The sequence below is a fragment of the Dendrobates tinctorius genome, unplaced genomic scaffold (genome assembly GCF_039654945.1).
Source record: "Dendrobates tinctorius isolate UK_male_01 unplaced genomic scaffold, ASM3965494v1 ptg000075l, whole genome shotgun sequence".
NCBI lineage: Eukaryota > Metazoa > Chordata > Amphibia > Anura > Dendrobatidae > Dendrobates > Dendrobates tinctorius.
In genome coordinates this window covers 28,661,733-28,805,911 of record NW_027361743.1, presented here as the reverse complement: position 1 = coordinate 28,805,911, position 144,179 = coordinate 28,661,733, and the positions used below count along the sequence as shown (strand labels likewise).

Below are 144,179 nucleotides of genomic sequence, written 5' to 3'. Positions count from 1 at the left end.
TGCTACAGTATATGTTGGTCCCAATGGATGAAGCTCCACTGTCTTATGGGCCCAAATAATGCTCCATATATAATGGGCCCCATTTCTAATGCACTAGTGTATAATGGACCCTGTAAATGCTGCTCCAGTGTCTGATGTCCACCTTTGGAATGCTCCAGTGTATGGTAGGCCCCATATATCATTCTCCAGAGTATAGTGCTCCCCAAAAATTGCTGTCCCAACATTGAAAACAATTAAATAAGTCTCCTTGCTAGGGAATCCCTGTACTAGTCTGGACTCCTCGTCGTCCCCATCTTCCATTTCACTGCACTTGGCTGTTTAGGCAGAGGGCGCACTGACGTGATGTCATTGCGCTCTCTGATCAGAATATCACTGTCAGGACACGCGGAAGACGTCATGGCAGTGGAGCAGGGAGAGGTAAGTATTTCAACTTTGCAAGTGCTGTGATCCTGAGCAAGCTGGAGGGGCCCACTCGTTGGCATCGGCACTGGCACAGGGCCCCTCATAGTACAGCGGTGAGACACTTTTGCGTACTTGTGGGACAATGTTCCAGGTGTCAATGATACTCTTAGAGTGTTGGCTGGAGGAGGACTTCCTGGCAGAAAGGGTACAGTATCACCAGATACCAGATATATATAGCATAGTTTAAACACTAACAATGTACGTCTATATATCAGGAGTAGTGTTGAGCCACCCCGCTAGTGTTTTGGTTCGTCGCACAGGAGGCAAGTTCGTAGAATGTTCGTTGAATGTTCGACGAACACCGTCGAACCCCATTGAAAACAATGGCAGGCAAACACAAACACATACAAACACATAGAAAACAATAACAAAACACCTTAAAAGGTGTCCCAAAGCACACAAAATGCTCAAAAGACAAAAATAACTTATGGAAAAGGGCAACTACATTTTGAAAAGAGGTGGAGGAGTAAAAGGAGGAGGTGAAGGAGACACAGATATAGGCTTGTCATGCCCTTATGAAGTCAAGAAAGGCTGGAATAAAAATGTAAAATACAAACACAAAAAAAAAAAAATTCTGAAATCGAACACGATCATATACCGTCGTACTTCCCACCAATAAATTATGCCAACTGCTGATCGGGCGGCATTATTCCCACGAACCTCCAAACAGCGTCCATGAAGGCAAAGTGTTTGGTTTCCGGGGGAAAGTATGATTGCAAAGTTGAACCTTAAAGGAATGTCCAAAAGGGCACAACCAGGAGTGGAGCCTGTGGGTTAATTGGACTCCACCCGGGAAACCACAACCATGCCACCTAAAGAAAAGATGCACACATTGAAAGCTTTGTCGATTCTGTGTGTTGTGTGGTATGTCCGTTTGTAGTTATGCTAGCTAGCGATTTCTCAGCTTTATTCCGTTAACGACTGAGACTCCGGCATGCCCCCGCGGTACGCGTCAAGCTTACAAGAGGGATACGCGAGGCTCTGGCACGCGAGATCGAGCAATAACAGGTCTATCATGCCCTTACATGTCCGGGGCTGCATGCGCGCTACACTGAAAGGACCAGCTTTTGTCGCTTACAGGTGCAGATAACCCGCTGAACACCGTTAGTGATGGGGATCTGGGATTCCAATTATTCTCCGCGAACGATGATTACCCAGTAAGTGCAGGTCAACCGCAATTCCGGAATTAGGCCTAACCGTCATTCCTGAAAAAATCAAAAACTTACTTGTCCAAACCACAGGTGCTGTAGCTTGCTTAACAGCTCGGCAGCCATTCTCAGGCCCAGTATGGATTCGACAACATTGTAAAAAGTTGATAAAGGGTACAGTTTCACCGGATAACACGTATATATGTAGCATAGTTTATACATTAAAAACCTATGTCTATATATCAGGAGGCAGGCTTAGACGGTCTCAGGCCCAGTATGGATTAGACGTGATTGGACAAAGGTGAGAAAGGGTAACGTATCACCGGATAACAGCTATGTATAGCATAGTTTACACATTAAAAATATATGTCTATAGATCAGGAGGCAGACTCAGACGTTCTCAGGCCCAGTATGGATTTGACCAGATGGTACATAGTTGAGAAAGGGTACATTATCACTGGATAGCAGGTATATATAGCATAGTTTAAACATTTAAAATCTCCGTGTTCTCAGTATGGATTAGACCAGTGGTCCCCAACCTTTTTTGCACCAGGGACCGGCTTGAACCAAGACCATTCTTCCATGGCCCGGCAGGGCGGGGATGGAGGTGTGACAGGGGCGGGGCTTTGGTCATAAGGGGGCGTGGCTATGGACGCGGTTGTAGTTTAGCAGTGCATATTTATCATTTAATTATAACATTTTTAATGTGACTCAACTCACCATAGGTTTTGAATGAGTGGGAGCACCTGGCTTGTTTCTCTGTTTCAGTGGGAGCACTGGGCTACTTCTACTGATGACAGTCACTGCTAATGATGATTGGAACCTACAAGGAAATGGAGCATTGAGCACTTAAGAACAATTGTACTGGAGTACTGTACATGCTGATTATTTTCTAATCATCAGAAAATGTATGTGTGGTTCCCCCCGTCCAGCTCTGTGTGGCTCCCCCTGTTGTATGCATGGCTCCCCTGTCCCATCCTGTATACATGGCTCTGCTCCCACTCTCCCATCCTGTATACATGGCTCCGCTCCCATCCTGTATGCATGGCTCTGCTCCTACTCTTCTATCCTGTATACATGGCTCCCCTGTCCCATCCTGTATGCATGGCTCCGCTCCCACTCTCCCGGCCTCCCTTGTATATATGGCTCCACTCCCACTCTCCCTCCCTTGTATATATGGCTCTGCTCCCACTCTCCCTCCCTTGTATATATGGCTCCGCTCCCACTCTCCCTCCCTTGTATATATGGCTCGGCTTCCACTCTCCCTCCCTTGTATATATGGCTCCGCTCCCACTCTCCCTCCCTTGTATATATGGCTCGGCTTCCACTCTCCCTCCCTTGTATATATGGCTCCGCTCCCACTCTCCCTCCCTTATATATATGGCTCCGCTCCAACTTCTCCATCCCCTGTGTATATGGCTCCGCTCCCACTCTCCCTCCCTTGTATATATGGCTCCGTTCCCACTCTCCCTCCCCTGTATATATGGCTCCGCTCCCACTCTCCCTCCCCTGTATATATGGCTCCGCTCCCACTCTCCCTCCCCGGTATATATGGCTCCGCTCCCACTCTCCCTTGTATATATGGCTCTGCTCCCACTCTCCCTCCCTTGTATATATGGCTCCGCTCCCACTCTCCCTCCCTTGTATATATGGCTCGGCTCCCACTCTCCCTCCCTTGTATATATGGCTCTGCTCCCACTCTCCCTCCCTTATATATATGGCTCCGCTCACATTCTCCCTCCCCTGTGTATATGGCTCCGCTCCCACTCTCCCTCCCTTGTATATATGGCTCCATTCCCATTCTCCCTCCCCTGTGTATATGGCTCCGCTCCCACTCTCCCTCCCTAGTATATATGGCTCCGCTCCCACTCTCCCTCCCCTGTATATATGGCTCCGCTCCCACTCTCCCTCCCCGGTATATATGGCTCCGCTCCCACTCTCCCTTGTATATATGGCTCTGCTCCCACTCTCCCTCCCTTGTATATATGGCTCCGCTCCCACTCTCCCTCCCTTGTATATATGGCTCGGCTCCCACTCTCCCTCCCTTGTATATATGGCTCGGCTTCCACTCTCCCTCCCTTATATATATGGCTCCGCTCACATTCTCCCTCCCCTGTGTATATGGCTCCGCTCCCACTCTCCCTCCCTTGTATATATGGCTCCGTTCCCATTCTCCCTCCCCTGTGTATATGGCTCCGCTCCCACTCTCCCTCCCTAGTATATATGGCTCCGCTCCCACTCTCCCTCCCCTGTATATATGGCTCCGCTCCCACTCTCCCTCCCCTGTATATATGGCTCCGCTCCCACTCTCCCTCCCCTGTATATATGGCTCCGCTCCCACTCTCCCTCCCCTGTATATATGGCTCCGCTCCCACTCTCCCTCCCCTGTATATATGGCTCCGCTCCCACTCTCCCTCCCCTGTATATATGGCTCCGCTCCCACTCTCCCTCCCCTGTATATATGGCTCCGCTCCCATTCTCCCTCCCTTATGGCTCCGCTCGGCTCCCCCATCCTCCCCATCATACTTACCCTCACGTCGCTGAACTTCCTTCCCGTCGCTGCACGTCCCTGCATCTCGCGGCGCTTCAGCTTCTTCCTGTGCGGAGAGGTCACGTGATACCGCTCATTAAGGTCCATGAATATGGACGCCACGCCTATGGGAGATGAGTGGCGTCCATATTCATGACCTTAAATGAGCGGTAGCACGTGACCGCTCAGCGCTGGATGAAGCCGCCTCGGGATGAAGCCGCCGCGGGATGCAGGGTGAGTATCAGCTGCTGCACCGCCCCCCAGCTCCCCTTGTGTCCGCGGACCGGCAAGGGCACTGCAACGGCCCGGTGCTGGGCCGCGGACCGGCGGTTGGGGACCCCTGGATTAGACTACAATCTAAAAAGTAGAAAAAAGGAAATGTATTTGAAGCGTACACCAGTATACACTTTTGGTGGTATTTTTAAATCTTCATATATATTTCTCTCTCAGTAAGACAGTCCAGCCTCTCCGCAATAGGAAATAAGATGCATACAATTACTGACATAAAGTCTAGCGATTGCAGAAATCTAGGAATTACAAATCACGGGAAAAACTTCCGTCACAATTCTCATAGGCGATGCTGACCCTCAATTAATTTGTGTGTTGAGACAGCAAAAACATTTATCGCAGTACCGTTGATCCCATCACCGTTACTCATCTCCATCACATTTTTATCACAGGGAACGATGTAAACATGGTGCTCACTGCCTATCATGATGTGTCACGTAACTTTGGAGTGCAAAAGACAGAAGCCACAGGCCGTAGGCGATTCTATTTGATTGGCATGAGAGGGCACATTTAAAAATGTGCGCCGGATTGTCACACGTCTGTGAGTAGGAAAACTGTGAAAGCTGATGATAAACCACCACTGCATGTCATTGTGAGTCGACGTCCATAAGAAATGGAAGCCATTGATCATCTGAAGCTAGAGCCCGGCCAGCGGGACAGGGAATAGCTACATCTTAACCATCATCTATCAGTTCAACCAATTTGTAGTGGCAGTCCCAGTGAAGGATTTGACAGCCCAGACTACACAGCGGAGGAGCAGGGAGAGGTAAACATTGCAAATGCTGGGGCCCTGCCCAAGCAAGGGGGGCACACTCGTGGGGGTCGGTACTGGCACTGGGCCCCTCATAGTATGGTGGTGTGTCTGACGGCGGGTGTGCACCCCCACCGTCAGAGACACTTGATTGCACTATGAGGGACCCTGTGCCAGTGCCCGCGCCCAAGAGCCGGCCTACCCTCCTGTCCAGGGCAACGGCACTTGCACGGTTGCTTGCGCTAGGTGGTGAAGCGGGCCATGGGGGGGGAGGCAGCCGAGTTAGGGAGGTTTACAAAATGGCATATGTTGATGTGGGACATTCAGCTGATGCTAAAGGCGAAATTGGTCAAGTCCGAGGAAGAGGAGGACCAAAGCAAGCCATTTTTCTGGCAACCTATGTGTCATCAGGGTAAGGTGGGACAAAATCCTTGGAAACCCATGCATGGTTCATTTTAATGAAGGTTAGATCATCCACATTTTCGGTCGACAGACGGGTCCTTTTTTCTGTCAGGATTGATCCAGCTGCACTGAAGACTCTTTCCAATAGCACACTTGCAGCTGGGCAAGCGAGCTCCTGTAAGGCATATTGTGCCAATTCAGACCAGGTGTCCAGTTTAGCGGCCCAATAGTCAAAGGGGAATGACCTGTGAGGGAGAATATCAGTATGGGAGGAAAAGTAGTTTGTAACCATAGTTGACAAGTGCTGTCTCCTGTCACTTTCAATCGATGCAGTATTACCAGTCGTGTGAGCGGACTTGAAAGATCAGTCCACAACATGGTCATGAAACCCCTGTCTCCAACGCCACTTCTGATGTGTGAACCACCAACACCTTTTCCAAGCTGCCCCCAGCCCCTACGGCTCGTGTGAGAACCATCACTGCTGCTGTGTGCTGGGAATGCCTCAACCAACCAGTTTACCAGAGTTGCTTGTTTGTTAGCCAAAATTAGGTCAAGGTTCTCCTGTGGCATGATGTTTTGGAATTTGCCTTTATAGCGTGGATCCAGGATGCTGGCCAACCAGTAGTAGTCATCCTTCATCATTTTGGCAATGCGGGGGTCCCTTTTTAGGATCTGCAAGGCATAATCTGACATGTGGGCCAATGTTCCCGGTGTTAATGATGCACTGCGAGTGCTGGGTGGAGGAGCACTTTCTGGCAAATCCACATCCCTCCAGTCATGCAGAAAGCCTGTACCAGACGTTGCCACGCCAACATTTTCTCTTGCCCCACGAGAAGCATCCTTCTCCCCTAAATAATCATCCCCATCATCATCATCCTCCTCCTCCTCTTCCTCTTCTTCCTCCACCTCATCCATGAGAGGTCCCGGAGCAGACAATGGCTGAATATCATCAAGGCTTCCCTCCTCCTCTTCCTCATCATCCTCAGCTGCAGACGCCTGCTCCTTAATGTGCGTCAAAGTTTGCATGAGCAGACGCATAAGTGGGATGCTCATTCTTATGATGGCGTCGTCTGCGCTTACCAGCCATATGCATTCCTCAAAACACTGAAGGACTTTACAGAGGTCTTTCACTTTCGACCACTGCACACCTGTCAACTCCATGTCTGCCCTCAAAGTGCCTGCCCGTGTATCCTCCCACAAATGCATTACGGCCTGCCTCTGTTCGCACAGCCGCTCAACCATGTGCAGGGTGGAGTTCCACCTTGTTGCAACGTCGATAATTAGGCGGTGCTTGGGAAGGTGGAGCAATCACTGCAGCTTCTGCATACGACTGGAGTGTACAGGCGACCGGCGGATGTGCGTGCACAGTCTTTGCACCTTCTGGAGCAGGGCTGTTAACTCTGGATAATTTTTGAGGAAGCACTGCACCACCAGGTTCAAGGTGTGAGCCAAGCAAGGTATGTGTCTGAGTTTTGAAAGGGCTATGGCTGCCACAAAATTCCGGCCGTTATCACTAACTACCTTGCCTGCCTCAAGATGTAGACTGCCCAGCCATGACTCAGTTTGTCACTGAAAGTAGTCGGCCACTACCTCCGCGGTGTATCTGTCGCCCAAACACATCATCTTCAACACAGCCTGCTGACACTTTCCACTAGCTGATCGATAGGGGGACACCTTGTGTGCAACACTGGCAGCTGCGGATGGAGTGCTCGTGCGACTGTGCTCTGTGGACGAGCTTTCGCTTCTGGAGGAGGGTAGAACGCCTACAGCCAACTGTTTCCTATACCGTGGGCTAGGCAGCACTGTCCTACCACCGCTGTCCCCTGTGGACCCTGCATCCACCACATTAACCCAGTGCGCTGTGATGAACACGTAACGGCCCTGGCCATGCCTACTGGACCATGCGTCAGTTGTGAGGTGCACCTTTCCACTCACTGATTGATTCAGTGCATGGACAATGTGGTCTTTCACATGAAGGTGGAGGGCTGGAATGGCTTTGCGAGAAAAGAAGTGGCGACTGGGTAGGTCATAGCGTGGCACTGCGTAGGCCATGAGTTTGCGGAAAGCTGCGCTTTCAACCAACCGATAGGGCATCATCTCTAACGAGATTAGTTTGGCAATGTGGGTGTTCAAACCCTGTGTACGCAGATGAAAGGATGAGTACTTTCTTGTCCTACTCATAGTCTCTGGTAGGGTGAGCTGGACTTGAGAGCTGCATATGGTGGAACTAGCGGTGGACAGGGCGGACTGAGAGAGGGTTGATGATGGTGATGGAGTTGGTGTTCTTTCTGATGGCCTAGATTCAGTCTTTCGTTGATATAACATTCTGATTCCCTGACTGCTTTGGCCTTGCGACGACACCTCCACATTTGTTGCTGGTGGTGTCCTAACCTGTGGGCTTACAGTGGGGGAAACAATGTAGCGTTGCTGACTACCTTCTTTGGGAGCAGTTGCACATGTGGTACATGAGGTTTGGTAGTCCGTCCACGCTTGCAAGTGCATGGTGGTTAAATGTCTAAGCATGCAACTGGTATTCAAATTTCTCAGATTTTTCAGTCGGCTAAAGGTCTTTGCGCACTTCTTATAGATAACCTTTGCCTGATCATTTGGATTTTGTTCAAAAAAGTGCCACACTGCACTCTTCCTACTATGGAAGACATTTTGCGGCCTTGCACGCTGTGCTATTTTAACCGTGTGGCCAAGCTGTCCTGCAACTCTTTTGGTTTTTGTAACCCGTTTTTGGACTGCTCCAGGCCTGCCAGATAACAGCTGTTGCGATGTCGATGCCTGCTGCGGATGCTCCTCCTTTTCTGAGCTATTGCCAGCGGCACCCTCTTCTCCCAATGGATGCCAATCTGGGTCAACAACTGGGTCATCCATCACCTCCTCTTCAATGTCATGTGCACCTTCCTCTGTGTCACCGTGTATGGTGGTATAGTATGCGGGAAGGGGCACCTGAGTTTCATCAGGGTCAGACTCTGGCTCAGTACACTGCGAGGACAATGTAGTGCTCTGAGTGAATGTACCAGCAGAATCATCTAGCAGTGGCTGTGCATCAGTGCACTCCATGTCAGATTCATCTGGGCCTGGGTAATTCACCATTTGACTTGATAACCCAGGCATGGTATGTGAAAACAGCTCCATGGAGTAATCTGTAGTGTGGCCTGCCACATCCTTCAATTTTGATTGGGGTGAAGGACACAAGGAAAGGTGTGGTTCATGACCAGTAGCCTCCAATGAGGACTCAGTGCTTTTATTTTTAAAACTTCAGAAGAGGAGGCGATAGAGCTGGAGGCTGAGTCAGCAATGTAAGCCAAAACTTTTTGCTGAAGCTTCGGCTTTAAAAGCGGTTTACCTACTCCCAGAAAAGGAAGCCTTCGAGGACTTGTGGAGCCAGACGATGACGCAGGCTCAACACCTCCTGCATTAGGTGCTATTTTGCTTTTGCCACTACCAGCAGATCCACCACCACCACCAACATCATCATTACCATCTGGCAACCCCCAGCCACTTCCACTGCCTCTTCCCCCCACACTTCCTCATTTTTTTGGAAAATGTACCCAAAATTTGACCAACTATATGGTACTGTAAAACAAGGTACAAGGTGTATATAGTAGTGGGGAGAATTTGAATCTCCTTACACACTTCTAGACACTGCTGTATTGTCTCAGGCCCAGTGTATATTACACCTCTATATAACAGGCTGATTTTGGATGGTGTAAAAAATGTGTATATAGGCCTGTGGAGAATTTGAATCTCCTTACACACTTCTAGACACTGCTGTATTGTCTCAGGCCCAGTGTATATTACACCTCTATATAACAGGCTGATTTTGGATGGTGTAAAAAATGTGTATATAGGCCTGTGGAGAATTTGAATCTCCTTACACATTTCTGGACACTGTTGGATTGTCTCAGGCCCAATGTATATTACACCTCTATATCACAGGCCGAATTTTGATGGTGTAAAGAATGTGTATATAGGCCTGGGGAGAATTGGAATCTCCTTACACACTTCTGGACACTGCTGTGTTGTCTCAGGCCCACTGTATATTACACCTCTATAACACAGGCTGAATTTTGATGGTGTAAAAAATGTCTATATAGGACTGCGGAGAATTGGAATCTCCTTTCACACTTCTGGACACTGTTGTATTGTGTCTGGCCCAGTGTATATTACACCGCTATATCACAGGCTGAATTTTGCTGGTGTAAAAAATGTCTATATAGGACAGGGGAGAATTGGAATCTCCTTACACACGTCTGGACACCGTTGTATTGTGTCAGGCCCAGTGTATATAACACCGCTATATCACAGGCTGAATTTTGCTGGTGTAAAAAATGTCTATATAGGACAAGGGAGAATTGGAATCTCCTTACACACTTCTGGACACTGTTCTATTGTGTCAGGCCCAGTGTATATTACACCGCTATATCACAGGCTGAATTTTGCTGGTGTAAAAAATGTCTATATAGGACAGGGGAGAATTGGAATCTCCTTACACACTTCTGGACACCGTTGTATTGTGTCAGGCCCAGTGTATATTACACCGCTATATCACAGGCTGAATTTTGCTGGTGTAAAAGAATGTCTATAGAGGACTGGGGAGAATTGGAATCTCTGTACAGACTTGAGGACACTGAAGGATTCTCTCAGGCCCAGTGTATTTTACACCGCTATGTCACAGGCAGAAAATGGCTAGTGTATGACAAACTACAAGGTGTTTATAGAATTGGAATCTCCCTAGAGTGTAAGTCTGTAAGAATGGACAAACTGCTCGGCTTTTCCTTACAGAGTCACACACAGATAGCTACCCTGTAGCCGTGATATCAGCCAGTACACGGTACTGTGTGAGGAGCGTACACCGCTGCACGGTGTGTGAAAGAATGCACGCTCAGTACCTCACCAGGACAAAACAATTAAATTTGGATTGCTTTTAAAAAAAGCAGTTTGAACACCAGTGTGCACACAGCAATGCAGCTATCAGGTAGCCTTAGAAAGCAGCTTAATAACCAACAGAGCTGATCCACCAAAATATAGCCTCCCCGTGCACTGCACAATGACTGGTGTGTTGTACAGGCAAAATCGCTAGCAGCAGAAGCAGTTTTTTTTTCTTCTTCTCTGCCTAACGCTCTCCCTACAGAATCAGCAGCAGCAGCTCTCCCTATTCTGAGATCAGCATAAGTAAGATGGCGGTCGGCGTGCACGCCCTTTTATACCCCCTGTGACGCCCCCCAAAGCAAGCCAATCACTTGCATGCCCTTCTCAAAGATGGTGGGGACCGCTGCCTATGTCATCACGTTGCCCACAGTGTCCGTTGTTCCTGATTGGCTGAAAAAGGGCGCTAAAGCATTTTTGAAACGCGACTTTGGCGCTAAAGTCGCCGACCTAGTGGCCGACCTCACCCTAGGGTCGGGTTTCATTTCATGAAACCCGACTTTGGCAAAAGTCGGCGACTTTTGAATTTTTTTGACCGGTTTCGCTCATCTCTTGTGAGAGCTTACAATCTACAATGAAGTGGGGGAGATACAAAGTACAGGTGTGTATTTACAGTGATGGTCCAGCCATCTTGAGTGAGTGGGGGATAGATGGAGATAGTGAATGTACTACACACGCACACTTAAACATAAAATAACTTTGATTAGGGAATGTGATAGGCTGCTCTGAATAAATGTGTTTTGAGGGAGCACCAAAAACTGTGCAAGTTATGGCTGATCCTAATTTCTTGGGGTACAGCATTCCAGAGTATTGGCACAACGCAGGAGAAGTCTTGGAGTCGGAAGTGGGAGGTACGGATTAGTGCAGAGGTTAGTCGAAAGTCGTTTGCAGAGCGCAGAGATTGGCTCGGCCGATAGACAGAATTCAGGGAGGAGAAGTAAGGGGGTGCCGCACTGTGGAGAGCTTTGTGGGTGAGAACAAGTACTTTGAATTAGATCCTATAATGAATGGGCAGCCAATGTAACGACTGGTGAAGAGCAGCTGCGTCCGAGTACTGATTAGCCAGCTGGATGACCCTGGCTGCTGCATTAAGGATGTACTTGAGATGGGGAAGTCGAGTGAGGGGGAGGCCAAATGATAGAGCGTTACAGTAGTCCAGGCGGGAGTGGATCAGGGCGACAGTGAGGTTTTTGTTTCCATGGTAAGGAAAGGGTGGATTCTAGAGATGTTCTCTAGGTGTAAGCTGCAAGAGTCGGCAAGAGATTGTATACGGGAGGTGAAGGAGAGATTGGTGTCAAACATAACACCCTGACAGCGCGCCTGCTGCCGAGGTGTTATTATGCTGCCACCCACGAAGAGGGAAATGTCAGATTTAGGGAGGTGAGTAGCTGGCGGGAGCAGAAGAAGTTCAGTTTTGGAAAGGTTGAGTTTCAGATAGAGAGTGGACATGATGTGGGAGACTGCGGACAGAGAGTCACTGGCGTTCTGTAGTACAACGGGGTTAAGGTCAGGGGATGACGTGTATAGTTGTGTGTCATCAGCATAAAGATGGTACTTAAAGCCAAATCTGCTGATGATCTGTTCAATTGGAGCCATGTAGAGAGAGAAGAGAAGGGGGCCAAGGACTGAGCCCTGAGGTACCCCAACAGTGAGAGGAATAGGAGATGAAGTGGAGCCAGTGAACAAGACACTGAAGGAGCGGTCAGAAAGATAGGAAGAGAACCAGGAGAGGACAGTGTCCTTAATGCCTAGTGACTGGAGCCTAGAGAGTAGGAGATGGTGGTCAACAGTGCCAAAAGCTGCAGAAAGGTCGAGAAGAATGAGCAGAGAGTGGTCACAGTTACATTTTGCTGTCAGAAGGTCGTTGGTCACTTTGATGAGTGCAGTTTCTGTCAAATGTAGGGGGCGGAAGCCAAACTGTGAAGGGTCTAGGATGGAGTGAGTGGAGAGGTAACGGGTAAGGTGGGAGTAGACCAGGTGCTCCAAGAGTTTAGAGATGAAGGGGATATTGGAGACTGGTCTGTAGTTGTTTGTGCAGGATGGGTTGAGGGCGGGTTGCTTTAATAATGGAGTAATGATAGAGTGTTTGAAGGAGGAGGGGAAAATGCCCGAGGAGAGGGAGAGATTAAAGATTGTAGTTAGGTGAGTTATGACGACTGGAAAGAGACTGGACGAGATGTGAGTTAATGGGGTTAGTAGTGCATGTAGTTGGACGAGAAGAAGAGAGGAGCCTGGAGACTTCTGTGATGGGATCAAATGTGGTGAATGAGCCTGGGGAATGCAGGGAGGCATGGGAGTCACAGCACCTGGTTGCTGGGAGCGGATTTCCTGACAGATATTATCTATTTTCTCTATAAAGTGGGAGGCCAGGTCATCAGCATGTCTGTGATAGGGGATTGTGCTTTTGGCCTGAGGATGGAGTGAAAGGTGTTAAAAAGTTTCTTGTGGTTGTTGGATAGTGAGGAGGTCAGGGTGGTGAAGTGAAGGGCAGAATTATAGGTTCTTAACATAAATTTGAAGTGGATGAAGTCTTGTGGTGTGCGAGTTTTCCTCCATAAGCGTTCAGCACTCCTAGAGCATCGCTGGAGAAGTCGAGTTTGCGATGTGAGCCAGGGCTGTTTTACTCTGTGCTTGGAGGTTCTGTGGGTGAGGGGAGCTACTTTGTCATGGGTGCTTCTGAGGGTGTCATTGTAGTGATGTACAGCCAGATTAGGACAAGAAAAAGGGATTGGGGATAATGATGAGTGTAGGGAGTCTGAAAGTGTATGAGGGTTAATGGCATGTAGATTTCTGAAAGTGTGGTAGGTAGGAGTGTGCTGGAGAGGGCGAGGATTTGTGAGCGTGAAGGAGAGAATGTTGTGGTCAGAGAGGGGAAGCGGTGAGTTATCTAGGTAGGAGATTGAACAGAGCCGGACAAAGACCAGGCCAAGGGTGTTACCGTCTTTGTGTATTTGAGAGGTTGAGAGCTGTGAGAGGCCGAGAGAAGTGGTTAGTGATAGAAGCTGGGATGCAGATGTGGAAGTGGGGCTGTTAATGAGGATGTTGAAATCTCCCAGGATAAGGATTGGGAGTTCTGAGGACATGAAGAGTGGCAGCCAGGCAGAGAAATGGTCAAGGAATTGGGTAGGTGAGCCTGGGGGCCGGTATATGACTGCTACTCTGAGGGAGAGAGGACGGAAGAGCCTGATGGTCTGGACCTCAAAAGAAGGGAATGCGAGCGATGGAACTGGGGGGAAGACCTGGAAAGTGCATTGTGGGGACAGGAGTATGTTGACTCCACCACCAAATCTGTTTGTGGGTCTCGGGGAATGGAAGAATTGTAAGCCACCATGGGAAATGGCAGCAGGGGAGATGGTGTCAGAATCCTGAATCCAGGTTCCAGTGAGAGTCAGCAGATTAAAAGAGTTGTTCAGAAAGTAATTGTGCAGGAAAGGAAGTTTGTTACATACAGACTGTGGATTCCAGAGGGCACAATTAAAAGAAGGAGATGAGGGAGTGCCACTGATATTAATAAGGTTAGAAAGGTTTTAATGTGAGTTGTTAGGTGACGTCTCATGGCGTGACGAGAATGAACTCTTGGAGTGGACCCTCTGGGTCGAAACACCAGCCCTCCCAGGGCGAGCTGACCTAGTGAGGACCACCCCCTTATACAGAGAGTGTCAGGGGCAGGCCCTGGGGAACTAAGTGCCACAACTGCTAGAACCAGGTGGCCGGCTCAGAGACACGAGTGGGTGTGTCTGGCAATGTGTACAGAGTACAAGAATATGCAAAGCATGGACACAAGAATACACATAGGTACACAACCAGACAGAGAGTATACAAAGAAGCATGACAGAATATGGTGCAGAAAACAGCAAGAGTGCAAGGAAGCTCAGCCAACAAGACCGAGGCAAGTGCGAGCAGGGAACACGCCAGGTATAAGGCAAAGGTGCATGCAGAGAACACGCCAGGTACAAGGCAAGGAATAAGGATGTGTGCAAAGCGTGGTCGCAGGGGTACGGAAGTACAGTAGACACTGGATGGTGCACAGGTACACGGGAGCATGTATTAATCGAGGTGCAAGGCAGGACAAAGGGTGTGCAGAGGCACGACAGAACACTAAGCAGGATGAAAGCTAAGAGCTAAAGACAAGGTACGAGGCAAGGTACAAGGTAGAAACTGAACGGGTGCAAACAGAGCACGGACAAGGTACAGGACAGAAAGCAGAACGTGTGCTGACGGAGCACAGAGCTGGGTACAAGGAAGAGCAGAGCGTGTGCAAGAGCACAAAGCCAGGTAGAAGGCAAAGCACTGAGTTCAAGACAGGGGGCAGAGGACAAGGCAGGGAGCAGAACATATGCTGAGGCACAGAGCTGGGTACAAGGAAGAGCGGAGCATTGCCAGAGCACAGAGCCGGGTACAGACAGAGCACAGGGAACGAAGTACAAGGCAAGAAGCCAGGGCCCTGAGAATAGAGAGCGACAGAACTGAGGCCTGCCGACCCAGTAAGGAAGCAGAAACCACACACGATAATCAGGCCCCGCCTATAGAGAAAGGCGGCCTGATATAAGGCAAGAGGACTGGACTTCCGGGTCAGGTCCTCCCAGACCATAGAGACGGCGTGGCTGCATACAGGAAGGCGATGAGCGCGCACGCGTGCCAGACATTATAATTATCCTTGGTCCCTTCCTGGTATAATGTGCTCCATACTGGGCTCCTTACAGTAATAATGTCCCCCTCCTGTACTAACGTCCCCCATACTGGGCTCCTTCCTTTAATATTGTTCCCCATCCTGGGCCCCTTCCTGGTATAATGTGCTCCATCCTGGGCTCCTTCCTCCTGTGCACCCCAAACTCCTCTGTTCTCCTCTGTCCACCCCAGACTCCTGTGTCCCCTCTGTACTCCTCTGTCCACTCCAAACTCCTCTGTCCCCTTTGTACTCCTCTGTCCACCCCAAACTCCTGTGTCCCCGCTGTACTCCTCTGTCCACCCCAGACGCCTCTGTCCCTTCTGTCCACCCCAGACTCCTCTGTCCCCTCTAGTCCTCTCTGGACTCCTTTCTCTCCCTCAGACTCCTCAGTCCCCTCTGGACTCATCTGACCCCTCTAGTCCTCTGTCCCTTCTGTCCCCTCCAGACTTCTCTCTCTCCCCCAGACTCCACTGTCCCCTCCAGACTCCTATCTCCCTCAGACTCCACTGTCCCCTCCAGACCTCTTTGTCCGCTCTGGACTCCTCTCTGTCCCCTCCGGACCTCTCTGTCCCCGAGACTCCACTGCCCCCTCCCAGACTCAGCGTGTTCCATGTACCTGAGCGCCTGACCGCATCCTCACAGCACCACACACTCTCTGGGCACTTGCTGCAGCACGGGGGCGCGTCTCCTTGGTGATATACGGTAGCTGTAGTTCCGGGTTCTTGCTTCCTGGGGCTGGGCTGGAGGTGAGCTCTGTGCTCCCTGTGGATATGACACGGCGATCCCCGCACTGTGCTGGCTGCAGCTCCGGCCCCTGTATAGTACCTCAGTACCGGATCGCGGGATAGAAAGCTTCCCGGCCGGGACTGCGGGATAAGGACCAGAAATCAGGTCTGTCCCGCGGGAAACGGGAGGGTTGGGACCTATGGTGCTGGCCAGCGGGAGACCAGCGATCCCAAAAATGTCCAGAGGTTTCCACAGCAATCAGCGATACCGGCAGGGGGACCAGTCGCTGATCACTGTCACATACAGCGATCTCGCTGGTGAGATCGCTGTTGCGTCACAAAACTTGTGACTCAGCAGCGATCTCGACGCTAGCGATCTCGCTATGTGTGACAGGGGCTTAAGCTAGAGTGAGTGTGCAAAGAATAATGGGCAGAAATTTCAGCCTCTAGATGTGCAAAGCTGGTAGAGGCATACCCCAAAAGACTTGCAGCAGCAATTGTAGCAAAAGGTGGTCCTAAAAAGGAATGATTCAGAGGGCTGAGTTTGGGCGGAGTCTCAAGGGGGCCCAAAAAATTTTAACCAGTATGGAGCCCTGAAATTTCTAATGGTAGCCCTGCACAGTATTAAGAAATGGGGCATGTAAACTTTTGATCAGGGTCATTATGATTTAAAAAGAGAAAACACAGTAGTTTAACAATAAATGGCTAAACCCAACCACTAACCATGAGTGGAGGAAAAGTTTTGGTGTTATCATTAATATTCTCTGAAAAAAGGCCAAGAAAGCAAAAATTCTGCTGGGTATGTAAACTTTTGAGCACAACTGTACAATACTGCTTTATTGTTTTAACAATATGGGGACTGTGAGGTGTGAGAAGGGGCTGCTGCTGACATCATACTGTGTATAGAGAGCTGTGGGGACATCATACAGTATATAGGGAGGCTGTGGGGCCATCATACAGTATATAGGGAGGCTGTGGGAGCAACATACTGTTTATAGTGGGCTGTGGGGCCATCATACAGTATATAGGGAGCTGTGGGGAGTGGGGACATCGTATGGTATATAGGAATCATTGTAGGCCATCATACTGTATAAGGGGAGCTGTGGCAGCCATCATACTGTATTTAAGGGGTTGTGGGGCCATCATATTGTATATAGGGATTGCTGTATATAGCAAGAGGTGAGTGATATCATACTGCATATAGGGACTGTGGGGACCATCATACTGTATATAGGAAGCTGTGAAGGATATCATATTGTGTGTAATATTGGTATTCTTACTTTTTATGGGGGAAGTAGTTGCATTATTTGTTTTTAAGGGGCCACTTGGGGTATTTACTTTTTAAAAGAACACGTCAGGTATTATTACTTTTTTTCGGGAACATTCTTACTTTAAGGGGACACCCAGGGGCTGTTATTATTTGAAGGGGGCACTTGGACTTATTTGACCTTCTAAGGACCATACAGGGTGTTATTACTTTATAGGTAGCTCACATATTTTTAGAGACACCCTCTATTTGACATACTGTCTGTGTAGCATTTTTTTGGGGAAAGGATAATTATGGTAAAGATATACGGTAGTCTTTGAAGTATTGGGGTCACTGTTCCATGCCATGCCACAAGTGCAAGCAGGATGGGGAGTTTTTGTAGGTTGGGACGGTGCTGTAACAGTGAGAAGTCAAATGTGCCTTTCTTTTAAGCTCTGCAGATGAGTCGTGGCTGGAAGAAGTCGTCCTGGCGGTCTGGGCCAGATTGAAGACAAGAAAAGTGAGACTCAAATCAGAAAGAACGTCAGTTGTAAATCACTATATTGTACAGACCTGTGCAGTAATCTTGGTTAAATGGACTGGTATTTACCACTTTGACACTATATCTGGGTAGACTAATTTTGGTCTTTTAAATAGTGTGTTGTCTTTTTTTAAATTTTCTCTTTGGTGCAGTTCAGTTCTTATGCAGTGGTATTGTTGGTAATATTGGTCTTTGTACAGTGCATTTTGTAGAGTTATAGTAATATTATTTATATGTAGTGGTCACGGTGTAGCGGTATTTTTTGACTTGTGCAGTGATAATTTTGGCAACATTGATATTTGTATAGTGTGTTTTTGTACGCATGTAATATTTTTCCTAGTTCAGCAGCAAAAGCGGTATATGATAATTGTATATTAATTATATAATCGTGCAGCGCTGGAGTCCTGGGTTCAAATCCCATCAAGGATAAAATCTGCAAGGAATTTATATGTCCTTCCCATGAAGGCGTGGGTTTCCTCCCTTACTCCAAAGGCATACTGTGATGATAATGTCTGTAAAGCGCTATGGAATATGTTGGTGCTATACAAGCAAGAATGATAAATAATTTTTTATATAGCAGTTCATAACATAGATGGATCTACTGAGTCTTTCTTTTGCTTATCTCCAGTGTCTACTTTTTTTTTCTTACTACTATCAATGGTAAAGAACCCAATACCGATGAGTATGGTGGAAGATGATGCTGACAGAGTGCCAAATGGAGGTAATATATACAACAACACGTGAAGATAAATAAAAACACCTTTATTAAGATATAAATGGGTGTACACTTAAAATAAATAAATAAAAAGGCATCCCGAATAAATGCGTAATGTTGGATTATAATAACCTACAACATAGGGTTAAATATATACCCATAAAGCACAGGCTCAATGCTATGAGGAAAGAAAAATAAATATAAATAAGAATTTAATAAGGCCCCCAGAAAGAAATGTGCATGCAGTGCACCATGTAGTAATAAGTATCCAAAAGTTGTATGTACGCAGTGTACAAATAATAACAACAATGGCTGTGCAGACAGTGTATAATAAAATGAGAAGTGCTATAAAAAATGAAAAAATATGTGCTGTGGACAAAAAAAAAAGACACAGCTAGAGTGCCACACAATGTGAAAAAAGAAATGGGAGCTGGAAATGAAAAAATACCTAATGAGCCAGTGGATGATACCTGGGGATGCCTGTGAACGCGCCCCGACGCGCGTTTCGGAATAAAACTTCCTGACGAAGGAAGTTTTATTCCGAAACGCGCGTCGGGGTGCGTTCACAGGCATCCCCAGGTATCATCCACTGGCTCATTAGGTATTTTTTCATTTCCAGCTCCCATTTCTTTTTTCACATTGTGTGGCACTCTAGCTGTGTCTTTTTTTTTTGTCCACAGCACATATTTTTTCATTTTTTATAGCACTTCTCATTTTATTATACACTGTCTGCACAGCCATTGTTGTTATTATTTGTACACTGCGTACATACAACTTTTGGATACTTATTACTACATGGTGCACTGCATGCACATTTCTTTCTGGGGGCCTTATTAAATTCTTATTTATATTTATTTTTCTTTCCTCATAGCATTGAGCCTGTGCTTTATGGGTATATATTTAACCCTATGTTGTAGGTTTTTATAATCCAACATTACGCATTTATTCGGGATGCCTTTTTATTTATTTATTTTAAGTGTACACCCATTTATATCTTAATAAAGGTGTTTTTATTTATCTTCACGTGTTGTTGTATATATTACCTCCATTTGGCACTCTGTCAGCATCATCTTCCACCATACTCATCGGTATTGGGTTCTTTCACCGGATGGTCTGCCATCCACATTTCCAGAGGGGTTGTGGATTCTCAATTTTTTATTAATTTTATCTTTATTAGTATATTACCCTCATTGTTCTAAGTGTTACTATCAATGGTACTTTACTATAATAATTCAATGCACAATTTTGCTAAATCTACAATAAAAAAATCACTTCTTTGCACTTCTTTTATGTGTGATCAGCCCTCTAGATGTCACCATTTCACTGCAGACCGTAGCGATCCCCCGCCGTCCATGTAGAATACTGCACATCCTCAGCCATGAAATGGTGAAATCCTCCACTGACAAAATGTACTAGTGCAGTGTTGTTCTGTGTCTGACAAAACTGACCTGTAGTGTGAAAGTATTCCATACTGCCGTAATCAGAAACGCAACAGATTAGAGATTAAGACCTCACCAACCCAAATGTAAGACAGTGTTCACATCACATTCTGGGTCCCGCTCAGCATTCTGTCTGAGGTTCTATCTAAAAAGATAAAAACATGGTAGAAATTCCCCCAACAAAGACATTCAATGAAGCAAACCGAGTTTAAAATATTAATGTTTAGATTCCATTTGACCTTGTTTTCATCGGGCTCGGTTTTATGGGGGGGCATGCACTATAGCATAGTCCACCACACTATTGCCCCACGGAATACATCCTGAAAGAAATGTGAAATAAATTGCCACAAATATGAAAGAGACCTCTATTGTGACCTTCAAAGTGATCTTCTCAATGTCCCTAAAGAGCCATACCCCCAAAAGCAATAATGTGCCATGTGTGCCCCCTTGAAGGGTGTAATGATAAAAGTAATAGTTAGTGGTGAAACTAGAGTCCGTTGGGCCCAGGTGCAAAATTTGCACATGGGCCCCCACCTGCATGTTGGACAGATGTAAGGGCCCTTGTAGCATTATAGATCTTATAAAGACATACGTGTTCTCTCCTCCATTTAATAATATCCCTTCTCATGTAATAATGTCCACCTTCATGGGCCCCATTCTGTATTAATATACCCCATCCTGGGCCCCTTCCATTAATAATGTCCCCTATCCTTGGTCCCTTCCTGGTATAATGTGCTCCATACTGGGCCCCTTACAGTAATAATGTCCCCCTCATGTAATAACATCCCCCATTCTGGGCTCCTTCCTGTAATATTGTTCCCATCCTGGGCCCCTTCTAGTAATAATATCCTGGGTCCCTTCCTGGTATCATGTGCTCCATCCTGGGCCCCTTACAGTAATAATGTCCCCCATCCTGGGCCCCTTCCAGTAATAATGCCCCTATCCTTGGTCCCTTCCTGGTATAATGTGCTCCATACTGGGCCCCTTACAGTAATAATGTCCCCCTCATGTAATAACATCCCCCATTCTGGGCTCCTTCCTGTAATATTGTTCCCATCCTGGGCCCCTTCTAGTAATAATATCCTGGGTCCCTTCCTGGTATCATGTGCTCCATCCTGGGCCCCTTACAGTAATAATGTCCCCCATCCTGGGCCCCTTCCAGTAATAATGCCCCTATCCTTGGTCCCTTCCTGGTATAATGTGCTCCATACTGGGCCCCTTACAGTAATAATGTCCCCCATCCTGGGCCCCTTCCAGTAATAATGCCCCTATCCTGGGCCCCTTCCTGGTATAATGTGCTCCACCCTGGGCTCCTTCCTGTAATAGTCTATCTTCCCCATCCTGAGCCTTCTAGTAATAATTTCCCTCTTCCTGGTATAATGTCCTCCATTCTGGGGCCCTTACAGTATCCTGCCGCTCTTCTCCAACACATTTAAAAAATGAACAACTCTTCTTACCTTCCACCGCTCCCACAACTAACGGCATCCTCTTCTATAGCCGAGCCCGGGAGCTGGCGCACTGTGCTGGCAAAAGGCAGTGACTGACAAATATCCCTATCTGCACACATATACTAGGAAATCTGTCAGTCATTGGCCCGAAAATACCAGAAAGAGCAGAGGATTAAATGTTTTAAAATAAAGATTATAGTGCATCTTTTCTCACAAAAATATACACTGATCAAAAAAATAAAGGGAACACTAAAATACCACACCCTAGATGTCACTGAATGAAATATTCCAGTTATAAATTTTTATTCATTACATAGTAGAATGCATTGAGAATGATAAAACATAAAAATGATCAATGTAAATCAAAATTAATATTCCATGGAGGTCTGGATTTGGAATGATACTCAAAATCAAAGTGGAAAATCAAATTACAGGCTGATCCAACTTCAGTGGAAATGCCACAAGACAAGGAAATTATGCTCAGTAGTGTGTGTGGCCTCCACATGCCTGTACGACCTCCTTTCAATGCCTGGGCATGGTCCTGATGAGGCAGCAGATGTTCTCCTGAGGGATCTCCTCCCAGACCTGGTTTAAAGCAACAGACAACTCCTGGACAGTCTGTGGTGTACAGTGGCGTTGGTGGATGGAACGAGTTATGATGTCCCAGATGTGCTTGATTGGATTCAGGTCTGGGGAAAGGGTAGGCCAGTCCATAGCTTCAATGCCTTCATCATGCAGGAACTGCTGACACACTTGAGCCACATGAGGTTTAGCATTGTCATGTATCAGAAGGAACCCAGAGCCGAGTGCACCTGCATGCGGTTTCAAAATGGGTCTGAGGAGCTCATCCTGGTACCTAATACAGCCAGGGTACCTCTGGCTAGCACATGGAGGGCTGTGGTGCCCTTCAAAGAAATGCCTCCTAACACCATTACTGACTCACTGCCAAACCAGTCATGCTGGAGGATGTTGCAGGCAGCAGAACATTCTCCACGGTGTCTCCAGACTCTGTCATGTCTGCCACAAGTGCTCAGTGTGAACCTGCTCTCATCTGTGAAGAGCACACGGCGTCAATGTCAAATTTGCCAAACACTGTGTTCTCTGGCAAATGCCAATCGTCCTGCACGGTGTTGGGCTGTGAGCACAACCCCCATCTGTGGACGTCGGGCACTCAGACCATCCTCATGGAGTCTGTTTCTAACCGTTTGTGCAAACACATGCACATTTGTGGCCTGCTGGAGGTCATTATGCAGAGCTCTGGCAGTGCTCCTCCTGTTCCTCCTTGCCCAAAGGCTGAAGTAGCGGTCCTGCTGTTGGGTTGTTGCCCTCCTATGGCCCCCTTCACGTCTCCTGGTGTACTGGCCTGTCTCCTGGTAGCGCCTCTAGACACTACGCTGACAGACACAGCAAACCTTCTTGCCACAGCTTGCATTGATGTGCCATCCTGGATGAGCTGCACCACCTGAGCCACTTGTGTGGGTTGTCGAGTCCGTCTCATGCTACCACGATTGTGAAAGCACAACCAACATTCAAAAGTGACCAAAACATCAGCCAGAAAGCATTGGTAATGAGATGTGGTCTGTGATCCCCACCTGCAGAACCACTCCTTTATTGAGGGTGTCTTGATAATTGCCAATAATTTCCATCTGTTGTCTATTCCATTTGCACAACAGCATGTGAAATTGATTGTCAATCAGTGTTGCTTCCTAAGTGGACAGTTTGATTTCACAGAAGTTTCATTTACTTGGAGTTATATTCTGTTAAGTGTTCCCTTTATTTTTGTGAGCAGTGTATATCGATCTATTCACCTCCCCTGCTCTATACCATGGTGCTTGTATGCAGATTGGACTGCATTTTTTTGGAGACCAGTTTCATTTAACTGTGACTGTCTGCCTCACAAAGTGTCGCAAGCAAATTTTATTTCTTGCATATCTATTTTACAAGTCAAATTTTATATCTATACCCCCCCCAAAATAATAAATAGCTCTGTTGCACTTGCTGGCTTCTTGGTGGTGTAACTATCTAGCATTTATTTTGACATTTTTATAGAAAAATAATAAATCTCTGTACACATTTAACCAAACATATCTGTTTTCCTAGTCCAGTTTGACATCTGTACACGCTACACCTATACTGTGGTTTGCTGCCACATTTTTCTCTCTCTATGTGTAACTACTGACCTAGTATTTGATACGTCCTTTTTGGCAAAGTCTGAATAATTATAGTTGAAAAGATTGTCAAAAGTTAGTGTTGTATAAAAAGGTTAATTTAAAAGAAAAAGTGGCAATGGATGGGTTGTGCAAAAGAAAAAAAACATTCCACGGCTAAGGCCTGTTTCACACATCCGTTTTTTGGCATCCGCCATCCGTTTTTTGCATCCGCTTTTGTGTTAAAAACGGATCCATTTCTGTTTTACAGCAAACGGATCAGTTTTTTTGACGGATCCGCGGTAACCGCTAATGGAAGTCTATGGGACCAAAAAACGGATGCTCCAAAAAAATGGCAGATCCGTTTAACGGAAAATGACGGATTTGGACGGATTTTAAAAAATGGAAGTGTGATCCAGGCCTAAGACTGTGGGAGCCGTCCACTACTTGCCTCAGTTGTCTGGGCAAAACTACTTTCAAAGACAGTTTCATCTTAGTGGGGAGGAAGTGGAGAGCATAATTAATTATATTACCCTTGATATTGATTGTGTCAGTGCTCTGCCCAGAAAAGTCTGCCTTATCACAAATAACTTTCAGGGATAATTTTTGGTCTTTATTATTTTTTTTTAAATTCTTGAAAGCCAGAGTGTGGTGTGATAATAAAATATGGCAGTTTGTTACTACCACATCAGTTTCTATATAAACCTTCTCAAAAAAGTGAATAAACCCAAAACAAAAAAAATCAAAAGTTTTTTTATAAAAAAAAAATTGCTTTATTACATCATTATTAAAAACGGGGAAAGAGTCCAGCAAACAATAGACAAAAATATATTACCATAAATAAGATAATATTAACATGGTGGACATATATAAAAAGCATACATACATAATCCTGGAGCTGGAGAATCTTGGGGCCAACTATCACTGGTATTTACTATTTGTCATAATCCTGTTCTATATTTGTCATGCACTTTATTTCAGATTCTTTCTGATTGATATTGCACTTTATATTTATTAATAATAGGATTATGTATGTATGCTTTTTATATAGTATGGCCCTATGTCCACCATGTTAATATTATCTTATTTTCGGTAATATATTTTTGTCTATTGTTTGCTGGACTCTTTCCCCGTTTTTAATAATGATGTAATAAAGCAAATTTTTTTTCATAACAAATCTTTTGATTTTTTTGTTTGGGTTTATTCACTTTTTTGAGAAGGTTTATATAGTGTGTGATGTGAATATTCTATACGATCTATTCTACGAGTGGGCGGTCCACTAAAAGTAGTTCACATCAGTTTCTATGTTAAGGTATATTTGACATTACCAAGGCTGGGATTGCGTTAAATAGATTGAAAAGGGGTTGGATACAGTCTTAGGAGCCAACAGCGTGTTACTTACAGATCTTTTCAGGACAATTAATCAAATTTTTTTTTATAAAATTTTCAGAACCTGATTAACTCGAATTTTAAAGATTAGGGTCATTGGCAAAAATTGCAGGTAAGATTTCAGGATCCTTTTATTCAGTTTGTTTGGTGTGCACTATGATTAAAAAAACAAACTTTTTTTAAACACTACAAGTAACATATAAATTTGATTTAAACACTAGGTGATTTTCTGAGTAAACATTCCTCTTAAAAGCATTGTGCTCATTGGAGATTCCCTCTTTTGTAAGATTATACATTGTAAATGACAGTTTTTGTTGACATGAACACCCAGATGTGATGTGTCCTCTAAAGTTAGAGCTTGTAAAAGTTAGAGCTTTGAGGCAAATTTCAACTATTTTGGTGAAACTCTTGGTTTTGGAACACCTCAATTAACCTAAATATCATAATAGAGTACTTGATGAGGTTCTAAAAAAGACACCACCTTTAGGGTATGTACACACACTGCAGATTCACCTGCGGGTTTTTTCCTGCGGAACCGCAGGTAAAACCGCAGGTAAAGTGACCTGCGGTTTTGCCCTGCGGTTTCACACCTCTACTATGTTAAAGGTGTGAAACCGCAGCAGAATCCGCAGAAACAATTGACATGCTGCGGAAAAAAAACCGCAGCTTTTCCGCAGGTAAAAATCCGCAGCGTGAGCACTGCGGTTTTGAAAACCCATAGGCTAACATGGTAAAGTACCATGTCTGCGGAAATGCTGCAGTTCTGCAGGGCCAAAACCGCAGCAAAACCACAGCGTGTGCACATGGCCTTAAAGGTACTTTCACATTGTGTTTCTGCACAAATTCAGTGGCCCATTTTGCAGTAGGGCAATTAGAGTCCGATGGGCCCAGGTGGAAAATTTGGATCTGGGCCCCTCCCACTCGAATTAGTACTCTAATTCCTATAAGGACATATGAGTTGCCCCCCTTCACCCATTAGGGTGTGTGCACACGTTGCAGATTCTGCTGTGGAATTTTCCGCACAGATTTTGCTATATCCCCAGGTAAAATGACCTGCGTTTTACCTGCAGATTTAGTGCAGTTTTGGTGCGGTTTTCCCCTGCAGATTTCTATAATGGAGCAGATGTAAAACTGCAGCAGAACTGCACAAAAGAAGTGACATGCTGCAGTTTTATACCCGCACGGAAAAATCTGCAGCATGTGCACAGTGTTTTACATAGCCTTAAATGGTACTGTGCAGTTCTGCAGGGCCAAATCTGCTGCAGAACTGCAGAATAATCCGCACCGTGTGCACATACCCTTATGTAGTAATGTAAGCCCGGGCCCCTTCCAGGTCTATGCTCCCCTATTCTGCTGGCAGTGCATAGAAAAAAAAAAAACAGTAATAGCTTCTACTCACTTTTCCTCCACTCCCCCGCTGCAGTCTACTAAAGCCGGCAGCTGATTTCAGCGTTCAAGCGACTGGAGCACATAACGTCAATGCCATGCGCCCCCAGTCACATGCACACCAACATCAGCTGCTGGGCTTTGAGTGGTCTGCAGAGTGTATAGCAGCGCACGGACCCAGTGAGCTTGTGCGTCCAACACACATCCAGCTGAAGTAGGGGCTGGCGTCGGCGGGCCCCTCTCTCACAGGGTCAGTTGCGGCGGCAACCACTTTGACACTGGTCATTACACCACTACTCATCGGAGTTTACGTCCCAACCACCTGCACGTATGCGCCGGCTGCAGTCTACTACGTCTGAGAGTCCGCCTCGTGTAATTGTACACTCTCGAAATTAATGCGCGGCACAGCTCACATTCTCTCCGCCGTCAACATTACAGTCTATGGCGCCGTCAATACATATGTTTGAACCTCATTTTGCAGGGGGTTTGAACGGAAACTCTGACGGGGCCACTGAATGGGTGCAGAAATGCAATGTATCAGCACCCTAAAGCTACGGCCACACGATCAGTATTTCACATCAGCATTTGTAAGCCAAAACCCGGAGTGGGTCAAACATGCCGAAATGGTGCACTTGTTTCTATTATACCTTGTCCTAATTCTAACTTTATACACACAAACTGACCCCTCCGGCAGGATCACAGACTCAGGAAGCTTTTTTTTTTTTATTATTATTATTTCTTCTGCATTAGCTGCAACTAGTTTTAAAACCAGGCCAATTCTTGTGGGATCTGCTGACGTGTTTAAATGCAGAGCATAGGTATGAAGGCTTAACCTCAGCTTTGCTGTTCTCCGACATATATTTCTTCAGGAAAGCCTTAACCTAGTTTTACAGGAGAACGATCTGGTAGTTTTCTTTAAAGTTCTTTAGAAAATAACTTCCACTTCTAAAATCAAGAAAATTCATAGCTCATTAGATATGAGCACCATAGTCATTGCTTACAAGTTTAAGGACAAGAAAAGAGGGGCAGATGCAGCAATATTTATTTTATGCCAAGACAGTACCCTAACCGCACCCAATCCATTATATGTTCATACATATTATACTGGGGGGGTGCATATTGTGCTGGGGATGATGGCTGTGGGGTACATTATACCTGAGCTGTGGGGGCTTCATACTGTACATTGGGGGTCTGTTGTGGATATCACACTGTATGGGTGGCTGTGGTGACCATCCTGCCATGGTTGGTGACAGTATGAGGAGGGGGTACAATTTGGAAAGGAAAACGTGGTGGGCATTATGAGGGCATGGTGTATAGAGGGGGCACAGAATGGATATGGAGAGGATGCCACGTGAAATGGGGGTCCAGTATGGAGAGAGGTTACCATGGTGGAGGACAGTGTGGAGATATAGAAAGTGTAAGGGAAAACAGTGGAGAGGGGATAGCCATGGTATAGGCTGTGGTTCATAGGGGGAGATGGTGTGGCGGTTATATCTGATAATGGCAGACAGTGGGTTGGTTATAGATGATTGAGGTGAACAGTGTGGCTCATAAGAGCAGACAGTGTAGGGGTCATATACCATAAGTTTATTTAGGGAGAGAGGATAGCCATGGTATAGGCCGTGGTTCCTAGGAGCAGATGGTGTGGCAGGTATATCTGATAATGACAGTGAGGTGGTTATAGATCATTGAGATGGACAGTGTGGCGCATGCAGCTCGTAAGAGCAGACAGTGTAGGGATCATATACCATAGGCTTATTAAGGACATAGTATGGAAAGAGATTTTTGTACAGATGACATTTTAATAACACTCCTATTTTTTAAGGGCACAGTGTGGGGATGTGCTGCAGAACATTAAAGCAGAGGGAAGTATGCAGCATCGAGATGTGGATGATAGAAGTCATCATGGGGTCTGGATAAGATGGCGACGAAAAGAAAGAACTCCAATCAGAGAAGTCACCTATAAGGTATCTGGATGTAAATGTTTATTTGTGATCCTGCCTGCGTCTCATCACTACTGTGGTTCTTGTTTGGTCCGCAATCTAACGATGATTGATAACTCCAAACATCTCTTTACTATTTTTAAGGACAGACTAGAATTTGCAGGCTTTTGGGACACAAACGTATAAGTCTCTGCCTTGACCAGGGCTGTGGAGTCGGAGTCGGAGTCGGAGTTAGTTTTGGTTGGAGTCGGAGTCGAAGTCGGAGTCGGTAGAAGTGTACCGACTCCGACTCCAGCTTTAAAAAAAATGTATTAATATTTCATAATTGAACTTTCATATGAATTTTATAAATGTTACTCAAATATATATGTTCTATCAAACTATGAACAACAGTGATAAGCAGTTCTGCTGGAGATAGAGACATTTCTTACTTCTTGTGTGTCACTGTTCTCCACTGCCCTTATCTAATCTTATACTTGGTTAACCTCATGCTGCCCCAACCCCCCTACTTACAATGTATGAAACTGAAAGTGAAAATGTGTTGCAAATTCTTAGTAGTAAAGCTCCTCCTCTAGACTAGATCATACTAGGTGTGCGTCTTCCAAGCATCTCACAGCTGCCTGCTACTCAGAAGAGGAAGACTGTAAGAAGTATTATCCTTTCAACAAACTTTGCATCAGTTAACTGTGAGTACATGAGGAATAATAACAGTATTACTGACCACTATATCAGTTGTACGACCTGGCAATAATTTTGTACAATTGTTTTTAGGAAAAACAATTGTCATTTGGATTGTGAATGCAGAATTAAAAACCTGAGAATATCAAAGAAGCATCACATTAAATCAGCTGTATTTGAACATTTCACCATCACTCAAGATAGAAAACATTATGTCTGTCAGTGTATGACAAATGATCCAGACGAAAACAAATGCTGTGAAGCCAAGATGAGTGCATATTCAGGCAAAGATAAAAATGCTCCTACCAGAGCTTCTAATCTAAAGAGACATTTACAGCGCTTTCATCCAGAAGTACTGAAAGCAGTGGATGAGAAAGACTGCATCCAAACCAATGAACCAGTGCCCAGCTCTTCCAGCCAAACAAAGGAGCAGAGAACTTTGCAGCCATCAGTTGCAAGATATTTTGTCAGTGACAAAGTTACTGTGACAATGACAGTAGATACATTTAAAAAACAGATCATAGAGCTTGTTGTAAAGGATAGTGTGCCTATTTCATTATTTTCACGACCAGCTTTTATGTGTCTGAATGGGGAAATGGCCCGCAAGCTTGGTGTTTCTCTGGAGAGAGTATTAGAAAATTAGTAATCGAAGAAGCTTTTAAACAAAAGGAAGAACTTAAAAAAACTCTCAAGGGACGCTTTCTGTTTCTTAAAATGGATGCCTGCACACGTCACAGAGTGAACTATTTTGCCATCAATGTCCGATTTGTTTGTGACAAAAATGAAATAGTTACCAAGACATTGGCAGTAAAAGACACCAAAGCTCATCACACCAGTGAGTTTCTCCAGGTCTTGGTGGAAAAGGTTCTGCAAGACTATGAACTTAAAAAAGAGCAAGTTCTTTCTGTCGTAACTGACAATGCTTCAAATATGATAAGTGCTATTAAGCTAATGAATGAGAGTAATGATGGTGACCAGCAGCTAGAAGAACATTCTGGGTCCACAGACACAGAAATGTTTGAAATAGAGGAACACAGTATTGTAACTGAGGAGCAAACTGAAGTTGCTTCAGATGAACAGCAACATGATAGTTTAGATGATCTTGTTGAAACTGTGTCAATATGTTCTTTCATTCATCACATGCGCTGTGTTGTGCATACGCTACAGCTGGCTATGAGAGACAGTCTGCAAGAAGGACATGCTGCTGCACTGATTGGCAAGGTGAGAAAATTGGCTACTGTTGCCAGAACCCCTAAAGTTGACTCAATTTTGAAGAGACATGCTGGAAAAGGGGCAATTATTGATCAAGCCACACGATGGGGCAGTACTTACTTAATGATTCAGCGCTTGGTTGAACTGAAAACCTTTCTTGTAGACATGGCTAACCCTCAACTGACGCTAAATGAAAGTCAGTGGAATCAGGTGACTGAGCCGGAAAAATTGCTAGAGCACCCATTTACAGTGACTAAAATATTACAAGCAGAGGACTTAACTCCAGGTATTTTCTTAAAGGAGTGGAAGAACCTGATGTTTCGCCTGTCCCAAAGAGGAGGGTTAATTGCAAGTGGCATTGCTACATCAATGAAACGGAGAGAGGAGCTACTATTACAAAATAACATTCTTTTGGCAGCTGTTTATGTAGACCCAATGCATCGGATTCTTCTAGATGAACAACAGCTAAGTAAAGGAAAAGAAGCTCTGTTTGAAATAGCAGTAAGGATGAAAGGGTTGCAGAACAGTCAGGAGGAACAAGAAGAATTTGGTCGTCCTGCCACATCTTCACCCTCATCATCAACTGATGAAAAATTTAATTTCGAAAAATATTTGGATCACAAGGACCGTGCAAAGCGTTCCCGCATAGAAGAAGAGTCATCCCCATCAAGGAACACAGCCAGTACATTTCAGCAGAATTTTTCATGTGCACTAAAAGAAATTGAGAAATTTGACCGTTCATCAAAAATAACAGTGCAACAAGCGATTCCTCTGTATCCTGACATTGTCAGAGATGTTGCCCGAGTGGTTACTGCTTTGCCACCAACACAAGTTAGTGTAGAGAGGTTGTTCTCTGCTCTCAAAATAATTAGATCAGATTTGAGGGCATCCATGAAGGAGGATCTGACAAAGGCAATACTTTTTCTGAGGACAAATTTATAGATTTCTTCTTATTAACTGCATAAAAGTGTTTATTGCATATTTACTTACAGTTTAGAAAAGTTATTTGCTATATTCTAATTGTATTCTAATAAATGTAGTTTTTGCTCTAAGTGGTCTGATTACTTATATGATGGTGAGAAACTGAATAAGCACGATGTTTAATATTTTACAACAGTAAATTTGTTGTTATGAATTGGCCATTTATGAAGGAGTCGGAGCCGGAGTCGGAGTCGGAGCCTGATAAAATCCAGGAGTCGGAGTCGGAGTCGCAACTGTGGCTTACCGACTCCACAGCCCTTGCCTTGACAATACAATTAATTGCTTTACTAAGCTTGGTCATGTACTTACTGTGATTCTGGTGATGCATTCATTTACTGATGATGGTACTGGTGTATTTATTTACTGATAGAGGTTCTGGTGCTGTATTCATGTACTGATGGTGATTCTAGTGACCTATTTACTTATTAATGATAGTTCTGGTGCCTTATTTATGTGCTATTGAAGGCTCTGGTGTACTATTTATGTACTGATGATGATTTTGGTATCATATTCATGCATCGGAACAACCATCAGTACATGAATGTTACCAGAACCACAATAAGGTATAAGAATACAACACCAATCTTTTACTTGTATTTTTTGGTGAAAAAGGTAACAATTTTAGTGTAGGTGGTCATTAGAGCTTGTTACCTGACCCATCGGTAATGGAGGGTGGGTTGCGTTAGGGGTCCTGTTTAGAGTTGAGCGACTTTTGGTTTTTTAGGGTCGAGTTTCGTTTCGTGAAACCCGACTTTTCCAAAAGTCGGGTCGAGCAAGATCGGCCGATTATAGGGAAAAGTCGGGGTCGTCACGAAACCCAATGTAAGTCAATGGGGAATAAAAGTCGGCAGTGAGAGGAGGACAGGAAACACACCTACAGTGCCCATTTGAATGCCAAAAGCATCAATTCTTCTTACTCAAGCTTGTCAACCTTAATTAACTTCATAATACAAGTTACGCACTGAAAAATGGGGGTTATTTGGCTAAAGTTGTGGGGGGGTAGGGCTGGCTCCAGGTTTTCATGTGCCCTGGGCGAAAGAGCGCCCTTTTAACACATACCACAACTCATCATGCTCCGATACGGCAGAGAAATAGCGGTACAGTACAATGAAAAATACTTCACTTTTTACATCTCATGACGAGGCCCATCTATTTCTCCATACAGAATCATTGGTCCCATATAATGTTTGAAACAGTATATGATGAGCTCCACATAATGCTACAGTAGATGTTGGTCCCCATGGATGAAGCTCCACTGTCTTATGGGCCCAAATAATGCTCCAAACATAATTGGCCCCATTTCTAATGCTCTAGTGTATAATGGGCCCTGTAAATGCTGCTCCAGTGTCTGATGTCCACCTTTGGAATGTTCCAGTGTATGGTGGGCCCCATCTATCATTCTCCAGAGTATAGTGCTCCCCAAAAATTGCTGTCCCAACATTGAAAACAATCAAATAAGTCTCCTCGCTAGGGAATCCCTGTACTAGTCTGGACTCCTCGTCGTCCCCATCTTCCATCTCACTGCACAGTATTTCAACCTTGCAAGTGCTGTGATCCTGAGAAAGCAGGGGGGGCCCACTCGTTGGCGACGGAACTGGCACAGGGCCCCTGATAGTACGGTGGTGTGTCTGATGGCGGGTGGGCCGAACCTGCACTTTCATCTGCAGCTTCCTCTTTGTCACCGTGTAAGATGGAACTGTATATGGGAAGGGTAACCTGAGTTTCATCAGGGTCAGATTCAGGCCGTGTAGCGTGCGAGGGGAATGTAGTGGTCTGGGTCAATGTACCAGCAGATTCATCGAGCAGTGGCTGGGCATCAGTGCACTTGTGTCGCCCCCAGGAGTACGGTCGCCACAGTGGCATTACCTTCCTCCTAGGGAGTGTGATGTCATGCTTGGGAGCAACGAAGGATCTCTCTAGCAGGGTAACTGATTGGGCGGCGTTATTCCCACGAGTCATGACCCTCCAAACAGCGTTCATGAAGGCAAAGTGTTTGTTTTACGTGGGCAGTATGGTTGCAAAGCTGAACCTTAAAGGAATGTCCAGAAGGGCACCACCAGGAGTGGAGCCTACGGTTAAATTCGACTCCACCTGGGAAACCTCAACCATGCCAGCTACAGAACAGATGCACACATTGCAAGCTTAATTCCGTTAACGAACGAGACTCCGTCATGCCCCGCAGTCCGAGTCCGGCTTACTAGAGGGACACGTGAGGCTCTGGCACATGAGATTGGCCAATAACTGGTGTGTCATGCCCTTACATGTCCGTGGCTGCATGTGTGCTACACTGAAAAGGCCAGCGTTTGTCGCTTACAGGTGCAGATAACCCGCTGAACAACGTTAGTGATGGGGATCACTGATTACAATTATTACCCGCGAACGATGATTTCCCAGTAAGTGCAGGTCAACCGCAGTTCCGGAATTAGGCCTAACCGTCATTCCTGAAAAAATGAAAAACTTACGTGTGCAAACTACAGGTGCTGTAGCTTGCTTAACAGCTCGCCAGCCGTTCTCACGCCCAGTATGGATTACACGTGATTGCACAAAGGTAAGAAAGGGTACCGTATCCCCGGATAACATGTATGGATAGCGTACACATTCAAAATATATGTCTATACATCAGGAGGCAGGCTCAGACGGTGTTAGGCCCAGTATGGCTTGCACGTGATTGCACAAAGGTGAGAAAGGGTACCGTATCCCAGGATAACATGTATGGATAGCGTACACATTCAAAATATATGTCTATACATCAGGAGGCAGGCTCAGACGGTGTTAGGCCCAGTATGGCTTGCACGTGATTGCACAAAGGTGAGAAAGGGTACCGTATCCCCGGATAACATGTATGGATAGCGTACACATTCAAAATATATGTCTATACATCAGGAGGCAGGCTCAGACGGTGTTAGGCCCAGTATTGCTTGCACGTGATTGCACAAAGGTGAGAAAGGGTACCGTATCCCAGGATAACATGTATGGATAGCGTACACATTCAAAATATATGTCTATACATCAGGAGGCAGGCTCAGACGGTGTTAGGCCCGGTATGGCTTGCACGTGATTGCACAAAGGTGAGAAAGGGTACCGTATCCCAGGATAACATGTATGGATAGCGTACACATTCAAAATATATGTCTATACATCAGGAGGCAGGCTCAGACGGTGTTAGGCCCAGTATGGCTTGCACGTGATTGCACAAAGGTGAGAAAGGGTACCGTATCCCTGGATAACATGTATGGATAGCGTAGACATTCAAAATATATGTCTATACATCAGGAGGCAGGCTCAGATGGTGTTAGGCCCAGTATGGCTTGCATGTGATTGCACAAAGGTGAGAAAGGGTACCGTATCCCAGGATAACATGTATGGATAGCATACACATTCAAAATATATGTCTATACATCAGGAGGCAGGCTCAGACAGTGTCAGGCACAGTATGGATTTGACGGCCCAGACTACACAGCGGAGGAGCAGGGAGAGGTAAAGATTGCAAATGCTGGGGCCCTGCCCAAGCAAGGGGGGCCCAATCGTGGGCGTCGGTACTGGCACTGGGCCCCTCATAGTACGGCGGTGTGTCTGACGGCGGGTGTGCACCACCACCGTCAGAGACACTTGATTGCACTATGAGGGACCCTGTGCCAGTGCCCAAGAGTCGGCCTACCCACCTGTCCAGGGCAACGGCACTCGCACGGTGTCGTGCGCTAGGTGGTGACCCCGGCCATGGGGGGGGGGAGGCAGCACAGTTAGGGAGTTTTAGAAAGTGGCATATGTTGATGTTGGACATTCAGCTGATGCAAAAGGCAAAATAGGTCAAGTCCCAGGAAGAGGTGGACCAAAGCAAGCCATTTTTCTGTCACCCTATGTGTCATCAGGGGAAGGTGGGACAAAATCCTTGGAAACCCATGCATGGTTCATTTTAATGAAGGTTAGATCATCCACATTTTGGGTTGACAGACGGGTCCTTTTTTCTGTCAGGATTCATCCAGCTGCACTGAAGACTCTTTCCGATAGCACACTTGCAGCTGGGCAAGCGAGCTCCTGTAAGGCATATTGTGCCAATTCAGGCCAGGTGTCCAGTTTAGCGGCCCAATAGTCAAAGGGGAATGACCTGTGTGGGAGAACATTGATATGGGAGGAAAAGTAGTTTGTAACCATAGTTGACAACTGCTGTCTCCTGTCACTTTCCATCGATGCAGTATTACCAGTTGTGTGAGCGGTACTTGAAAAATCAGTCCACAACATTGTCATGAAACCCGTCTCCAACGCCACTTCTGCTGTGTGCACCATGAACACCTCTGCCAAGCTGCCCCCGGCCCGTACGGCTCGTGTGAGAACCATCACCGCTGCTGTGTGCTGGGAATGCCTCAAGCAACCGATTTACCAGAGTTGCTTGTTTATTAGCCAATATTAGGTCAAGGTTCTCCTGTGGCATGATGTTTTGTAATTTGCCTTTATAGCGTGGATCCAGGATGCTGGCCAACCAGTAGTTGTCATCGTTCATCATTTTGGCAATGCGGGGGTCCCTTTTTAGGATCTGCAAGGCATAATCTGACATGTGGGCCAATGTTCCCGGTGTCAATGATGCACTGCGAGTGCTGGGTGGAGGAGCACTTTCTGGCAAATCCACACCCCTCCAGTCACGCACAAACCCTGTACCAGACCTTGCCACGCCAACATTTTCACTTGCCCCACGAGATGCATCCTCCTCCCCTAAGTAATCATCCCTATCATCATCCTCCTCCTCCTCTTCTTCCTCCACCTCGTCCAGGAGAGGTCCCTGAGCAGACAATGGCTGAATGTCATCAAGGATTCCCTCCTCCTCTTCCTCCTCCTCAACATTGGCTTCAGACGCCTGCTCCTTAAGGTGCATCAAAGTTTGCATGAGCAGACGCATAAGTGGGATGCTCATGCTTAGGATGGCGTCGTCTGCGCTTACCAGCCGTGTGCATTCCTCAAAACACTGAAGGACTTTACAGAGGTCTTTCAGCTTCGACCACTGCACACCTGTCAACTCCATGTCTGCTCTCAAAGTGCCTGGCCGAGTATCCTCCCACAAATGCATTATGGCCTGCCTCTGCTCGCACAGCCGCTCCACCATGTGCAGGGTGGAGTTCCACCTTGTTGCAATGTCGATAATGAGGCGGTGGTTGGGAAGGTGGAGCAATCGCTGCAGCTTCTGCATACGAACGGAGTGTACAGGCGAACGGAGTGTACAGGCAACCGGCGGATGTGCGCGCACAGTCTTCGCACCTTCTGGAGCAGGGCTGTTAACTCTGGATAATTTTTGAGGAAGCACTGCACCACCAGGTTCAAGGTGTGAGCCAAGCAAGGTATGTGGCTGAGTTTTGAAAGGGCTATGGCTGCCACAAAATTACGGCCGTTATCACTAACTTCCTTGCCTGCCTCAGGATGTACACTGCCTAGCCATGACTCAGTTTGTCGCTTCAAGTACTCGGCCAGCACCTCGGCGGTGTCTGTCGCCCAAACACATCATCTGCAACAAAGCCTGCTGACGCTTTCCACTAGCTGCTCGATAGGGGGACACCTCGTGTGCAACAGTGGCAGCTGCAGATGGAGTGCTCGTACGACTGCGCTCTGTGGACGAGCTTTTGCTTCTGGAGGAGGAGGAGGAGGGTCGAACGCCTACAGCCAACTGTTTCCTATACCGTGGGCTAGGCAGCACTGTCCCACCACCGCTGTCCCCTGTGGACCCTGCATCCACCACATTAACCCAGTGCGCAGTGATGGACAAGTAACGGCCCTGGCCATGCCGACTGGGCCATGCATCAGTTGTGAGGTGCACCTTTCCACTCACTGACTGCTTGAGTGCATGGACAATGCGGTCTTTTACATGATGGTGGAGGGCTGGGATGGCTTTGCGAGAGAAGAAGTGGTGACTGGGTAGGTCATAGCGTGGTACTGCATAGGCCATGAGTTCGCGGAAAGCTGCGCTTTCCACCAACCGATAGGGCATCATCTCAAACGAGATTAGTTTGGCAATGTGGGCGTTCAAACCCAGTGTACGCGGATGAGAGACTGAGTACTTTCTTGACCTACTCATAGTGTCTGGGAGGGTGAGCTGGACTTGAGAGCTGCATATGGTGGAAGTAGCGGTGGACAGGGCGGACTGAGAGAGGGTTGATGATGGTGATGGAGTTGGTGTTCTTTCTGATGGCCTAGATTCAGTATTTCGTTGATATAACAGTGGGATTCCCTGACTGCTGTGGCCTTGCAACGACACCTCAACATTTGCTGCTGTGCTAACCGGTGGGCTTACAGTGGGGGAAACAATGTAGCGTTGTTGACTACCTTCTTTGTGATCAGTTGCACATGTGGCACTTGAGGTTTGGTGTTGTGTCCATGCTTGCAAGTGCATGCTGGTTAAATGTCTAAGCATGCAACTGGTATTCAAATTTTTCAGATTTTTCCCTCGGCTAAAGGTCTTTGCGCACTTCTTACAGATAACCTTGGCCTGATCATGAGGATTTTGTTCAAAAAAGTGCCACACTGCACTCTTCCTACTTTGGCAGACATTTTGCGGCCTAGCACGCTGTAATCTTTTGACCCTCTGGACAAGCTGTCCAGCAACTCTTTTGATTTGGAACCTGTCTTTGGAGTGCTCCGGGCCTGCCAGATAACAGCTGTTGCGATGTCGATGTCTGCTGTGGATGCTCCTCCTCCTCATCTGAGCTATTGGAAGCAGCACCCTCTTCCCCCAATGGATGCCAATCTGGGTCAACAACTGGGTCATCCATCACCTCCTCTTCAATGTCATGTGCACCTTCCTCTGTGTCACCGTGTATGGTGGTATAGTGTGCGGGAAGGGGCACCTGAGTCTCATCAGGGTCAGAATCTGGCTCTGTACACTGCGAGGACAATGTAGTGCTCTGAGTGAATGTACCAGCAGAATCATCTATCAGCGGCTGGGCATCAGTGCACTCCATGTCAGATTCATCTTGGCCTGGGTAATTCACCATTTCACTTGATAATCCAGGCATGGTATGTGAAAACAGCTCCATGGAGTAATCAGTAGTATGGCCTGCGTCATCCTTCAATCTTGGTTGGGGTGAAGGACACAAGGAAAGGTGTGGTTCATGAACATGACCCTCCAATGACGACTCAGTGCTTTTATTTTTTACAACTTCAGAAGAGGAGGTGATAGAGCTGGAGGCTGAGTCAGCAATGTAAGACAAAACTTTTTCCTGATGCTCTGGCTTTAAAAGCGGTTTGCCAACTCCTAGAAAACTAAGCCTTCGAGGCCTTGTGGAGCCAGACGATGACACAGGCTCAACACCTCCTGCATTCGGTCCTATTTTGCTTTTGTCACTACCATCAGATCCACCACCAACACCATCATTACCAGCTGCCAACCCCCGCCCAATTCCACGGCCTCTTCCACCAGCCTTCCTCATTTTTGGTAGAAATGTAGACAAAATCCAACAAACTATATAGTAATGTAAAACAAGGTGCAAGGTGTCTATAGGACAGGGGAGATTTTGAATTTCTGCAGACTCTTGTGGACACTGGACACTTTTGGATTGTGTGAGGCCCACTGAATATCAGAGCGCTATGTCACAGGCTCGATGGCACAGGTGTGAAAAAAGTGACTACAGGATAAGGGAGATTTTGAATTTCTGCAGACACTAGTGGACACTGGACACTTTTGGATTGTGTGAGGCCCACTGACGCTGTATGGTGTGAAAAAATGCACGCTCAGTACCTCAGCAGGACAAAAAAAAAATTTGGATTGCTTTTAAAAAAGCAGTTTGCAGAGCAGTGAGTAAACAGCAATGCAGCTGTCAGGAAGCCTAAGGCCGGTTTCACATTCGCGCTTTTGAGCGCAGTCTGCACACAGTCTGCGTTTGGCGGCGCATGCGTCCTTTTGACGGTGCGCCGAGCACAACCAAAATGCGCCCTCTGTGATGAAGATAGGGGACGCATGACGCATGCAACGTCATGCGCCCGGAGGCGGAGATACTGGTGGAGGCGGGGCAGGGGGTGGGGCTTAGCGGCGGCCGTGCGCAGGCCGTCACTGCGCTCAAAAGCGCGAATGTGAAACCGGCCTTAGAAGGCAGCCTAACAACCAACACCGCTGATCCACCACAATATAGCCTCCCCTTGCACTGCACACACAGTGACTGGTGTGTTGTACAGGCAAAATCGCTAGCAGCAGAAGCAGCTTTTTTTTCTTCTTCCCTGCCTAACGCTCTCCCTACAGAATCAGCAACCTCTCCCTATGCTAAGATCGGCAGAAGTAAGATGGCGGTCGGCGTGCACGCCCTTTTATAACCCCTGTGACGCCCACCAAAGCAAGCCAATCACTTGCATGCCCTTCTGAAAGATGGTGGTGAACCCTGTCTATGTCATCATGTTGCCCACAGTGTCCGTGGATCCTGATTGGCTGAAAAAGAGCGCAAAACAAACTTTTGAAACGCGACTTTGGCGCGTAAGTCGCCGACCTCGTGGCCGACCTCATCCTAGGGTCGGGTTTCGTTTCATGAAACCCGACTTTGCCAAAAGTCGGTGACTTTTGAAATTTTTCGACCTGTTTTGCTCAACTCTAGTCCTGTTATCTTAGTTTCTGACCCATTCCTTTGTTTGAGGACTGAATGTTCATCGGTGGGAGGGTACTATTGGCTTCATGGCCCCCCGCCCCCCATACAATATGTCTCCACAGAGCCCACCACAAACACTATGACTCCCCCACAGTACATTCACAACAGCAGCATAATGCTCCCACAGTAAACTTCCCAAACACAGCATAATAAGCCCCCACACTGTATGATGCCCCACCAGACCCCCCCACTTAGTATGAATAAACCACACACCCTCCCCACACCTAATATGATGCTCCCACACAGTATGATGTCCCCACAGTCTCCTTTTACCAAATTATGGTACCCCACCCCCAGGATGATGTGTAACAGGTTGTGGGAGGCAGTGACAGACAGGAGGCAGAGCAAGGGTTAACAATTTTAATTAACAAAATGAGGAAATGGTTGCACTTAATTGCATTAAGGCATGTCAATGTCAAATACATGAAGTGTGAATAGCGTAATGGCTTTTGAAATTTAGGAAAATTACATGAGATGCTTAGCACAAAATTTGGCCAAAAAATGTGAGCCCCTTCACCAACGTCAAGGTGATCTCAATGAATGGGTCCCTGACCTGACTGCCTAGTGTGAAATCTTACCTCTGGCTAATAACATGGTAAAGCCTGTATTTATAGGAAGGTCACATTTTTTTCCGACCTTCCTATAAATATAGGCTTTACCAGGTTATTAACCAGAGGTAAATGTTCACACTAGGCAGTCAGGTCAGGGACCCATTCAATGAGATTACCTTGACGTTGGTGAATGGGCTCACATTTTTTGGCCAATTTTTGTGCTAAGTATCTCATGTGTTTTTCCTAAATTTCAAAAGCCATTACGCTATTCACACTTCATGTATTTCACATTGACATGCCTTAATGCAATCGAGTGCATCCATTTCCTCATTTTGGTATGCAAGCTGTTTTTTTGGTATGAACTTGCTCAGACTAATTCCTGATGTGCCGTCAGTTTTCTGTTATTAATTTTAATTAACAATGGGATACTCCACGCAGGGAGGTGAACCGTTAAATGAGGGAATAAACAGTTCAATTTGCAAAGGATATGCAAAGTTAAGGAACAATGAATCAGGTAACGGCAGTTCTTGTGAATCACTTAACGTGTCAGAAGTTCCTCAGAGTGTGATTCTGTGGGTAACGGTGGTCCATCTTCTGGCGGCAGCGGTCGGTCTTTGGTACCTTTCACTGAGCTCCTAGTCCATAAGTTGATGCGACCGAGACAATTAAGGCCGCAGCACTCTCCGGGTCCAAAGTAGACCAGCAAGTATAAACTGGCAAATCAGGGCACAAGTGTCTGTCCAGTAGCTGGTTTCTCTTATGTGGCACGTGCGCTGTACTCACTGATACGGGGCGAAACACAGGCCTGTGCAGCATTGGTGCTCTAGGGCCAGAGCACCCCTCTCAGCCTGCTGCATGCCACCTGCCCATGCCAAAACGGTCTGCCGTCATGTGCGCTTCCTCTTAGCCTCGCCTCCTGCCTCTAGGTCAACGGGTCTGTCTGCTGCAGTCCGTCGCAGCGCCGACGGTTCAGGTGCTGAGCGCACTGCCTGCCTTGTTGCTCGCACGCTGATGGCGGGGGCCTCTCTGCAGCTTCCGGACAGGTTCCCTGACTAAACATGCCCCCTCTTCCTGTCCGGTCCCCTCTTACTTCTCCCGGGAAACAGGGGACACAGCATCAACAGTTCCAGACCCGGTTCCGCACAGGTACCCTCAGCCCAGTCTTCCTCCTTACAGATGTTCCCAGTCATCCACACTGAGTAAGATGTCCAAAATCCTCACACACACAGTGTAAATTTTCCCTAGACTTCCACACAAAGTATGATGTCCTCACAGTTCACCACACACAGTTTGATGCCCACACACACACATAGTATGACTAACATACACCTTGCTTGTATCTCCTGCTTCTTATCCCCAATGCAAGAGATATTGTACAGAGTGAAAGTCGCCACCTCCCAGGACAGTGGGACATTTCCCCCAAATCAGGACTATACCATTGGACGATTGGGGCTAAATGTTCATGTTAACAATTATCAGGTACCGGTGCTTGATACATTCCCACCTTGCCAAGAAAACTCTGTTCCACAATATTGACATGTCATTGGTAGTTGCGAACCCTTCATTTAGAGTAGCGTTTCCCAAACTCAAGTCCTCACAGCCACCAAACTGATCCTTAAAATGGCACAAGTGAGAGCACTTGTGGCAATTTCTGATGCCTCGATAATAATTCCATCACCTGTGCAATACCAAGGAAATCCTGAAAACCTGATCTGTCGGGGGTCCATGTGGGCTCTAGTTTTGGAAACACCAATTTAAAGCATGTGTCGGTAACCCTATTGTAAATGCTTTCAGCCTACAGACATTAAAATGTAAATTGCACAATGTAGATTTCACCCGGAAGTCTCCACTACCGATCACACCTTGTTTGATATCAACACACCTTCAAGAAAGTCTTTAAAGTAAATAATGAAGTAAAGAAACTTACCAGTAGAATCATAAAGGGAATGTGTAAAGTGAACCTGATACATGCTGCCCAATCCACGGGCAACATATATCACGCACTGGCTGTATCATGTCCTACAGGAATGTTTGACTGAAATGCTGCGATGTTTCAAAGAAAAACACACTTTAATAGCGACCGGAGATCAAGCTATGCTGGAGAATAGTGGGATGGGTGGGTCCCCAGCGGCTCCTCACCGCCCACTGCCCTAGAGTGACAGGTCTCTCCCCATACACACATGTAGGCTCAGTAACAATACTCAACCACAAGGATGTCAGATGGGGTGCTAAAAAGGGAAGATTAAAAGGTAACAAGGGGTTTTCGGTAGTCATTACTGGGACATTCAGATTGTTTTGTATTTTTAAAAAATATTAAAAAATTAAAAAATAATTGCACTAATATGTTTTATCATTCAGACAAAAAGGTGGTGTTGTCTGATAATTTGCAGCTTATATATCCCTAAACGCAGCACCACTGGTTATATAATATTGTTTTGTATTTTTATTTTTTTTTTTGTGCTCAGGAAACCCCTTTATTCACATTCCGTTGCAATGCTAGTCTACAAATTATTATGAAAACCACAGACTACAGGGGATAAGAGAAGCAGGATAGCACTGCCGTATCCATTATGATGCCGATCACTTCAAGCAGATGCTAAAAAGAACAAGAAAATTCAGCATAAAATAAGGAATATTCATAACTGGAGAACACCTTCTTTGCTTACCGCTACCTTGCATGACAAAATATCTTCCACAAATGGTATTTTGTAAATTTCTGCCATGGAGTAAGTCACAAAGCGCAGATTTAAGTGTCAGCTCCATCAAAACCCAAAGGAGAACGGCAGACGGCTAGTCGCCAGGAAGCAGATAAATTATTCAGTTGCCCAAAGTAGGTCATTGCCATTATATGCAGGCCGGGGACTGAGTAAAGGCGTTCGAGGGAGAGATCAAAAGATGCCAACTGATCCCTCCAAAATGATAGTTTGATCTGGAATTTATATGTTTATTAACACTTTAAGGTAAGCTGTCTAATTAATAACAGAAATAGGATCATTAGAAAGGAAAGCAATGGATTCTGGCCACGATGGGCAATAAAACTTGGTAGGTACCAAATCCGCACTCTTAAAGGAAACAAAAAAATCAAATGAATAAATACGTTGTACATATATATCCATGTATGCCCTTAAAACCAGGCCCTTTATATCTACGACTTAGCAAAGGGTCTGGTTTTCAATTTCAGTTTACTGAAGATTTGGTGTACCCTCTACGGCCCCTCTCCCACTCTATGGCCGGGATCACACATGTGAGAAACTCGGCCGACTCTCGCATGTTAATACCCAGCACTTGGATCGGAGCATGCGGTCGCATAGCAATACATGCAGCTGAGCGCTCCACTCCCGAGTGCCGGCGGCAGTGCCAGGTATTAACATGCGAGATTCGACCGAGTTTCTCGCATGTGTGATCCCGGCCTCAAAATCAGGTTCTAGTATGCTTGCGTGTTAAAAATCTGAATGACTACCAAAATATTGTTACATATTTGCTTTAAATAAAAGGTGCGGTAAGGCCAAGTTCACATTTGCGTATATGCGCTTTGCGTATCATCTGCATGCACAAACGCATGTCAAAACGCATGCAAACACTGCATTTTTTTATCCGCATCATCCACCTAAAAAAAACACTGCGTGTGCATTCGTTTGTATGCGTTTGCGTTGTTTATGCACGTGTTTGATATGACATCAGACAAAGATGGGCATGTCTCATGTGATTTCTATATGTATTTTGAATAACGCATGCGTATAGAAAGCATGCGTATGCATGTCCTTGCGTACAAATGAGTTCCCATAGACAGTAATGCTTTTTTTGACGCACTCATCGGTATGCGCATGCCTGCACATATTTGACAGATTTTTGACGCTTCAAAAATGCAACATGTTGCGTTTGCCGGACCCTGCCGCACACCTCGAAACGAAGCATGCGTACCCATCCGAAAGTGAATGCATGTCCATGCGTACATCATGTTAAAGATAGGGACGCATGCGGATCAATGCGGATGAAATGCAGGGCGCACAGACGCAAATGTGAAACCAGCCTAAGCGCATTGCCGCCATGAGCCAAAACAAAAATTTACACTCAAGAAAATTACTTAAGTTGATGCATTTTTAATGCCAGTGTCATTGGATTTCTCTGCTGCAGTTTGTGTCTACACACAGGAGTTAGACTTGATCAGAGTCTCAGTTCTCATGCGTTTCTGGTTCACATTAAAGTCCAAAATCTGATCCTAAGATTCCGCAATTCAACCTTCAGCCCTATTCCCATTATCCTGTGCTCAGAATCTCATTCCTGGTCACCATACTCCAAGCATCCAGAATTTTGCTCCCAGTGTCTTGAGTCACTCTTGTTTCTATCTTTCCGTCATTTTTACACATACTTGTGCCATTATTTCTATGGTCATAGATCGCAATTTGTTTCCTGTTAACAAGACTAAAATGGTCAAGAGCAGTTTGAACTTTGGTGGTGGTGCCACGTTGTCAGGGGTCTCTAACACAGTATTGCCTCTGCTCTTGAAGGGGTTCTCCAAAGAAAAAAATACCTAAATACCTTTACTTAGCATATTACACTTAATATAGGGAGATAATCACTGTAGTACATTGCAGACATTAGTTTACACAAACACTAAGTTCACACAATCATAAAAAAAATAAATCCTTCCGACCTTCATCCAGAAAAATATGGAAGTTTTTGCATCTATATGGCATCAGTCGTTAATATGTACAAGAACAAATGGCTTCCTATGGTAAAGAATGGTAACGTATTCGTAAAAATCAGATACTATACAACTGATTCATATTGGATCCGATATTTTTTCTTGCACATCCATACACTTGAATAGGCGTGCGTCATCCAAAATATGTTAAAAAACGAGTGTGAATATTTGGTGTGTAAATAAAAATAATCTGTCATCTGACCAGCTCTATTGAAAAACATAGTTTTTTCCCCGACAGACTGCAGTGGAACCAAAAATAGGATTGTGCAAAAAAATTTGTCCTACAGATGCCGGCGAGCATGTGCAGTGGAAAGTTTCATTCCTGTAACCTGAAAATAGCTAGACAGTATGGGGTATAGGTTATCTCCAGGTCAGACAACTCAGCATTCAAATAGACATGGTGGACAGCAGTGTGAGCAGCCTCTTCTTACCTCAGCACCTCAGGCTCTCCAATATTAGATCAGATAGACAGGGTGGACAGCTGTGTGAGCAGCCTCTTCCTACCTCAGCACCCCTGGTATTCACCCCAAAAAAAAAAAAAAAAAAAAAAAAAAAAAAAATCACATGAACAGTTTTAACCTAAGAGCTATGGATGGAGATCCTGAAAGAAAACATCACCTATAAATGATCGTTCAGATGACTGCTCTCTTCCCTGACTGCCCCCACATGTAGGTATGTTCAGCCAACTGCTCCGGTGTTCCTTACAAGAGAGCTGCTGCCAGAATGCTCTGACGGTGGCTTATTCCCCAGGGTAGAAAACAGTCAGCATCAGAAAGAGCTCATGCCAGATTTTCCCCTACATGTGTTGGCAGAGTCAGGGGCACCGCTTCTGCCTTGAGGTGGCGGACTGAATGCGATTTTGCCACTTTGGTTGTTAAACTGACAGTCAGTTCAGAGAACCAATAGTTATCTTTTAGGTGTGAATACAACTGAAGATATGAGGTCCAGAGGCTGAGGAGCTCAGTGGGGCGATTACATTTCATTCGGCAATGTACCAAAAAGGACAGTGTGTGAGGGGGTCATAATTTGTACAGGGAGAACAGTGAGGGGAAATGGTTATTCAGGGGCTTAGCGTATGGCCGATATTTTTATTCAGGAGCATTATACCACTCATTAGTAAGGGCACCATGACAGGATATGGTTCAGGCGGCCAGAGAAAAGGGAAGGCTGCAGAGAATAGCTGTAGATATAAAAAAAAAAAAAAGTCACCATGGCATCAGGACCAGGTGAAGACAAAAGATGAGAACAACTCCAAGAGAAGAAATGTACCTGAGTGTAAATGTTTGTGTTACTAACTTATAACTGTGGTTCCTGAATGGTCCACAGTAATCGGACATCAAAATAGATCTTTGTAACAAGCTTAGATCTGCGTTGATATTGGTTTTGATGATACGTTAATATACTGACAGTGGCTCACTCATGGTGCTTCTGGTGATTTATTTCTGTACTGATGGTTGTTCTGGTGCTGTATTTCTTTATTGATTAGTTCTGTTTCTGTACACATGTAGCAATCCATAAATTTTCAGATAACATGCAACATGACTTAATAAAGTATTGTGCCTTCTGACAAGTTAAAGATCACTACATTATATTTAGTTAAGGAAACCTGTGACGCAGGCTTAGCTACACAGGAGACCATAACTTGTCTTATACACTGTAGTATTGCAGTGTACAGAAACAGTGATCAGACAACAGTTCTCACCACTGATTAACTTCTCTAAGGAGAATGAAAAAAAAAAAAAAAAAAAAACAGAATTAGACTTACCGGTAATTCGGTTTCTAGGAATCTTCCACGACGGTATATGGAGGTTGCCTCTTTGCCCTGATGGGGGACAGGAAACACAGAGGTTAAAAGGCCCACCCACCTCCCAGTGACTTATAACTGAGACAATAGTACTAGTTTACCTTCCGATTCCCAGATTTTTATCCAGGAGTATAGGGTGGGAATTAGTGCTATCGTGGAAGGTTCCTTGAAACCAAATTACCGGTAAGTCTAATTCTATTTTCTCTAGTCACCTTCCACGACAGTATACGGAGAAATACCAACTAATTTGGCACTAGGGAGGGACAACGGCCTGGAGTACTTTTCGGCCGAAGACTAGATCCCTACTGGATGTTACGTCCAGTCTACACTGCGTTCCAAATTATTATGCAAATTGGATTTTAAGTGTCATAAAGATGTAATTTTTTGTTTTTCAAATAAACTCATAGATGGTATTGTGTATCAGGGCTCTTTAGATCACTGAAATCAATCTCAAATTCCTGTGATAATTAGTTTACCAGGAGAGCCCAATTAAAGGAAAACTACTTAAGAATGATGTTCCACATTATTAAGCAGGGCACAGGTTTCAAGGAATTTAGGAAAGAAAAAGGACCTCTCTGCTGCTGAAAAGCATCAAATAGTGCAATGCCTTGGTCAAGAGATGAAAACATTAGATATTTCCCAAAAATTTAAACGTGACCATCGTACTGTTAAGAGATTTGTGGTTGATTCTGAGCACAGACATGTTTGTGCTGATAAAGGCAGAATGAGGAAGGTTTCTGCCAGGCAAGTTCATCGGATTAAGAGAGCAGCTGCTAAAAAGCCATTACAAACCAGCAAACAGATATTTAAAGCTGCTGGTGCCTCTGGAGTCCCTCGAACCTCATGGTATAGGATCCTTCAAAGGCTTGCTGTGGTGCATAAACTTACTATTCGCCCACCCCTAAAAAGTGTTCACAAGCAGAAATTGTAGCAGTGGGTCAAAACATACATGAAGACTATTTTTCAAACAGTCTTGTTTACTGATGAGTGTCGAGCAACCCTGGATGGTCCAGATGGATGGTTGGTGGATGGCCACTATGTCCCAACAAGGCTGCGACTTCAGCAAGGAGGAGGAGGAGTCATGTTTTGGGCCAGAATCATGGGGAAACAGCTGGTAGGGCTCTTTAAGGTTCCTGAAGGTGTGAAAATGACCTCTGCAAAGTACTGTATATAGAGTTTCTGACTGACAGCTGTCTTCCATGGTATAAAAAGCAGAAATGTGCCTTCAGGAGCAAAATCCTCTTCATGCATGACAATGCACCATCTCATGCTGCAAAGAATACCTCTGAGTCATTGACTGCTATAGGCATAAATGGAGATAAACTCATGGTGTGGCCACCATCTTCCCCTGACCTCAACCCTGTAGAGAACCTTTGGTGTATCATCAAGCAAAAGATCTATGAGGGAGGCAGATCACATCAAAACAGCAACTCTGGGAGGCTATTCCGACTTCATGCAAAGAAATCCAAGCAGAAACTCTCCAAAAACTCCCAAGTTCAATGGATGCAAGAATTGTGAAGGTGATGTCACAGAAGGGTTCCTATGATAGCATGTAACTTGGCCTGTTAGGATGTTTTGGAGTTAAATAGCTTTTTTGTTCAGTGAATGTGACCTCCTAATGCTGCAAATTCCACAAATGAACATTTTCAGTTCTTTAAAACATATCAAATGTTTAGAAATTCTAATGTGCGTAATAATTTGGAACAGTGCAATTTGAGTTTTTATTCATTTTGGAGATTATACTGTTATCATTGGGAGGTTTCTTCAATAAAATTTGATGTATACTCTAACGGGTGATGACTTTTATTAGACTGACTGTCATTTGTACTGACTATTTAGGAAAATCATAGAAAAATATCATTTGCATAATAATTTGGAACACAGTGTATAATGCTTTGAGAAGGTATGGAGTGAAGACCATGTTACTGCCCTGCAGATCTGCTCTGGGGATGCACCTGCTTTTTCTGCCCAGGAGACTGAAGTGGATCTGGTTGAATGGGCCTTGATCCCCACTGGGAGAGGCATATTTTGAGTGATATATGCTTCCACTATAGCTTTTTTTATTCAACTGGCTATAGTGCTCTTTGCCACCTTTTTCCCCTTGTTTTGGCCTGAGGAATGGACAAACAGATTCTGGTCGACTCTGTAAGGACAGGTTTGGTCCAAGTAATGCAGAACAATGCGTCGGATATCCAGAGTATGAAACTTTTCCTCTTTACCGTTTGCTGGGTTTTGGCAAAATGATGGTAGGACAATTTCTTGGGACCGGTGAAACTCAGACTACCTTCAGAAGGAAGGAAAGGTCGAGACGGAGGACTATTGAGTCGTCTTTAACAAGCAAATAAGGTTTCCCATATTGATAGGGCTCGTAATTCGCTTACTCTCCTGGGTGTGGTTATGGCTACCAAGAACACTGTTTTGTATGCCAGGTTTTGAGGAGAGCAGGAAGATAAAGGTTCGAAGGGTGGACCTGTGAGCCCCTGGAGCACCCCGTTCAGATCCCATGAAGGGACTATTGTTTGTTTTTTAGGATTCATTCTGATGGCCAAAATCATGAGTCTTCTGATCCAATGAAGACCTGCCAGATCCTGGTCAAAAACAGAGCAGAGCGATGAGACCTGGACCTTCAGGGTGCTAGGTCTAAGGCCGATCTCCAAGCCCCTCTGTAAAAAATCCAGAATTTGGCCTGAGCAGATCCGGTAGGTCAGGTAGACAAAAAGATGAAAACTTTTTCCAGATTTTGTTGTAGATAGCGTTAGTTACTGGCTTCCTGGATTTTTGTAGGGTAGCAATTACCGGATCTGACAAACCCTTGGATCTCAGTACCTGGGCCTCAGTAACCATGCCACTAGATTCCACTTCTGAGGGTTTGCGTGAAGAATCGGTCCCTGTGAGAGGAGGTCGTCTTCTAGTGGTGAGAAACAGCCCATCTACCTGCATCTCAGTAATCAAGTTGAACCAACTTCTTTGGCCAGAACGGGGCTACCAAGATAGTCGGGGTCCGGTGTTCTCGTACCTTCCTCAGGACTTTTGCCAGGATTGGAATTGGTGGGAAGGCATAGGCCAGGTGGAAGTCCCAATTCTGGGCAAGGGCATCCACTCCCCTGGAATTGTCTCTGGGGTTTAGGGAAAAAAGGCTTCGACCTGCACGTTTTGGTGAGAAGCGAAAAGGTCGATTTCTGGTTGGCCCCACCTTTCTACCAGCAATCTGAAGCTTTTGCTGTTTAGACTCCATTCCCCAGGATAGATGTCCTGGAAACTTAAAAAGTCTGCCTGTATGTTGGAGGTGCCCCTTAGATGGACCGCCGTGTTTTTCGGCCCAACAGAATATTCAAGAGGAGATCCTTTTTAGGTTGCTGAATTTTGTACTGCCCTGGTGCTTGATGTGAGCAACTGTGGTCATGTTGTCCAAATATATTCGGATGTGATGTCCCGTAATCTGGTGACCAGCCGCCAGGAGGGCTTCTTCCACAGCTTTCAGTTCCCTGAAATTGGACGATTTCACGCTTGTTGTCTGATCCCAGAGTCCTTGGAACGGAATATGATTTTATCATCGCCCCCCAGCCCCTTCTGCTGGCATCCGACGTGACTGTAGCCAGCGGGACCTGGTTCCAACTTATGCCTCTGGTGTTCATCCACCATGCTAAGGAGGCTCTTACTCGACCCGGCGTGTGCACTTTCTTATTCAGAGTACTGTGATGACCGTTCCAGTTTTCCAAGATGCGAGTCTGACAGGTTCTGGAGTGAGCTTGAGCCCAGGCTACTGACTGTATAGACGCTATCATAGAGCCCAAGACCGACATGCCTTCCCGGAGTGTAGGGGATCTTGTGTCCCTGAATTTCCTGACCTTTGACATTAAATTTAGACGGTGGTCGTCTGGAAGGAAGGACATTTGTTTTGCAGAGTCCAAAAGAACCCCCAGGAACTTCCTGGTCTTGGACGGTTGCAGCTAAGATTTTTTCAAATTGGGGATCCATCCCAGAGACCTTAACGTATCCAGGGTTTTTGATACTTGGGCTAACAGGGTTGTCTCGGTGGAAGCTAGTATCAGTCGGTCGTCCAGGTAAGGCACTATACAGACGCCCTGGCTCCAGATGAATGACACTGCTTCTGCCATTACCTTGGAGAAAACTCTTGACGCTGAGGAGATGCCAAATGGAAGGACGTTGAACTGATAGTGCTCCACCTGACGACTCCCCTGTACCGCAAACCTCAGATACTTCCTGTGTCTCGGGTGGATTGGAATATAAAAATAGGCATCCTTTAATTCGATGGTTGACATAAGGAAGTGTGGCCCGATCAGGGGGGATGGCTGACCTTAGGGATTCCATCTTGAACTTTTGGTGTTTTACATGCCGGTTCAGTCCCTTCAAATTTATGTTAATACGGGCCTCGCCTGATGGTTTGGTTACCAGAAATAGCAGAGAGTATTGGCCCTGACCCCACTCTGATTTTGGGACCGGGGAGATTGCGTTTGATCCCATGAGGTCTGAGACCTAACCGCAGTGTTGTCTGGTCTTTTGGGGTCAGAAGGCAAGTGACTTTTAGGCTCTGTGGAGGGGAGGAGATGGAACTCTATCAATAGGCCCTCCCTGACGACGTTGAGGACCCAGTGAGAACTGGTAATGTTTTCCCACTGATGTACGTATTTTGAGAGTCTCCCCCCCCCCCCACCGGGTAGAAGTCATTGATTCTCCGGTTGGGCCTGCTGCTGCTGTGGGATGAGAATGTTTTTCCCCCTACCCTTCGCGTAGCTCCATCTCCCTGTTTTGCCTTTGCCTCTTGCTCGGGAGGTTTGAGCCTGTGGGGCACGAAGGGGCTGTTTTTTGAAAGGTTTTTGTTCTAGGAGAGCTTTTTTCTTGTCGGTGGCTTTCTCTAGTATCTCGTCTAGGGCCAGCCCGAAGACATATTCCCCTTTAAAGGGTATGGCACATAACTTGGCTTTGGAGGTGATGTCAACGCTCCACATCTTGAGCCAGAGCGCTCTCCTGGCTGAGTTGGATTGTACCAGAGATCTAGCGGCCACCCTAACGGATTCCATGGAAGCATCCGCTAAAAACTCCGTAGCCTTATGCAGGATGGGTAGGGAGTCTAATAACACCCCTGGAGGTACCCTGTGATATGTGGGTTTCTAGTTCCTCAAGCTAACGAAACAAAGCTCTAGCGATGCAGGTGGAGGCGATGTTAGCCTTCAACGTGGACGTAGATGTCTCCCCAAGATTTCTTTAGGAGACTATTTTTCTGTCCATCGGGTCCTTCAATTGTGAAGAATCCTCAAATGGGAGCGCAGTTCTTTTTGCGACTCTCGCCACCTGAACGTCAACTTTTGGGATGTCCCATTTCACAGAATCGCCTTCTAGGGGAAATCTATGTTTCATTTCTGAGGGAGTGCTGAGGCGTTTTTCCGGCAGTTCCCACTCCTGCGAAATCATGTCCAATATGTTGGCATGCACTGGGAACCCTATGCGTTTTCTGTTTTAAGCTCAACAAACATTTAGTCTTGAATGGACTTAGGCTCTGGTTCCTCTTCTAACCCCATGGCGCTGCGTACTGCGGATACCAGCTCCTTCATATAGTCAGAGAAGAGGTATTTTCTGATCTCAGCAGCCCTGGGTGATACGGGTTCCGCCCATCTCCCAGAGGACGATGTATGAGACAGGTCGGAATTAGAGTCTTCAACCTGTATTTTTCTTTTCTTTGCTGGAGGGCATTTTTTCCTGGTTGCGGCTTTGGGGGTAAGCCATTTCTCCCTAAAATAAGAGGGAGAGAAGTCAGGAGAAGGGGGCCCCTAAATGAAATCACCACCCCACGGACCCCTTCCCTGCAACTCACTGTAGCAGGGGGCAGCGCTGGGCTCTGCAGACGCAGGGCATGAAGTGCTATCCATGCTGAGGGATTTTCTGTCTTACCTCATGTAGCCTTCGGCAGGGTTTTTATGCTGCTCGGAGCCAGCACCTGCCCTCCAGCGTTGCGGTTTCCACCCCCCCTCCTGGGTCCATGTACTGGCGTTAGGAGCGGGCACCACACGCGGTATGGGGGCGGCCATTAGCCAGAAGTCGGCGTCCTTCTGGAGCGCCGATACCGGCAGTGAAGCGGGCGGTCTCCCAACGTCACTTTCAGGACGCCCAGGCACCGCACTGGAGGGGGAGAGGACCGGGGGAGCTCCGGGAGGCCCCCGGTCGGGGATCCCTGGCCTGCTTTGCCCTCACGGGGGCACGGGAAGACCAGAGCGGGTCCCGAGGTCACCCGAGGGGACGACAGGAGCAGCATCACGGAGGAGGCGGGACGCAACCACCAGCTGCCCGGCCTTTGACAGAGGTAACCCCTGTTCCACGCTACTGCAGTCACCGGCCACCACAGCATACGGACCTCTCCCTGCCCCATTGGGAACAGGAAAGACACTGGCAGGTGGGAGGGCCTTTTAACTTCTGTTTCCTGTCCCCCATCAAGGCAAAGAGGCAACCTCCGTATACAGTCGTGGAAGGTGACTAGAGAAAAAAAAATTTAAAATATATGCATAAAATCTATACATAAAATTCCAAATCACATCCCAAATTGATATTGGTAAATGCTCAGCTCACTACGCCAGCTCCATGGATGGAAAAATAAGACAGATATAGGTCTCAATGAGTGCATCACAAAGCAGAAAAGAAAAAAAAAAAAGTTGTATGAGTGTTTTTACAGTTTAAAGGGAACCTGTCACCATTTTTGTCGTGTGTCAACTAAAACTATCAAGTAATTCAGAGCCTGTGCTGCATTCCATAAATGGCTATACAACTCCCTCTCTCCCACTGTACACCATCCAAAAACCTTCCCCCTCCCCACCACCCAACAGGGTTAAACTGCCTTTGGTACACTTACTAATGCCTCAGTCCTAATTCTCTAGCTCTGTAGCTTGCCAACCAGTCTTCTTTAAGTGGGTGGTTCATATTCATCAGCATCCTACTAGTACTGTAGGTACTAGAACTTCCCTTCCAAGTACGCATTCGTCCATACCACTGTCTGCCCCGAAATGAAATACTGCCTCTCCGTTATGCCCGTGTGCTAGTTTCCTTGTTTAGGGCGCATGGACGTGCTGGTGTACAAACTAAACAGATCATTCAACCATTGTAGATGAGTTCGGATGTAGCAGGTTGGCGGTTGTTTAATGGCCGCAGTCAACACGTGCAAATACAGCTTTCGGATATAAATGTAGAATACAGGCACTGGTAGTCTGACTAAGAATCACATTTATTTTCAGTGTATACCTATCATAACATGATTTACAGTTTGTTACTAATCGCTTAGTACACTTACTAAATACAGTAAAAATTAGCCCTTTTATACATTGTAAAACCATGGCAGGAATCAGTAGTGACATGAGCACATTGTGCCATCACATGAGTCATTGTGCATTTTTTCTATGACATTTCAATAAAAATTATAGCCGAGCGGAGGCCGCCATATTCAACCAGAATGAAGCCTACTGGTTCACTAGAGATCCAAGATTAGAAAACATAGCTACTTTTTTCCCTGCATCGGAATTCCGACCCCTTCTCTCCCTTGACCTCTATAGACCCCCATACACATTGGATGGTCTTATGATCCTGTTGATAGCGGCACATTTATCCTAATGTGTATGGGGGCTTAATCACTGGAGCCACTTAGAATATTTTCTCGCCAGGAATTCCAAATTCCGCCTACATCAGAGTTATTCTTTTCTCAGTGGGAGCGTTTTGGAAAAATAATCGGTGCCAATTTTCTTGCCTGCAGTTTTGGAATGTAGTGAACACGGGGACTGGTGTGATTAAAGACAGGCGTTCGGTACAGATTTTAATACTGCTCATTACAAATACCATATAGTGAACAAATTAGCATTTTCCAAATACTTTGCATAACACACTGCCACATGGTGCACAAATATTATGCAGCCAGTCACATAATACCGCAATTGAGTTGTTGGGAGAGGATTCGGATTGGTAGAAGGAATTGTCACACTATATACAATGATGATAAATAAATATACGATTGGGGGAACCCAAACTCATACCAAGTACTAATGTCCCAAAGCCCCCTATGTGAGTGGAGTACTAGTGCACATTCATGCCTGCATCCTCAATCACTTCCATGGGGAATGACAGAACAGCTCTCTACCAGCCACATAGAAGTGAATAGAGCCACGGACAAGCATGTCAACTACAGATCTAGGGGATTTTAGGAACGGAGTTCTCAGGATGGGCAGGGATCCCAGTAGTCCCTTTCGCAGTAGTTTATAAATATACTTTGTGGGACAATCCCTTTAAAAGGTGGATTTCCTACGCTACACATTTTGCTGCTGAAAGTTCTGCGATTGAATATAGGTTAACTTCATTTGCATAGGGTCGTCTCAGTTGAATGGCACAGTTACAGAACCTTTGGCATGGAAATTGGCAACTGTGCCATACGTAAATGGATGGTGTCTAGCAGTTACGGAGTTAATGATTACATCTCATGGTCTACAGGATAAATACATAAGGTCCTGTGTAGTGCTCTTAACTACTGGGCTCCATCCTTCGTAGTTCCACAAAATTTGCCCTGGTTAATTGTTACAAATGCAACTGAGAAAGTCAATGGCGACTAAATTCTGCAGCAAGCAGCGATATGGGGTCTGTGGCTGTCCTGCGATTCTAGTCATTGAATTATAGGAATTGCCCTGATATTTATCTCATTGCATTATGCAGTTTTTTTTTTTTTGTTTTTTTTTTTTTAAACGTTATGACTCAGCAATAAGGAAAGAGCATCAATATATAATTTGTGGGTGGGTTGACTCTTGACACTACTGCCAATTAGCTCTTGCCACAGCGCACTCTAGCGAGTGCCATGTCCTCTTCATTACCAGGCACTGCTCCATAACATTTTTATCTGCTGTATCTGGTATTACAGAGCACGGGACTGAGCTGCAATACCAAGAACAAGCAGAGCGCCTTGAGACAGCGAAGGGGATGACTTTTCTCATCTGCAATCGACCGACAACATACAGGCATTCCATGTGGGGAAACTTACTTTCAGTAACAATTACATGGACTGAAATTACTGTAAATGGATTATATTAAGATCTAAAATTATAATCTATTCAACACAGAAAATTAGTGTTACAAAAAAAAAAAATCTTGCCTATGTATAAAGTATTCTGCACTTTAAATGGAATGTGTCAGAAAATTGCCTATGGTATAAACCTGGTTTGTGGTTTTTTTTTTCTCTTTTAAAATAGAAATCTTTTTAATTTTCACCCTGGCTACTTGGGCTACTCTAACTCGTACTTTTTGTGTAAATCCCCATGTATATTAGCGGCTCAGACTCCATCTTTTGTATTCAAGCATCTAATGATCGTGTGCAAAGTTTACTGAACAGAGGGGGAACAGGGTCAGCTGTGGCATCGCCTATTGTGGTTGTTGGAAACTTATCGACGTTTTATAAAGGTTTAACGGTCATTGTAATCCTGTCTGTAATGAGAGTGAGGCTGCTGAAAAGTCTTCTATAAAGAAAAGGAAGCACGGCCACGATTATCAGTTTTGACCAAAATTTTAAAGCAAAGCTGGAATGAGAAAGATTTACACCACAAGAGTGGAGCAAATGACAACAGGAATGTTCTGCAGTCTGATTGGAGCACATTTTGTGCAGTAGTGACAACCATTGGAAAATGCGCCAAATCAATCAAGACGCACAAACCTCATGACGAGCAGTACGCTGCAGTAAGATGGGCCAAATTGATTAAACAGGATTTGAAAAATGTTGATGAATCTAGGAATTAGTTTAACTGTGAAAAGTGCAAGATTTCAACTTTATTTTTACTACATATTGTGACTTGAAGAAAAAAAAAAAAAAAAACACGTGCCAAATTTTTAAATACATGTATCCTAATTTAAACAATAGGTAATTTTCTGATGACGCATTCAATCTCGTAAGATAATTATCCAACAACTTTATCATTTCACAGCTTTTAAGAATAAAAAAAACAAAAAACTGTAGCGTACTGAAATCAAAACACGTATGACGACTTTTAAAGGATTTAAAACATAGTTAAGAAGAGGTTGTCAGACCATTTTAATTTGTTTTTAGTATGATCGTTGCCAACAGAGGCAAGTACCTGCCTGGTCTACCTGGCGCCATCTCAGAGTGATCATTGTCCGCTCCTGCCGATGATTCAGCTGCCCCATGTCAACAGAGCAGCTCTACTTCTTTTGGGTTGCTCTGTCAATATCATCCTGATTTTCTGTTGGCACTCCACAGTAAGGGTCCCATTTAACATAGCGACGCACCAGCGATCCCGACAACAATGCGACCTGGTAAGGATCGCTGGTGCGTTGTCACACAGCAGCTATTCTGAACGACTCCCGCCTGCATCCTCGAGTTCTGCGTCACCAACGAGGTCGCTCGTCGGCGTCAAACACAGTGATACGCGCTGGCCAGCGGGATGCCAACAATGAAAAAAATGGCCCAGGACATTCAAGCACGATCAGCGATATCCAGCAGGAGGGGGGGGGGGGCAGTCGCCGCTATGTGTCACATGTAGCGAGATCGCTGTTGCGTCACAAAATCGGTGACGCATCAGCGGTCTCGCTATGTGAGACGGGGCCTTAAGACAGCGGGGAGCTAGCTATCTATCTGAATGGCATCGGCAGTCATGCACCGTCAACAGAGCAGAGCGAAGGAGAAAATACTGCGCTGTAGACATTACGTCAGAGGAAGCCACTAAATCAACGGCAGGAGCGGTCTGTGAGCCCTCTGAGCTGGCAGAGATCGGAGCCGGGCGAAACATGCAGATAGATAGCAACAACTTATCGGTCATTTCTTAGAGACACAGCAAAAAAAAAAAAAAAAAAAATAGCACTGGACAACCTTTTTAAAGGGAATTTGTCACCTCATTTTAGCGCTGTATGTAAAGGAGTTTTATCCGGTCCGATGGGCGGTGTTTTTGCTCCTTCCCTCCACCCCTCCCTTGGCCGGAGTACGCAATATTTCAGGTAATTTCCATAGTTGTTGTCCATATTACGCACGTGCGCATTGCAATCTCCAATCGCGCGTGCGCAGTATGCTTTGCCCAACTGCAGGCAAAGCTAAAAAGCATCAGTGCGTATGCGCCGATGAACTATGTTCCGGAACACAGAAATGGCAGCGAAATACTTCTGGGACATAGTTCACAGGCGCATGCACACTCTTGCTTTTCCGCTTTGCCCGCAGTTGGGCAAAGCATACTGCGCACGCGCGATTGGAGATTGCAATGCGCACGCGCGTAATATGGACAACTACGGAAATTACCTGAAATATTGCGTACAGCGGCCAAGGAGGGAAGGAGCCAAAACACTGCCCATCGGACCGGACAAAACTCATTTACATACAGCGCCAAATTGAGGGTACAGATTCTCTTTAAAAAAAAACTCGTTACATGGTTTCGTCTGCCACATTACTGCTTATAACCACAAGTGAACGTGGCTTAATGGGAAAGGTTTGAGACTTCGCTGAACTGGGCAAGGCCTAAAATGCAACACTGGACCCAAAATATTGAAATAAACTAGGCCCAATCAAGAGCTGTTGGAAAGTAAGAGAAAAGTCCTAAAGATGCACAAAATGCATCATCCAGCATAAGCCACTGACAAATTTGTCCCAAACTGTCTAGTGTAAAGTTTACACTGTCTCTATATTAGATAGGATTACCTAATCAGCCCCAATATGTAGGCAATTCATAGTAAAAGGGTTAACATCTAAACTGATCTGTCATAGGTGTTACGCTACTTTTTTCCAGACTTGATAAGGACAAGAAAAAAAAAAACCTTTAATAAAACAAAAAAAAAAAAAAAAATCTGACTTCGGTCTATATAAAAACCTCGTGCTGTGGAGCAGACAACACATGCAGGGGCCGATTAGAGGTGCAAACGCTCATTTTTCACCCTTGAAGTAGATTGGAGGGTGGGGTGGGGGAGATGACAAAGCACCCCTCGTTTACATGGCCTTAGCAGTGAAAGGGTTAAAGTGAACTTGCCGGCACAGCAGCATGGTCCTCATCCGGCTTCTAAATGTATGTTTCCTCTGAAGCATTGCAGCGTTTGAGTTAAATTAAAAAAAAAAACAAAACACCATAGGCGCTGGACTCTGACTCATGCGGTGTGAGGTGAGCAGAGCCAGAGATGTCACATCTGCCGATATCTGCTGGATCACATAAGACAGGGGCACGATACCTGCTGATCCCAATGCAGAATGATAACCGTTCTAAATGCAAGAACTCAAGTGTGGCGCAATAGATCTGGGTGTTCAGTGAGTAAATGTGCACTGCGCACCTGGTTAGTTTGTGCAGAGCAAGCAAAACACTGCAAAAGTTTTAGATAGATCCACTGTACCCGGGGGAAGCTCTGACTGCAGCTTCCTGGATTCTCGAGTGCCGGAACATAGAGAGACTATGGGGCAACGACAAGAACTTGCAGGATATTTCAAACGCTGCCAGTGGCTATAAAAGGAGTCTAGATACAGGTTTTATTGAAACAATGCGTTTCGCAGCTGATCCAAAGCCTTCAGGTACATGATGTACCTGAAGGAGATTGATCAACTGCGAAACATATTGTTTCAAATAAAACCTTTCTTCCAACTGGTCTCCAGACACCTCATATTCACTGGCACCACCCAGATTATCCCAAGTTTTGTCTTCACTCTGTGGTAAGAAGAGTTCTGGATGTTTTCCCACAAGCAGATCTGACTCAACAGATGTCCAGGGAATCAAAACCTATCATTCGTTGAAAGGAGAGGTCCTAGGGGCTTGATTACTGGGGATCCCACTTCTAAGACCTCCAACCCCATTTCAAAGCATATGAAACTGACAAAGAGCATGGCTATCTATTCTGAGTCCCACAGATAATTGCTTGAGCCCTATAGGACCCACCAGGAAGCATACATTTATCACCTATGCAGTGCACATGTGATAAATGTTGCTTGTGTGCCATCCACTTTAAAGATCAAGTTTTGACACCCCACAGACAACCCTGACACTAGTGTACACAATGGAAAAATAAAAAGAAAACCAACCATGTGTGATCTTTGTAAAGTTCCATGAAACTTTGGACTAGACTGAATCACGATCAGGATGGCGGACCGATCGTCAGCTCTGTAGCCATCATTGTGCCATCCTGCTCGTCACATTGTGCATTAGTGTAGTCTGTGGTATATTAATAGCCCATCTAATATTTTTGCAGAATGGATCCCATTTCCACTGTTGTAATCAGCACATTTCGAACGTCCCTGTAAAATACTAGAGAGGAATATACAGAACAGACACCCGTGAGCCCTGCATTACTCTCGTACTATCAGAATGTGTCCCTGAGTTTCCCCTGTGGGAGATTACACTTACGAATAAAAAATAATTGACTACAAATTCCTATAATGCCCAGTACGTTTACACCTGTCTTCAGGTCGCTAAGACATACCGAGTCCTTGTTACCTATGTCACATACAGACTAGACATTATTCATGCTTGTCACGGACCCTCGCTTTTTCCATGCAAACATCAGCTGGAGGAATACTACATGGTAAACTGGATTCCAGCAGGACAACTGGATGGCGAGCTCCCACAGACACCCAGGTCGGGGGAGCAGGCGAGTAACATCTGTATGATGGAGATCAGTCAGACCAGTCGTTTTCATCAAGCTCTGAATCCTCCTCGGAGTCGCTGTACTCCACGGCGATGCGTCTGGACAGGATGGTGGCCACATCATTTCCAACCGGCTCGCGCTTGGCTTCTTGTTCACGCTGTTCTTGTACTTTTTTCAGCTGGATTCCTGCATAGCAGAAATAAACCCAACAGTGAGAGCTGAAGTACTTTTACTACCCCAAAAGCAGCGCTATCTTGAAAGTCGTACTAACAATGAATGCTGCTCTGGGGAAAGTACAGCTCTTTTCTCAACAAAATGATGTTACATCCATATATTAAAACTAACTTAAAAAGGGGTTGATCAGGCTTGGGGCGCAAGTCTGCAGTCATTCTATGTGATTGCAGAATAACAAATCCTCACAGCACACAGCGTGTGTGCTGTCAGGATTCTCCAGTACAGGCGGGTGCAATTTGCATACGGGCGATCACATGCCAACTAGACGTGTCTCTCAATACATAATAAACTGAGCGAGGCCGGACACGTCTAGTCAGAATGTGGCCAGAAGTATGAAAAATCGCATACATGCGGTCATGTTATAGCCTTATTTAGCCGTATATACCCGTGTACCCTGACAGTATGCGGTGCCGCATGCCGTCAAGATTCTGAAGTCTGCGGTCACAGAATGACTGCAGACTTATCAGAAGACCGGACAGCCCCTTTAAATGTACTTCTTGCATCCCTATTTGTTTCCACACAGGTTTACTTATCTCAAGTCATGTAACAAGTGTCTTGACAATAACCCAATGAAGAATAAAGATTCTACTTAAAGAAAATTCAGAATTATTTTTTCTCAGAACATCTATTTAAGGCTAGTTTATCCTCCCCTTCTGGGTTTCAATTCCTTCCCACAATCAACAAATATGGCAGCAAGAAACTGATGAGAGATCTGACCCTATATTATTCTGTAGGAACGCTCCTATTCATCTGGGCCATCAGCACCGGACTCGGAGTAGAAACCGAAAGCACCTCATGGTGAATTTTTTTTTATCACACCCACCAGTTTTGCAGTAGGAACAGGGGAAAAAGTCTGATAACTACCGATTCCGTTGGGGCACATGAAAAGAAGTCCCAATGCATCACAAATAGAAACACAGCATTAACTTTTATGGTGCCCATGTTTTGGAATTTTAGTTTTCTGCTGTGTACTTGTACATCCATATTAAAATCCCTCTAGCACAACTTCATTTTCTCATTCATGTTTTAACCCCTCTGCTATCAGGGCCAATACTGTGGACAGACCCCCTACTAATGTATTCAGGTGGTTTTACCTCTGTTCCACTCAACTCTATTTCTTACAAAAATGGATATTTTATGGTTTTTCTCCATAAAAAAAAAAAAAAAAAAAAAAAAAAAAGTGATTTGAGCATTCTGTGTAGATATCGAATTAAACAAAAAAACAAAACAAAAACAATTCAGCTCATTTTTTTCCCCATCTAACATGTTTACAATATGGTAAAACTGACCACGTAATATGATTCTCCAGGTCAGTATGAATGTTTTATTTAAGTGGTGAAAAAAAAAAATTCAAATTTGTACGGGAAAAAAAAGTTTTTGCGTTTGTCGCCATGTTTCGAGACCCATAGCATTTTCCTTTTTGGGGGCTTGAGAAGGGTTTACAATTTACGCCCTTATCTGACGTTTTTTATTCATTCCATTTTGAGGTAGATTCAATAAGGGATTGTATTTTACTGCAATTTTGTAGTGACAAAAAAAAATTATAAAAGTACCAGTAATTCTGGGAGTTTAGATTTTTTTTTCTCATTACGCCATTTACCAACCAAATTAATTTACGTTATATACATTATACATTTTTTGCTCTATTTTCAATGTTTCAAAATGGGGGGGTGATTTGAACTTGTGGCTTGTTTTTAAGCTTTTTTTCCCCAATTTTTACCGTATTTAATAGTCCCGTTAGCAGACTTGAAGCTGCGATCATCTGATGTCTTATGCTATACATAACAGTGCGTCAGCCCTGCCACCTATAGCAAAAATCACAATCTCCTATAAATGCCAGCCATGAGCAGGCATTCACAGGAGATTCACAATGACAGACACGGGGGTCTTCTGCAGACCGTCAGCTGTCATGACAAGCCATCAACACTCCACCGATCACGTGACAGGGGTACCAATGGGCAGGATTTGTGATGTGCTTCTTGCTGCCGCGTTTTAAATCCCGCTGTCAGATCAGTAGCAAAAGTTAGGTCCAAACTTTTGGGTTGTGGGAGCTCTGCATGGAAAGCGGGATACCACAATCCTCTGTGGCCCTCTTAGACGGTAAAGTGGGAGCTATTTTTTTTTCTACAATACCAACGCTATGCCATCTTTTACTAAAATGAAAACCACTCTAATAAGGTCGCTGATAGGCACCAGCTTAGTAAAGGGTGGAGCAGCCCTGGTTTAGTTGAAAGAGCGAGATCTCACTTTTATAGTGAAGAGGGATGTGGAGAATTGAGGGATCCTGTTCTGCATGACTGGATGTCACTATACAGAAATTCGGACCTGTCTTTTGCTGGAAGGTCAAGTCCTTTAGCGACCATTAGGAACACTTCGAAGAATTTTTGATTATTTTGTAAAATCCATTGTCTGTGGCTGCCCATTGCTTTTGCAAATAAGGATATCCCCAGAAGAAGCTACCGAACCCTGAAGCATTTTCTCAAAAGCTTTTTTTCATGAAACTAATAAAAAGGAGTTTTAGCACCTATATTCTGCCTGCAAAAAAAAAAACAAAACACAACTTGGTGGCCCCAGGAAAAGTTCAGCAAGACTGACAAAACAGTCTTTCATCGGCAGGAGGTTTACTCACCCATCCTAATAGCAGAGAGGAGATCACTGCGGGCATCACTTGTGAGGCCAAGGAGATGGGCGCCATCAAGACGTTTTGCTTCTAACACTTTGGCGAAATGCATCGGAGATGAAGAGAGTGACAGAGCCGATGACGGTGGCCCTGGAGGAGCAGGAGGAGGCCCAGTAGCAGCTGAAATGCTGATGCCACCAGGAGGTGGAGAAGGTGCATATGGAGGCCCAGATAATCCAGGAGATCCAGGGACTGGGTGCTGAAGTGGACTAACAAAAGCAGTCTGAGCTGAAGGAATGACTGGTGGAGCTGGGGGTGGTGATCCAGCAGGATAATATTCCATCATCTGGGCAGGCAGAACCCGTCTAAGAAAAGATTTAAAATCATGATTCTGGTATTTCCCATTACTCTGCTATGGTTTAGCCTTAGATTTTGTATTTTTGTTTTAACACCAACAGTAACCCTTCTATTTGGAAGTAAATTATTAATGCGAGTAGGCCATAAAAATTAAATCTGCAGCCAATCTTGAGTATTGTCATTAAACTGCCATTCTGTACGAAACACTATAAATATTTCTGAAAATGATTGATACACACCTGTATCCCCAGAAAGGATACACAGAGGGTGGAGCCTATCATGGAGCTTATCTAAGAGCATTGATGCACTGTTCAGGGGGATGGGTGCAAAATGATAAAGCTCTTCGGACTCACTGTCCATATTATCTGGGAGTGTTGTGTTCACAATCGCATGGCATTCAGCTTCATACTGCTCTCCCTGCCTTCAGCTTAAGAGGACTGACAGGGAGAAACCCATCACCAGCAGGAGGCAGGGAAGAGAATCTGAAGACGCATCACAAAGGATGTACTGATATTATGCAGTGAAAGACAAAGGACAGTAGTTTTAGATCACTACTCTACTGAGATTGAACACATGGTGGTGTCACATGAAGTTCGTCTGAGATGCAGCCACTTTCCAACAATCAACGGATGTCAAAACGGTATAGAAAAATTTGCGAGTAAATTGGTTGCTTCTTGTCAATGGCTGAATAGTTATTGTACAGCTGCATATTCATAAAATGAGCATCCAGAATTAGAACGTGGTCTTCTTTCAGATACAGCCCCACCTTTGACCATGCGTTGTGAATGGTAAAGCAACGCAGCACCATTCACTTCAAAGGGGCCGAGCTGCAATACCAGACAAACCATGATTCGGTGTGGAGCCGTTTCTGAAGGAAATCGGACAAGTTTTTCTCATCTTGGACAACTCATTTAACAAATAACCAAATTTACTCTCACTTCCTGATAAAGTATTTGACACGTCCCTATAATGAAATTGACAGCCACTGCAACAGTCAGGATGTGGCTGTATTGCCGCACCTCAGTTTGCTCTCTAGCCATGTGCCACCCACTGCGCGACCATAAGCTAATAGAGTACATCAAGTGTGTAAGGAGACTGCGCCCTTCACCGCAAAGCATCATGGAAACAGGAATCAACATAGTTGACAACCTAAAAAAAAAGCACAAACTAGAATGGCGGTCCACTAGCAATACATAAGAGCCTCCACATTATAATTTAACAATAGCCTTTGCATTAATATTTGGCAGAGTTGAGCAAAAAGATTAGCAGGACCATGATCCAGGAGTCACATCGGTAGTTGATGGCAGGGCTGTGGAGTCGGAGTCTGAGTCGTGGAGTCGGCGCTCATTTTGGTGGAGTCGGTATAAAATGGACCGACTCCTAAAATATATAATAAATTGGGTACAGTATTTCAATGCAGGATGTGCTGAATATTTTTTCATACGAATTTGGGAAAGTTATGAAATTTCCTATAAATGGCTGTTATATTCCTGATCTAAGGCTACATTCACATACAGCGTTTTTCCTGTGTTTTTTGAGTATACGTTTTTCAGCTGCAAAAGCCGATCAGCTTTCAAAAAACTGCATCACTTGAAAGGTTTTTGAGCTCATAGATAAAGTTATCAATAGCAAAAGCAGATTAGAAATCTGCTCTATCCATTTATACATATCTGTCTATCCATATCGTATCTGTACCAAAAAGAATGAAAACGGGGTAGTACACAAACTAACACTCCTTTTTTTTAGCACCAGTCAGGTACACCTCATAGCTGCCCAAAAGGACGCCCAGGACAGGCATTGCTCGTCTTCAGTAACACATCAACATCAATCGATAGTTTGAATAAATAGACTGCATTCATCACCACCACATCTTCTTAAGGTGCAGGCTATATTTTCAAGTGTAGGGGTGTGCAGTATGAGGTTCTGCAGCAGCTGAGGTGTGCAGTATGAGGTTCTGCCCCCCCCCCCCCCCCCCCCGGTTTGATCCTGGCTACGCCCATAGTGTGCATGTAGCCTGAGGATCTAGGATACACACACAAATATATTATTTTTATATATAATATATATATATATATATATATATATATATATATATATATATATATACACATACACACACACACACACACACACACAGTACAGACCAAAAGTTTGGACACACCTCATTCACAGAGTTTTCTTTATTTTCATTACTATGAAAATTGTAGATTCACTCTGAAGTCATCAAAACTATGAATTAACACATGTGGAATTATATAATTAACAAAAAAGTGTGAAACAACTGAAAATACTGTATGTCATATTCTAGGTTCTTCAAAATAGCCACCTTTTTCTTTGATTACTGCTTTGCACACTCTTGATGAGCTTCAAGAGGTAGTCACCGGAAATGGTTTTCACTTCACAGGTGTGCCCTGTCAGGTTTAATAAGTGGGATTTCTTGCCTTATAAATGGGGTTTGGACCATCAGTAGTGTTGTGCAGAAGTCTGGTGGATACACAGCTGATAGTCCTACTGAATAGACTGTTAGCTGCTTTTTTCTTGCCATAATACAAATTCTAAGTAAAGAAAAACGAGTGACCATCATTACTTTAAGAAATGAAGGTCAGTCAGTCCGAAAAATTGGGAAAACTTTGAAAGTGTCCCCAAGTGCAGTGGCAAAAACCATCAAGCGCTACAAAGAAACTGGCTCACATGAGGACCGCCCCAGGAAAGGACCAAGAGTCACCTCTGCTGCGGAGGATAAGTTCATCCGAGTCACCAGCCTCAGAAATCGCAGGTTAACAGCAGCTCAGATTAGAGACCAGGTCAATTCCACACAGAGTTCTAGCAGACACATCTCTACAACAACTGTTAAGAGGAGACTTTGTGCAGCAGGCCTTCATGGTAAAATAGCTGCTAGGAAACCACTGCTAAGGACAGGCAACAAGCAGGAGAAACTTGTTTGGGCTAAAGAACACAAGGAATTGACATTAGAATAGTGGAAATCTGTGCTTTGGTCTGATGAGTCCAAATTTGAGATCTTTGGTTCCAACCACCGTGTCTTTGTGCGACGCAGAAAAGGTGAACGGATGGACTCTATTCCATCCGGTTTGCGTTTAATTGGACCATCATTTATTTTTCAACAGGACAATGACCCCAAACACACCTCCAGGCTGTGTAAGGGCTATTTGACCAAGAGGAGAGTGATGGGGTGCTATGCCAGATGACCTGGCCTCCACAGTCACCAGACCTGAACCCAATCGAGATGGTTTGGGGTGAGCTGGACCGCAGAGTAAGGGCCAACAAGTGCTAAGCATCTCTGGGAACTCCTTCAAGACTGTTGGAAGACCATTTCTGGTGACTACCTCTTGAAGCTCATCAAGAGAATGCCAAGAGTGTGCACAGCAGTAATCAAAGCAAAAGGTGGCTTCTTTGAAGAACCTAGAATATAAAACATATTTTCAGTTGTTTCACACTTTGTTAATTATATAATTCCACATGTGTTAATGTTAATTCATAGTTTTGATGCCTTCAGAATGAATCTACAATTTTCAAAGTCATGAAATAAAAGAAAACTCTTTGAATGAGAAGGTGTGTCCAAACTTTTGGTCTGTACTGTATATATGTAATTGATATTACATAGTGTATTACATATTTACAATTTATTACAGTTTTTTGTGTTCCAATAAATAGATATTATGTTCTATCTAAATATCTTGATTATTGGATCATAAAAATGATTAAATGTCTGATGTTCACATTGTACTACAATAAATTTTTCACTTAAATATAAGCAATATGTGTGGGAGTCTGAGTCGGTGTAAGGGAAATTGAGGAGTCGGAGTCGCAGGTTTGGCTTACCGACTCCACAGCCCTGGTTGAAGGTGACCAGACCAGAGTTGTGCGAACCACCTGTTGGCATCCTAGCACATGTTCTGATTAGTAAGCTTGGAGCGACATTATGGGTGTATCGCACTGCAACGTCATGGTGGGCCTACTAATCAGAACAGGCGCCACGGATGCCGGAAGGAGAAGGTTTCTAGCGCAATGATCCAGACTGCCGATGTGTCCGATGGACTAAGGTACTACACTAATACACTACTATCCAAGCAAAAAAAAATGGGTGAACTGCAGTTTTAAGTCACAATGGTTTCATAAAGGAGCATTACCTGCATTCATTAGACGTTAGGGGAGGTGGATGAGGCCCATCCATAGTCAGTGGTGGTGGTGGCGGGGGCGGCTGCTGCGGTCTACTCAATGTCCCATGTCTTAGCGTGCCAGTGGAGGATCTGTAATCATGTTCTTGAACTTGATTGATGCCTACATGATGCAGCGACTCTCCTGATCCGACGTACGTTGGGGTCATGGCATGTTGGTGAATGGAGTGGTTTGGGGTTGCAGGAAAGGAATATTCTGTCAAATCAGATACATGAGACCTTATGACAGGAAAAAAAAAAAAAAAGTTAAGACACCATCAGATCACAGTTCACCACTAGGGACATGACAATTTCATGTTATAATGGTAAAAATACAAAAACAAAACACATAGTCATTCAGCATAATATGAGAGAGAACACAACACTTTCAGCCTATTAGTGAAATTAATTCATTAGTTTTCTCCATGACATGCCTTCACCAAGGACAGAAATGATGATTGTATAGATAGCGGCTTTAATCATGAACGTCTGTAGCCCTTAAGCTTCAGCGTATGTCATGTTTTCAGAGGCATTCCCATAGGCAAAGTCCCTGATGTTTCCTAAGGGGTCAGCCGGTACTGCGGCATGACAGGAGGATAAGGGGAGAAAACACCACTAGTCTGTTATTATAACATAGTCCGCTTTTGATGCTACTAAACCTAGAGAAAACAATTCCATCTGTAATTTAAGTTGCCATACCTTGGAGATAATCAGACAACAGATCTAAGGGACTTACAGCAGATAGTCTAAAACGATGAACAACGTGACGAGCAAACAATGTCAAACAAGTGTTTACACAGGACGAGGATCACCTTTATATGAACGGCAGCACTTGCATTAATAATAGCAATGAATGACGACTGATACCGTCCTCATGCCAATGCTCCAGACTACTACGGAGCCATTGTCACAGAACACGAGCAACCAATCCCTGACCGCCATACCATTATTGGAATTTCCGCTCCTCGTTTTTGTCGGTCAAAAATCGTTGAACGATCTCCACTTATATTTCACAATTCTTCAACGAGATTTTTTTCGAGGCATTTTGTGACACATCAGCGATCTCGCTGGCGAGATTGCTGTGTGTGACGGGGATCAGCAACCGGCCCCCCTGCCGGTTATCGCTGATCGTTCAGCATCAGCCTGGGCCGTTTTTTGATCACTGGTCTCCCGCTGGCCAGCGCGCATCGCTGCGTGTGGCAGCGAAACCAGCGATCAGCGATGCTGGTTTCTAATGTAAATATCGGGTATCCAGGAGCCGCGGCTCCTGGATACCCGACGTTTACATTAGAAACCAGCGTCGCTGGTCATGATCGCTGGGGCTCTCTATGTGACAGCTCACCAGCGATCAGCCTAACGATGTCCCAGCGATCCCATCATGTCAGATCGTTGGTGGGATCGCTGGGACATCGTTATGTGTAACGGGGGCTTAAGACTGGTTTCACATTTGCGTTTGGAGGTGCAGCAGACGCTCGCTGTGAAGCTCTGCCCCCTGCCGCGCCTCCTCTGGTCAGCTCCACCTATGGACGCATGCCGCTGCATGCATACCCTATCTTTAGCATTGGGTACGTAGGCATGCTTTTGCCGCTGCATGTGTCCTTTTGACGGTGCGCCGACCTGCGCCAAGCGCAACGTGTTGGATTTTGGTGCGGAGGGGGCGCTGTAGGGGGCGGAGCTTCACAGCGATCGTCCGCTGCGCCTCAAAACGCTAATGTGAAACTAGCCTAAGAAACCAAAGCTGCGTAGGGTGGAATATCAAGTGATCGCCATTTCAATAGCCAATGGTGCCAAGTCATCATATCTAGGGAATAATGCTGGTGGAATAAAGCCACATGCTGGCATTTTATTGGAAAAGTACCTAAAATTATTCTCTCTGTGGGGGAATTTTATAAAAAGTCCATCAAAGCATTAATGTATTGCAACCTTACAATAAAAGGGGAGATGGATTGTTAAACACAGGTCTAAATAAAAAGACCATTCATTCTGACAAAAATATTAAAACTTGCAAGTCTTAATACATTTGTTGCATTCTGGACAGTTTTAAAGTCAGAAAATCTAATACATCAAGGGGTGTGTGTGTGTGTGTGTGTGTGTGTGTGTGTGTGTGTGTGTGTGTGTGTGTGTATGTCCGGGATTGGCATCTGCACCGTTGCAGCTACAGCCATAAAATTTGGCACAGTCACACGTCTGGACCCCGAGAGCATCATAGGCTATGCTGTGAGGCGAAATTTTAACCCCGCATGTTCCAATTCACCAAACAATTTTGCCCCTATCTACATAATGGGAAAAAAGTGAAAGGAAAAGTGTTGGAGCCAAATTGACAGCTGCCAGATGTGAACAAGGGGGACTGAAAGAATGAGAGTGATGGCGCCAAACAGTATATACCGTACAGTTGCTAAAGTGGGGCCCTGACATGGGATACTCACCACACACGGGGATATGAACACACAAAATGCGCCACACACTGCCACGTGCTTCAACACATATACCACCCTCAGCACACATTTCACCACACATACACCAACCTCGCCACATAAAAGCCGAAACACAAAAGTCGCCACTCAAAACTCGCCACGCTGTCCCAGAGCTGTTTAAAAGGTGCAAAATGAGCTGTGATTGGTTGCTATCAGCAACAGTTTTCTTTGTAGACAGTTGTGGTAACTGAGGCCTTTTATTCTTATCATTTCAATGGTGTTATCGTCCTTCTGTAAAGCTGGAAATTACCGTGCCAACACAGACCACCCTCTGACACAGACTGCAGGGGGAGCCCAGTATCACACAGGATAGGATTAGATACACGGCTCAGCAGTCAGTATCACACAGGATAGGATACACGGCTCAGCAGTCAGTATCACACAGAAGAGGATTAGATACACGGCCCAGCAGACAGTATCACACAGGATAGGATTAGATACACAGCCCAGCAGTCAGTATCACACAGGATAGGATTAGATACACGGCTCAGCAGACAGTATCACACAGGATAGGATTAGATACACAGCTCAGCAGTCAGTATCACACAGGATAGGATTAGACACATGGCTCAGCAGACAGTATCACACAGGATAGGATTAGATACACAGCTCAGCAGTCAGTATCACACAGGATAGGATTAGATACACGGCTCAGCAGACAGTATCACACAGGATAGGATTAGATACACGGCTCAGCAGTCAGTATCACACAGAATAGTATTAGATACATGGCTCAGCAGGCAGCATCACACAGGATAGGATTAGATGCACGGTTTTCATGTGCAATATAATCATTATAATTTGTTATAACTAACCACAGTTAGTTACTATGCCCAGGCAACACCGGGCTCTTTAGCTAGTATTATATAAAAATAATACCCAAATGAAGAAACAGATTTGCCTTACAATGTGCCATACGTTTTGGCTCAAGTCTCGATAAATATGCCTAAAAAGATGTGGAGTCCACTCCGTTTTTGACCAACTGGGCCTTACAAATTAGCAAATCGTGCTAATTGTTTGTAATAATGCTAACCCAGAAGTTTTTCAAATTTTGAGGAGTATGAAGTAAAAAGATAAATGTTTGCAATACTTGCAAGTTTTAGTGCAAATTGCAGGTTTATGGAGGTCCGTTTCCACCAAAAACTGATTAATAAATGTGAGTCACTGTCCATCTAGTTTAAAGAGGTTGTGAACTACTTTATCATTGATGACCTATCCTTCCTTATTGATTTGGACAGGTGGCAGATGTGCAGTACCCAGCCGTGACCACTATGAGAAGACGGAGCAGCTTCGCAATTGAGCATCTCCAGCTGACGGCCGATGAGAACAGCTGATCGGCGGGGGGGGGGGGTGCCAGACCCATGACCAGACAGACATTGATGACCTATCCTAAGCATAGGTCATCAATGAAAAAAGTAGTGCACAACCCCCTCTAATGATTTCCCTCCAATATTCACAATCATTGGCGTGGCACATAAGTCATGGACCACCAATGTATTCAACATTTGGAAATGCCACACAGGGAAATCACCATGATTGTGTCTGAATCTAAAACAGAGGACAATTTTCTGTAATAAACGTTCTATGTATATCTCCTCATTTGTGCAAACCATGCAACTTCCACAAGCGCCATCACAATACAGGCAGCAGTGCGTCCAATGCAGTGTAAATAATGCAACTAACTCTTCTCCTATTTGGTCTCCAGTAAATAGTCACACTGACTTGCTCTGGAGGAGCCTGAACCACCATGTCGTCACCAGATAGTCAATCTTTCGGTGGGTGTCTCAATATGGAAACTGCTGCTGGTACCAAACTATTGCGCGGTACCATCAGTGGAATACCGTCGCAGTGAATCATTCAGCTGATCCCGGTGGCAGATGCGCGACGTGTCTACACTCAGAGGAAGTTCATTTTAAAAATTCTCTGTGTCTGACCGTGTAAGGAGCATACCACATCTCCTGGGCAGGGGAGGAAGCAAGAGACAATACTGACATTACAGCAGGAGATCACAGAGGATTCATTTTGGGAGGTAAAATATTTCACTGACTGTTTTTAAACAATATTTTACCTCACAGAATGTATCCTCTGCGATCTCCTGCTGTAATGTCAGTATTGTCTTTTGCTTCCTCCCCTGCTCAGGAGCTGTGGTAAGTTCTGTACACGCTCAGGCACAGGGGTGAGAGAGACAGAGCACAGGGGGGAGACAGCTCAAACGAGACAGCACATGAGGAGAGAGCACAGGAAGGAGAGAGACAGCAGACAAGGGGGATAGCACATGGGGTAGACAGGTCAAAGAAGAGGGCACAGGCGAGAGAAGTCAGCACATGGGGAATAGCTTAGTTACTCACCGATAACGGTGTTTCTCGGAACCCATGACAGCACCACGGAGAGAGGGGGTCCGCCCATCAAGGACAGGAACCTACAGACAAAAGAGCGGCACCTCTCCTCCGCCCCCAGTTGGTTACAGAGCATCAGAGGGTCTCCCGGTTAGTTAACAACAAAAGTATATACATAACATTATAATTTGTATACTTATAGAGAAGCCTCGTGTCTAAGAACACACTCTACACACATTAAATCGTGCTCACCGCACACGTGAAAAGGGGGGGAATTAAGCGGGTGCTGTCATGGGTTCCGAGAAACACCGTTATCGGTGAGTAACTAAGCTATTCTCCCTCACCCATGACAGCACCACGGAGAGAATTTCAGAGATTGGTAGCTTAGGGAGGGACCACCGCCTGAAGGACCCTTCTCCCGAAGGTCAGGTCAGACGCAGAGGCTAGATCTAGGCGATAGTGTTTGAAAAAGGTAGAAGGTGTTGACCAGGTGGCCGCCTTACAGATCTGCTCTATTGATACCTCTGATCTTTCTGCCCATGAGGTCGCCATTGCTCTCGTAGAGTGGGCTTTTAGACCCTCCGGGATGGTATTCCCACTGCATGAGTACGCCAGGGCAATCGCATCCCTTATCCATCTTGCCAGGGTACTTTTGGACGCCCCGAGCCCCTTCCGAGGTCCCTGGAAACACACAGAGAGATCCTTCCTTCCTACATCCCTTGGTGGCCTCTAGGTAGTGCACTAAGCACCTCTTCACATCTAATGTGTGAAATTTCTCCTCTCCTCTATTCGTAGGGTTTGGACAGAGGGAAGGAAGGACTACCTCCTGTGATCTATGGAAGTGTGTTGGTACCTTAGGCAAATATGCAGGGTCAGGTTTCAATATAATTCTATCCTCCATAATTTTAATGAATGGGGGTATTGCCGATAAGGCTTGAATGTCACTCACTCTGCGAGCAGATGTTAGGGCCACTAGCAGTATCGTTGTTAATGATAGGGTCTTTAGTGGAGCTGACTGGATAGGCTCGAATGGGGGTCCTGTTAGGGCTGACAACACTAAGTTGAGATCCCATGATGGTACTTTCTGGGTCGTTATTGGTCTAGACCTGACTTCGGCCCTCAAACCGTGATACCCAAGGGTCGCTCGCCACCTCCTGATTATAGAGGGCGCCTAGGGCCGCTACCTGTACCCTCAGTGTGTTAGTCGCTAGTCCCTGTTCTAACCCCCTTTGGAGGAATTCCAGGATTTTATCCATTTGTATTCCATCCTGAACCTTTGCCCCCGTACTGGATAGGAATTTCCTCCAGGTTCTACCATAGGCTCTGGTTGTAATTGGTTTTCTACTTTTTTGCAACGTGGAAATTAGATTTTCTGAAAATCCTTTCCCCCTCAGCAGTGACCTTTCAAATTCCATGCTGTTAAATGGAGGTTCACTGCTTGGGGGTGTAGCACAGGACCCTGCGATAGGCCGGGGAGATCTGGTAGAACCCAGGGGTCGGTTACTGACATTATTCTGAGCCATGAAAACCATGTTCTTTTTGGCCAGAAAGGGGCTATAAGTATTACCCGAGCCCCCTCTTCCCTGACTTTCCTTATCACCGCCGGGAGGAGAATGGTCGGTGGGAAGGCATACAGTAGTCCCCGTGTCCATGGGAGCATAAATGCGTCCAGGGTCCGAGGATTCCCTTTGGGATTTAGAGAACAGAACGCTTCCACATTTTTGTTTTTGTGGTCTGCAAATAAGTCTATGTCTGGGGTTCCCCACATTTCCACAATCTTCTGAAAAACGGACTGATTTAGAGCCCACTCCCCTTGATGTAGTTGGGTACGGCTCAGAAAGTCTGCTGTCTGGTTCTCTACTCCCCGTATGTGTAGCGCCGATAGGAACAGTAAGTTTTCCTCGGCTAACCTGAATATCTCGGAGGATGCCTCCATTAGCGTTCTGGACCTGGTTCCCCCCTGGTGGTTTATATAGGCCACTGTTACTCGGTTGTCCGAGAATATCCGGACATGATGGCCCTATAATGCTGGCAAAAAGTGACTCAAGGCATAATTTACTGCTAGCAGTTCTTTTTGATTCGAGGAGGCTTTTAGTTCTTGACCTCTCCATCCTCCTTGAGCCACACTGATGCCCATGTGTGCTCCCCATCCCACGGGACTGGCGTCGGTGGTAATTACATGTGTGATCTTGGCCTCCCAGGGAATCCCTTTGGACAAGTTGTTTTTGTCCTCCCACCAGGCTAGGGAATGAATAGTTTTTGAATCTAGCGTAATATGATGTTCCAAGTGGTCTCCTAAAGCCCACTGGTTGGTCAGGACATCCCACTGCAGATCCCTCATGTGTATTTGTGCCCACTGGACCGCCGGCAAGCATGCAGAGAGGGACCCTAACAGAGACATTGCTCGTCTTAGTGTCATAGAAGGGTTTTGCCTCGCTTTTTGTACCATATGAATGATTCTGTCCCTTTTGTGATTTGGCAAGTAACACACTTGGATGTTTGAATCCAGTGTCAGGCCTAGGAACTCCTGGACTCTCCTTGGTTCCAGCCTTGACTTTTTCAGGTTCAGAAGCCACCCGAGGTTTTTTAGAGTGCTCATCACTCTGTCCCTCTGTTCTGTGCATTTCTGGCCCGAGTTGCTCGCTATTAAAAAGTCGTCCAAATATGGCACTATCAGAACATCCTGTTCTCTTATGTGAGCCATCATCTCTGCCACCAATTTCGTAAAGACCCGTGGAGCCACTGAGATCCCAAATGGCAGGGCCCTGTATTGGCGCCTGAGCCTTGTCTTGAGGGAGAATTACCAACCCTCGGGAAGTGTCGAAAATCATCCCTAGGAATGGGATCCTCTGAGCCGGGGTAAGGGACGACCAGGGGAAGAGTCTTGAGATCATTTGCATATTCCCAGTGCCTTCTGGGATAAGTGAAGAGTCTCCGCGAGCTCAACGATCACTGGGTTTTGGCCGTTGCAGCTGAAAAGAGGAAATCGGAAAACCAGGGGAAGAGTCTTGAGGAGATCATTTGCATATTCCCAGTGCCTTCTGGGATAAGTGAAGAGTCTCCGTGAGCTCAACGATCACTGGGTTTTGGCCGTTGCAGCTGAAAAGAGGAAATCGGAAAACCAGGGGAAGAGTCTTGAGGAGATCATTTGCATATTCCAAGTGCCTTCTGGGATAAGTGAAGAGTCTCCGTGAGCTCAACGATCACTGGGTTTTGGCCGTTGCAGCTGAAAAGAGGAAATCGGAAAACCAGGGGAAGAGTCTTGAGGAGATCATTTGCATATTCCCAGTGCCTTCTGGGATAAGTGAAGAGTCTCCGTGAGCTCAACGATCACTGGGTTTTGGCCGTTGCAGCTGAAAAGAGGAAATCGGAAAACCAGGGGAAGAGTCTTGAGGAGATCATTTGCATATTCCCAGTGCCTTCTGGGATAAGTGAAGAGTCTCCGTGAGCTCAACGATCACTGGGTTTTGGCCGTTGCAGCTGAAAAGAGGAAATCGGAAAACCAGGGGAAGAGTCTTGAGGAGATCATTTGCATATTCCAAGTGCCTTCTGGGATAAGTGAAGAGTCTCCGCGAGCTCAACGATCACTGGGTTTTGGCCGTTGCAGCTGAAAAGAGGAAATCGGAAAACCGCGCGAATTTTGGCTCATCTTTCATCGTTTTTAAATAATCTCAAGATGGAAGAGGCCAGGAGCCATTTGGCGAGCTGCATTTCTTGCTACATGTTCACAGATTTACCAGTGGAAAAGCCAAACTTCACATGCCACAAATGCAAGGTTGTGTCCCTGTTGGAGGAAAAGTTGCAAAATCTCGAAGAGAGGTTAGCTACGTTGAAGATCATTAAGGAAGGTGAAGAGTTCTTGGACAGAGCAGAATTATCTCTTCATGTTACAGAAAGAAGAAATTCTTCTGTCTTCCCATTTTTGGTCTCTCGGGGGTCTCCTTTGAAAGAACTTTTTGTTCCGAAAGGACCGTTTTAAGCCTGTGGCGCTCACTGGTCCTAGGTTTGGGAAGCCTTTCTTTTTGTCGCCTGCCTTTTCGAGGATGTCATCCAAAGTTTCCCCGAAGAGGAATTTTCCTTCACAGGGAATGGCGCATAACTTCATTTTTGTCTGGAGATCCCCAGGCCAACATTTTAACCACAAAGCTCTTCTAGCTGCATTCGACAAGGCTGCCGTTTTGGATGACAATCTTATCGAATCAGCCGAAGAGTCGGCCAGGAAGGCTGCCGCCCCTCTTATCATTGGCATGGATTCCAGGATTTTGTCTCTGGGAACCCCTTCCCTTATCTGTCTCTCCAATTGGTCTATCCATACCATAAGAGCTCTGGAGGTACAGGTTGCCGCTACCGCTGGCCTGATGTTTCCCCCTGCTGATTCCCAGGTGCCCTTAAGTAGGGTATCCGCTTTTTTATCTAATGGGTCTTTCAGGGTACCCATATCTTCAAAGGGGAGCTCAAACCTTCTTGAAGCTTTGGCTACCGCCATGTCTAGTTTGGGGGCTTTATCCCACGATGTGGATGCCTCCTCATCAAATGGGTACTTTCTTTTGATGGGAGGAACCGTAGAGTTTTTCCTATCCGGTTTTTCCCATTCTTTATCTATGAGGCCTTGGACGTTCTTATTTAACGGAAATACCCTCCGTTTCTTTTGACCCAGTCCTCCGAACATAATGTCCTGGACTGATATATCAGTCCAGGGGTCTCCCACCCCCATAGTGGATCTTACCGCTTTTACTAAGGCATCCACTTCGTCCAGGGGGAAACAATGACGACCTTCCGTCTCCTCTTCGGAGGATGACGAGTCGGTGTTTACAGTATGGGAGGTGACTTCCCCTGATGATAAGCTCTCTGATTGGGACTCTATTACCACGTCCCCCTTCCTTCCTTTCCCGTTTTTTGGATGAAAGGGCACTCTGAAATTCTGCGCGGATTACCGCCCTTAGGTCTGCGGCATGATCCAGGGTTTCACCGCCGAGGACCTCCTGTATACAGGAGTCACATAATTTTTTCTCCCAGGGCGTTGGTAATGGCTTCCTACAGGTGGGGCATTCCCTGTTCTTGGTTTTTTCTCTCTTCTTTCCCTGATAAGGGAAAGAAGTCTATTACAATGGGGAACATTCACGAAGATCCACTTACCCCCCATGTGCGGTTGCAGGTACCGGTTCTGGAAGTGGATCCAAATCCCTCACTGGGCGATCCACGGCAGGTGACTTGCTCCTTGTAGTTGATTGCTGCGTGGAGTGACTACTGGACCGGCTCTCCCGTCCGTCTTTATCCTTTTGGCGGTGCTGGTGATGCTGCCTATGTTGCTGCTGCTGCTGCTTAGGCTGCTGTAGCTCCTCATGCTGGTCGCTATCCATCACGCCTGAATGCTTCCAGCCCTGAGGCTGCTTCAGCGTTCCAAATTTGAATAGGCCACCCTGGCGTCAACTGTTTTCCCGGCCTGCACCGCTGCCTCCCCAGGGAGTGCGCACTGCGCATGCGCCGACCGCGGGGACCCGGAAGTTCCTCCTTCTATTTCCGGGGCAGCGCCATCTTGGTACACCTCTGTACCCGGCGCTGCCCCTATACCGGCGTCCCCCGGCCCCTACTCCTCCCGGAGCGGCGGCCCGGTCCTCCCCGCCCGCTCACCCTGGACAGCCCCTCAGCTGCAGCGGTGGCGGCTTCGGCAACCGACCCCGCCGCGACAGGGGCCTCCCCGCTGTCTGACCGTGGACGGGACGGTCCCGGATCTTCACCCCGGTAAGTGCTGCGCTCCTGCTGCCGTGGTTCACCCGTCAAGGACAGGAACCCAACTGGGGGGGCGGAGGAGAGGTGCCGCTCTTTTGTCTGTAGGTTCCTGTCCTTGATGAGCGGACCCCCTCTCTCCGTGGTGCTGTCATGGGTGAGGGAGAAAGAGTGGATAGGTGGGTGAGCACATGGGGGGAGATTCTTAACGTGGCAAAGCCTGCCCCCATCGTGACATTACCGCCCTCCCGATGCGGTAGCGTCGGTCCTCCATCTAGTTTTAAAATAATTCTGTCTAGCACCCATGAAAGGCTGTCCTGATCAAGGCAAGCAGCAAGCAGATAGCCAGGAGCCTACAGCATTGCAGAAGTGTACAAAATACCTGCAATGGGGGAAAAGTCATCATTTGCTGCAGATTCTGTAAAAGCCGATTAGAGCAAAATAATGATAATCCATGTATCCAAATTCCAAATTGGAATGGCAGAAAATGAAGTATTAAGGGGGTGGTCTCATTTCAGTAGAGTTGTCCATCAGGTATTCCTACCACCACTGCTCCGCTCCCGACGGTTGTGACAAAACCGGGAATGGCATGTGGCTTCTGAGCCACTGAGCATTGACGTTACACTGAGCTCTATGCATGCACCACTGAGCTCAATGACTGGATAGAGAGGTGACATCACTACTCTAACCAGACAGTCACTGAGCTCCATGACTGGATAGAGGTGACATCACTACTCTAACCAGCCAGTCACTGAGCTCCATTACTGGATAGAGAGGTGACCACTACTCTAACCAGCCAATCACTGAGCTCCATGACTGGATAGAGAGGTGACCACTACTCTAACCAGCCAATCACTGAGCTCCATGACTGGATAGAGGTGACATCACTACTCTAGCTGGCCAGTCACTAAATTCAGTGAGATGGTATAACAGTGACATGTCTGCTGACATGTCACCGCTATAGGGAGCGGATGTGGGATGAAAAATTGAACATCAAAAATATTGATTGTGAGCAAGCATATATGCAAGCTAATTGCAAATTCAAGAAATCCTAAAGAAATTTATATAAATATTCTGTATCTAAATAATCAGAATAAAAAAAATATATATATAAATTTTAAAAATTATATATAAATCAAGCACATAAAAAAGTGACCAAGTGATGGGACCAGTTATTAGATAGAGGTCATTTAAAACAGCACAGTGCAATGCTAAGATACTGCAGAGATATGACAGACATTGCTATAGCCAGACCTAGTATCCGGGGACATGGATCCCTCGGAAGACGCTGCTTGGTATACATTTGGAGACAGTCTGTTGTCAGGCCGGAGCTCTTTGTCATAGGCCATAATGTTCCACTCCTGACGTCTGTTCCTGGCTTTCCTGACCTTTTTCACTTCACGCGTCGTGCCGTCCACACGCTTCTGTTCCTGAGACAGGAAAATGAAATGGGGTCAAATAAAATTTAATGAATAATATTAATTGTCAGTACAGAGTGAATACCCAATACACTGCCCCATGGTTACCCTTACCGTAGGCACCACACCTGTGCTGGTGCCTTATGCTGGGTGGGTGTACGAACCACACATGTTGGGTGGGCAGTCACACCCTGCCAGCGCTCAAATTATACCTGCACTGTGGTCTGTCTGGGAAATTACAATGAATATTCCTTTTCCATTAGGGAAACAAAAATTATAAGCATTTCATTTTCTAAATGCTGAGGTGCAGATAGAGAAGGTGGAATGTTGCCCCATTCCAAGTTGTGCTATGGGGCCCCTCGTCCTTTTATACCCTTAGAACCAGTTTGTTGTCTATAGACCGATGTAGGACAGCCAGTATGGGGCACAGTCACACAGAAGGAGCTTTCTTCTGCCTCATTACTGTAATGTGTACACTTGATGCTTGACTCCATATTCTACCCTTTAGCTTTCTATAAAACACACAGCACAATAGATCGGCCTACAGAAAAACCATCCATCCGTGTTCCGACCATCACTACCTTCTGCCGCCTTTTCTCTTTCCTTTTATCTTCGGTGTCTTGCAACATCTTCTCCTTCCAAAGGTCAAAGAAATAAGAAGGATCGGTGTAAAACTTCAAGCCGTCCTTTCTGTCATCCCTGACAGCACAAAAGTGAGAAAAGGACGTTAATTACAAGACTCCCATGGGAGCTGGTGACATACCGAAATACTAGAGGTTTCTGTTAGAACGATTTTCCCATTTTGACGATCATTCAGGAATAGCTAAAAAAAATTAACAAAAAACAACCCTCTTAACCCCTTCACATCCCCCCAACCTGTTTTCACTTTCATGACCAGTCAAAATTTTACAATGTTACTTCACGAGGTTATAGCTCTGGAACGCTTCTACGCATCCCACCGATTCAGAGACTTTTTTCACGACATATTGTACTTCATCGTAGTGGTAAAATTTGTTCGATATCACCGGCATTCGTGAAAAAAAAAAAAAAGCACAACTGAAATTTGGCAAAAAATTAGGAAATTTTGCAATTTTAAACCTTACAAATTTTTACACCTTTAAACCAGAGAGTTATGTCACACAAAATAGTTAATAGCATTTATCACATGTCTACCTTTACATCAGCATGATTTTTGAAGCTTTTTTTTTTTTTTTTTTCTCTTACACGTTAGGTGGGCTTAACGTTGACTAGCGATTTCTCACTTCTACAGCTATTTTTTTCTTTTTTACGGGAACACATCACATTTGAAGTGGCTTTGAGTAGCCTATATGAGAGAAAATACCCAAAAAGTGAAACCATGTCGTGTTAGGAGAACCCTTGATACATCTAAACGGTCGAAACCCCCCACAAGTGACCCCAATTTGGAAACTAGACCCCTCAAGAAATTTATCTAGATGGGTGGTTAGCACCCTGAACCCCCCTTTGCTTCACAGAAGTTTATAACAGAGCTGTGACAATAAAGAAATCACATTTTTCCAACAAATTATTTTAGCCCCAATTTATTTTCAGTGGTAACAGGAGAAATTCTACCATAGAATTTGTTGTGCAATTTTTCCTGAGTATGGCGATACCCCATATTTAGGGGAATACTACTTTTGAGGCACAGTGCAAAGCTCAGATTTTCCTGGAAAGGGTTGAGGGTGCCATGTCACATTCATAGAACCTGAGGTGCCAAAACAGCAGAAATCCCCCATAAGTGACGTCCTTTTACAAACTTAATCTGAGAATGACGCGATTTAGATGAAATCCCCGAGGGATCCTTTTCACTATAATGAGGCAGCAGAGTTACTCTGGACTCCATCTGGCCTCTGTTCAGTGGTATCCTTTTCAGAGATGCAAAAAACTGTGGCCGATGGCACTTTTATGTACGCCTAAAAAGACGGCCACCTCCAGATCATAAGCCTAACCGCAACCACAGTGTCTCCATCTGTCTCATTATAGGGAATCTTCTGACGGGGTTCCGTCTGAATCACGCATTTCAGAGAGATTTACACGGAAGCTCTGGTGTAAGCACTCAGTGTAGTATGTGCGCCAAGCCTTATTGAGATCTTTAGGAGGCAGAATGAACAAATCAACAGCAAGTGAAGAATTGGTTTTATTTATTTTTTATGCCATTCCTCGTGCCTTATAAGTGACTAGATGACTATATTCTTTGGGTCAGTACGATTACAACAAAACCAGATTTATATAGTTCATGTTTAGCTGCTGTCACACACTAAAAAACGAGTTTAAAAAAACAATAGTTTTTGCGTCGCCATATCGAGAGCTATAACTTTTCCATATTTTTGCTGACAGTCATGTGAGGGCTTGTTTTTTTGCGGGACGAGTTGACATTTTTATTGGTACCATTTTTCAGGCACATAACATTTTTCATAATTTTCTATTCAGATTTTTTGAAGGCAGAATGAATACAAACCAGCAATTTAGATTTTTTTTTTTTTTTTTATGATGCTCCACGTGTAGTAAAATTGATAAGGCAGCTTTATTCTTCGGGTCAGTGCGATTACAGCAATAGCACGGTTATATCTTTTATGTTTTTACACTATAAATATTTTATAGAAAAAAAAAAAAAAAACTTGAATCACTGGCAGCTTGTTTTTTAGCGGGACAAGATTAGATTTTCATTTACATTAGTCTTTTGATCGTGTTTTATTCCACTTTTTGATCAGTGGAATAATGAAACCGCACAGTTTTTTCCCCTCTTTTTTTCAGTGTTCACTGACCACGTTAACTAGTGGGACGGTTTAATACGTCGGGTCGTTCAGGATGTGGCGATAACGAGCGTGTGTAATTTTTGTCTTTTTTCATAATACTTCTTTATGGGTACAATAGATTTTTATTTGTACTTAAGTAAAAATATATATATTTTTTTTTTTTTTATACTTAGTCTCTCTATGGAACTTTCACTTTTTGGAGTTTGTTCGTTTTACAAAGCATTGGAATGCTTTTTAACAAGCTTGTTAGACCATGTACTGTGCATGTTCTTACAAAGCTTGCTAGCCCTGGTGACCTGGATGTCATCATGATGGAGTCACCATGGCAATGATCAGCCCCTTGTGATGACGACGATCAGAGGGGACAGGGAGCCCCCTCCATCTCCCTACCTGCCTTCTAAGTGCTGCTATCGATAATGATGGCAGCATTTAGTAGGCTAAACCGCCGGGAGTAATGCGGGCTTCGCTCCTGGCTGCAAGTGCCGGGTGTCAGCTGAACACCCGCTGGCAATCGGGCACAGCTTTTGTGCGCGCAAATTGCCAGGACGCATCCATATGTTAAAGTTCGGGAAGTACTTCCCAAGCTGGACGTATGGATATGTCTATGGTCTTGAAGGGTTTTAAGAAGCCCGCAGGCATGTAGACATCGCTGGCCGTCATTCAGACATCACTATGCGACAGGTGATAATGTGTCACTTGCCTGTAAGGGGATAGTATATTGAGGGGAGGTGGCTTGTCGCAGGTGTTGTAGATGTCAGTGATTGGATGGGGAATGCTGTTTTTGGAGACCACTTGCTGATCTTGGATGGTTGAACTCTTGAAAGCCTTTCGCATGTTGATATCTTGTAGAGAAACTAGAATAAAGAGTAAAGATTAATTAACAGAAATACAAAAGCCGCTCCTAGGGTATGTCCCTACGGGCCAGGAAGATGAAACCGTAAATTACGCAAGGAGAAACAAGACATCCGGGCACTGGCCAAATGTCCATAGCCCCACAGACCACCAATGCTGAAATCAGGGGCATCAGCTAATAAATGTCTATGCTGCCTTTAAAGTGAATGTCCACCACGCAGCAGTCCATCATAGGTGGATCTAAAGAGCTTGTGAGTGCTGCTCTGAAGGTGGCCTCATTGCTTCAGTGCCCCTGAGCTCTTCAGATGTTGGGAGGTAAAGTCACTTCTGCTATCAGCATGGGAGAATTGAGCGGTCAGGACAGCGGTGCAGCCATGCTGCCGATCTGAACTGTCAGTCATTCTGAAGCGCACCGCACCTGGCAAGCAGGTAACCAAGAGATCTTTAGGAGCATACCGCTCCCCAACCTAAGTTGGGGAACAAGAAAACCTTTAAAAAGGGGTATTCCACGGGATAGATCATCAATATCAAATTGGACAGGGTTGAACATCAGGCGCCCCTGCCATACCTGAAAATGGCTACTAGAAGGTGTACAGAGCTGTATTGTTCCACCCATATACGGTGACCATCCAGTCACTGCCAACAGCTGTGATGAGTGGGGGTGCCAGGTGTCAGACCACCAACAATTTAATATGATGACCTGGATAAGCCACCTTTAATAAACATCGCAGTTTTTTTCCAGACCTCATTTTGTTGTACAGGACACTAAAGATGAGGCAATACCAATTATAGTTAAATTTAGCACAAAAAAAACCTGTGGACTTTTTAAACTCAATCCTCACACATACAATACTTTAATATTTCAGTGTACTATATCCATTACTGTCAATCTGATTATATACAAGTGGGGCGATTGGCAAAAATACCGCTTATATGACGCAAGAGTGCAATCTAAGGCCTCTTTCACACTTATCACCTGTCCCAAAAATAGATCTATTTAGTGGGAAAAATGTACTCAAGATGTTGTTTTGGTCAGTTGCAATCCGTGAAAAATGCAAAAGACGGATTCGTTTCCGTTGTGACACCAACGTATGCCACCGGACCGTTGTTTTGATGGATCTGGTGAAGAGGGCGACAGAGAGGGCGACAGAGAGGGCGACAGAGAGGGCGACAGAGAGGGCGACAGAGAGGGCGACAGAGAGGGCGACAGAGAGGGCGACAGCCATACTATTAAAGGATGCAGGATGGGAAGTAGTTAATGGTATTCACGTGCTACGACAAAATTGTATAGCTGCAGAAAGTGGGGTTGATGGGTAGAAAACTTCATCCATTCAACAGTCGCTTCAAACTATTGCATTTAGAAAAGCACAATGTGCGATTACGGCGGCTCAGTGGTCAGCACTGCGGTTCTGGATTCAAACCTCACCAAGGACAACATCTGCAAGGAGTTTGTATGTTCTCCCCGTGTTTCCTCCACACTCTAAAGACATAATGATAAGCAATGAAGATTGTGAGCGCCAATGGGGACAGTGATGATGTCTAAGCACTATGGAATATGATGCTGCTATAACTAAAATAATAATCTTTCCATTGTCACAAATTTCATTCACTCCCATTCTAGGGAATATGGAATGCTCTTAAATCCATAGTGACGCAGCTTTTCAAACCCTCGGAGTGTGACGCCAGTGATTGCACATGATCTTGTACCGCCACACTACATATTCTAAATGCGATTATTTCCTTCTTTCTATCCGTCTCTGGACTTTGTATATAGTGAATGAGCCAGTCTTGCCAAGGGGCTTCTTTCACCTACTAATTCCTTTTCACAGCTTGAAGTCTCTCCAGGAAGCTTCGTCACCTTCCTGTCCACAGATGCGAGCCCACCCCGCTGCTAATCTATGATCCACGCTCATGAACTGCTTCTATTGGACACAGATTTCACAGCCAATACCTTTTACGATCACCCGCAGGGTACAACGCACAGGCACAGACCATACACATTGTTCTAGCTTCTCACAGGCTCAGCCCTGGTTCTAGCCATTAATATCCAGGGGTATGAAACCTTGATTTTCAATGAACTCCACACTTCCTAACTAAACAAGGCCCCATTCGTCTCAACACGGCAGATACTTTATCATAGTTTGGGGTAGAATGTTCAATGCTACTAAATGAAAAAAAAAAAAAAACAAAAAAAAAAAAAAACACAACTTGCATTATTTCCATGTCTGTACGGATTAGGAGGGCACTAGAGAAGAAGCCCCAAAAATTAGATGGACTACTACTACTAATATAAACTCTTTGATTATAACCATGACTAATGATTACGGGGATTCTGGAGAAGCCCCTAAAAATGTAAATGTTCTAAAAAATAAAATATTACATTACTTCCCTGACTGTACTGATTAGAAGGGCACTAGAGAAGAAGCTGGAGAGAACTACTGCTGCTATAGAGCTTGGAGGACTTCACACCAAATACACTGTGGTAACTGAAAGATGTAAGAGAAAAGTATAAGCACTAGACGTGCGACCTTTGGGACTCCCAGAGATCCTCAGAAGGGGGTTCTTTTTATTAAAGGCACAGTAACGTGCATGTGTGACCACTGCTCCATTCACTGCTATATAACTGATAAAAGGGTAAGACGCATATGCAACACAAAAGTTAGTAGAGCGATTCTCAAGCATGCACATGGCTGCTTTCATCACACTCTGGGACCCCCGTTCTCAGGATCAGTGGGGGGTCTCAAGCAATACAATAAAACATTTATCACCTGTCCCGAAAATAAATCTATTTAGTGGGAAAATGTACTCAAGATGATGACACTGACTACTGTACTGATCCTGAGATATAGCCCATCAGAGCACGCCGTCCCACTACATTATGGGAGCCCGGGGAGTAGGGGTGACCTATTGCTGACTGTTTCCAATGCTGACCAGTAAAGTTGTGAACTATTTCCAGGCTGTGCCTCAGGATCAGTATAAGATTATGTAAAGTGATACAGCATTTCCAGCCGCAATCATACTATATGTAAATTATACGACTGACTGCTCGGAGGTGGACATGCCCTTTAAAACAGAACACAACAGGGGTTTAAAGAGGCATAATGCTAATCATTACATTAGAAATAACATGTGCAGGCCCCAGGCTGGAAGGGAACAGTGTCATCTATGTGCAACATTTTTCATTTACATGAACCCCAACAACGTAGGAGACACAAACTGAACAATGGAAGTGCCAGAAAGGCAGCTACTGTGAGCACAGCGCATGGCGGGGGAAGCTTGGCTGCTCCAAAATGGTCTGATCAAGTTCACACACAAATTCTGCTGATACGACAAGTTACAATATGTTGTCGGCCAATTAACATTTGATAGAGCTGCAGCAGGCCGGGCTTCCTTGGAAGTCGCTGGCGATCCCCCGCTAGGAGGCAGCTGCTGCCGGGTAATTAATAGCATTTGTGTGTAATGCCCTTCCAATAGAGCGGCTTCTGTGCCGTCACCCACCCTCTTCCACTGTTGAATCCAGCTGGGTGACTTTGACAGCGAGCCGATCAATTCTGTCTTGAAGAGAATTTGCTCTGATGTAGAAAGTATTCGCCTCATTAAACAACTCGCCAAATATGTCTTCTGCATGTTTGCCTGCCAAAAGAGAGAAATATGTCAACACGCGCTGGCAAGGAAAGACGATCTGACTGCTCATAGGCGAGGACTACCCCTCTCCAAACATTACACCCAATCTAGACTGCTCATACACGAGGCCTACCCCTCTGCGAACCAACCCATCCGACTGCTCAGACAAGGTCTACCCCTCCCAAAACACTCCTGATCTGACTGCACAGACAAGATTTACCCTCCCCAAGCATTCCACCTGATCTGACTGCTCATAGACGAGGCCTACCCCGCTCCAACCAATCCTGATCTGGCTGCTCATACACGAGGCCTACCCCTCTGCAAACCAACCCATCCGACTGCTCACACAAGGTCAACCCCTCCCCAAACACTCCCGATCTGACCGCTCATAGAGGTCTACCCCTCTGCAAACATTACACCCGATCTGACTGCTCAGACAAGTTCTACCCCTCTCCAACCAATCCTGATCTGACTGCTCAGACTAGGCCTACCCCTCTGCAAACCAACCCATCCGACTGCTCAGACAAGGTCTACCCCTCCCCAAACACTCCCGATCTGACCGCTCATAGATGAGGTCTACCCCTCTGCAAACATTACACCAGATCTGACTGCTCATAGACAAGTTCTACCCCTCTGCAAACCAACCCATCCGACTGCTCATAAACAAGGTCTACCCCTCTCCACATTACACCCGACGGGGAACAAAAAACAAAAAAAACATCAGAACACAGCCGCTCTTGCTAACTGGCTGCAGCGGTCACGTGACACATACCCTGCTGTAAATAGTGAGACCACCACTGGGGAATGCAAGGAGTAGTAACCAAGGAATGGTGGTAAAGAGGGTCCAGCAGGCAAGCAGAATTATTTTCTTTTAATTTTTTGACAATTAGTGGACAACCGTCTAAAAAGGGGTGTTCCTAAAATCGAAAGTTATTTTCTACCCATAGCATAGGAAATACTGGGGAAATAGACTACCAAAGGTACAGAGAAAGGGGCTCTTTAGAACCATGCACAGGCCCGGTCTCCATTGGGTTTGTTTGCTGCATTGTGTATTTTTTACTTTGGAGGAAAGAGCAGTAGACAGCACCTTTCTATCTAGAGCAGTGTTCCCAACTCCGGACTTCAAGAGCCACTAACAGGTCATGTTTTCTGGGTTTCCTTAGTATTGCTCAGGTGATAATTGCATCACCTGGGCAATACTAAGGAAATCCAGAAAACATGACCTGTTAGTGGCTCTTGAAGACCGGAGTTGGGGGAACACTGCTCTAGAGGGTGCAGAGGTAACACGTGGCATACATTTTTGGACATTGCAGCCAAAGAGTGATGAATGTCAATGAATATCTGTGCATGTGGCACATGCCGTCCCCGACACCTAACAGAAGGCCCTGACGAGTGAGAACAGAGCCTTTGTATTCCCCATGCAGTGCTGGCCATGTCAGGGGGTGTAGGGACAGCCCGCATGGGACAGAACAGTCTCTGCTGCTCTAAATTCAGGTCAGTAAGCCCGACACATTTCATCAGGTCTGCCAGTGCAAGCAATGCTCTTTGGAGCATGCCTGGCTCAACATATTGGAAAGGTAATCTTAAGGGTCTGTGCACAAGTTGCAGTTTTGTTGCATTTTTTTTCTGTGCTGGTTTGTCACGAAACCATAAAAAGTTTCCAAATTAGACCAAAGCGATACCACATGTAGTCTTTTTTTTGTTATTATTATGCAAGTACGCTGAAAAACAAAACTATAAAATAGAAAATCAAAAAAAAATTGGGATTGTGTCGCCATTTCCTCAGACCTGTAACTTTAACGTTCTGTTGATGGAGCTGTGTGGTTTGACGGCTTCTTATTTGCTCCCTCAGCGTGCTTTTTTTTTTATTATACCATTTTGGGTTACACAGGATGTTGCAATTGATTTTTATTGCATTTTCATGGGAAGTACAGGGGGGAAAATGGCAATTTTATTTATATAGAACTTATATTTTGATAAGTCATGTCCGAAAAACTGATCAAAATATTTCTTATTTTTTTTGAAAGTGGAAAAAAGAGGGAATTTATACAATTTGTTTCTATTTTCAAATGTATTTATTTTTAACCTTTCCACATAGGAAACTTAAGGCTGCGATCGGTTGATTTATTATACTATATACTGCAGTAACACAGTATTGCATTACATAGAGAAATTGTGGTCTCCTACGAAGCCCAGCCTATGGCTGAGCTTCACAGGACAACCAATATCGGGAGTTAAGGGGGCATTCAGCAAGCCTCTCTGGTGGTCATGGTAGCCCATCGGTTGGCAATGATCAAGTTATGGGGGGGGGGGGGAATGGAAGTCCACTTGCTCACGCAAGCACCTGAAATGGGGTCATTTTAATGGTTACACTGCAACGATCAGAGCTAGCTCCGGCTGCTGGGTTACAGGTAGACGCTGGCTACTAACACATCAACTCCTGAGCTGGTTTCGTGTTTGTTGCTTAGCGCCCTATGGCAAGCAAGTACCTCCTAGCTCGTTAAGCAGTTAAAGCGGATCTGTCACTAGATTTCACAATACAAACTGAATACATTATTAAACAGATCTACAAGACCTGATGAGACTGATGTCTTTGCGATGTAAATCTATGTCTCAATAACTATAAATCATGATATTTAGGAGCACAACTAATGAGTTAAACGATCTCCAACCACCCAGGCCTGATAACTGCAGCTTGTAGTGAGCAGTGTGAGATCTCGGCAGGGAGGAGGGACACTGAGGAGCAGTCAATCAGGCTCGGTGGCAAGATACTAAATAAATTTGGACTTCTGAGCCAATTCACTCATTGTGTAAACTATCATAAATGAATATAAAACGTTTTTTTAACTTATCTTAAAGTAAGATCTAGTTATTGTATACACGTATTGTGTATTTAGGCCACCTGTGATAATTATGACATATTGCAGTGTACTGTCCGTACTTAGGCTGCTTAGTTGTCGGATGATGGCGGCAAGTGTATTATTGGTCACACATTCCAGTTCACTGGTGATCCCATCCGGCACGGTTCCCCGGCAGAGGTGCCTGGGTTCAATGTTTCTCTTAACCAGCGGCATGGCTTAGAAACTATAGGGGAGAGAAAAGAGAAAAAAAAAAGCATTGTGAATAAATAATGTGAAAGTGATCAACACAAAAGCAATTGTCACGTTAAATTAAAAGTGCCATCTTGTAGCCAAAATGTTTCCAGGGATAGAATAGTTGGGATCTCAGCAGTAGTTTATGAATCTATACAGAAATCATTACTTCAGTCCATGTCTGGGGTGAGGGCGACGCAACCTTTATCTATATGTATCTGCATAATGGAGGGAATCTACAATATACCAGTATTCACCCCACTAAGAGCTGGGAACTCTAAAAACTTATAAGAGCCAACAGTCATATCCTGCTTTAAAAGGGAATCTGTCAGCAGGTTTTTGCTATGTAATCTGAGATCTGCATAAAGAAGAGGCTGAGACCCTAATTCCAGTGATGTATCACTTGTTGGTCTGCATGTTGTCACTGTGATACAATCACCGTTTTCTCTGCTGCCGATCTAGCACCACTCAGCATGTTGAGCTCAGTATAACCCAGTCCACACCACTGATTGTACACAGAAAGCTGCCAATCAGTGGTGGGGAAGTGGTTATACAGAGCAGTTGACTAGAAAGAATGAGACACCTAGTCCTGCAGTGATAATCTCCTGCTGATAAGACAATGACTGTATTGAAAGAGCAACATCACGAAACAATCACTGACCTCAGGGAGAACAGTCAAAGAAAACACTGAGGCAGCCAGCAAAGGCACTCAGTGAAATCCTAGATGCCTTTGCTGGCTGCCGCAGTGTTTTCTTTGACTGGTCTCCCTGAGGTCAGTGATCGTTTCGTGATGTTGGTCTACTAGGCATTGCTCCCACCTAGCCAGAATCCTACTCCACACTAATGAGGGGCAACACCCCGAAACAGCTGTCTGTGGATGGATACCTGGCCTTAGTATTTCCCTTGTCATATCTGTAAACTCAAAGAGCTGGATATTGACTTAAAGAGCCACTTAATATGGTGGTAATGGTGGTTTCCAAAAGGAGCCACCCCTTGGCTGGGTCCTTCCCTGGAGGAAGATCTGGCTAGACTCTTAAATGAGGCTCCACGGACTTTATTTGTATTGAAAGAGCAACACAGCTCAGCAAGTGATACATTACTAGAATCAGACTCTGTACCTCTACATCATGCTGCTCTCAGATTACATAGCAAAAACCTGCTGACCGATTCCATTTAAAGGGGAAAAGTGGGATATTCATGCAACCCGAACCACAGACAGCATAAATCATCTGACTGGTTCTGGAGACAAAATTAAAGATACCGTACATTTTCAATTGTTGAGGCTGAACACAAGATAACATGCAGAGGAGGAGTCAGCCGCCAAGTATAATTTGCCTCCGCAACAACTTGGGGGCCCATTATAGTTTGATACGTACTGGAATACTAGATGCCACTGAGTGACAAATATATCCCCAAGCCTTAAACACAAAAGCAAAATAAGTTACTTAATAAAGTTACCCTTATGCATTCAGTAAAGCGTCATGTAGGAGGAGTGGTGATCCTACTGACAGACGCCCTTTAAAATGGTGGTATAGCTGAAAAAGTAATCAAGGGACTTTAGATGGCGAGCCCCAATGGGGACAGAGATGTCTGTAAAGCGCTGTGTAATTAATGGCGCTATATAAGCGAGCAACATAAAATATAAAATAAATTGAGCAAAAGTAAAAATATAAATTTGGCATCGGCATAAATTGTACTGACCCATAGTTCACTTTATTTGTGCATTAGAAGAATAGCGTAAAAAATTAAAATGTTAAAAACAGTAGAATTGCTTTTCTTTTTCTCCCCATACATTTTAATAAAAGCTAAAAAGGGGGGTGCTCCCGTTCAGGAAACTATGTAAAATATCTAAATCAATAAGCGCAGCGAGAACTCACCCACCATCCCACCACTACTACAGTCCCAATGTTTTGGCCGAAGCAGTGAGGTCACGTAGCGTGACTGTTCTGGCCTGTCAATGACTTCAGCAGCTGTTGCCGAAGTGGACGTCACACGTTGTTGAGCCCCTGAGCTCAGCGACTGGCCAGAGCCGGCGGCGCTGGACCCACAGAAGGCAACTACTGGAGGAGTTTCTTATTTTACACAGTATGGAGCCCATTTTCTGGTAAGTGGACCACCGCTTTAACTTTTATTAACTTTTCATGACCAGAAATAGAAAAATGAAGCTTCCTTAGACTGTAGCGCTCAATCAGTCCAGTGTCATGCCAACAGTAAAGCATCCCGACACCACTCACGTGTGGGGGCTTTCCTTCCCATCCGCAATGTTGGCTAAGAACACTGCCATGAATAAAGAATGGGATCTAAATATCATCCAAGAGTCATTTCTCCTAAGGCCCCTTCACACATACCGGAGACACATGCACACTCATCTATGGGGGCTGCGCAATTGCCTGTGTTGTCACGCAGACCATGTTCTCTGTGTGACTTGCATGTAGACATGTCCGTTTATCCGGAAGCACAGAAGACAATCTGTATTGCACATGGATAACATCAGTGTGCTTCAGGTGACACGTACCGAAACAGAAAGCAGAATAGAGATTACAGATTTGTAGGTGTTAAATATGTGCAAATATATGAATATATAATTAGTGCCACATGTGTAGCTTACTGTACATGGATAAGCCTAATAAAATTAAAACAAAAAACCTTCATTTTTGGTGACCAGTAAAGGTAAAGCAGATGCCTGAAAGCTGATATCAGGCTGGGAAGGTCCCTGGTTATTGGGCCCTTCACAAAACAGCATGCAGCCGCTCCAGAAGTTGCGCATCACATGAGATGCGCCAATTCTGGTGCTTCGCCTTCGTTCTTCCCGATTGCCGTAGTGCGGTGGTAACGGGGCTTAGGGATCATGTCAGCTGTGACTTGTCCAAAAATACAGCTGACATCAAGCCCTGGTGTAGTAATGGAGAGTTGTCCATCAGATACCCCCACTACTAACCCAGTATTCAAAACAAAAAAATACTTAAATTTAAACACACTCCAACGCTTTCCCTGGATTCTGAAGTGCGGTCACGTCTTTAACGTTTGTGTTTTTTGGAGAATTCACAGCTGACAACCCCAAGTCAAATGATCCCAATTGCCCTGGAGCGAAGGCGAAGCGCCAGATTTGGAGCATCTCATGTGATGCTCTGAGGGCCTAGTAGTAGAGTCCCATTTACTGGAATGAGGCCATGCTGTAGTTTCCCCACTGCTCATGGCCAAGATGACCACAGTGCAGAACCCTACCCAGAGGTCATGGCACAGCTCTCTGGCTCTGGATCAGTGGTGGTCTGAGAATTTATGGATTTATGGCATACATTATACCCCACCCACCTTGATTTTAGTAATATGCTAGACCTTAAGAGGGGTTTTCCACTTTCAGAAGAGTTGACCTAAAACAATTAGGCTATGTGCACACGTATGCAGAAAATTTCTCATTAAAAACCGGACTCCTTCCCAGAAAACACGCGTTTTTTTTCCGCGCGTCCCCAGACACAGAAAATAGCTAGAAATGCGGAATTTTCCGCAAAATTAATGAGCATGCTGCGTTTACCGCAAAGCGTTTTTTTTTGTGGAAAAAAACACATCAATATGCACAAAAAGTGCAAAATACATTAAAATAAATGGGAAGCTTCCGTTTAAGCGGATTTTTTGGTAAATCCGTGGGAAAAACGCGAAAAAAAAACCGCTGTGTGTGAACACAGCCTTACTGTAATGTAAAATAGTAAAAGACAGAGTCTTCACCATCCCTCCCAGCCGCTGCTCCAGTCGTGACGTCACAACAACAGCTCACATTACTGCTGCAGCTAATCAGTGAGCTCTGCGGCTCTGCTGAAATCCGATGGGTCTGGGTCCTGCTCTGCCACCATTCGATATTGAGGCCTGTTGACACAAAGCGAGGAGTTAAGGGTTCCGTCACACACACACACACACGCACGCACGCTGATTTTGTGACACATCAGCGATCTCGCCAGCGAGATCGCTGTGTGTGACGGGGATCAGCGACCGGCCCCCTGCCGGTTATCGCTGATCGTGCTCGAACGTCCTGGGACGTTTTTCGATCGCTGGTCTCCCGCTGCCCAGCATGCATCGCTGCGTGTGGCAGCAGGAGACGAGCAATCAGCGACGCTGGACGCTGGTTTCTAATGTTAACGTCGGGTATCCAGGAGCCGCTGACGTTTACCAGCGTCGCTGATCATGATCGCTGGGGCTGTCTTGTGACAGCTCACCAGTGATCAGCATAACGATGTCCCAGTGATCCCATCCATGTCGGATCGTTGGTGGGATCACTGAGACATTGTTATGTGTGACGGGGGCTTAATACTAGATGGAACAGTCTTGACGGTGTACACCTTGTCGGGGTGGGATGGCTTTTACACCCTTTTGATCAAAATATAGTGTTACCAAAAGTAGCCAATCTATTTACGACCAGACATTTCCTCATTTTGTTTTCAGCTCTGGTTTTGTCTGTTTAATAACCGCAGTGTGAACGCGCACTTTTACCGACTTGTGTTCCGGCTCATTTCTTTGCTTTGAGCTCAGTGATTAGCTGCAGCGGTGATGCGAGCTGTCAATTTGATATCACAGGAACAGCAGTGGGCAGCATGAGTAATATGTTTCTGGTTTTTCACATTTCAGGAACTTCGGGGGGGTTTGCTATGTTTAAAGTGGAAAACTCCTTTAACAAGGAAAAAAGTGTATTTTAGAAGTAAACCAGTCAATCCCACAAAGATTCCTCCTATAAAACACATTATAATCATGGAGGATGTACTGGTCACTTGTCCAGAAATTAAGCACTGATCTCCTCCCTGCCATATGCCGACCTCCTGCAGGTTAGCAGAGTAGTTTACGGATCGGAAGGAGCCCATCCCAGGTCTACAAGGTTACGGCGTACTCCTCCTCCAAACACTAACCAGATTAAAGTATTATGAAAAGACGCTGACGTGTTAATCCTTTTCTTGAAGACACTTGTAGTGAACTCCTACAATTCCAGATGGTTCACAAGGGGGTCTCCAGAAGACGGGAGCGACACGCTCACGCTCTATGCTAGCTGTCCTTGATACCAAGTAGTTATACACAAGTGGCTTTATTTGGATTTAAAAAAAAAAAAAAATGAGCAGCTGTAAGCTTTGTACTGCAAAGCTTACCGACAATTAGAAGCTGAACTCTACAAAGCCTTTTCCTTGAAGAGGGATTCACTAGGTATTCGAGACTTTTGTGTCACCCAAATGGGTTTGAGACATTTTTAATTAAGGAATTCTAAAATGATGCCGTGTCCCAGTCACTGTACATGTCAGATACATACGGGCGCCACCTCTGATCTGCAGAGGTCCCACAATCGACCCGTGAAAATGGCCATCACCTGAACATCAAGAAGAAAATTGGTTTGAGATGTGGCACTGCACACGTCTAAAGGAAGCATCTGCGGACCCTCTCTGACTGCGGTGATCGGTCTCTGGCAGCAACATTTAAGGCCCATGATCCTGGCGTTGCAGAGTTTTAGGCACCCATCAGCCTGCTGAAGGCCCCTATGGCTACAATACTGTGGATATTAGGTTTATTAAGGTCCCGTAAAAATACTACAAAATAAAAGGTTAAAAAATATATTATAAAATCTCTCTATATCTATCTCCAGCTCCCCCAAAAATTGTGTTTTTTTTTGTTTTTTTATTTCAATCGCTTCACCTCCGCTAAAACAGCAATTTAAAAGTCATCAAAAATACAAGTCTTCATACACTTGCATTGTAAAAAAATCATTCAACTACCGGATGTGAAAAACAAAAATAAAATCGGCTTCAAAACTGTTTTTTGTTTTTTTAAATCAGAAAGCAAAGGGCTCCCCATTTCATCTCCCAGTTTTTCCGTTTTTGGCTGAAATAATGAAATTTAAAAAAAAAAAATAAAAAAAATTTATCCATCGGTTTAGAGTAAGGTTAATATTTGGGGATAGGGTTAGGAATAGGGCTAGTGTTTTTTGTTCCCCAAATAGCCCACAAATGATCGCATTTCTGGGTTATTTATGCAACAAAAAAACCCTAGCCCTATTCCTAACCCTATTGCTAAATATTAACCCTACTCTAAACCAATCCATAGCCCTATCTCTAGCTGGGGTTAGAAGGTGTAAATACGTAAAATCTGCTCTTATAGCGATGAATGAAGTCATTACTGTATAATGTGGAGCGCAGCGCTAGTCCTCTGGCGTCTGTCGCTGCTTATGCAGAGTGCAGCAGTCAATATGAGCTTGCTATCGGCTGATTCGCTCTGCATGGGCAACAACTGAGAAGGCAATGCTCACTTTATTCTACAAACTCATGTCGCCCACTGCTCTGCATAAGCAGCTCCAAGAGGTCGATCACTCACTGCGCCACTTTGAGAAGAGTCGCTTTCAGTGATCATTTTACATGGGAGGCAGCGCGAGAGATGGAGGCAAGATTTTGCGCTTTCCGTAAACTTTGGCATACGAGGCAAACCATTACCCCACAGAAAAACATGGGATCAGATTTGGCGTTGGTTCCCTTCTGGCGTTTCACCACACAGGAAGTAACAATAGAAACACAATGGACTTTGGATGAATCCCTTACAATTAAGTGTACAATCTAATCATTTCCACCAGGGCTGTGGAGTCGGTAAGCCAAACCTGCGACTCCGACTCCTCAGTTATCCTTACACAGACTCCCACACATATTGCTTATATTTAAGTGAAAAATTTATTGTAGTACAATGTGAACATCAGACATTTAATCATTTCTATGATACAATAATCAAGATATTTAGATAGAACATAATATTTTTTGGAATACAACTTTAGAACACAAAAAACTGTAATAAATTGTAAATATGTAATAAACTATGTAATATCGATTACACACACAATATATATATATATATATATATATATATATATATATATATATTAAACAGCAGTTTTCAACAAAAACATACTAAACAACATTTGTGCAGTCTATGAATTTGTTCTAAGCAATAGAGTTGCATCCATCAGATCCTCCTTCATAGAGGACCTCACACCTGACCTAATAATGTTAAGGCCAGAGAACAACCTCTCTACACTAACTTAGGTTGGAGGCAAAGCCGTAACCACATGGGAACATCTCTTAATTTCCGGGTATAAGGGAATTGCCTCATGCACAGTCAGTTTTGATGAACGGTTGAATTTTTCTATTTCTTTGAGAGCAAGTGAAACATTTTGCTGAAATATGGTCAATCTGCTGCTATAGGAGACAGAGTGAAATCTTTTTCCTTGCGGCAACGCTTTGCCTGCTCCATGTCATCCAAATACTTGTCAAAGTCAAACTCCTCATCTGATGAGGATGAAGATATGGCAGCAGTAGCACTGTCAGGACCCGAGTCCTCTTGCGCCTGGCAGTCCTCCTGTAGGCCACTCTTCCTAACTGCTACCTCAGTCAGAGCTTCTTTTCCTTTAGTAAGCTGTTGATCATCAAGCAGTATACGATGACTTGGGTCCACATAAACAGCTGCCAGAAAAATTTTATTTTCCAATAGCTGTGTCTCTCTCCGTTTCATTGAAGCAGAAATGCCATCTGCGATTAAACCTCCTCTTTGGGACAGGCAAAATAGCAAGTTCTTCCACTTCCTTATGAAAATGCCAGGAGTTAAATCCTCAGCTTGTAATTTTTTAGTCACGGTAAATGGGTGATTAAGCAATTCCTTCAATTCAGCCACCAGTGTCCATTGACCTTCATTTAGGGTTACCTGAGGGTTCGCCATATCTATAAGAAACGGTTTTAGTTCAAGCAATCGCTCAATCATTAAATAAGTGCTGCCCCACTGAGTGGCTTGATCGACAATTGCCCCCTTCCCAGCACATCTCTTCAACATGGAATCAATTTTAGGGGTTATGGCGGCAACAACCAATTTCCTCACTTTTCCAACCAGATTTCCAGCATGTCCCTCTTGCAGACTCTTATTGCCAGCTGCAGTGTGTGCACAACTTTCTCACTTTCTCCAGCTCAGGGCCCAGGAATCAGATCCTATGCAGGGCAGGCACCCCTCCCCCTCCTCTCTGGTGAAGACTGCAGAAGACAGGACAGAGGATTGGTGATTGTCCCCTGCAGTCTGAAGCCGATGCAGGACAGGAGCACTGCAGCATACGAGTTTTCATAGGTGTGTGCCCTTGCTTCTGGGGGGCGGCCATGATTAACACACAGCATTTTTACGGATCCGTTTTTTGCAGTGACTCTGGGCATCCCAGCAAAGTCAATTGGTTTCAAGATATGACATTCAGACACATTGTTTTGTGAGGATCCGTTTTTGGGCTGAATGAGCATGTCAGTTTGTGTGGCGTTTTTCTAATCTACTTTTGCTATTGAAAACATTATCTATGAGCTCAAAAACCTTTCCGGTGACGCGTTTTTTTTAAAAAGCTGATCTGCTTTTGCAGCTGAAAAACGTATCCTCAAAAACGCTGTGTGTGAATGTAGCCTTAGATCAGGAATAGAACAGCCATTAATAGGACATTTCATAACTTTCCCAAATTCCTATGAAAAAATATTCAGCACATTCTGCATTGATCTACTGTACCCAATTTATTATATATTTTAGGAGTCGGTCCATTTTATACCGACTCCACAGCCCTGATTTTTACACAGGTCTCCGGCAGACACCGGCCAGGTAAAGCCTTGTGCCAGCACAGCTCGGTGCATCAGAAGTGAGCACGTAGGAAGTGCAGGTCAGACATGTGCACAGAAGATGTTCTGATAACCGCCTGTTACCATGGTGATAATTTGTAGTCCTTTCCTGCCGTTATGGGCTTGATTCCATGGAGCACACCTGTTCTATCAGAGCACAGAGCGATAACACTTTACAATCACTTCAGACCGGAAATAGAAGAAAAAAAACCTGCATATATAGTTAGAAAACCACACTTATTTTAACCCCTTAATGACAGTCAGCACAGCTTTTTACTGACCTGAGATGTAACAGAATATCATCCCCATACAGGTGACAGTCCAGCAGCTGTACACTATAGCTGACAACTTGCTGAATCAGCCACGATCAGTGCTGACACCGTCCATACCTGTTTAACCCCTTAGTTGCTGCTATCAATAGTGACTACATCATATAAATGAGTAACAGAGTGTGGGGGGCTTCCTTTTTAGGCTATGTGCACACTAGGGTGACCGGATCTCATATGGGGGGGAAAAAAATGTCAGAATCTTGTTCGTCTGGACCCCACAAAACGATTCCCCTTTCCAGATATTGAGATAGCCAAAATTTGAGCTCGATCAAACGACGTTAACCCGTGCCGCTCGTCGCTCAAAGTTTGAAAAAATCCAAATTGAGGTATTTTAAGATTTAGGTATTTTGCATAGTCTGTTAGACTATAAAGAATGTGACAACAACATTGCAGAAATAGCCCTGACCAAATTTTCGAACCATTTGTGGTATTTGAATGCAGAGTTGGTGGGATTATCGTTTTTTGATCCCACCATTACAGACAATGAAAAGTTGTTAATGGCTAATAAATTGCTCAGTAGCACAGATGAACCATCAGAGCACGCTAGGGTTGTAAATCCAAAAGTTAGGAAAGAAAAATTAAAAGAGGTAGGAAGTAACCGACTTTTTTTAACGACCTTCTGACAAAAGATGAAGAACAAAAGCAATATGTCCTGCAAGTTGTAAGCAAATGCCGAGCATTATATTCTGACGTTTCAAAAACTACTTTAACAAAAGCTCTAGAATAGATTAGATAACTATGTAAAATTATCAACTCATGTAGGTTAGCGTGCTCTGATGGTTCATCTGTGCTACTGAGCAATTTATTAGCCATTAACAACTTTTCAGGCTCTGTACATTCATGTGGACTGGTCTTGTAAGAAGTAAAGTGCTCGCCTTATATGTTTCTGACATCTAATAACTGGACTCGTTCAATAGCAACGTGATTTATAATCTTGAAGAGTAATCATCTTAGCTTTTATTTCAAAAAGCAACAGAACACATGAAAATAAGCAACTTTGTAATAAATCTTATCAGGGAAAATTTTCTCCTCTGATCATTCACTCAACTCACGATTTTTCATTACTGGGATAGAAGAGGACAGTTGGTGCTTTTAAAGTTCTATGGAGAGGGGAGGAGCTGGAGGCGGACACAACCATTCTGTTGCAAGATCTCCTGAAAAGATGTGGTTCTCCATAGATGTTTATGAGCACCAACTGCCATCTTTTCAGTAGTGGGAAAATCTGGAGACACATTTTACCTGTGAATTCAGAATTGAGAATGTTTGATCAGTCCAAGAGGAGAAAGAAGCAGGATTTCTCTGACAATATATTACAAGTGTTTTTTCATATGCTAAAAAAAAAAAAAAAAAAAAAAAAAGTTAGACACGGTCACTTTAAACTAGCTGTAAAGAGTGGAATACTGTCACAGAAACTTCTGATTTTGGCTGGACTGAAACCATTTGATGTGTATGTGGACGTCCAACACTTCTACGCATGGTAAATATCAGGGTTTGGGAGGGCTATGGATTGGGCTGTTGACATTTAACATGCGCAATCCTTTTGTCCTCAGGGAAGAGAAGTCACCGATGGAGGCCGCTTAGTCCTGTCTTCACATGAAGAAAGCACGCAAGCAAAATGGGGAGTCGTGAAGAATAGCTGTGCGCTAACTCAAGAGTTCAGCCCAAACGTAGTACTGCAGCTCAAGTCATACAATCATTTTAAGGCAGTTTTATAATATAGGAGGTTTGCCTTAGGGCAAGTTCACATGAAGTGGGACGATTTTTCCTCAATTGACATGCATGTACAGTCCTTAAATTTATTGGCAGCTGTCATGGTCCCTTTAAGTCCACATTTTCCTCTTCGCAATGCACTAGTACTGCAGCATACACTAACATGCTGAGATTACATACACATTATTAGTCAATTTACACTCCGTATATTTTTGCAGCGTATGCAGGAAACTTATTGAAATCTCACGCACAATGCTGGTACTATAAATCAGCTGCAGTTTTTGCATTGAGGAACTCTGCACTCATTACCTGTATTAATTGCACCTGTGAACTCGTTACCTTCTAAAAGACACCTGTCCACACACTCAATCACACTCCAACCTCTCCACCATGGCCAAGACCAAAGAACTGCCTAAGGACACCAGGGCAAAATTGTAGTCCTGCACAAGGCTGGGATGGGTTACAGGACAATAGGCAAGCAGCTTGGTGAGAAGGCACCAACTTATCGCAATTATTAGAAAATTGAAGAAACGCAAGAGGACTGTCAATCTTCCTGGTTCTGGGGCTCCATACAAGATCACACCTCGTGGGGCAAGGATGATTCTGAGAAAGGTCAGGAATCAGCCCAGAACTACACAGGAGGACCTGGTCAATGACCTGAAGAGAGCTGGGACCACGTCCCAATCATTACTGTTAGTAACACACTACACTGTCATAGATTAAAATCCTGCAAGGGTATACAATGCCACCCTGCTCACGCCAGCACATGTCCAGGCCCACCTGAAGTTCGCCAACAACCAAACAGATCAGGGGTGGGCAATTAATTTTCCCAAGGGGCCACATGAGAGACCGTGACTGTTGTGGAGGGCTGAACCAATAGGCCGAAATTCTTCTCAAAATTAATTGTATCACTTAATATTGAGCAGTATTAAATATGCTGACATCCCCTAATATATTGTTTGAACTTGAGTACAGCCCCTTCTGTATATCGTATGTGCAGCACCAAGTCGCCCCCTATGTGCAGCACCATGTCGCCCCCTATGTGCAGCACCATGTCGCCCCCTATGTGCAGCACCATGTCGCCCCCTATGTGCAGCACCATGTGCAGCATGTCACCCCCATATGCAGCACCATGTTGAGCATGTCGCCCTCTATGTGCAGCATCATGTACAGCATGTCACCCCCATATGCAGCACCCATATGCAGCACGTCACCCCCATATGCAGCACCATGTCGCCCTCTATGTGCACCATCATGTCTGCCCCCCCATGTGCAACACCATGTCACCTTCTTATGTGCAGGACATGTTACCTCCATAGCCTCCCCATGCCCACCCAAACAGCCCACACATGAGGGGGGGGGGGGGGGAAAAACCCACCACATACTCACCTCAGTTCCACTCCCTGGTTCATTGCGTCAGCTGTTCCACATGCTGATTGGTGGAGGAAGTGGCAGGAGGCCCCTCCTCCACCAAAGGAGTTAGCGGCTCAGCGCACAGCCACAGATAGAATCAGCAAGCAGGTGAGCACATTGCAGTCCGTGGACCTCTCATTTCCAGCCCCACAGCTGTCTGTCTGTGGGCCGGACTGAGACAGCCAGAGGGCCAGCACTTTGCCCAGGTCTGATCTAGACTATCCAGAGGAGACATGGGAGAAGGTCATGTAATCAGATGAGACCAAAATGGAACATTTTGGTATCAACTCCACTTGCAGTGTTTGGAGGAAGAAGGATGAGTACAACTCCAAGAACAACGTCCTAATCGTGAAGCATGGTGGGGGAAACGTCATACTTTGGTGGTGCTTTCTGTAAAGGGGAAAAGACGACTGCACCGTATTGAAGGATGAGGGGCATGTATTGCAAATTTTGGGCAACAACCTCGGTCGTGGCTGGGCCTTCCAGCATGACAATGATCCAAATTACACAGCCAGGGCAACTAAGGAGTAACATCCAAAGAAGAATTTCAAGGTCCTGGAGTGACATAGCCAGCTCTGAACCCAATAGAAAATCTTTGGAGGGAGCTGAAAGTATAGCCCAGCGACAGCCCAGATACAACTGAAGATCTGTATGGAGGAATGGACCAAAATCCCTGCTGCAGTGTGTGCAAAACTAACTGGTCAAGAAGTACAGGAAACTTCTGATCTTTGTAATGGCAAACAAAGGTTTCTGTATCAAATATTAAGTTGTGTTTCTATTGTATCACTTATTTCATGCAGTAAAATGCAAATTATGTAAAAGGCAGACATTGGTCATAAATGGGGCTCACCCTAACTGCACATTCTCTACACTGTTCACATTGGACAATAAGAGATATTTGGGAGGACATGTCACCCCGCATTAGCTCATCCACCATGCACGAGCGCTGCAGACAGAGGGATCAATTACATTCATTTATAGCATCCACATTAAAACAGCTGGAGAACGGCCAATAGGAAATCTGCCCAAGCCTGCAATTACTGAAGACGACCTTGTATGCAGACACTAAAATTACAGATTACATTTTCAGATGACAGCCTAGGTAGCTTCAAAAAAGTCAAAGTGCAGGAAGTCAGCTATTACTGGTGGAATTCTGTCACACGAAACATAGGCAGCTGGAATCTACAACTCCACGGGCATCGCTGCCAACACACAATGCTGATCAAAGGTTCAGTACGTTGGCCGCTCTACAGAAAAAGATCCAAGAGTTTCAGAATGAACAAGACACAACGGCAATTTTTGCGTGAGGCACCGAAGGAAGACACGAGCCAAGACCAAACGAAGTTGGAAAGTACAAGAAATATGAAAAAAAAAAAAAAAAAAGTGCAAGGAATTTCTCAGCACTGGTGCAAAAAGAACTATGTGCCATCTGTAATGTTTCCGAATTACAATGCTACTTGAGCCTCATTCAGACGTCCGTGTTGTGTGAACAAATTTATCAATTTGGTTTTCTTTCAAGGATTTGTAGCAGGATGTGAAATTAATGAGAATCTGCAAAGCTGTGCATCATTGAAACGGAAAGCCTGCCATCTACCATCCAAAACAGGACCATGAGGAACCAATCAGAAGAGGAAGTTTCAGGAGGGACGAGTTTGGATGGAGCACCAAGTCAGGTAACCTTCATCACGCAGATCCGCAGTATAAAAAGCCATCGCGCCAAAATGCAGCATGTTTTGCCACCAAGAGAATGGACAGTCTTGACAAGAGCTGAAGAAGACACTGAGGCAGAGGTGACAGGTCATAGCAGGGTGGATTTGATTTAAATCACTAGTCAGTAAGGCTTGATTTAAATCAGTGATTTAAATCAAAGTTTCTACCTAAACTAGTTTTTGCTACTTTAACATGCAAGTAGATGAAGATTTTTAGAATCACTTTTTATATTACTTTTTTCTCCCCAGTTTAATGGGTTAACCATTCATATTTGGACACCACTGTTCTGTTGTACTTAGGAAGGAGAAAAATAATTCTGACCTTAATAACAATTTAAATAGATTTATTCAACTGAAACAATAACATTACAGCATAAGTTATTTGCTTAAACAAACATCCATGTTTGTTAACTAATTTGGCTAAACATATATATATATATATATATATATATATATATATATATATATATATATATATATTTTAAGAAACTTAGATTGTCAGCCCAGCCGACACATGAAAAACTTAAATACGACTGTCCCTGCTGTCCTCTGTAGCTCACTTGTCGTCATCTTCATCATCATCTTCTTCTTTGTTCCTATTCATAATCTGGAAAAGAAAAACAAGCTTTCCTGCTTTATTGGGTCCCAACCGATTTCTCAATTTAGAATGAATGAGTCCAAAGGAAGAGAATATTCTTTCAACGCCTGCAGAAGAAGCTACTGCTGTTAAAAGTGAAATCATTACTTGAACAGTCTCTAAATCAAAGCACTTAAGTGACTTCCACCAGTTTACTGGTGTGACCTTCCTTAAAATATCTTCAGCAAACATATATTTCTTGAATGGTTCCCCCTTAGCTCTGAAGTTTATTATAGTTGGCATTAAAGATGGATGATTGCTGGATACCCATGTCATAGCTAACTCCTCTTCCTCAGCACTTAGGTTTTGACCCTGATATTGGATATTGACAATATTTGCCAAAAAATGAGCTGGAGTCAGTGCTTGTCCCATTCGTTTGTTTACTGCTTGTAATTTAATTCTGTCCATGTGTAGTTCTGTTTTTAAGTGTTCACTCAGTTCCTTCCAAATCTCAACAGCATTCGCAATAAAACAGCTATTTTTCTGTATTTTGTTTAAAGCTTGAGAGATGGGTTTCAGGAAGCTCAGCATATGTTCAACATTTCTCTTAAGCCCAATGTTGAGGATTTTGGCCGTGACAGTGCCATCTATTTTATCTCGATTTTCTTCACAGTGTCATCAGAATAGGCCAGTTTTTGATATACTGCTCAAAACAGTCCACCACAGAGTTCCATCTAACATCTTGTGGGAGCGTTAGCTTGGTTCCACCCATCCTTTTCAGAGCTGCTGCAGCAAAATGATTATTACGGAAGTATTTAGCAATTTCAACAACATTAGCCTTTATTTCTGGAACACTTAAGTCTTTGGCTAAGAGGTGCAGCAAATGAGCACTGCAACCATATGTTATTAGCAGCTTTGTTTTCCCTCCCTGCTCTTCTAAATCTCTTCTCATCTTGGATACGTTTGCAGCATTGTCAGTGACCAAACTGCGTACTAGACATTTGAATTTTTGTTCACATGTCGTTATAGCTTTTACTGCCACTTCTTGTAAGTATTCTGCTGTGTGTGCATTTCCTGACGTATCAGTTGTTTGTGCAAGGAAGACTTTACCTTCTTCTGTTGTTATACAAGCACATACAATAGGATCATTGTGGACATTACTCCACCCATCAATACTTAGGTTAACAATTTTACCCTCCAGAGCTGTTGCACATTGCTCCATTTCTCTGTCATACACTTGATCCAGCAGTTTCCCTGCAACATCAGCTCTGCTGGGTGGACTGTATCCTGGTCTCAGTGACTGAACCATATTAATGAAATGTGGGTTCTCAGTCAGACGGAAAGAAGAGTTCGTTGCATAAATAAACTGGGCAATTTTTTCATCAATCAACTCTTTCTAATCTGCTAGTTCTTATCACAAACCTATCTATGGTGGTTCCAGGAGGTAAAGGTTTTTTCTTCCTTTTGGGTGATGGTGATATGTGGCTGTGGGTGTCTGATGATGATGCTGCTGCTAATGAAGCACTATCCTGGATGGATAACTCTGAAACTGTAGAACAGGATGATGGTGATCTTGGAGGTGGATAGTTTCCAGAATCCATGAATTCCCCTAAACAAAAAAAGTCAATGCTGTTATTTTATTGTTTATACAATTTCTGCTTATTGTACACAACACATCACTGCCCCTGCCCCAAAAGGAATATTTGTTTTTCTTCATAACTGTACCAAATGACAGTAACATGCAGTAATAATATGAAATATAATTTTTCTCACACATGACAGTTCAGTCTTTAGAAATAGAATTCAATAAAAATGTTTACCAACCTGAAGATCCTGCCTGTTCAGAAGTGTTTGTTCGGTCATCTTCATCACCGCACTTCTCATGATGTTGCCTCATTCGCGCCACCAGGCCTTGCATCTCTTTGTTGCATCGTTTGTATTTTGCATGCATGCCTGCCTTACCGATAGGCGAAGGAGCTTCATTAAAATATTCCCAAACTGGGTCTCTTTTACGGCCTGCTGCCATTATAAGGAAAGAATGTAATAAACCTCAGATCGTACACACAAACAGATCCAGACTTGTCTGTCTGTGGCTATGCTGCAGTATTGTGCTCAAAGTTTCACTTTCATTTTCTTGTCTGCTTGCCCTTCCTCCTCCTCACACTTAGATTCACATTCTTCTTGTGTTGTGCAGATCTATTCCACTCCAAACAATCAGAAACATATTGTCTAACTTCTTGGACTTCGCACTGAAGGGGTTGATTCTGTATTCATAGGTTTGTAGAATAGGATTAAGGTCTTTTTCTCAACTCTATTCATGTTGTAACATTTTTGCCGTGAAGAGGCTGGGACCTCTGCGGAGTCAAATTCAGTTTTGAGAACTGCGTAAGTAAAGCGAGCGTCTGTGATAATATAGGAGAGAAACTGCCCACTAATCCTACAGAAACCTCTGGAAGAGCATGGCATTGTGAATGTTACACATATACAGCCTTTATTCTACTGAGTTAAACAACTCAGCTTTATCTCATGATGGAAGAACCTTTGGATGGTAAAATATTTTCCTCAAAAAGCAGTTTATTGAAAAAAATCCGATTTAAATCAAAAAAATCCGATTTAAATCAAAAAAATCCGATTTAAATAAAAAAAAATCCGATTTTTTTTAAATTTTTAAAAAAAAAAAAAAAACATTGATTTTTATCCACCCTGGGTCATAGCAGGAAGCGTGAGCCAGCCGGTTGTGGTGAGCTTGGTAGCAAGACCCAAGTGGTGCCAATCAAGTACCAGAACCCAGACTACGCCAGTCAAGGCCCAAATATCAGACCCAGAACCTACACGCCAGTCAAGAGCCGAGGCCTAGCACCCATCACATTGGGCTCGGTTAAGTAGCTAAGACCCGTGAGGAGACTCCACCTGGGAGTGAATGCCTGCGGTGGAAAAAGGAAGGTGCAAGTGAGCCGGGCCGTTGCTTCCTGCACGGACGTACGGTACAGCAGTTGACCTGGTCTTGGACTACAGACAGGATGGAGCCCGGGTGAAATGAAGGATGCCCAGTGAGTCTTCATAGACTTTGTCAGGAGGACTTGCAGCCTAGTGCGAAGAACCGGAGACCCCTGCTAGGGCCAGTGTTAGAGGAAGAGATAGTATTGTCACTCATACCAGCACAACCCAAGTTAGAAAGTTCTAAGAACATTTAACTAGAGACCACTGTAATAGTTAGCGTGAACCGGAGGATTCATTGCACACCCTGTATTGTATGTTCCATCGGCAATTACCTCATTTTACATTGTTTAACCATGGCTATAGCTACTGTAATTCCTCACCATACTAGGCAAATAAACGGTTTCATTGGTTACTCATGCCTTGTCCCTGTCTGGTGTTGCAAGCAGTCATCTGCTTACAGATACAACGCATTTGTGTTATAGTATATAGGGCTGTTCACAGGTTCGTTTTTTTTCCCCCATGCACCATGTGTGCGTGCAAAACACATGCCAGATTTTCTCCGGTATCAGATGACAAAAGCTAATACAAGTCTATAGGACAGAAAAAAAAAAAAACCTCGTACATCAGATGGTATCAGTGTACAGTCCATAATTAACTCTGCAAAGTATAGGAGAAGCTGTGTCATTCATTTATCCATCCATGAAAAATCGTTGTGGCACCCTGATCATAAAAACGGACCCTACAGTGATAGTACACGATAGTTTTTTTCATATACATGTTTAAAAACTGACAAGTGAGTGAGGCCTAATCGATCATGTTTTTCCCAAAACCTAATCTTATGACCAATAATCAAGGGAACGAGCACTCATATGAACAGTCATTGCCAACAAATCAGTCCAAGACACAGGTCGTGTAACAACTGGTGAAGCAAACCTCTCATTTGTCAGGTGTGAAGATATTTAAAGTTAGTAAGTTCCTTATTTAATCCCGTTTATTTTATGCTTTTGTATAGGCTGTATTGTTTTGTCCCTTTGTAAAAACTCATTCTGGATTAAATATAAACTTAAACAGGTCTGTTCCTTTTGTTCTGTAAACTGCACCCCGAAAACAGTCAGCCTGTATAAACGACTGGTGATTGCAGCGAGTAGTTCTTGGGTAATCATAAAGTTAGTTACTGTAAAGGGAGTATATATACACATTCCATGCATTGGAATTGGAGGCGCATATACCATATGCTCACTGTTTCCCAATAACCGGCTTATTAGTGGGAACAGCCTGTGAACTCTCCCGTTAATAGTCGGTCAAACGTTCTATCACATGTTAGCTTTCCTATTGAATGGCAGCTGACAGATCATGAAAACTGTAAAGCACTGTATACTGTAATGAATCTTTAAAAAAAAAACAAAAAAAAAAAAAAACCTTTTCTCCTGTAAGAGCAAAAGAAAAGAAATCTGATCCATAGAAAGCCATGGAAAACCAATGAGAGCTGAACCCAATATGATTAGCACGATTTGCAATCTTCCCAGACACACTGGGCAGGATAAATGTAACAGAGCCCCAGAAATAATTGATGACCACTCCGCACTTCACAGGGCATCACACCAGGGACATAACCACCTCTGTCCAATTAGGAATTCTCCAGCCAGCGGAGCTTTCACTAGAGGCCCCTCTACTCCACTAAAAAGGGAGAATAGCTCACACAAAAAGCCATTCTGGGGAGAAAAAAAAGAAAGGAATGGATGAATTCTGTGTATTCTGAAAGGCAATTAACTGAGATTTACAGATAGGGAAAAAATAAAACTAAAAAGAGGTGCAGTTACACAGTGATTATCAGCAAATGTGCGTCCAGGATGATTCCTGCTCATCTTCCTATCTGAACATGTTGTCAATCAGCTGGAGAACAAGCAAAATGTTTGGTCATAGGTAGTGATGAGCGAGTATACTCGTTGCTCGGGTGACCTCCAAGTATTTTGGCGTGCTCAGATTTAGTTTGTGTCCACGCAGCTGCATGATTTGTGGCTGCTGGACAGGCTGAATACATGTGGGGGTTGCCTGTTTGTTAGCAAATCCCCACATGTATTCAGGCTGTCTAGCAGCCGCAAATCATGCATCTGCTTCAACAATCTCCGAGCACACCCAAATACTCGGAGAACACCCGAGCAAAGAGTATGCTCGCTCATCACCAGTCATAGGCAGATTGGATCGCTTTATACAGCATAAAAATGATAGGCATTGATCAGACACTGCATTAATAATCTTTCTGGCCCTATAACATTGGGTCAGGCCATGTGAACGGCCCATTAAACAAGTGCCAATTAATGATGAGCAAGTATACTCATTGCTCAGGTGTCCGAGTATTTTGAGCATGCTCGGAGATTTAGTGTTTGTCAACACAGCTGCATGATTTGCGGCTGCTAGACAGCCTGAACACGTGTGGAATTCCTAAAAAACAGGCAATCCCCACATGTACTCAGGCTGTCTAGCAGCCGCAAATCATGCAGTTACTTCGACAAACTAAATCTCTGAGCACATGCAAAATACTCGGAGATCACCCAAGCAACGAGTATACTCGCTCTTCACTAGGGCCAATAGATGTGCATAGTCGGTCGATGCTTGTGTAAAGGCCTATTCCCCAAATTGTAAGTTATTAATTACACGAGTTTCTACCAGGGACTCCAAGAATGGGGCTCTGGAAATCCATAGCTCCTTCTTGAATGACACGATCATGCTTGGCCTCTGCGACATTCATTTTCTAGGAGACTACCGAATATAGTGGAGCAGTGTGCTGCTTTCTCCAGAAGTCCCATAGACGACAAATAGAGCAGGGGGGTTGGCATGCGCTCCTCCACTCCAATCAAGGCGAGGCTCTGAAGAGCCCAGCTTTTAGGATAACTGGAGGTGCCAGCGATTGGACCTCCAGTGATCAAAATGTTATTACCCATGATTTTATCAAAAACCCTTTAATCAGGCTGATTTTCATTAAATTGATGCTTTTGAGACTGGACCACATATTAGTAAAGAATACCTCATCATAAAAAAAAAAAAATACAAATAAAATGAGGTATACTCACACCGACACCCATAGACCTAACACTCCACTGGCCAGCGCTGGGACAGGTGGCGGTCCCATAGAGTACGTATAGTACACTACAGATCCGGTAACTCTGCAGGTTAATTCTTCTTATGTTATTTCGGCATTGACTACTATACAGTCACAGAGCTCCAGGAATACCGGGACGTATTACTACTCCTGGAAGCCACAGAAGAGCCCGGTAGTCCAAGGTCTATGAGGCCAACCAGACAATCTCTAAAATCAAGTGTTAGGGGGTGAATAAAATGCAAAAAATATGAATATGATGTGATGAGCCATTTTAAAAAACGTATTTCCTTTGTTGCCTACTTTTAGATACCGAGCATGTTAGCGAAACACAGGTATTACATACAGTCATATGTTAAAGTTTGGGCACCCCTATTAATGTTAACCTTTTTTCTTTATAACAATTTTGGTTTTTGCAACAGCTACCGTATTTTTCGGACTATAAGACACACCGGACCATAAGACGCACCCCTATTTTCAGAAGGAAAATAGGGAAAAAAATAATGTGTCAAATGGGGGTCCGTCTTACAGTCCGAATTCAGCTTACCTGGGAAGGGATCCTGCACAGGTGGAGAAGTAGTCACAGGGGTCATTCAGTGGTCCAGGCTTGTGCGGTGGCGGCGGCTCTGTGCTGGGGCAGCTGCACTGGGGCTGGGGTAGCTGTGCTGGGGCAGGGGCAGCTGTGCTGAGGCAGGTGGGCAGGGGCAGCTGTGCTGGGGCAGGGGCAGCTGTGGCAGGGGCAGGGGCAGCTGGGGCAGGGGCAGCTGTGGCAGGGGCAGCTGTGGCAGGGGCAGCTGTGGCAGGGGCAGCTGTGGCAGGGGCAGCTGTGGCAGGGGCAGCTGTGGCAGGGGCAGCTGTGGCAGGGGCAGCTGTGGCAGGGGCAGCTGGGCTCTGCAGTGCGGTAGTGGCAGCGGGCTGTGCTCCGGTGCAGGGGCGGCAGCTCCGCCGGCGTTTCTTCGCAGCCCGGAGGCCCCCCGCGCACCCCTTGCTGGGCGCCGCCATGTTGCGGTGGCCTCCGGGAGCATTGACGCCGGCAAGATGGCCGCCGGTCCGGGGACGGCGCATGCGCGGCTTCAGATCTCGTGCCGAGATCTCGGGGGGCGAGATTCAAATCTCGGCACGAGATCTGAAGCCGCGCATGCGCCGTCCCCGGACCGGCAGCCATCTTGCCGGCGTCCATGCTCCCGGAGGCCACCGCAATATGGCGGCGCCCAGAAGGGGTGCACGGGGGGCCTCCGGGCTGCGAAGAAACGCCGGCGGAGCCGCCGCCCCTGCACCGGAGCACAGCCCGCTGCCACCACCGCACCGCAGAGCCTCGCCCGCTGCCACCAGCGCACCAGGTACCGTGCATTGCGACCATAAGACGCACCCCCCACTTTCCCCCAAAATTTTTGGGGAAAAAAATTGCGTCTTATGGTCCGAAAAATACGGTATTTCAGTTTCATATATCTAATAACTGATGGACTCAGTTATATTTCTGGATTCAAATGAGGTTTATTGTACTAACAGAAAATGTGCAATCTACATTTAAACAAAATTTGACCAGTGCAAAAGTATGGGCACCTCAACATAAAAGTGACATTAATATTTCATAGATCCTCCTTTTGCAAAAATAACAGCCTCTAGTCGCTTCCTGTAGCTATTGAGTTCCTGGATGAAGGTATTTGTGACCATTCCGGTTTACAAAACAATTCCAGTTCGTCACTGATTCTTGCACATTATTGTCAAGAATCTGCTGATATTTGAGTTGAATCCATGCGACCCTCAACTTTAACAAGATTCCCGGTGCCGGCATTGGCCACACAGCCCCAAAGCATGATGGAACCTCCACCAAATTTTACTGTGGGTAGCAAGTGTTTTTCTTGGAATGCTGTGTTTTTTAGCCTCCATACATAACGCCTTTTTGTATGACCAAATAACTCAATCTTTGTTTCATCAGTCCACAGGACCTTCTTCCAAAATGTAACTGGCTAGTCCAAATGTGCTTTTGCATACCTCAGGTGACTCTGTTTGTGGCGTGCTTGCAGAAACGGCTTCTTTCGCATCACTCTCCCATACAGCTTCTCCTTGTGCAAAGTGCGCTGTATTGTTGACCGATGCACAGTGACACCATCTGCAGCAAGATGATGCTGCAGGTCTTTGGAGGTGGTCTGTGGATTGTCCTTGACTGTTCTCACCATTCTTCTTCTCTGCCTTTCTGATATTTTTCTTGGCCTGCCACTTCTGGGCTTAACAAGAACTGTACCTGTGTTCTTCCATTTCCTATGTTCCTCACAGTGGAAACTGACAGGTTAAATCTGAGACAACTTTTTGTATCCTTCCCCTGAAAAGCTATGTTGAATAATCTTTGTTTTCAGATCATTTGAGAGTTGTTTTGATGAGCCCATGATGCCACTCTTCATAGGAGAATCAAATAGGAGAACTACTTGCAAGTGGCCACCTTAAATACCTTTTCTCATGATTTGATACACCTAGCTATGAAGTTCAAAGCTCAATGAGGTTATAAAACCAATTTAGTGCTTCAGGAAGTCAGTAAAAAGTAGTTAGGAGTCTTCAAATCAAGAAAATGATAAGGGTGCCCATACTTTTGCACCGGTCAAACCTCATTTGAATCCAGAAATATAACGGAGTCCATCAGTTATTAGATATATGAAACTGAAATAGCTGTTGCAAAAACCAAAATTGTTATAAAGAAAAAAGGTTAACATTAATAGGAGTGCCCAAACTTTAACATATGACTGTACCTGGTAATGTGTTTTTTCATGAGACATGACGGCACCACGAGAGAGAGAGGGGATCTGCCCAATGAGGACAGGAAACCTTCAAGATAAAAGGGGCAGCTCCTCTCTCCACATCAGTTGTTTTACAGAGCACGAGGGGAACTCTGCAGGTTAGTGTACATATAAATACATCCTTTACACTACTAAATTTCTGACACCCAAGGGAGTGTATAATGCTAATAATGCACCCAACTAATGTTGTGATCAGTAGGGAGGGAATATAAGGGTGCCGTCATGTCTCATGAAAAAACACATTACCAGGTATGCAATACCCATGTTTTTCCATTTTACATGACGGCACCACAAGAGAGTTACAGAGATTTGTATTCTCTTAGGGAGGGATCACTGCTTGTAACACTCTTCTCCCAAATATGAGATCAGAGGTAGCAAATAGGTCTAACCTATAATGTCTGACAAAGGTAGACGGAGCGGACCAAGTGGCCGCTTTACTGAATTGGTAAATGGGAGCGTCTGCTCTCTCCGTCCAGGAAGTCGTCACGGCCCTCGTGGAGTGGGCTTTTAGGCCTTCTGGAATAGCCCTGCCTGCACTGTTATCTGCTGGCATAATGACCTCTCTCACTCATCTAGCTAGTTTGTCTAGAGGCTTTTAAGGCCCCTCCTTGCCCCTTGGAATGAGACAAATAATGCCCCCTGTTTTCTCCAAGGTCCCGTTACCTCCAAATACTGCAGGAGACATCTCCTCATATCTAGGCCATGAAGCCTCTCCTCCTTCTGGTCGTTAGGGTCAGGACAAAAGAGATGGTAAGGTTATCTCCTGAGACCTATGGAATTTTGATATCACCTTGAGAAGGTATGCCGAATCCAATTTTTAAACACAACTATCATCTATGGCCCGAGTGTAGGGAGGGTCTTGTTGATAATGCAAGTAACTCCTCAACCTACTGGCCGACGCGAGCGCCTTTAATAAGGCAGTTTAATGTTAGAATCCCTATCTAATGTTGTGTTTTTAAATGGCTCCAACGGACTCTGTCAAAGATGACAGGACTAAATTTGGATCACAAGGAGGAGCAGTAGAGGACAGACAGTCAGCTCTAGTAGACACCCGGATAAACCTGGCCACCCATCTATTGTTTGTCAGGTCGCATCTGAATAAGGCTGCCAGGGCTGAGACGTGTACTTTGAGGGTACTGACAGCTAACCCCAATCCTAAACCTTTCTGCTGAAAATTCCAGTATTGCCACTATCGGGACTTTCCCTTCCCGTATTGGGCCTGAGGTAGATAAGAATTTTCACATATCCTCCTACAAAAAAATTTTTTTTGTAGTCATTGGTTTTCAGCTACCGAGTAAGGTGGATATTAATGCTACTGAGAATCCCTTTTCCTCTAGTAGTGACCTTTTAAATTTCAGGCTGTCAACTGCAGCCCAGATCTCTGAGGGACGCTGTGTTAGAGGGTCCTAGACCTCTGTCACCGACATTACTCTCAGCCAATAGAACCATGGCCTTATCGGCCAAAAAAAAGGGCTATCAAAATTACTCTGGCTCTGTCCTCCCTGATCTTCCTCAGAACCGCTGGTATGAGGCATATTGGAGGGAAGGAATACAGGAGACCTGATGTCCACTCCATCCTGAAGGAGTCTACTGACGATGCTCTGTCCACTGGACTTAGGAAGCAGAATTTCTGAACCTTCCTGTTGGCTTTTTTGAGGCAGAGAGATCTATACTGGGATTTTCCCACGTGTCCTATCCGTTGAAAAACGGATTCTTTTTGGTACTATTTTCCTTGCCTCAATCGGTTCCTGCTCAGACAGTCTGCCTTCAGGTTGTCTGTACCTCGGATATGCAGGGCCGATAATGAGAGGGACTGGTGTTCTGCCAGAGTCATGATCCGGCCTCAAGCTGTTTAGCGGAGGCCCTTTGACAAGAGCAGTCACCTCAAGCCTGAAAGGGCCAGTGATTATCTGCCTCAAGGACTGAGAAGGGGTGTCTCCTTGGTGGTTTACCTATGCATCTACTGCATAGTTGTCCTGATAAAGTGGACACCACGTGACAGTCCTAAGTGTGGCAACAATTCCTCTGGCGTTTTTTCGATTGTTAGAAGTTCTCAATCGTTCGAGGATAGATTCTTTTCCTCCTGGGCCCAGGGATCCTGGAGCCATAATGTGTCTAGGTGGGCTCCCCACCGCCAGGGATTAGTGTCCCTTGTGACCACCTTGGAGGGTGGGTGTGTGTGTGTGTGTGTGTGTCGGGTACTCCCCTCGGAGAGGACTATCTGTAACCACCACCTGAGTGACTGGAGTACAGAGTCCGGAAGGGTGAGCTCTAACCTTCCCTGCAGTTCCCTGCTGTTCTGCAACACACACCTTTACAGTTCCTTTTTGTGGAACTGGGTCCATTTCACTGTTGGTATGCAGGAGGTGAGGGACCCCAACACCAACATGGTCCTCCACGGAGTCTAGCTCTGGGAGGTGATGCTCCTGCTCCACCGAGTTCATTGTTAACTCAAAAATTTCTAGATCATTGCTGGTTCCAGTTTGGATTTTTTTTTTTTTTTTTTTTTTTGAGGTCCAGCTGCCATCCTAACATCTATAGTGTTTTCATCACTATTCTGACTTGATCTTGACAGTAAGGGAGATTTCTTCCCTATTATCAAGAAGTTGTCCCGATAGGGTATCATCAGAGCATCTTTCCTTCTGCGGTGCGCTGTGATTTCTGCGATTAGCCTTGTGAAAACTTGAGGGCCATCACTACTGCACAGGGCAGGGCCCTGTATAGGAAGTGACACTACTGAGAGCCATCCGGACAGTCACTCTGAGACATATGGCCTTATTGCCGGATCTGGTGATAACTGTTCATGAGATCTCAGAACTGTTATATAACATTCGAGGAAGGAGGAATTCTACTGCTCCTTATCGTCTCCACTGGGATTATCAGATACCTATTGAAGTCTTCTCAGAATTATAATTGACCTCCAGGAACTTATCTGGGCTTCTATCGAAATCTTTTCCAGGGCAGGTTTGTATAGGAGTGAGGTTGTTTCCCCTTCCAGACTGTCTTTCTTTGACAGGATTGCATATGTCCTCTTGGAAGCCAGTGGTGGAACCTTAACTCCTGACCTGATCCCACAACTTGCCGGATCCAGGTGTTGGACGAGAACCTCTCCCAAGCTGGGAGGAAGTGCACCTGAGAATGCCTGTCACTGGAAGGGTTTTTTGGTGTCTTTGGAGGGTTTGCTAAAATAGAAGCCTCTCCCACCTATGGATCGTTTGTCAGAGCCGTTTCTGTCTCGATCCTTATATTGCCATCTCCTGGATTTCCGGCCCTTCTGAAAGGAGCACCGAAAGAGGCCTGAAGATGGTTGTCTTTTGGGAAAATTTTCTTTTTTGTTGTCGGTTTTCCCCTCATACGTCATCCAATGTCTGACCAAAATGCTCAGCTACTTACCGGTAGCGGTGTTTTTCAGGAGCCCATGACAGCACCACGAGAGAGGGGATCCGCCCTTCAGGGACAGGAAACCTACAGACATAAAAAGGGCGGCCCTCTCTCCCGCTTCAGTTGGATTACAGAGCATGAGAGGACCTCCCTGGTTAGTAGCAACTTAAATACGTAAAGTCAACTACATGTCTCTACTACTGTGACTAATTTTCTAAATAAAGTAAAGGTGCTGACCCAATATGTGAAAGCAGAGGGAGGGAATGTGAAGGTGCTGTCATGGGCTCCTGAAAAATACTGCTACCGGTAAGTAGCTGAGCATTTATTCAGTCGCCATGACAGCACCACGAGAGATTTACAGAGATGAAGAGAACTCTAGGGAGGGATAGCTGCCTCAAGCACCTTTCTCCCGAACGTGAGGTCGGCGGACCCACCTAAATCTAATCTATAGTGGTTGAAAAAAGTTGATGGAGGACCATGTGGCCGCCTTACATATGTCCTCGATGGATACTTCCGATCTCTCTGCCCAGGATGTTGCCATGGCCCGAGTAGAGTGCGCTCTTATGCCTTCCGGAATCTCCAGCCCACCTGCTGTATAAGCAATAGAGATAGCCTCCCTAATCCACCTAGATAGGGTGTTCTTGGACACCAAGTCCTTTTCTAGCTCCCTGAAAAGATACAAATAGGGCATTGTCCCTTTTCCATGGCCGAAATGTAACTATGAAGGCACCGTCTCACATCAAGGGAATGGAGCTTCTGCTCAGACAGGCTAGAGGGGTTCGGGTAGAAGGATGGGAGGACTATTTCTTGAAGCCTGTGGAATTTCGAGGCGAATTTGGGTAGATATAAGGGGTCTGGCTTTAAGGTGACCCTATCTTCCCCAAACTGGGTGTACGGTGGTATTCTAGAGAGGGCCTGCAGGTCACTAACCCTCCTGGCCGATGTTAGGGCAACCAACACGGCAGTTTTGAATGACAGGATCTTTATAGGAATGGAATCAAAGGGGGGCTCTGTCAGTGCTGATAAGACTAAGTTGAGGTCCCATGGGACCAGTCTGTCTTTAATGATGGGTCTGGATCTTGCTGCTGCTTTAATGAATCTTGCCACCCTGTAATTGCTCGCTATATTACAGTTGTAAAAGGCCCCTAGCGCCGAAACCTGGACTCTAAGTGTATTTGTGGCTAGACCTATCTCCAACCCTTTCTGAAGAAATTCTAGAATCTGATCAATTCGAATTTTCTGACCGACTTTTGCTCCTGACACTGCCAAAAACCTTTTCCAGATTCTAGCATAAATATTTGTTGTGGAGACTTTCCTGCTTTTTAGGAGGGTATTAACTAGCCCGCTGGAAAACCCTCTTCCCCTTAGTAGCTCCCCCTCAAACTCCATGCCGCTAGATGTAGGTTGGAGACTCGTGGGTGGTATACTGGACCCTGGGATAGAAGATCCAGAAGCTCGGGGAGAATCCATGGCTGGGACACAGACATCTTCCTCAGCCAAGGAAACCATGACCTCCTGGGCCAGAACGGGGCTATCAAAATAACACTGGCCTTGTCCTCTCGAATTTTCCTTAGCACCATTGGAATCAGATTCAGAGGGGGGAAAGCATATGCTAGGCTGAAGCTCCACCGAACCAGGAAAGCGTCCACCGCGTACGGGTTTTCTCTGGAATCCAGAGAGCAAAATAGAGGGAGTTGACTGTTCTTTCTGCTGGCGAACAAGTCTATCTCTGGAAGCCCCCACCTGTGTACAATCTGTCCGAAGATGGCCTTTTTTAGTGTCCAGTCTCCCTGATTGAGCCTGTTGCGACTTAAGAAGTCGGCTGTTAGATTTTATTTTCCCTTTATGTGTAGAGCTGTGAGGGATAGGAGGTGCAGTTCGGCGATCTGGAAAATACGATTTGCTACATCCATTAAGGGCCTCGACCAGGTTCCCCCCTGGTGGTTAATGTAGGCTACAGTTACCTGGTTGTCTGAGAATAGTCTGACGTGTTCGCCCTGTAAGGACGCAAGGAAAGCATTTACCGCCCGCTCTACCGCTAGCAATTCTTTAAGGTTAGAGGACAAACCTCGTTCGGTGGGAGACCACACTCCCTGGACCCAGTTATCCCCCATACGGGCCCCCCAACCCATGGGGCTAACATCCGTGGTTAGAATTCGGGAGATTCGGTTAAACCAAGGAACACCTCTACGCAGGTTCGAACTTAGGGACCACCAGTGAAGGGACTGAATAGTGACGTTAGATAAGGTGACTCTAGCTTCGAGGCAACCCTCCAGCTGATGGGTGTTGTGTAAGATGTCCCACTGTAGGGTTCTTGTGTGGAGTTGTGCCCAGAGAACTGCTGGGATGCATGCCGTAAGCGAGCCTAAAAGTGATAAAGCCCCTCTAAGGGTAACTGATGGATTATCCATTACCCTATGAATCTGATGCTGGGTTTTCAGAACTTTAGACTCTGGTAACCGACACTCCTGTAAGTCATAGTCTATGGTAAGGCCTAGGAACGGTTGTATTTTCGTGGGTCGAAGTCATGATTTTTTAAAGTTAATGATACAACCGAGATCTTGGAGGCTGGCTATTACTTTCCCTAATTGGTAGGTACAATGAGACTCCGAGTTCCCCACAATCAGGAGATTGTCTAGATAGGGAATTACTAGGATGTTCTGCTCGTGCAGATGGGCCATGACCTCCGCCATTAATTTTGTAAAGACCCGGGGTGCCACTGCCACTCCAAAGGGAAGTGATGTATACTGAAAATGGCTTATCTGTCCCCCCAGTGAGACGGCTACCCTTAGGAATCGCTGATCTGTATGTATCGGGACATGATAATAGGCGTCTTTAACGTCTAGGACTACCATAAAGCACGATTTTACAGACTCCATTTTGAAAGAATAGATTAATAAATTTATTAAGGCCTTTGGAGATTGATTATGGTGCGGTAAGAGCCATCCGGCTTCTTGACTAGAAAGAGGGGGGAGTAAAACCCCTTACCCCTTTGTAGCTCGGAGACTCTAATCAATACACCTTTCCGGAGAAGGTCGTAGATCTCCGCTTCCAGCGCCTTCTGCTCTGTGGACGAAGAACGGATGGGAGTTAGGACAAACTTGTCAACCGGAGACTGCTGGAACTCAAATCTTAGTCCTGTTCTAATGATGCTCCGAATCCAAGGACTATTAGAGATCCGCAACCAGGCTGGGTAGAAGGACAGCAACCTTCCTCCCACCTGGTCCGACAGTCATTTGGGCTCGTTGCGGTCTCGAGGGGTGTTAAACATATACCCAATACCTCTTCTCCTGGCATCATATCTGGGTCCCTCTCTGGAAGATCTCCTTCGATCAAACCACCTCCTGTAAGAGCCTCTTCTGAAAGGCGGTCTACCCAAATATGGGAAGCGTTTCTTGCTATCGCCTGCCTTTTCCAGCAACTCGTCCAGAACCTTGCCAAACAGGTAAACCCCTTCACACGGGATGCCAAATAATTTAGATCTGGCCTGCATATCACCCGGCCAACACTTAAGCCACAAGGCCCTGCGGGCAGCATTAGAGAGGGCCGCGGATCGGGCTGCTAATTTCACCGAATCCGCCGAGGCATCAGAAAGGAAGGCTGCTGCTCCCTGAGCTGTTGAGAGGGAGGAAAGGAGGTCTTGTCTTGGGACCTTATTTCTAATTTGTTCCTCCAGCTGGTCTAACCAAACTGTTAAGGATCTGGCGGTGCATGTGGCCGCAATTGCTGGCCGAAGGGCTCCGGCTGCTGTCTCCCAGGTTCCCTTAAGGAAAGCGTCCGCCTTCCTATCCAGGGGGTCTTTTAAGCTACCCAGATCCTCAAAGGGAAGGGAAGTCTTTTTGCAGGCCTTTGCTATAGCCGCATCCAGTTTTGGGGCTTTGTCCCATGATGTAGAATCTGTTTCCTCGAATGGATATCTTCTTTTAAAGGCCGGAGGTAGGGAGCCCTTTCTCTCAGGTTTCTTCCATTCTCTTGTGATAAGAGCACTGACCTTATCTATTAGAGGGAATGACCTTCGATTTTTCCGGTCCAACCCCCGAAACAGAGTCCTGAACTGACTTCTCCGCTGGGGTTACCTCAATTCCCATTGTGGTATTCACTGCTTTTACCAGGTGATTGACCTGCTCCAGTGGGAAACAAGAACGTCCTGATCTGGTATCTGATGACGGGGAAGATGATGGTGAATCTGATCTTAGCTCCTGTGAGTCACTGTCGGAGACCAGGACCGGTGATCTAGGGGATCTTCCCCTAGGTTTTGCCGGAGATAGGGATCTAACTGACCCCCTGACTTCCTGCCTGACTATCTCCCTTATACTGGAGAAGAAGTCAGCTGTCTCTTCCGAGACCAGGCGGTTAATACAGGGTCTATAGAGTTTCCTCTCCTGACCGTCCGGGAGGGGGACTCCGCACTCAGCACAATGTCTGTGTTTGCTCTTTCCCGAACACTTTTTCCCCTGGCAGAACAGGAGAGAGGGAACATAAGGGGAACAGATCATCACCCACTGAACTTTCTCGTAGTCCACTTACCCAGGCTTACGACAGCGCAGTACCAGGTTCTGCGGGGGAGTCCATCGGAGCCGCCAAACTCTTACGGCTCGTGGATTTCTCTGGTCTCGCCTTCTGAGTGGACCTATGCTTCTCAGAATGGCTGCTGCTGCTAGATCGCTGCCCTGGTTTCTCTGACGTCTGAGGCTGCGTCTCCTCCCGAGGCTCTGGCTATTCCTGAGACGCCATTATGGGCTAATACAGGGCCAAAAGCAGCTCTCCCACTGCCTGGGTCACTTAAGTAGCCATGGCACTGCCCCCTCTGGGGCTCACAGGTGCCTTCCATTAGCGCCGAGTACCCTTCGTGCGCTCCAGCGTTCTCCCCTCCCCCCCGACCATCCCCCCCGGTAGGGGCCAGCGAGGCGCCCCCCCCCCCGCCCAATCAGCACACCAGGCGGCGTACGCGCGCCCGCCGCCTCCGCTCCTCCCTCCAGAGGCGCACACCTGTGACGCCAGGCAGCGCCTGAGGTGCCGACCGGCGCGTCACGCGGCGCGACCAGCCGCATCATCAGCGCGCGCCTGCACGCTGTCGGCCGCCCCCTGGAGCGGAAGTGGGCGCTGGTCACGGCGCGGACGCACCCGGGCACCGCCGGGCGAAGGGGACAGCGCCCACGCCCCCCCCCGGGGCTCAGCGGGGAGAAGAGAGGGAACCGGGCCCACTTACCCGGTACCGGCGCTGGCTCCCTGTAGTGGATGCTTCCCCTGGAGGCCACCTACAGCCACACCGCCTGCACCAACAGTTCCCCTGCCGTGTGGTGCTACCCTGGTCAGGCTGAGGCAGGGGACCCCCGCTGCCTGAGTCGGCCGCCAGGCCTGGACCTCCGTGATCCTGGAACACTCCATCTTCTGAGGTATGTCTGCAGGGATCCCCTGTCAGGGACAGGAAACCAACTGAAGCAGGAGAGAGGGCTGCCCTTTTTATGTCTGTAGGTTTCCTGTCCCCGAAGGGCGGATCCCCTCTCTCGTGGTGCTATCATGGCGACTGAATAAATAGGAAATTTCCTTCACACGGTAAAGGGCAGTTACATCTTTGCCTGGGTGTCCCCCAGCCAGCATTTAAGCCATCCTGCACAGCATCCTATATTAGCTAAAGTTCTTTGTGCTTGCGGGCTGGTCTCCCCTTCCGGTCCCAGCCCAGCCTTAAGCTGCATTGTGGACGCCACCTGACGTATGCAGTCAGGCTCAGCCTAGAATGGCCGGTGGCCTAATTTGCTATATAGCCTTGCTGAATCCTGCTGAAGTTTCAGCTAGGAATACTGCCGCTGCTCTTATGGCTGGTATTGCCTCTAGGATAGTATCCCTGGGGATTCTTTGCTCTAGCTGATCTTCTAGGTTAGTGATCCATATGTTAAGGGATCTAACCACCCCAGTGGCCGCGATGGCCGGTCTAAGTGTTTCAGCTGAGGTCTCCCAGGCTGGTTTAAGACAATTATCTGTCTATCAGAGGTTCTTTCGGGGAACCTAAATCCTTTAAGGAGCAGGGAGGACTTTCTGGCGACCTTTGATATCGCTACATCAATTTCGAAGCCTCCTCCCAGGATGAGGATGCCTCTTTATCAAAAGGGTACCTCCTTTACAGGGAACCGATTATGGGACTTCCTCTCTGGTTTTTCCCATTCCCCTTTTAATGAGTCATTGCCAAAAATAGGGAAGAGAACAGACATTATCGTACTGGACTTTCTCGAAGCTCACTCACCACTTGGACGCTTCACAAGACGGGTACCGGATCTGGAGGCTGACTGGTCTGTACACATGACTCCCATCGGGAATGTGGACCCCTCCTTGTTAACACCATGACGATCCTCCCATACGCTGTCCAAGCGGCTTCCACTGTAGTTATGGCGCATCTGGCTCCTCTCATCTGAGCGAGACCGCCACTCCTGCACCTCCTGGCGCGGCTGTAAGTGCTCTGGCAAAAATGGCTCTCAATCTTAACGTTAGCTGTTGCCGCTTTCAGATGAGAACAGTCACATTCAACCTAGAATGGTTGGTGACCCCTGCCAGCACTTCTGACAGCATTACCCCATTTTTTTTTATTTTTTTTTTAATTAGCTTATCACCTGGTTGATCCTGCACCTGCCGGTCACCTGCGCTTCCTGGGTGTTATCCACATGCGCACTACATCCGACTTGTTTGTACCCCAGTAACCACTACTGGTGTGTGCTGATCTCCTCCCCGTGCATACCCCGGAGCGCTCCAGCCTTTCCCCCGGGTGCGCGCACCCTTTCTACACTCAGGGAGTCTTTCTGGCCAGTTCCTGGTGCGCGTCTCTTTCCTGCCATTATCGGGCGCATCACTTCCGATACACACCCGGCCGCCATGACACCCGGCACCGCCGCCCCCTCCCTACCTGGACCTGCCCGGAGGGGGGCGATAACGCTGCACCACCCCTGGATACCAAGACGCCCGGTCACTTCCACCTCCTCCATACCTGTGCTGGATTTTACCTGGAGGGAGCGATCACACTGCTGGCCACCACTGATTCCTGCAGGTACTGCTTCTTTATGGCCCAAATGGTGACCGGCGTCCTGGGCGCAACAGGGAGGGATTCCGAGAGGGTCCTCCAAGGGGTACCGATGTGCCTCACGGGCTGCATGGCCACCACACGTCAACAGGGAGGGAGCACAAAAGTGGCCTCTGTGGACGCCTATGGGGTATGTCGGCATCTGGGAGGGTACACCCAATGTGGTCTCCGAGGCATCAAATTTCACCTGGGCAATTACCTCACGGGCTGTGGGCATGCACTCGCTCGGGGGGGCATAGGAATATATGGCCCCCGAGGCGACTACCGGTACCTGATGACGGGTGAAGCAGACCGGTGCCTGCCAGTAATCACCCGACCCAGGCATCCTCTTCTTTCTTCCAGAATCTTCAAGAGGGTTTCATCTTGAGGGTTCCCCATCGAGGACAGGAAACCAACTGATGCGGAGAAAGGAGCCGCCCCTTTTATCTTGAAGGTTTCCTGTCCTCATTGGGCGGATCCCCTCTCTCGTGGTGCCGTCATGTAGAATGGAGAAAAGGAGATTGATGGAGGAGTATGAGTGAAGGATCAGAGGAAGGGGGTGTCCGCACTGGAGAGGCCGTGGAGGAAGAGAGGGTGTCCGCACTGGAGAGGCCGTGGAGGAAGAGAGGGTGTCCGCACTGGAGAGGCCGTGGAGGAAGAGAGGGTGTCCGCACTGGAGAGGCCGTGGAGGAAGAGAGGGTATCAGCACTGGAGAGTACGGGGCAGAAAGCTCTAGGATTCTCACTTGTACAGGTGCATTAGCCGTCCGGCCATGATAACCAGTCTGACTTTACTCTCTGGAAACACTTAATGGATTTGAAATTAAATATTTATGGTGTGCCTCTGATTTCTGCAGTGACAGGTTGCATTTTGGCAGATTTATATGCAGTGTGCAATTCTCGATGCCCCGTGAGGCTGGAGTGTCAGTGATACGCCACAGAGGGGATCCTTGCACCTGCTCCACCAAGTCCACACGGACAGACTGCAGCTTGCTCAGAACCCAGAATCCTACTCTCAAACTCTGCCAAATCAAGCCTGCTCCTGCATTAACACTTCTACTGCTGGACAGTCCTATCCCTCCCCCCCCAATCACAAATAATCACGTGGACTGGGCCAGACTTCATCCTTCCAAATCCCAGCTTGTTACCAGCCACAGACTGATGGGATAGCTGGGGGCTCCACACATGGTCGCTGCCCAGCAGGAGGAGCAGCTACAGGAATTCCGGAGGACACAGCACGGAGAGAGGAGCGCTGCAGCCGGATCTGGGCAATTGTGCAAAGAGGCGCGAGCTCACACCAAGGCTCATTCCTCACCAGACTATGAATGAGCAGAACAATGTGCTGTCTGCTCCCTATTCACACTCAGCTCCAGCTTTTCACGCTCCCAGCAAATGCCCTGCACAAAAAAAAGAAAAGTGGCCATGGAGGCAGAGATCGACTGCCCCCGCCTAACGGATGAAGACAATCAATACCACTGAATGAATAGTTGCAACGCTTCCTAGCCACAGCCGACATTCTCAGTAATGGCTACAATATGGAAATACCTTTTTTCTTTTCATTTAAAATCAGTTGTATGGGCCGATGTCTGACCACTTTCTTTCCAATGTGAAAACTACAAGCTGATCTGACTGAAAACCGATCTCACGTGCTTAAAATTTGTCAGTGGGGTTATAATCATTCAGCACATAGACCCCACGCTCGCTTACCTGCTAGTGCACACAAGGGCTACTTGTCACACAGACTTATGGTCCATGTGCAAAAGAAAAAATAAAATTACAGACCAGATTAGTGCACATAAATAGCAGGCAGCTCCTGTACCCATCCAGCCTGCACACTGCAACGCCATTCATTCTAATGGAAGTGCTGAAGAGCAGCCGGGGGGCACAGTAGTCAGAGCCCCAGGAATCAGAAAGTCATCTCCAATACCACCCAATTTTCATCCTCTGTAAGATCGTTCCGACTGGTCAGAAATCAACGTAGAAACTGAGTTTCTGGCCGGTTTGACTTGTCCGACATTCACGGTCCACACGCGGACCGGCCATCGGTCTCTTGACCTGAACTGAAGAGTTGAGTTTGGGTCAGGAGACCGGTGCCCCAGCTTTCCTAAATCTGGGCTTCGACTCACTGTGACATAAGTCAAACTCAGTGGTCAGATAGATTTTGAGATGGAAACCCCCTAATGGAGCTGTCTGTCATATCTTTCAGATGTTAAGTCACATTTACATGCACAGTTCTCCAACCAATCAGACCTCTCTTATACACACAGGGTCAAAATTGTTGGTACCCCTCGTTTAATGACAGAAAAACCCACAATGGTGACAGAGATAACTTGGATCTGACAAAAGTAATAAGTAAAAAATCTATACAGATGAAAGTCAGACATTGCTTTTCAGCCATCCTTCCCAGAATTTAAAAATATTATATATATACATGCCTTATCGTGTCTGTCTGTAACCGAAATCGCAGGCCGCAACCAATCAGCGACAGGCGCAGCTGTTTGTAACGGTAAGCTGCGCCTGCCGTTGACGCGGCCACGACCAATCAGCGGCAGGCGCAGGCCTTAATCTGTAAAAAAGAGAATCAAAATTTTTAAAAAAAGTTATTCTCACCTTCTGACGGCCTCCTGTCTTCCTTCCACGCGCCCAGCCTCGCGTTCCCAGTAATGCTTTGCGGGTTAGACCGCTTATGACGTCACTCTCGCGAGAGCGAGAAAGGCGGACGTCATCAGTGGTCTAAGCCACAAAGCATTACTGGGAACGCGAGGCCGGGCGCGTGGAAGGAAGACAGGAGGCCGTCGGAAGGTGAGAATAACTTTTTTATTTTTTAATATTTTTGTACAGGGCCGCAATGCTGATTGGTCGCGGCTACACGGAAAGGGGGGTGAGGGGACCATGCATACCGGGAAAGGGGGGTGCATTATTGCATTATTATTAAATCTTCAAAAATAAACTGCATATATATTCTAGAATACCCGATGCGTTAGAATCGGGCCACCATCTAGTCTACTACATAATTGTCTAATTCTGTCTGTCTGTCTTGGAAATCCCGCCTTGCAGATTGGTCGCGGCAGTTAGGCAGTGACCAATCAGCGACAGTTGCTTAGTCGTCGCGGCAACAAGGCTGCATTGCTTATTGTACAGGCACATTACAGCCATTAAAGGCATCACTGCCGCGTCGCTCATTACACATGCACAGTCCTGTACATATTCTAGAGTACAATACATTCGGTAACAGCAGAACAGTGACTGCAGCTCTGGGTGTAACTTGCGTACAATACATTAGGTAAGATCTGAACAGTGACTGCAGCTCTGGCTGTAACAGGAGTATAATACACTAGGTAAGAGCAGAACGGTGACTGCAGATCTGGGTGTAACTGGAGTACACTACATTAGGTAACAGCAGAACAGTGACTGCAGCTCTGGGTGTAACTGGAGTACACTACATTAGGTAACAGCAGCTCTGGGTGTAACAGGAGTACATTAGGTAACAGCAGAACAGCGACTGCAGCTCTGGGTGTAACTTGCGTACAATACATTAGGTAAGAGCAGAAAAGTGACTGCAGCTCTGGGTGTAACTTCAGTACAATACATTTGGTAAGATCTGAACAGTGACTGCAGCTCTGGCTGTAACAGGAGTATAATACATTAGGTAAGAGCAGAACGGTGACTGCAGCTCTGGGAGTAACTGGACTACAATACATTAGGTAAAAGCAGAACAGTGACAGCAGCTCTGGGAGTAACTGGAGTACAATACATTAGGTAACAGCAGAACAGTAACAGGAGTATAATACACTAAATGGTGGCCCGATTCTATCGCATCAGGTATTCTAGAGTCTCTGTTAAAATAAAAAATAGTTATATACTCACCTTCCGACGGCCCCTGGACTCTGTCCTGCCTCTCACCATGCTCCCGGCATCTTCCGGTCCCAGTAATGCTTATCGAGAAGGGCCAGAGATGACGTCACTCTCACGTGAGCGCGGCGTCATCAGTGGTGTTTCGCGCAAAGCATTACTGGGACCGGAAGATGCCGGGAGCATGGTGAGAGGAGAGAGAGTCCGGGGGCCGTTGGAAGGTGAGAATATAACTATTTTTTATTTTAACAGAGACTCTAGAATACCTGATGCGATAGAATTGGGTCACCATCTAGTAAATAAAACTCATGAAATAGGCCTGGACAGAAAAGATGGTTCCCTTAACTTAATATTTTGTTGCACAATCTTTTGAGGCAATCACTGCAATCAAACGATTGCTGTAAGGGTACCGTTACACCTAGCGATGCACCAGCGATCCCGACTAGCAATAGGACGCGGTCAGGATCACTGGTGCATCGCTAGGTGGTCGCTAGTGAGCTGCCACTCAGGCAGATCTCACCAGCGACATCGCTGGGGACGGGGGTCGCTACTTACCTGTCAGACGCGGCGATCCTGCGTCCTCCCGCCCGGCTCCACGCGTCGCTCGTCGTCACAGCAGGAAGCGCCGCAGGAAGTGACTGAAGAGAAATGATCCAGCAGCTTCTCACGCGATCAGCGATAACCAGTGGGGGAGCCGGTCGGAGGCAAGTATCACATGCAGCGATATCGCTAGCAATATCGCTGCAACATCACAAAATCGGTGACTTTACAGCGATATCGCAGTGTGTAACGGGGGCTTTACTGTCAATGAGACTTCTGCACCTCTCGACAGGTATTTTGGCCAACTCCTCAAGAGCAAACTGCTCCAGATGTCTCGTGTTTGAAGGTTGCCTTTTCCAGACGCCATGTTTCAGCTCTTCCCAAAAATGCTCAATAGGATTTAGGTCAGGGCTCATAGAAGGCCACTTCAGAATAGTCTAATGTTTTCCTCTTAGCCACTCTCGGATGTTTTTAGCTGTGTGTTTTGGGTCATTATCCTGTTGCAAGACCCATGACCTGCGACTGAGACCAAGCTTTCTGACACTGGGCAGCACATTTCTCTCTAGAATCCTGTGATAGTCTTGAGATTTCATTGTACCCTGCACAGATTCCAAACACCGTGCCAGATGCAGCAAAGCAGCCCCAGAACACAACAGAGCCTCCTCCATGTTTCACAGTAGGGACAGTGTTCTTTTCTTGATATGCTTCATTTTTCCATCTGTGAACATACAGCTGATTGTGCCTTGCCAAAAAGTTCCATTTTTGTCTCATCTGTCCATAGGACATTCTTCCAGAAGCTTTGTGGCTTGTCAACATGTAATTAGGCAAATTCCAGTCTGGATTTTTTATGATTTTTTCCAACAATGGTGTCCTCCTTAGTTGTCTCCCATAAAGTCTACTTTGGCTCATATGACAGATGGTGCGATCTGACACTGATGTTCCTTGAGCTTGAAGTTTTGTTTTTTTTTTATATAGCGCTAACATATTCCGCAGCGCTTTACAGTTTGCACACATTATCATCACTGTCCCCGATGGGGCTCACAATCTAAATTCCCTATCAGTATGTCTTTGGAGTGTGGGAGGAAACCCACACAAACATGGGGAGGACATACCAACTCCTTTAATCTGTTTAGAAGTTTTTCTGGGCTCTTTTGTTACCATTCGTATTAGCAGTCTCCTTGATTTGTCATTAATTTTCCTCCTGCGGCCATGTCCAGGGAGGTTGGCTACAGTCCCATGGAGCTTAAATTTCTGAATATGTGCAACTGTAGTCACAGGAACATCAAGCTGCTTGGAGACTGTCTTATAACTTTTACCTTTAACATGTTTGTCCGCACACACACCATTGCACAGACCACCATACTGCACAGACCACACACACACCACTGCACAGACCACCCCACACACACCATTGCACAGACCACCCCACACACACCATTGCACAGACCACCCCACACACACCATTGCACAGACCACCCCACACACACCATTGCACAGACCACCCCACACACACCATTGCACAGACCATTGCACAGACCACCCCACACACACACACACACACACCATTGCACAGACCACCCCACACACACACACACACACCATTGCACAGACCACACACACACACACACACACACACACACCATTGCACAGACCACACACACACACACACACACACACACACACACACACACACCATTGCACAGACCACACACACACACACACACACACACACACACACACACCATTGCACAGACCACACACACACACACACACACACACCATTGCACAGACCACCCCACACACACACACACCATTGCACAGACCACCCCACACACACACACACCATTGCACAGACCACCCCACACACACACACACCATTGCACAGACCACCCCACACACACACACACCATTGCACAGACCACCCCACACACACCATTGCACAGACCACCCCACACACACCATTGCACAGACCACCCCACACACACCATTGCACAGACCACCCCACACACACCATTGCACAGACCACCCCACACACACACACACCATTGCACAGACCACCCCACACACACACACCATTGCACAGACACCACACACACACACACACACACACACACCATTGCACAGACCACACACACCATTGCACAGACCACACACACCACTGCTCAGACCACACACACACACCATTGCACAGACCACCCCACACACACACCATCCCACACACACACACACACACCATTGCACAGACCACCCCACACACACACCATTGCACAGACCACCCCACACACACACACCATTGCACAGACTACCACACACACACACACCATTGCACAGACCACCACACACACCATTGCACAGACCACCACACACACACACACACACCATTGCACAGACTACCACACACACACACACACCATTGCACAGACTACCACACACACATTTTTGTCTCATCTGTCCATAGGACATTCTTCCAGAAGCTTTGTGGCTTGTCAACATGTAATTAGGCAAATTCCAGTCTGGATTTTTTATGATTTTTTCCAACAATGGTGTCCTCCTTAGTTGTCTCCCATAAAGTCTACTTTGGCTCATATGACAGATGGTGCGATCTGACACTGATGTTCCTTGAGCTTGAAGTTTTGTTTTTTTTTTATATAGCGCTAACATATTCCGCAGCGCTTTACAGTTTGCACACATTATCATCACTGTCCCCGATGGGGCTCACAATCTAAATTCCCTATCAGTATGTCTTTGGAGTGTGGGAGGAAACCCACACAAACATGGGGAGGACATACCAACTCCTTTAATCTGTTTAGAAGTTTTTCTGGGCTCTTTTGTTACCATTCGTATTAGCAGTCTCCTTGATTTGTCATTAATTTTCCTCCTGCGGCCATGTCCAGGGAGGTTGGCTACAGTCCCATGGAGCTTAAATTTCTGAATATGTGCAACTGTAGTCACAGGAACATCAAGCTGCTTGGAGACTGTCTTATAACTTTTACCTTTAACATGTTTGTCCGCACACACACCATTGCACAGACCACCATACTGCACAGACCACACACACACCACTGCACAGACCACCCCACACACACACACACACACCATTGCACAGACCACCCCACACACACACACACCACTGCACAGACCACCCCACACACACACCATTGCACAGACCACCCCACACACACACCATTGCACAGACCACCCCACACACACACACACACACCATTGCACAGACCACCCCACACACACACACACACACACCATTGCACAGACCACCCCACACACACACACACACACCATTGCACAGACCACCCCACACACACACACACCATTGCACAGACCACCCCACACACACACACACACACCATTGCACAGACCACCCCACACACACACACACACCATTGCACAGACCACCCCACACACACACACACACCATTGCACAGACCACCCCACACACACACACACACCATTGCACAGACCACCCCACACACACACACACCATTGCACAGACCACCCCACACACACCATTGCACAGACCACCCCACACACACCATTGCACAGACCACCCCACACACACACCATTGCACAGACCACCCCACACACACACACACACACACACACACACACCATTGCACAGACCACCACACACACACACCATTGCACAGACCACCCCACACACACCATTGCACAGACCACCCCACCCCACACACACCATTGCACAGACCACCCCACACACACACACACCATTGCACAGACCACACACACCATTGCACAGACCACCACACACACACACACACACACCATTGCACAGACCACCACACACACACACACACACACACCATTGCACAGACCACCACACACACACCATTGCACAGACCACCACACACACACACACACACACACACACACACACCATTGCACAGACCACCACACACACACACACACACACCATTGCACAGACCACCACACACACACACACCATTGCACAGACCACCACACACACACACACCATTGCACAGACCACCACACACACACACACCATTGCACAGACCACCACACACACACACACCATTGCACAGACCACCACCCACACACACACACACACACACACCATTGCACAGACCACACACACACACACACACACACACCATTGCACAGACCACACACACACACACACACACACCATTGCACAGACCACCCCACCCCACACACACCATTGCACAGACCACCCCACCCCACACACACCATTGCACAGACCACCCCACCCCACACACACCATTGCACAGACCACCCCACACACACACACACCATTGCACAGACCACCCCACACACACACACACCATTGCACAGACCACCCCACACACACACACACACCATTGCACAGACCACCCCACACACACACACACACCATTGCACAGACCACCCCACACACACACACACACCATTGCACAGACCACCCCACACACACACACCATTGCACAGACCACACACACCATTGCACAGACCACACACACCATTGCACAGACCACACACACACCACTGCTCAGACCACACACCATTGCACAGACCACACACACACACCATTGCACAGACCACACACACACCATTGCACAGACCACACACACACCATTGCACAGACCACCCCACACACACACACACACACACCATCCCACACACACACACACACACACACACACCATTGCACAGACCACCCCACACACACACCATTGCACAGACCACCCCACACACACACCATTGCACAGACCACCCCACACACACACCATTGCACAGACTACCACACACACACCATTGCACAGACTACCACACACACCATTGCACAGACCACACACACACCATTGCACAGACCACACACACACCATTGCACAGACCACACACACACCATTGCACAGACCACACACACACCATTGCACAGACCACACACACACCATTGCACAGACCACACACACACCATTGCACAGACCACACACACACACACCATTGCACAGACCACACACACACACCACACACCATTGCACAGACCACACACACACACCACACACCATTGCACAGACCACACACACACACACCATTGCACAGACCACACACACACACACCATTGCACAGACCACACACACACACACACCATTGCACAGACCACACACACACCATTGCACAGACCACACACACACACACCATTGCACAGACCACACACACACACACACCATTGCACAGACCACACACACACCATTGCACAGACCACACACACACCATTGCACAGACCACACACACCATTGCACAGACCACACACACACCATTGCACAGACCACACACACACACACCATTGCACAGACCACGCACAGACCACACACACACCATTGCACAGACCACACACACACACCATTGCACAGACCACACACACACACACACACCATTGCACAGACCACACACACACACACACCATTGCACAGACCACACACACACACACCATTGCACAGACCACACACACACACCATTGCACAGACCACACACACACACACCATTGCACAGACCACACACACACACCATTGCACAGACCACACACACACACACCATTGCACAGACCACCCACACACACACCATTGCACAGACCACCCACACACACACCATTGCACAGACCACCCACACACACACCATTGCACAGACCACCCACACACACACACCATTGCACAGACCACCACACACACACACACACACCATTGCACAGACCACCACACACACACACACACACCATTGCACAGACCACCACACACACACACACACCATTGCACAGACCACCACACACACACACACACACCATTGCACAGACCACCACACACACACACACCATTGCACAGACCACCACACACACACACACACACACCATTGCACAGACCACCACACACACACACACACACCATTGCACAGACCACCACACACACACACACACCATTGCACAGACCACCACACACACACACACACCATTGCACAGACCACCACACACACACACACCATTGCACAGACCACCACACACACACACACACACACCATTGCACAGACCACCACACACACACACACACACACCATTGCACAGACCACCACACACACACACACACACACACACACCATTGCACAGACCACCACACACACACACACACACACCATTGCACAGACCACCACACACACACACACACCATTGCACAGACCACCACACACACACACACACCATTGCACAGACCACCCCACACACACACACACACCATTGCACAGACCACCCCCCACACACACACACACACCATTGCACAGACACCACACACACCATTGCACAGACCACCCCCCACACACACACACACACCATTGCACAGACACCACACACACCATTGCACAGACCACCCCACACACACACACACCATTGCACAGACCACCCCACACACACACACACACACACACCATTGCACAGACACCACACACACCATTGCACAGACCACCCCCCACACACACACCTGCCTATAGCAGTCCGGCAGATGACAGCATGCACATACAGGTCACTGGCCACAGGCCTCAGCACAGCGGCAATAACAGCCCCCCTCCCCCTGCGAGTCCCCGGGGATTAGTACCGTACAGGCGACCTTGCTATGGATGGAGGGCGCCCTGCGCGACCACTTTCCCAATGTTCCCATGCAGTACCACGCACCGTGCACGCAGCTGCGGTCCCCGGCCACGCTCTCCCGCCTCACAGAAGGATGATAACGGTGCAGCCGGTCAGCGTCCTCCCCCCGGTAATCTCCATCACTGTCCTCACTCCTCAGCTTTGGCCGCACACACAACGCTGTGTGGGAGGGGCTAACACAGCACCCGTGACGTAATCTGCGAGACTCCACCAATCCGAAAACGAGGCGGGGAATCACTATACAAACCCCGCCTACTGATTTTGATAGATTGTTAGGAGAGCCAATGGGGAGTCGGCATGAGAATTCTGTTGGCCAATGGCATGACAGAGACCAGAGTGACGTAAGACACGATGTTGGTGGGACCGCAGTTAGCGGATCGCGGTCCTGAGTGTAGTACGGCCGGTGATGCTCTCCCGTTGTGCCGTACACGGGGGAGGGCCGCTCCCGGGACTGTAGGCTTCCTATTCAGTGTGAATGAGTTCTTGGCAGTTCACACAAAGAAAAGATTGGCTGATCGCTCTTCTTGTTTTATGGAAACTTATGAAACTTGCTTAGAAAAAAGTTTTCTTTAATTAAATGATCAAGAAGATCTCTGCGTCCCATGTTTTGGGTTTTACACAGATTTCCCAATACAAACTGCATACGGTAATAAAGACATCTCTTACACCAGAAGAGGCTGCTGTATTTACTCTGAAAATCAGTGGCAGCATGGCTGTATTCTATCCAGAACAGGAAACCTTTTCATAAAGGATCTGAAGCATACACTATAGTTTAAAAGTAAGCACACCGGCCTCATCAGGCCTAAGAAATAGCTTTATCTCCTGTGAATTCTGGTGACAGGCCCATTAAGGGGATTGGCCCTGAAAACAAGTTATCACCTATCCAAAGGATTAGGTAATGCGTTCTAGATCTGCTGGGACCAGCACCAGTGGCAGATCGGGACTCCTTTACCAGAATGGAGCGGCAGTGCACAGGAGGAGCTGGAGGAGGGGACATTCTGCTGAAAGTTCTCCTGAAATGACAGGGGGTTGTCTGGCCTTGGGGGTATCAGTCTGCAGTCACTTTATGTGAATCCTCACAATGTGCACAGTGCTCGTGATCAGGATTCTCTTTTGTTGGCAGGGTGCAGGCACGTGACCACAAGTATGCAATTTGCATACATTAGGTCACCTGCCCACTAGACGTGTGCAGGCTCACTCAGTGCAAGTGAATTGAGCAAGTCCGGCACGTCTAGTCGGAATGTGGCCCAAATTACGTCAATTGCTTACTTGCGGTCTCATCTCCAGAAACTCCTAACAGCGCGCACCGTGCACTTTGTGAGGATTCACAAGCCTGCAGTCACATAGAGTGACTGCAGACCTGAGCCCCAAGCTTGGACAACCCCTTTAAGACGCCGATTCATTGAGACTGAAGTTGCATGCGCCAATCTAAGGGCTCATTCAGTTTTTCTCACCGTGTTTTTCACAGTTCCCGCTCGTACCTATGACAATCTATGGGGTACAGCACATGTACAATTTTTTCCTTAGACCGAGCGGACCACACTGAAGGACAGAGACTTGTCCAATACTAATCTGAGTGTTAGGACAAACTCTTTGATGGAAGTGTATGGGGCCGTGAGAAAACTGGACGGCACTCGCACGCCATCCATGTGCTGTCCGTTTTTGCCAGACTGTTTTGGAGAAGTTGGAGAAACGTCCATCAGTTTTTTATTCATTCTGGAAAAACTGATGATATTCCGACCAAACTCTGATGACCCAAATTTTTTTGTGGCACTCTGCGTTGCACAAAAATTTTGCAAGTTTTCAAAGCTTTTTACGACACTTTTCTGAGGCTAAAGCTTTAAAGAATCGGCCCCTCATTGTATCAAGGAAGAATGGTTTTATTTTCTAAGGATTTCCAGGTTGTTGCTCTTTCAGTAGTTTCTATTTTTTGCAGGTGGCGGATTAGTATGTAGCGCAGGACAGCAGGCAGGGACAGCTGGTCCAAGGTCACACAAAATTTATGGCGGAGGATCTGGCCTGGGCCAAATGTCAGAAGCACAGAAGTTACATCCAGAACTAAATTAGGAACTCCGAGAACATTGCTGCCACAATAGGAGCCTACAGATTTTTCCTTCTCTGTGTCCCACTTTGTTTGGCCCCGTGTTGTGCAGATATCTGGGCTATGGCACTGTGTGCACACGGTGCGGTTTCTGCTGCATTTCCGCAGCGGTTTTGCCGCTGCGGAAACGCAGCAGTTCCACTGACCAAGTACAGTACAATGAAACCCTATGGGGTTTCAAAAACGCTGTGCTGACGGTGCGGTTTTTTCCGCGGTTTACAAACCGCAGCATGTCAATTGTTTGTGCGGTTTCCGCAGCGGTTTCATACCTCTACCATAGTAGAGGTGTGAAACCGCAGGGCAAAACCGCAGACCAAAACGCAGGAAAACCGCAGGTCACTTTACCTGCGGTTTTACCTGCGTTTCCGCGCGGAAAAAACCGCAGCGGAATCCGCAACGTGTGCACATAGCCTAATTCCATCAGTTTTTTCAGAAGCCACGTCTGTTGGGAGCACTTGGTGCCACTCATGACAGATCCGGCACTGCCATCCTGGTTTCTGGTAAAGAGTCGTCAAATATGAACAGGGTCTGAACATCAGCCGGTCCATAAACTCTATGTGTTAGGCCATGTTTCCATGTGGGTAAAAATGTTGCATTTTTTTCCACTGCATTTTTTCTGCTGGTGTCTGCACCAAAATAGCCAACAGCAATCTGCTCTGATTATTCATGGGGGGAGGGGTCGGCTGCTTTTTCAGATACGTTTTTGATGAAGATTTGACGCATTATTTTTTAACATTTTTTTTTCCTGTGGAATTCTGCACTTAAAAACAGAACTGTATTTGTTACATGCATTTCTTCAGACTCCCTTATGAAACCGATAATGAAAAAAACACACAATAAAACCCCCGCATTGTTGTTTAACAGTGTCTTTAAAGGGGTTGTCCACTACTCGGACAACCCCTTCTGAATCCCTGTTTTCCCCCAGTAAAATAATATTTACACTCCCCTCCAGTGCCGGCGCTGTTCCAGCTGTAACAGCACTGCCTCTCCCAGGGCTCGTGTGACATTGTTATGTCATGCGGTAGCTGTGGCTTCACTTTTCCCACCTTCACACCAATGTGAGGGCAGCCACAGCAATCACTTCCTCCGGATGTCTGTTACGTACATAGGAAAGGAGACTGCGTGACATTGTTATGTCACGTGAGCCCTGAGAGAGGTAGTGATGACATTGCTGGAACAGCACCCGCATCGGAGGTGAGTATAGGTGTTATTATTTTACTGGGAGAAACATAGGCATTCAGAAGGGGTTGTACGAAAAGAATCTAATTAATAAAAACATTGGAGAAAGAGAAACCAATCACAAACTAAAATGTTTCTATACTAATGCACAAAGCATGGGCAACAAACAAGGAGAATTGGAACTACTAACACAGGAAAAGAAATATGATGTCATTGGAATCACTGAAACTTGGTGGGACGATACACATGATTGGAATACAAGACTAGAAGGATACAACTTATTTGCAAGAAACAGACTTGATAAACGAGGAGGGGGTGTCGCATTGTATGTTAGAAACGCATATATCTGCACAGAGATTGAAGCTTCAGAGACTGGGAGTTCTGTGGAAACTGTTTGGGTAAGAATACAAGGACAGAACAATGGAAAGGACACCATTGTAGGCATTTACTACAGGCCGCCTGTGCAAGCTGAAGATATGGATGAACTCTTTATGCATCAAATGGCCAAGTTCTCCAAAAAATATGACATAGTTGTCATGGGAGATTTCAACTATCCAGACATTTGTTGGGAATCTCTCTCAGGCAAAACTAACAGGTCAAGGAAATTCTTATCCTCTCTTGCTGACAACTTTATCTTCCAAAAGGTAGGGGAGAAAACAAGGGGAACTGCTACCTTGGATCTAATCCTTATAAACAGGGAGGAAATGGTTGAGGAGGTAAAAGTGGCTGGAACCCTAGGAGGTAGCGACCATGCTATTTTAGAATTTTGGATAACTAGAGGCGGAAGACCTGTGAAGACTCAGACGTCAAGGTTAGATTTCAGAAAGGCAGATTTTAAGGGATTCAGAAAGATAATTGGAGGGATCCAATGGCTGGATATCCTTAAAGACAAAAATGTCCAGGAAGGATGGGAAATCTTGAAAAATGAAATTCTCAAAGCACAGTTGTTAACAATTCCGAAAAGAGGGAAGAATAGGAAGCATTTAAGGAAACCAGGATGGGTGAACACAGAACTTAAGCACATGCTAAAAAGGAAGAAAAAAATGTATATAAAATGGAAAGAGGGAGGCATATCTAAAGAAGAATATAATGCTGTCTGCAGAATCTGCAGGGCACAAATCAGATTAGCTAAAGCTGAAAATGAATTGAGGCTTGCAAGAGATGTCAAAAGCAATAATAAAGGATTTTGGGGATATGTCAAAAGTAAAAGAAAAGTCAAAGATGCTATAGGATTTTTACAGGATGAAAATGATGAAATGGTAAGACAGGATGTTGAGAAGGCTGAACTTTTAAATTCCTATTTTGCATCTGTTTTCTCTCAGAAAGGAAATGTAACACCAACTGTTATTCACTGTCCTATTAAAGGAATAGAAGAATCCAGGATATCTATAAACAGAAAGATAGTGAGGAAACACTTAGCTAACCTAAATGAATTCAAGTCTCCAGGTCCAGATGAATTACACCCCAGAGTACTGAAGGAGATAGCAGAAGAAATTTCTGAACCACTCTCCATAATCTTTGAAAATTCTTGGAGAACAGGAGAAGTGCCAGAAGACTGGAGAAGAGCAAATGTTGTTCCTATCTTCAAAAAGGGGAAGAAGGTGGACCCAGGCAACTATAGGCCGGTGAGTCTGACTTCTATACCAGGAAAGATCTTTGAACAAATTATTAAACAACATGTAAGTCAATACCTGGATAAGAATGAAGTGATCAAACAGAGTCAGCATGGGTTTGTAACTAATAAGTCATGTCAGACTAACTTAATTTCCTTCTATGACGGTATCACTGATTGGGTGGATCAAGGAAATGCTGTAGATATAGTATATCTTGACTTCAGCAAAGCATTTGACAAAGTCTCTCATACAATCCTTATTGAAAAAATGACTAAGTATGGAATGGACAAGGCAACTGTTAGGTGGATTCATAGCTGGCTTAGTGATCGGACCCAAAGAGTGGTCGTAAATGGCTGCACATCCAGTTGGAAGAATGTCTCAAGTGGGGTACCACAGGGCTCTGTCCTGGGCCCTGTATTGTTCAACATCTTTATCAACGATTTAGATGAAGGAATTGAGGGTAAACTGATTAAATTTGCTGATGACACAAAGCTAGGAGGGATAGCTAATACTAGAGAAGAGAGAGAGAGGATTCAAAAAGATTTAAATAAACTGGAGAAGTGGGCAGTAACTAACAGAATGGTTTTTAACAGGGAGAAATGCAAAGTACTACATCTGGGCAATAAAAATGAAAAAAGCATATATAGAATGGGAGGAATAGGGCTAAGTGACAGCACATGTGAAAAAGACTTGGGTATACTAATAGATCACAGACTGAATATGAGTCAACAGTGTGATGCAGCAGCAAAAAAGGCAAATGCAGTTCTAGGATGTATTAACAGAAGCATACAGTCTAGATCACGTGAAGTCATTATTTCCCTCTACTCCTCTTTGGTCAGACCTCATCTGGAATATTGTGTCCAGTTTTGGGCACCACATTTTAAAAAAGACATCAACAAACTGGAGCAAGTTCAGAAAAGAGCGACCAGAATGGTGACCGGTCTGCAAACCCTGTCTTATGAGGAAAGGTTGCAGGATTTGGGAATGTTTAGTTTGCAAAAGAGAAGACTGAGAGGAGACTTAATTGCTGTCTACAAATATCTAAAGGGCTGTCACATTGTAGAAGGATCAAATTTATTCTCATTTGCACAAGGAAAGACTAGAAGCAATGGGATGAAACTGAATGGGAGGAGACACAGATTAGATATTAGAAAAAACTTTTTGACAGTTAGAGTGATCAATGAGTGGAACAGGCTGCCACGGGAGGTGGTGAGTTCTCCTTCAATAGAAGTCTTCAAACAGAGGCTGGACAGACATCTGACTGGGATGATTTAGCGAATCCTGCTTTGAGCAGGGGGTTGGACCAGATGGCCCAGGAGGTCCCTTCCAACTCTATGATTCTATGAGTAGTGGACTAAATATAGGTAGGATAAGGTAGTGACTGTAGTAAGTTAGTGACATTAGGGTCAGGCAAATGTTAATGTCTGGGATTAGCTCATAGTGGGAGGGGTTAGTGTTAGGAAAAAGGGGACCACTTCATGTAGTTAGTCAGATAGGGATCAAGTTCGAGTAAGGTGTATGAGGGCTGAGTTGGAAGAAGTAGTCCACATTGTTCTGACTGTATGAGGCTTTTACCAGAACTCCCTGGGTGAACAAGCTCCATTAGCATTTGGAGCCTAAAGCTGAAACTCAGTGCTGTGGCAAACAATGTGACTCCTTCCATACAGAGGAAGATTGATGTGTAGTCCAGGTGGGGGAAGTAACGAACCTTGGACATACTGCGGGACTGGGCTGGGAATCCCTGGGGCTAACAGGATCAGCCAAAGCAGGGATAGTCCAGGTAGCACGTAAGGAAGATCTGAAAGTGTGCTGTGCCGTGGAAAAAAGAAGCTGAAAGTGTTATGCCTGTTGCTACGTATTGCAATATGTCACATATGGAAGTGTGAGTAAAGTTCTTTGTCATAAAACAAACTGTGTGGCCCCTGATTCATGTGTGGCGGCTCCTGAAACTGAAGACCTGGACCCCGCACTTAACAGCACGTGATCCGGGACACACATTTTCTGTAGGGTGCCAGGGCACAGAATTATATTCTGTTATTTAGTAGATTTTTTTTCTTATTCCCTAATTGAAATGCAGAGTACATTGACATTCTATAATTAAAAACTATTACCAAAAATATCATCCATACTAAAGAAGAATACATCCAGTAAAATGTTATATTGATATATTAACTATATTCATAATATTATTATGTCTAACAGAATTAATTTCAGTCCTTCCTAAGAGGATTGGGTTAATAAGGAGATATTAGAAGACACCTAAATTCAGAGAATCCGGGATAATTCTAATATCCGGCAGGAGAGAGTCTACCAAATTACTACTGATTACAACTGTAAAACTATTCAGTGAAAAAAAAAGAAAAATAAAAGAAAACTTTGTCTTGATTCCATCTGCTTCTACATCGCCTCGAGACCACCAAAATATCTCGGGAGATCTCAGACAATGAAAACTTGATTGGAGAGGAAGAGACTCAATCATTTCGCACTTGTTGACATGGCATGGGCCCCGCTTGAGTAGCAGAGATAAATTTAGAGCGCTAATTGAAGAGACTGGTATTGCTGGTAATGAGACTAAATTGCCAGCTGTTGGTACATACACGGCAGAGTGATTAAGAATTGATAAATGCACGCGGAGGGCATATTTAGTGGGCTATTTCCTTTCGTTTCCTTTTTAAAAGACTCCAAACATCATAGAAGCCATGATCTCTTTGGCAGCGGCAAATATCATTACAAGTTCACAACTTATGTCATTTGTTCCGAAAGGAAGGAATAATATTTCCAGTTATAGAAGTCTCCATTTTTGCACATAAAGTATGCAAAGTGATGTCATCGTATCCAAGACTGCAATGAGACTGCTACCAAAAGCCAAGATCCAGTGGTTTGGCAGAACTGGCTGATGGCCACTGTGACTAAGGGCTCATGTAGACAGGCGGATAAAGCAGATAAAAAATCGGATAGCACACAGAACACGTTGACTCATGTTATTGGCATTTGGCATCTGTGTGGCAATGACTCAGTTACCCAAGAAAGTTCAACTTAAACATCTTTATTTTACAAATTACAAACAAATCCAAAACTTTATTCTCTGGTTTGCAGCCGATATGTTCGTATCAGTCCGTTGTCGTGGACGACTGCATCACCGTATAACCCGTGGGTGCGGTAATGGCTTTGCTCAAGTCTCTTGTCTGTGTTCAGTATCACACCGACAAAACCTGCACAGAGCTCCTGCTCTGTTGCTTGCAAAACCAAATACTGACACACCCAACTCTTGCAGGATTAAATGGGAATTGTGGCCATGGGCTACGTGGAGGAAGAGATCCATCCCACTACCTTCCTACAAATCTCTAAAAAAAAAAAGCCCGTGCCTGTTTTTCCTAAATTTGACTTAGTCAAATAGTTTGACCAAGTCAACACTCTCTTCTACTTTGCATTGTAACCACAGCTGTGGCTGTAATTCCAATACTTTCCAGCGGGTTCAGTAAGTTTATATGCACATCCTAGGAGACACGTAACAACCCTCGTATATGAAACTTGAACTTTGGACCACTCTTCTTTTGCAAGCTGCTCCAGGTCTCTCATATATGAAGGCACCTTCTCCCAACAGCAATTGTAAGATCTCTCCAGATCCAAACTCATTGCTGGCCACTTCAGAACTCTTTAGCCCTTTATTTTCATCCATTTCTGGGTGCTTCTTGAAGTATGTTTAGGGTCATTGTCCTTCTGGAAGACCCATTACCTAGGAAATAAAACCAGCTTTTTGACACTGGCCACTACATTGTGAACCAAAAATCCTTTGGTAACCTGAAGATTTCATGATGCTTTGCACACAGTAAAGGCACCCAGTGCTAGAGGCAGTAAAGAACCCTAAAACATCTTTGAACCTCCGCCATATTTGACTGTAGAAACTGTTTTCTTTTCCTTGTAGACCTCATTCCATTTTTGGTAAAAAGTAGAATGATGTGCTTTACCAAAAAGCTCTATCTTGGTCTCATCTGTCCACAAGATACTTTCCCAGAAGGATTTTGCCTTACATACATTTTGGCAAACTGCAATCTAGCTTTTTATGTCTCTGTGTCAGCAGTGGGGTCCTCCTGGGTTTCCTGCCCATAGCGTTTCATTTCATTCAAATGTCGACAGATAGTTTGCATTGACACTGATGCACCCTGAGCCTGCAGGACAGCTTGAATTTCTTAGTAACTTTGTCGAGGCTGCTGATCTACAACCCAGACTTACCTGCATTGCAACCTTTCATCAATTTTCCTCATTCTTTTTTTTCTCCCTTAATTTTCTGGAACAATTTAAAGGGTGCAAACACTTTTGGCTATGACTGTTTTTATAGACACGTGGTCAAGGGTAACAGGAAAACAAGGGATTTGGATGTTTCGCCCCCAGCAGTTCGTAACCAACAAGGGATTTGGATGTTTCGCCCACGACAGTTCGCCCCCAGCAGTTGGCCCCGGGTACATTTCGCTCCCGCACATTTCGTCCCCAGCATTTGGCCCCCAGGATGTTTCGCCCCCGCACATTTCACCCCCAGCAGTCCCCAGCAGTTCGCCCCTGGATGTTTCAGTTCGCTCCTGGAT

The 144,179-nt window shown here is 45.7% G+C and overlaps 1 protein-coding gene across 1 annotated transcript; it reads right to left on the bottom strand.

Moving 5' to 3' along the window:
- Nucleotides 1-58,077: 58,077 nt before the first annotated feature.
- On the bottom strand, nt 58,078-134,908 carry WASF3 (WASP family member 3). Its single transcript, XM_073583123.1, has 9 exons — nt 134,728-134,908; nt 89,839-89,981; nt 86,772-86,906; nt 83,122-83,275; nt 80,229-80,346; nt 79,484-79,659; nt 67,666-67,932; nt 63,170-63,525; nt 58,078-60,492 (listed from the first exon to the last, which is right to left on the bottom strand). The coding sequence occupies exons 2-9, from the start codon at nt 89,969-89,971 to the stop codon at nt 60,335-60,337; spliced, it is 1,497 nt and encodes a 498-aa protein (XP_073439224.1). The 5' UTR covers nt 89,972-89,981; nt 134,728-134,908; the 3' UTR covers nt 58,078-60,334.
- Between the last annotated feature and the right edge of the window lie 9,271 nt (nt 134,909-144,179).

Bases quoted from the DNA above. Each gene is read 5' to 3' on its own strand.
- WASF3 (XM_073583123.1), bottom strand. From the start codon at position 89,971: ATGCCGCTGGTTAAGAGAAACATTGAACCCAGGCACCTCTGCCGGGGA. The intron at 83,276-86,771 runs GTGGGTGACGGC...TCTTTATTCTAG, and splicing joins GGATTCAACAGTGGAAGAGG to TTTCTCTACAAGATATCAAC. The intron at 80,347-83,121 runs GCAAGTGACACA...TTGTGCTGTCAG, and splicing joins AATATACTATCCCCTTACAG to GGATGACAGAAAGGACGGCT.